The sequence below is a fragment of the Camelus dromedarius genome, chromosome 8 (genome assembly GCF_036321535.1).
Source record: "Camelus dromedarius isolate mCamDro1 chromosome 8, mCamDro1.pat, whole genome shotgun sequence".
Classification (NCBI taxonomy): Eukaryota; Metazoa; Chordata; class Mammalia; order Artiodactyla; family Camelidae; genus Camelus; species Camelus dromedarius.
This window is the reverse complement of record NC_087443.1, coordinates 33611302-33741176: the sequence shown is the minus strand read 5'-3', so window position 1 is coordinate 33741176 and position 129875 is coordinate 33611302. Positions and strand designations below refer to the sequence as shown.

General features: G+C 44.7%; 4 protein-coding genes across 13 annotated transcripts; 1 reads left to right on the top strand and 3 right to left on the bottom strand.

Annotated features, from left to right (window-relative positions):
• Positions 1-37034: 37034 nt before the first annotated feature.
• On the top strand, positions 37035-80405 carry LOC105099876 (core histone macro-H2A.2). 3 transcript variants are annotated; one of them, XM_064488103.1, is made up of 10 exons: positions 37035-37334; positions 54581-54811; positions 63526-63633; positions 65625-65731; positions 67151-67348; positions 68409-68519; positions 69955-70054; positions 73225-73314; positions 77798-77972; positions 79616-80405. In XM_064488103.1, the coding sequence occupies exons 2-10, from the start codon at positions 54640-54642 to the stop codon at positions 79779-79781; spliced, it is 1227 nt and encodes a 408-aa protein (XP_064344173.1). In that variant the 5' UTR covers positions 37035-37334; positions 54581-54639; the 3' UTR covers positions 79782-80405. The 3 variants fall into 3 exon arrangements, with proteins under 3 accessions (XP_064344173.1, XP_064344172.1, XP_031317017.1); XM_064488102.1 differs by having other exon boundaries at positions 69955-70059; positions 73230-73314; XM_031461157.2 differs by lacking the exon at positions 63526-63633.
• AIFM2 (apoptosis inducing factor mitochondria associated 2) lies at positions 80399-95225 on the bottom strand. 5 transcript variants are annotated; one of them, XM_031461153.2, is made up of 10 exons: positions 94993-95224; positions 89184-89374; positions 88704-88819; positions 87334-87453; positions 86561-86653; positions 84864-84972; positions 83811-83963; positions 82430-82630; positions 81977-82151; positions 80399-80685 (listed from the first exon to the last, which is right to left on the bottom strand). In XM_031461153.2, exons 2-9 carry the CDS (start codon positions 89359-89361, stop codon positions 82000-82002), a joined length of 1122 nt encoding a protein of 373 aa, XP_031317013.1. In that variant the 5' UTR covers positions 89362-89374; positions 94993-95224; the 3' UTR covers positions 80399-80685; positions 81977-81999. The 5 variants fall into 5 exon arrangements, with proteins under 5 accessions (XP_031317013.1, XP_031317014.1, XP_031317015.1 ...); XM_031461154.2 differs by having other exon boundaries at positions 80399-80654; XM_031461155.2 differs by lacking the exon at positions 94993-95224 and adding an exon at positions 94539-94908.
• Positions 95226-101870: 6645 nt separating this feature from the next.
• On the bottom strand, positions 101871-108890 carry TYSND1 (trypsin like peroxisomal matrix peptidase 1). 2 transcript variants are annotated; one of them, XM_010992781.3, is made up of 4 exons: positions 107494-108872; positions 105621-105751; positions 104402-104587; positions 101871-102802 (listed from the first exon to the last, which is right to left on the bottom strand). In XM_010992781.3, exons 1-4 carry the CDS (start codon positions 108663-108665, stop codon positions 102585-102587), a joined length of 1707 nt encoding a protein of 568 aa, XP_010991083.2. In that variant the 5' UTR covers positions 108666-108872; the 3' UTR covers positions 101871-102584. The 2 variants fall into 2 exon arrangements, with proteins under 2 accessions (XP_010991083.2, XP_031317012.1); XM_031461152.2 differs by lacking the exon at positions 104402-104587 and having other exon boundaries at positions 107494-108890.
• Positions 108891-111653: 2763 nt separating this feature from the next.
• On the bottom strand, positions 111654-126055 carry SAR1A (secretion associated Ras related GTPase 1A). 3 transcript variants are annotated; one of them, XM_010992780.3, is made up of 8 exons: positions 125920-126043; positions 125475-125535; positions 122507-122580; positions 122261-122380; positions 121628-121693; positions 118502-118605; positions 115562-115693; positions 111654-114118 (listed from the first exon to the last, which is right to left on the bottom strand). In XM_010992780.3, exons 3-8 carry the CDS (start codon positions 122562-122564, stop codon positions 114002-114004), a joined length of 597 nt encoding a protein of 198 aa, XP_010991082.3. In that variant the 5' UTR covers positions 122565-122580; positions 125475-125535; positions 125920-126043; the 3' UTR covers positions 111654-114001. The 3 variants fall into 3 exon arrangements, with proteins under 3 accessions (XP_010991082.3, XP_010991081.3, XP_064344170.1); XM_010992779.3 differs by lacking the exon at positions 125475-125535 and having other exon boundaries at positions 125920-126055; XM_064488100.1 differs by lacking the exons at positions 125475-125535; positions 125920-126043 and adding an exon at positions 123408-123759.
• Between the last annotated feature and the right edge of the window lie 3820 nt (positions 126056-129875).

Here is a 129875-nt window from a genome sequence, read left to right as displayed (position 1 = left end):
GCCAGGAAGGAATTACGAGCAGAGGAGGAGAAGCTGGCCACTGTGGACAGGTGGTCCCCTCCCTTCCCTTGTCCTCCTCATAGAATCTTCCAGTGAGTGATCCTGGGGCCACACTAGCTTCTCAAATCAGGGGAGGGCAAATGGGATTGTGGTGGAAGGAAGGGGTAGAGAGGGTGGGTCCAAACTGGGAGGGTGCTGGGCACCTACCAAGGTCACCAGGTCTGTGGGATCCCCGGCCCAGGGAGGCATCCTACGTGCCAATCACCAGCCGGGCTCGTTCTCAAACATCCCCTCTATCTACCTCCTCAAGGGCCAGAGTCCATGGTTAGTTGCCAAGAAGTGAAGCCAGCCTTGGGGAAAAGGCCTTACCCTGGAGGAAGGAGAAGACAGCACTGCCTCTGGACAGAGGGACGCGGGCTGAACCCTCTCCGGGGCCTGGCTTGAGGGGCAATCACAGGGTGACCACAGGAGAGCGCGGGCCACCTGTCGTCTCCAAGGGCCAGAGCCCCGCCAGCAGAGCGCAGGCTCGCCCACCTCCTCCACTCTCTGCTGGGGTTTCTGCTGCGGCGCTGCAGCTGGCGCCCTCTGCTGTTGCTTCACTGCAAGGGCGCTGGGATGCCCTTCTGCCGCGGAGAACTGGGGATTTTTGTGCAACAACCCTTCTGCAGAAGTGGCTGCCATCATTGTCACACTCTGACCCTGGAAGGCCTCCCCAGGAGGCTGTGGCCAGAGACCAGTCACCTCTCCAGCTCCTTCTCAACTGATTTCCTTTAACTTCCTTTGGTGCTGCCACCATTAACACTTTAATTTCCTGGGTTCTTTCAAATATCATAAACTGATGAGTGTACCAAGCTGTAAAAGCAGAGTATTTGTCTTCGAGAGGAAGGCACATCAGTATCATAGAGGAGAGAAGCCCATGAGCAAGACAGCGATGAGCTTGGATGTCTGGGCTGGCCCTCAGAGCCAAGGGGCCTCACACATCGAGTCTGCAGTCTTGAGACGATGGAGAGGCACAGCAAGCTACATATTTTCAAGAGGATCTGGAATAAGACTTCTTCCTTTAGCAAAATTGTTGAAGGGACAGGGCCTGGAAATTACCCATCACTACCTTCCTTCTCGCTTGGTCCCCATACAGAGGCTTGGTGGGTACCGCTGGGTTTTTACAGCCAAATTAACCAGCCGCCCAATGCTCCTTCCAACCTCAGGTCACAGGAGAAATAAAAAACATCCCTATATGACATGACACATGAGTGAAGGGGTTTGAGGACTTTCAGTGACTCACAGAATCCTGAACATTTGCATATAGTCAAATGGTCTTTATCATCTGCCAGCAAACCACCAGCTCCGAACCAACAACACAAGAGGAAGCCAGATCCATCACGGCCACATTTGAAAGAGGAAACTGCCGGTGCCTGGGCTCATTTCACTCTAAGAAATGCAGCGAAGTCGCCTGCTAAGAGACATTTTTCTTGCACTCCGCTCATTCCAAAGACACAGTGTTTTATTGCAAAAGTCTGCCAAAATAAACATGCCTGCATCTCCCCTAGCCAGTGGGAAGCACTCTGGCCCAGGAGGAAGGAGGTCTGCGTGCTGGCCCTGACCGCCCCTTGCCGGCTGGGCAACCTTGGACAAGTGCTCCCCATGCTCTGAGCCTCCCCTTCCTCATTTATAACCTAGAGCATGGGAGGACTAGCTCTGTGAACAGACTCGGAACACAGGAAAGAGCTCTATAAAGGTTAGACAATGAGATGGTTAGTGCTCAGTTCAAGAGAGAAAAAAAACCTTGCTTTTTATAGTCAAACCTCAATTAACTGGAGTCACTTGAGAAATGGTTCCTTAAAGTTTCTGGCGAAATTAGGTTCAATAATAATAACGCTGAATAACAGAGATGTAAACACATCTCCAACCCGGGGTGGCCCACCTGGGATGGGACACAAGAATGGATGTGGACTGCCCCTGGCAAGTTGCTTTTTACAAGCAAATTCCATATATGTTCATAGGTTTTTCTTTCTTTTTGCTAAAAAGAGAAAAATCGGCAGTTTTTTTAAATCTTTTTTTAAAATTACAGTTCCCCATATTCCTGGTTGAATGAGGACTTTCCCTTTTGTCGGCTCCAGCATATTGATTCAGGGCCTGTTCCCATCTCCCCAGCAGCCCCACCCTCCCGCTCCCCTCCTGTGACTCTTAGACCCTGGGGCCGAGACTCCCCAAGTGGTCAATCTGTCGTCTTACGCTTAACAATCATTACCTCAGTATTTCAGTAGAAAAAGTTTTATTGCACTGTGTCTTGCAGGAAATTTCAGTGCAGTTAATTGAAGGTTTAATGTATTTTTAAGGTGAGTCAGAACCCAATTTTCAGAATTGCATAATGAAGATCAACAGCCTACCTGACTGACTGTACAGACTGGGGAGTAGGAAAAAGGGGTTTTCAGGAGTAATTCCTCGATGATAAAAGCACTCATGAATTACATTTTTTTCCTTGTGGTAATTATTTTTGGTAAGGATCTATCCATACTGCAGGACTTTTGTATGGAAGAGAAAAAAATGTGCCTGTGTATAGTTTGCTCATGGTGTAAGTTTTTCTAGCATTTCTGTTTTGATGTTATAGCAAGATGTCTTCTTTTCTTTTTTTATGACTTTTAAAAAGTTATTTCCCTCAAGCTTTCCTTTGGGTCAAAAGCGCCTCCTGTGAAGGCAACCCGGTGCTAAGATCCTAGAGTGAGGCATCCGACACCCCCTCCCCACCCTAGGTGTCCCCAGTGATAGGCGGTCCCGTCCTCACCCCCGCAGGAATCCCTGTCACATTCTAGTGCCTTTTGCCAAAAAGGGGTCATTTTTCAATAGGCAGGACCTTTCCTGGCTCCAGGTCAGTCATTGGTCCCCATGGTGCCCCCTTCCATGTCCCCGCAGTGCCCTGGGGCTTGAGTCCCCTCACCTGGTCAAGCAGATGGTGAGAGCTTGGAACGTTTCTACCTTCTTGCTGTGTTTGTCACCTTCCCAAATGGTTCCCAAAGCCTCTTATAGACTTCTGACCACCCCCTCCCAAGGGATAGGACCCCCAGCCCCTCAGCCTGGATGATCCTCTGGGTCTTTCCTTTCGTTCCCGCCCTATCACACCCCAACCGGGGAAGAATTTCTCACCTCCTTATCTTACCGTGGTTCTGTTGTCTTTGTTTTTCAGTTCTCTCTCCATTCACTCTTCACCCGCAGACCACTTGGCTCCCGCCTCTCTCCTGTCTCTGTTTCCCCACCATCTTCTGCCCCTCAGAGACCCTCCCCACTACTTCCTTCAGCTCAGTCCACTGAGCATCATCTTAGCTCACCTCAGCAACCCGAGGCCCCTGGGGAGAAAACTGCAGTCTGGTCAGTGTGTGGGACAGTTTTGTTTTCCTAACAAACACTACTGATGCCCTTCATTTAAATAGAGTCCTTGACAGATTATCACTTATCTTATTCTGTGCCTCGTAAGAGAAAAGCCACACTTCTGTTTTATTCTATTTGATTTTCAGTTTCTATTCTGAATCTGATAAAACATAGTTATTAGGACCTACTGGTGAAGAAATGCTTTGTTTTCTGGTTTGAGGGTCATAAGCAAAGCCTCTAGGGTTTCCCACCAGTTTTAAGTTCAATATGTCACAGCAAACTTCTCATTACAGAGCCGTGACTCGCGCCATCTCCAGAGGAAGGCAGCGGTGCCGAGAGTTTCCGTTTCCTCATCCTTAAAAATAAAGGGTGAGACTAGATGTACTATTTTGTGATTCTATAATTCAATAGCTTTTTTGCTGATTTCAACAGGTCAAAGGCATTTTTCCTCACGCCTGTCAGGGGTGTGTTTGGTTTTGTTTTCAACCGTGTGTCTATATTTTCTGATTTTAAGAGGGGCTCTGGCTCAAGCCTGAGTTGAGAAATGCCCCCTCCTCACCAAATCTGGGTGGGAAGTTGCAGTGGACGAGGAGCGGCGACAATTTCCTGTGCTGGTTCTTTCCTCTTCCTTTGGGAACTCATTTGGTTTCCTCCCATCCATGCATTGCTGGAATCTGGAATGAGGTCTCTAACACAAGATGAGACGTTCAGAGAAATCCAGTGCCAAGTATTTGTGGCAAGAAATAGAACAGCTAGCTAATCTTTTTCCTTAAATCCAACTCTTTGGTTTCTAGCTTAGCCAAAAGTAAGCAAGCCGGTTCCATGGCCATCCAAGACCCCCATGAAAGACCCTCAGTATTTCCCATGAATGAGCAGGTGTCCGCAGGGTTCCTGTGGTCGTGGCCATTAGAGCTCAGTGTGTGCTCAAGAATGATCAATGTAAGAAAATAAATCTCTAAACAGTTCTGTTGCTCTTATGTGGCCAAAAGGGCTTATAACTGTATCGAAGAGAAAATTAACAGCTGTGTTTTATGTGCTACTGGAAGGCGTTACTACAAGTTGGTGCAAGATGAAGTGATCTCTGGGAATATGACTGTGCATGGACCATGCAAAAACACGTGTCTTCCAAGCCCTTACCCAGCAGGGTAGGGGCAGAACAGAGCATCATTCACCTACACCAACTGGCTAAGAAATAAGAGGTTACCTGGCTCAGTGGAAATGACTGGTTCTATGTTGGGGGTGTAGCTTCCAGTCCCCTGTCCAAACGTTAACATAATCATAAACCAGGCATGTCCCCACTTGGAAGGAGCCCCTGAAGGAAGTCTGGTTTCTCCAGTTAAAGTTTTCTCTTCTGAAGTGGCCATTCATGAGGCGTTCCTCACCAAATCCTGAGGCACTGACGCTGTGCTCTTCAGAGCAAGTGCAGCTCTGAAGGTCAGAGCTCCCAGCTCCCAGCCCATCCACACCAACCTGCTGGCCCAGGAGAAAGACACCTCCTGAGGCGCTGGAGACGTGGGGCATCTTGGGTTCCTGCTACCTGCTCACAAAGGCATTCACTGAATGGTGGTAACCCGAGAGCATGACCACCCGAGGCCCTGGCTTCAGCCTCTCACTACTGACCACAGGGACTGCTTCTGGGCAGAATCCCTGTGCCTCAGAACTTACTTTTCTCCAACAGCCCGTCCGTTATGCCGGACTCCACCAAGCACCATGGCCTCTTCCATTTACAATCTAAAAAAACCCCTCCAAAGAATTTTAATTACTCTATTTTAAGTTTGAGAGCTTCCTTTATAAGAAACATTATAGAATCTCATATCATATTCCATCAATTTAGTAAAAATGCCGTTTTACCAGAAAAAAACACTAAGGGCAAATTGCCCAATTCCCTTATTCCCAGCACCTCCCTTCTGCCCAGCTGGACACTGCAAACTTCCACCGCAGTCCAGGGCTGATCTTACCAGCCTGTTTATTGAAGCAATCGGATTTTATGCATTTGTTAATTTTACACCTTCATTTAAGCTTTTTTCCCCCTTGTTATTTGGTGCATCTGGGGTACAGTGTTTAAATGCACAGTATTTTATTTCCACGATGAGCTTGATAGTGGAAAAGAATTTCTCTTGCTTCTCACAACCTTCAGGTAATTTCAGAACTGTTTAAATCTTACACACCCATTTACACATTTTGTGCGGTTGCTAACTTCATGTATGTAAATATCTTTTGTTATCTCTTGGTACTTTAAGAACTATCTGTTTTTTACTGCGATCACTATCACCATTATCCTTTTGTCATTCTTAAATTTGGGTATTTTTTCTGGTGCGCTCAATTTATTTTTCTAATCTCCTTTGATATTTTGGAATTATGTTATTTGTGTTAGTAGACGCGGGAAAGCTCTTTGCTGAAGCAGTGAGCAAGCTCTTTGATAGGTATTGACATTAACAGATCGGTCCTTTTAAATGCTACCTATGTGGTTTCCTTCCCATTATCAGGTGCTGTTTCAGCAAAACTTGTTTCTCTGCTGGATTATTCTGTCCTTCCTGTTTCTGACTTTGATTTTAGTTGTTTTGACTTTTAATTCAACATGCCAAGGCCTCATCATACCAGGTCAAAGATAGCTTTCTGCCTTGGCAGTGAGGTCTTTGCTCCATTTTGAAAACTTCCAGGCTACAAGTGAATCCCAGGGAAAACATCCCAGGTGGTCGGTTTTGCTCAAGGACCTACGACTAGATGGCTTCACAAGTGGCTTCTTAAGTGTTTTTTGAAGTAGAGGACAGAGCCCCCAGCTAACCCACACCCACATCTGTTTGAAACTTCTTGCCTCCCACTTTGTCACATCCAGGCAGGCCAAAACCTGGCCTTCTGAGCAACTAACTCCATCCCAGCCAGGTGGCACCAGGGCAGAGCCCCGTGGGGGTCAGCAGGCCCAGCTCCTGCTCCCAGTTCTGCCAGTGGTGCACTAACTGACAGCCCTGTCTGGTCTTTGGCCCCATAAAGTACAAGCTGGTCATTCTTTGCAAATGGAATACTCTGTACCAAAAAAGCACAGCTCAGCAAGTGAGCCTATTCCTTGAAATGTAGCTTTGCTACTCCCAGATGGGGAGGATTTCAGCAAATAAATACTCTTTTAAGTAGAAAGCTCGACCCCTGAAAACCCACAAGAGCCAACGGCCTGGACCACAGTGATGGAACAGGTGTCCTAAGGCTCAAAGGTGAATCCAAAAGAGTAGTGTTGGAAGATTAGTTACTAATTACACTAAACAAAGGCTCTTTTGGAGAGGCCATCAAACTAAAAGGATGAAACAGTAACTGCCAGTAAATTAGCAAAATGATTAGGCTACTGTTAGCCTAATGCACTTAAACTTGTAAGGGGAAAAAAAAAAAAAAAAGAGCCAGAAAACTTCCTGCCAAAATTGTGGTCCTTACTATCTGTGTTGTCCTAGAGTTTTATGTGTTATTTTGTACTTAATACCTGTGGTGTAAATATTTTTCATTGTAAAAGATATAAATATGGATTATATACTTTGTTTTTGTCTTTTCTAAAATGGAAGTTGATCTAAGTAATAAATTACGAATCATCTACCTCTTCTTTTTTTTTTTTTTTTTTCAGAAATTACATACCTTTAACATCTTTCAGAAGGGAAAGAGAGTTTCATGATTAAAGGGAACCTTCATTCCTGACTAATGGAAGTAAGATGGTGACATATAAAGAGGAAAGGATTAGGGCTCAGGAGAGTGGGTTTTAGTTCTGGCTCTTTCATTAACAGATGTGAGACTGGCTAAGTCACTTAACCTCTTGGAGCTTCATCTAAAAATGAAAACAGCTGTCACAGTTATTTTTTAAAATTTGAAAGGTAGCAGATGCACGTGGAATTACTAAGTCTTAATTTTCATTATATCGATTGGTTGGAGCGTGAACGTTTTATATAAGGGAGATTTCTGTTTAATATTTTATTTTGCTTGAATTCTATTTGGAGACAAAATTGAAAAAGAAATTGAGTTGATACTAACTTTTCCCACCGGTATATAGAAGATCCATGGTTAATAACCAGAATTATTTTGTTAGCTTTCAGAACATTTAGGGAAGATGTTACATTTCAACAATTTTTGATGAAATACACAAACTTTCAATATGTTCTTGGTTTGACCAAAATTTCTTCATCAGTGTCTAACATCACATGAAGAAGACTTTTACCAAGACAGAAATATAATCAAATGACCTGGAATTGACAATCCACCCAAAGTGGGAAGGAATTCCCAAGGAGTGTCCCAGGCAGACTACTGTGGAAGGAGTATGTCCCTCAAAGCTGAGAATTGCCATCTTCCCCTTTGCTGATGACCAAACTGAAGCTGTACAGTTCAAAAGAAAACCATGATGAATAGCAGGTTGCTTCCCACTTCAACAGACCAAAAGGCTTGACCTCGGCTTCCTACCACGTCAGAGTAGAAACAAGCCTTTGAGATCAGCTCCCCTCCCCTCCTTGTGTATATGAGAGACCGGGACTTCCGTGATTCAACCGAAGTTACTCAATGACATAGTCACTGAAACTCATGAAAAAAACTGCGAGGGATAAAGGGACCATCCGGGCTCTTCTCTGGAGTTGCAGCCCCTCCTTCTCTGCCTGCTCAAGATGACACACACGGAAGGCGGGTGGGAGGGAACCAGCTATATCCACCTTTGTCATCGACGGGCCCTCCATCTTCAAATTAGGGCATTGCAAATACAGTCATCGCATTGAACAGGACGGGGGTCTGAGTGAGGGGCTTCTAAAAGTAAAAGCTTCTACCTCTCCTCTCCTTTTCTGAAGAGCAGAGCAGACCTACAACCAGGAGATATGAGTTCCAGGTCTGACTCTGCCATTAAATGTGACCGGGAACCCTTCCTGCTCTGAAATGCTCGCAATAGGGGTAAAAGCACCTCTTGTTTTCTCTTTCCTGACATTTTCTTTCCCACTGGCCTCCCCCACTCCCCACCAACTTCTAGCAGCATCTTGATGCAAAATTCGTAAAACAGATAAGTAAGTACTTTAGATACACAGTCCTGTGATTTCAAATGATTAAATCCAACAGTGTATAAAACAGCATCAAAAAAGAAAAAAAAAATATTTCCGCTGTGTCTTGTTTTAAAAGTGCCAGTGGAGAAGTCTCCAGAGATCTGATCTGCATAATCAAATCTCAGAGAAGAGGAGAGTGTCTGAACTTTTTCACAAGCCATCAGGCTACGCAAAGATTTTCTGTTAAAAGATTAATATTCATAAAAAGGTAAAATCATGACCCTCATACAGACATAAAAGTGAATGTGTGTTAAGATTTCATTTGACTCATATGATGAGGGAACCAGATTGATGTTTTTAACCAGTCCAAAGGAAAGGTTTAAAAAGTACATATTTCTGTGAACCAGAGGAATGTCGAGATGAACTGCAAAGACGACAAAGACAACTATCACTCCCAGGACAGAATTCACATCTGTCCATCACCTACAACTTACGAAGGGCTGCAAAACAGCTCAAAGACAGTGAACAGGTCTAGTATCTAATAACCTAGAAGGACAGGTTGCAGATGAAACACAGTTTTCTGTTGAAACTCAGAAATATTTTTTACAATTGTAGAGCAATGCTCTGCTTTATTTAATACCCAGACCTATTTCACCGACATTAAAACCCATCATCATTTTCAACTCATACGTTATGCTGGGGGAAGTGTAATCAGGAAAACCTTTGCACAGATATTGATGGAGCCCTGTATTTGAGCATTAACCTCCTGACCCCGTGAGCGCTGGGCCGCTCCCCTCTCTCTGTTCACTGTCTCTCCTGTTGTCACCCCACCACCAAGCCCACTTTGCTTGGGGCTAGGAACTCTTGACATAAATAACTAACTCAGCAGAGCTTATCAAAAGCAGATGTAGTGAAGGATGTTGACCCTCGATTCACAGCACCCATCGCTGGGTACGCACTAAATCTCTCAGTTTATATGGCTAGAGTCTTTCCTCTGAATTAAAGACCCCTGACCCTTCACATTTGTGACTGTTAACTAGGAAGGCCCTCTTTGCTACTGGCCCCTTAATTCGATGTGCTGACAGTTAAGATGCTCTTCACATAATGAACTGCAGTCTTTCTTTTTTGAACTCATAAAGCCCCCTCCAAGGATACTTCATGCATATCACTCACCTGGCCTTTGTAATCGGGCTGGCAGATTCCCAGCCATCTTAGTCCCGGAGACATGAACTATGTCCCTCACCCTCCTCCACTTTTTTCCAATCTTAATTTAATTAAGGTGGCCACTGTATTATTCTTGCCACTGCTGGACAGTGGTTTCCTTAGAATTGCTGGATTTCAAGTTTAAATAATAAATCAGAATATTAATTCAAGACGGGGCTGTGGCACTAACGAGTGATGTGGCCTTCTCTCTCAAGGCCTCTACTTCTTCAAAACGTGAAATCACTGAACTCAAAATCTCACCTGGTACTAAGGCGATAGGTGGAGATACCTTGTGGCTGTTAGTATTTTTATATGATATGACAATTGTTGAAAGCTCTAAGTGTGGTTGAAAAAAGTCCGTGTACCACCTCTCAGAGACAAGATTTGTAAGGTGGGAACTGAGGAGAGGCTGTCTTGGATAGAGATGTCTTGCTCAGCTCGTGCTCCCTGTGAGAGAGCAGCAAATCCCCTGAAAGGAGCTGTTAACTGGCATCTCCAGGGATTCTGAGCTTGAACAGGCCTTGAAGAGTTGGGGTACTGAATATCACACAAGTAGATTGTTTACCTCCCTGGCTTTTCAGGAGTGAGGATGGATTATGCTGAGTTAAATACACTCTCATTCAGTTCCTCTACCTCCAGATTCTCTCTAGTAGCACTGGGTATAAGAATACAATGCAATGGAGAGAGATTCAACAAAAACACTGCCTGTACTCTTCAAAAATAAGAATGTCACGAAAGGCAAAGAAAGACCAAGGAACTGATCCAGAATAATGAAGAATAAAGATTACAGAGACATGGGAACTAAATGGATCCTGGGTCAGGAAAAAAAAGCTATAAAACTCATTATAGGGCAATTGGAAACACCTGAATATGGTCTGAGGCTTAAAAAGTATTGTATCAATGTGAAATCTGTTTTTACAATGGTATTGTGGTTGTATAAGTGAATATTCTTGCCCCTAGAAAATACACACTGAAGTATTTAAAAGTAAAGGGGGAGGATATCTACAACTTGTTCTCAAATAGTTCCACAACAAAAATAAGAAGAGATAAAGACAAAAATAAAATAATAAAACAAAAGGGGGAAAATGCAAACAATTGGTAAATCTGAGTGAAGGGCAGACAGGAGTTCTTTATACTATTCTACTTTTTCTTTGAAATTATTTCAAAAAATATATTTAAAAAGAAGACAATGTAAGAATAATTTCAAAATGCTGAGACAAAATAATTTTGAACCTAAATTTTATATCCAAATTATTATTCCAGTGTTAGGAAAAAATACACATGTTCAGATGTGCAGGAATCCAAATATTTCTTAGACCATGAACTCTCATTGCAATTATTACTAGAAAGTGAACTCCAGGGCGAGGGGGGAAAAGGATATGTCCGGTATGTGAACAGAAATGCAAATCACATGAGATACCACTTCAAAGCCACTAAGGCTATAATGAAAATGATGGATCATTAAAAGTGTTGGGATGGACGTGGGAAAAACGGAACCCTAATGAACTGCTAATGGGAATGCAAAATGGTGCAGCCACTTCAGAAAACAGTTTGGCAGTTGCTCAAAAAGTTAAACACAAAGTTACCATATGATCCAGTGTTTTCACTCCCAGGAATGTACCCAGAAGAATAGAAAACATATGTTCACACAAAAACAAGTACACTAATGTTCAAGTGAATAATAGCAGTATTATTCATAATAGTAAAAAAAAGTATAAACAACCCAAAGGTCCATCAACCGATAAATGGATAAACTAAAAGTGATCTAGCTATATAATGGAATATTATTCAGTCAAACAAAAGGAATGACGCATTGATCCACGCTTCAAAGTAGGTGAATATTGAAAACATTGTGCTACGTGAAAGAAGCCAGATCTACCATAATGCAAAGAAATACAAATTAAAATAATAATAAAGTATTCCCAATCAGATTACCAACAACTTTTGAGTCATATAATTTTAAATGTGACAAGGATAAAAGGAAAGACACCCCTATATAACTATTAGAAAGGATATAAATTCAAGACAGTTTGGCAGCATCTCTCAAACTTTTTAACATGTCTACCCTGTGAACTTGAAATTCAACTTAAAGGAAACTACCATACAGAAATTCTTACATATGTTTCAAAAAAGAATGCACAAGAGTATTCACTGTAACATCGTTTGTTATAGAAAAAAAATAGGAACAAATCTAAAATGTCCGCTGAGAGAGGAAACATTTACAAACTCTGGCTCAATCCCTTCTATAGAATATTAAATGGTTATTAAAGAGAATAATGTAGTACTAATGTGAAACTAGCTCTAAGATACACTGTAAATTGAAAAAGCAAGTCACAGAACAATATAGAAAGGATGTTATTTGTAAAAAGAAAATAAGTAACTGTATATGTACTTCTATGTATGTAGCTACAAAGAAGTAAAATTGGAATTATGCTCACCGAATATGTAACGGTAATTAACCTCTAGAGGGAGGGGAGATTCCTGTGCTCGAATGAAGGGGAGCTTTATTGTTTCCTCTCCACTTAATAATTATTTTAATCTTTTACAGTGAGAATGTACTCATGTACTCTATACCTTTTAAAAGACAAGGAAAGAGAAAACAAATTGAGAGGGAAATGTACTAATACAAAAAACAAAAGTGGTACTATCAATGATGAAATTAAGGCTAATGTGTTCCCTCTCTCTCTCTCTCTCTCTCTCCAAAATTTCTGTAACAAAATTCCAAACTTGATTTTGGAACAAAAAACTTTTAAAAAATTTTGTCTCTGGGCTGGACGGTAAACTCCCTGAGCACCTATTTCTCTGACTGGCCTCCTGAAAGCAGCCCAGCGCTGCTGAATAGAGACCTAAAGACCCACGCCATCTCTCAGGAAGGCGGTGGGGACATCCCTCTCTATTGCAGTTTAGCATGGTTCCCACCAAAACAGTTAAGTAAATTTACTACTTTATCTTTACAGATTATCATGTAATCATAAAGCCATATAATAATGATGAAGAGGATGAGGAAAGGCTATGTAATTACATGGGGAAATGTTTTTGACAGTTTTAAATAGAATGAAAATAAGCAGGAAATAAGATGGTAGATTCTAATTATATATAGACAAAATTAACAAATGTGTAACCTACAAAAAAAAGTTCCTGATGTAGATTAAGAATGATTTTTTTCAGTGTTTCTTTTAAAATTGCCTAACAGTAGATAAAAACCATTGGGAAGAAAAGGAAATGAGCAGAAAATACATAGGAAATAATTTATCTGGAAGACGGGTAATGTGTATTACAAGTAAAAACAGAAAAATTCTGATCAGTGGTTCCAGAAATTGCCCTGTGTCCAACTTCAAAATATTTTTCAATATACTCTATACATCATACATATATCTGTATTATATAAATAAAAATATATATGTATATGTTACATATATTATAATTATATACAGAGAATGCACAAGAATACTCAGTGTAACATTGTTATAGAAGAAAAATAGGAACAAACCTAAATGTCCACCAATAGAGGAAACAATTTTTTTTCTATTTGCAAATGATATATCTGATAAGGGGTTAATAGCCAAACTACACAAAAAAACGCATCAACTCAACATCAATAAAGCAAACAACCCAACTTAAAAATGGGCAGAAGACCTGAACAGACATTTTTCCAAAGAAGACACACAGGTGACCAACAGGCACATGAAAAGATGCTCAGCGTCACTAATCATCAGGGAAATGCAAATTAAAACCACAGTGAAACACCACCTCACACCCATCAGAGTGGCTATCATCAAAAAGAAAACAAATAACAAGTGTAGTTGAGGATGTGAAGAAAAGGGAGCCCCCGTGCACCCTCCCAGTTGATGGGAATGTCAATTGGTGCAGCCACTATGGAAAACAGTATGCAGCTTCCTCAAATAACTAAAAATAGAACAACCATACGATCCAGCAATTTGACTTTCCAGTATTTATCTGAAGAAAACAAAAACCCTGTTTCAAAAGACATTATGTATTTCAGTGTTCACTGCAGCATTATCTACAATAACTAAGACACGGAAGCAACCTAAGTGTCCATTAACTAAAGAATAGATAAAGATGTGATCTACACACACACATATATATATATAATGAAATAATACTCAGCCAGAAAAAAGGACGAAATCTTGCCATTTGCAGCAACATGGGTGAACCTAGAGGATATTACGTTAAATTAAGTAAGTCAGACAGAAAAAGACAAATACTGCATGATTTCACCTACATGTGGAATCTAAAAAAAACAAATGAACAAACATAATAAAACAGAAACTGAGTCATACGTACAGAGGATAAATAGGTGGTTCCTAGAAGTGGGGGCATTGGGGGGATCGAGATAAATAGGTGAGGGGATTAAGAAGTGCCAGCATAAATAAATAAATAAAAACAATGGCCGTAAATAAATAAACAAATAATCTTTTTCTGTTAGAAATGTGGAGTTGGGAGGCATTTTCTTGCAATCAAGTTTGGAGGCATGAGATCTATTACGGACTGAACGTTTGTAGCCTCTCAAAATCCACACGTTGAAGCCCTGACCCCCAGTGTGATGGTGTTTGGAGATGAGGCCTTCGGGAGGTAATTAGGGTTAGCTGAGATACTGAGACCCGGGCCCCGTGATGGGATTAGTGGCTCTATGAGGAGAGGAAGAAAGACCAGAGCTCACTCGTTCTCTCTCTGCCCTGTGGGGACATAGCAAGGAGGCAGCCGGCTGCAAGCCAGGAAGAAGGTCCTCCCCAGGAACGTAATCAGCCAGCACCTTGATCTTGGATTTCCCAGCCTTCAGAACTGTGAGAAATAAATGTCTGCTATTTAAGGCTACAGTATTTGTTATAGCACCCCAGCTAAGACAAGACCTAAAAAAGCTTTGTAATCTCCTTCTACAGCACACTAAGATTAACTGGATAACTGCATTCCCAAAGGAAGCCTTGTCAAACATTTCCATTTCTGGGGGAAATTAAAAAGCAGGAGGCAGTGCACTCCGGAGAAACAAAGCTGTGTTTTTTGAACCTTGGAACCTTTGAAAATAACATCAGGACAACAGGCAAACAACCCCAAAAGTTATTCGAGAAAGTGGATGTAGTCATTTATATAGAATAAATCATAACGATGTGGAATACAGGCAATCCTAATTTACAGGAAATCTTTCCAAATTCCCTACAACACTTAGCGTGAGAAACCACCAATCACCACAGAGAGGACCAATTCCTGTGGGACAGCCCCGAGGCCACACTGGTCGCCACGGCCGAACATAAAATGCCCATCTCCACTGTAAACCTCCGCCACCTTGTTGAAAAGTCAGCTTTTCCAGCATTTCAAGAATTCCACAAACACAGAATTGAAATTATTTTTTTCCCACAAATATACTGCTCAGGAACTCCTGACCTTCCTAGACATTTTTCCTTAGGAATTACAGATTCCAGCAATCATTTTCCGACTCTACAACTTCACTTAAACTTCTCAGCCTAACTCCTAAACAATACCATTTGTAATTTATAGTCTTTCAAGCAGATTGCAAGCCATGTGACTGTTTTTCTAATTCCAAGGCATCTTAAATTTTAGTGGTAAAATTTTCAAACACTGAAATGTGTTGCAAACATTTATGCATGTAACGTCTACTGCATCGCTTCTGATTTGAAAACTATCAAAATAAACTGCAAAATGTTGCCTGATACAATTTTTTTTTCCCTAATGAGCCCTCTGTGCTTAAAACTCACAGCTTCATTATCTTACTGGTCATAAGCCAGTTCTCTCTATTGGCTTACCATTCATTCAAAAAATTCAGTGTTACTTTTACGTATGAATATTCTCAAGATGACATTCATCTTTTTAACTCATCTCCTTTACTTCCAACGTCATGTTTCATGATAGCAAAAGACACCTTCAATGACTAGATGGCTATTCTTTTCCAACTCTAACCCATCACAGGTGTCCCAGGAGTGGAACATGGGGAGGGCCAAAGGAGTGTATCCAAAGAGCACCTCCCAGGACAGTCAAAAGGTGGGAGAGAAGAGCAAAGCCAGCATCCTTGGAGGGCAAAGGCTCGCGCCTAAGCACGAAAGAAAAGTTGCCAAAGTAATCACTTCAGGGATAAACGATGAGAGGTAGATCCAAAGCGTAAGACTGAACAAAACTGAATTAAAGCTCTAACAGCTCCAGAACAAGGGGACAGATGCTAGAATCACAATGGGGTCCTGGGAACTATCTTTACGAGCCATTTGGTGCATGATGTATGACTTAAAAGCATATGATGTAAAAGATGGACAGGTCTAGTCTTTGGTATGAATTATACCTTCTACAACTTATAAGACCTGCTTCACAAACTTCACAAATTTGCTCTCTCTTTTCAAAATTAATTATTCAAACCACCACCTGCCCAGTTAGCAGCAGCCCAACATATTCCTCTTGAGGTGCCCTCCGCCTCCCCCACCTCCACCGCCGATAAACTCCCGGGAAGCTTACTGGAGTCAAGGCACTTCCATGTTCCTTCTCATGCCAAGCTGAGAGACGGCTGCTGCAGCTTCCGCAACGCTGGCCGGGGTGGCTTCCTGTATTGCCAGTTGGAGAAAATCTACGTGAAGGCATCAGAGAGCTATCAAAGTGTCAGATAGTTTAGATAGAACTGAGCACTGGGCAGGGGGAGAGGGAGGGGAAAGGAACAATCCAGAACACAAAGAACCTGAGCTGTCAATTAACCAGAACACAGGGAACCTGAGCTGTCAATCAATCAATCAATCAATCAATCACGAATCCAGGATAGAAAAACAGGAAAAACTAGGAATGGCGCCATTTTTCCTCCCTTGGATTGGCCGGCTCCCAGTTCTCAGAAGTCTACTATTTTTTACTATTTTTTTTACTTCACTAATAAAAATCTTATTTATATCACACTTCTTGTCTCTCATCAAAAATCTTTTTTTTGGGTGACTAAGAACCAAGGTAATTCTTGTTTTCCTTTTCCCAGTAACAAAAGTAGTTAAGACTTGCAGAGCCAAGAACTCAGAATAAAGGAAAGCCCAGAAAAGGGAACAGAACCCCCGGGCCCACCTTCCCCTTGCCCATTGCAAACAACAGCTGAAAAGTGAAGCAGAGCTTTCAGGTGACTCCCTGACTTCCCGTTGACGGGAGGACGAAAATTGGAGTTTCTGTCCAGCAAAGAGGTGAGACCTTTCAAATGAGACTGTGAGGGGCTAAAAGGATGATGTAGAAAACAAACTAGTGGTTACTAGAGGGGAGAGGGAAGGGGGAGGGGTAAGTTAGGGGCAGGGGATTAAGAAATACAAACTACGATGTATAAAATAGATGAGCAACAAGGATATATTGTACAGCACAGGGAACCATAGCCATTATCTTGTAATAACTGTAAAAATACTAAATCACTATGCTGTATACCTGAAACTAATATAATAATGTAAATCAACTATACTTCAATTTTAAAAATTAGGGTATATAAATAAAGCCTTATATGAATAAAAAAAATTTTTTAAGTAAATAACCAAAATAAGTCAGCCCTTACAAAGAGGGAAGCCTACCTTTAAATCAGATCAATCTCCAATTCAGTTAAGGCTATCTGCCACCAACCCGGCTGCAGAAGCAAAAGTAAATTCTCTTGAAGGAAAATAAAATCACCTAAAGATGCACATTATCTCTGAAATCTTCATGGCAACATCTGACCCTCAGTCAAAAATAACCAGACAGAGAAAAAGATAAATACTGGCTGAAAACCAAGACCAAAACAAAAACAGCAGAAAAAAATCAATAGGAAACTTAAGTATTCCAGTTACTAGACACAAATTTTAAAATAATTAGAATTAGAGATCCCAACTCTAAATTAGTATGGCTGTGTGAGGAGGTCCATGAACCCACTCCCCAGTGAAACAATCACTAATTGGTGAAAATTATGAAAAAACAGCCATTTATATTTTCTGGAAATTGTCTTAAGCACATACAGCAAGTGAAAAAACATTTATTCAAGAATGTCTACTGGGGGGAAGGTATAGATCAGTGGTAGAGTGTGTGCTTAGCATGCCCAAGATCTGGGTTCAATCCCCAATGCCTCCATTAAATAAACAAACAAACAAACAAACAAACAAACCTTATTACCTCCCCCATCAAAAAAAAAAAAAAAAAAAGAAGAAGAAAGAATAAAAGAATGTCTACTAAACTGAAGCACAAATGCAGGGAGAGTCTGTGGTACATTAGCCACAGCCCTCTTCCTCTTTCCTCCACCTTCTCCTTATTTGTATGTTTACCATATCCTTGGATATTTGAAATACTATGTATTGTAAAGTTTTTTCGAGATTGGAAACAGATTGGATTTTATGCAACCTTTTTCCCCTTGAATTAACAGCAATTAAAAAACTGAAAAACGGCTGAAAGAAAAAATTTTTTAAGCGAGATGGAAGCTCCACTTTGGTGGGTGTGGCCTAGAAGACAAGACTCCCTCTCCCCCCCTCCGCCACCCCATTCCCAGTCAAAAGCTACAGTGTATCCCTAGGAGGGGCATGCTGACATTCCTCATTCCCCCAGCTCCAGTCAGAGGTGAAATCCCAGGCAAGAGCGCTGAGGTCAGAGACTCCCATCCTCCACGCAGACCCTGGTGTTCAGTAGAGGTTCTGCCCCCAGGAACACCAGGAATACCAAGGCCCCAGATCACCCTACTCACCCCAGGCTGTTCACAGGGCAGAGATTCCATGCCAAGAGAGGCAAGTTGAAAAGATCAGATGCTCCCACGACCCCTGCCCAGTGCCCCAGAGTGTCACTGCAAGAGAAAAGGGCTACTGCCCCTGTCCCCAGCCCCAGAGGTTTTGTCCAGAAAGAGAGACAGATCATAAGAACAAAGGTTCATCAGCACTCCTCAAATGAACTGACTTTATTTGGAAAAGGATATGGGGAAGCTCAAGCCTAATGGCGCACTCAAAAACCGTGGAAATCTTGGTGGTAAGCAATTGAGGAAAGGTTGGCGGCTCTATGGCAGCAACAGGCTTAATGACAGGCAAGCTAGCTCACCAGAGAGCATCAGAGAGAGAGCTCAGAGCCTTCCCGGGACCAGCACAAATCCCAAAGTCTGGCCTCAAAAGTCACCCCCACAAAAGAGCCTGAATTTAATTGGATAAAACTGTGGAGCAATGCACCACCCAGGGCATTGCCAAAAAATGAATAGAGGAGTCAGCTGACAATTAGCGGAACCTAACAGCTGGGTGTGATACAGAAGCAGACAGCTCAATGGAGAGATCAAGGATGAAGACAGTCAAAGGGAGCCCGGATAAAACCATTTTCATCCCAGGGTGACTGTGTGCATGACCAAGCCTGCATCCTCTGAAGAGCAACATCAGGGGCTTTACGCTGTGGGGGATAAATGCTGGGGAGGGGGGGGAGAAAAGGGAGCCCTCCTACACTGTTGGTGGGAATGTAGTTTGGTGCAGCCATTATGGAAAACAGTATGGAGATTCCTCAAAAAACTAAAAATAGACTTACCGTATGATCTAGCAATCCCCTTCCTGGGCCCATATCCAGAGGGAACTCTAATTTGAAAAGATACATGCACCCCAGTGTTCATAGCAGCACTATAAACAACAGCCAAGACATGGAAACAACATAAATGTCCATCGACAGAGGACTGGATAAAGTTGGGGTATATTTATACAATGGAATACTACTCTGCCATAAAAAAGAATGAAATAATGGCACTTGCAGCAACATGGAGAGACGTGGAAATAATCATTCTAAGTGAAGTAAGCCAGAAAGAGAAAGAAAAATACCATATGATATCACTCATATGTGGAATCTAAAAAAAGGACACAAATGAACTTAACTACAAAACAGAAAGACCCACAGACATAGAGAACAAACTTATGGTTACCAGGGGGTAAAAGGGGTGGGAAGAGGTAAATTGGGAGTTCAAAAATTGCACCTCTTGGGGAGTGATGGAAATGTTAGCTCTCTTGATTGTGGTGTGGTTTCATGGGTGCACACATCTATCAAAATTCATCAAATTGTACATCTGAAATATGTGTGGTCTAGTGTATAAGAACCATACCACAATAAAGGTGTTTAAAAAAGATTCTTGGTGTAGAAGAGAGGAAATACAGATGTAATATAGAAAAGGTTGAATTTCACAACCAAATGAGTCAGAAGGATCAATACGAACTCAGGAGATATTTTCCCTTTTAAAAGAAAAAATAAATACACACACACACACACAAAATCTGAGCTCTGTTCACTAAAGAAGCCTGAAAACAATGACCAACTAATAGCAGAGATCATCCCTAGCACTTGGATTATCTGAAATACCATTTTCTATGAAAACACTTCTCAAAGAAGCTGCTATTCCTGGTTTAGGGCAGGAAATGTACAAGATGAGCCTGGAATATCTTAGCATACCAGACAGAGAGGCAGTCATGAAGCTACTAAGGGGTTAAAAAGATTCAGAGCCAACTTGAAGAGGCTCCCCCCAGCCAGCGATGGAACAATTTGAGTTTCACAAAGTATAATCGCAATTGATTAAAACCTATCAATCAATGAGTTAATAATGATATTAAAAATGGTTTTTTAAATGAATAGGTCAGCTTGAGAGAGTGATATAAAACCAATTTATCTTAAATGAATCATTTATTCTGCCTTCCCATATAAACTGCACCATGAGTATCAAATGGTAATGAGGACATGTGTCTCTTTATAAAGGTACTCTACCTAATAAATGAAAAAGAAATTAAAGAATCAGAATATCATCATTTTGCAATCCTCAATGAATTAATAAATTTAGGCATTAAGCATTCATCTGACATCACAAAAAGAGAAACAACATCCTGGTGAAATCTTCCCAAAGGAATTGAACCCAAATCTGATCAAACCTCTGGATCTGGCTCCCTATTTGCAGGAAAAATAAAAGACTAGAGCTATATGTTGAACAGCACCAAAAATACGCATCAGCAAAAGCCAGAGCATATGAAACTACAGCTCAACAGTCCAGTTCTTCAACAGATGAAATGCAAGGAAAAGAAAAGGATGAAGAAGGATTCTGTATATTAAAAGAGACTTAAAAGATGCATGATAAAATTTTTTATGGGCAAGACTAAATTGTAGTTTCTAGAGATGTACCCCTGGGTGATAAAACTACAAAGCAGCATGAGGAAGCAATCACTATAAGTCAAGATGGGGACTTCTGCTTCTGGTCAAGACGGAGTAACAGGGACCAGATACAGCCTCCTGCCTGAAATAACTAAAATACTAGACAAAACATATGGGTGGAGAAAAAACTGTTTTTAGATATTGACTATCTAGCTGCACAGAACAGTGATCCCTACGACAGGGGAAACAAATGAGGTGAGCTCTAAAACTGCCCCAGCTTACTGCCTGGAGAAAATAGCCAGGCCAGACTGCGGACAGGAGGAACCTAACAGTCCTCTTGGGTTGAGGAGAAAAACTTCGAGTTCAAGGAGGCCAGGTGGCTAGTCCACAGGGAGAATACAGGACAGGAGAGGAATTCGGGAAGAGAAGTCCAGAGACCTGCAGAGAGCAACCCCTGAGTACTGATCAGCACACGGATATAAGGAAACTTATACAAAGAAAAGTGAACAATTTCTGGAGCTCACATAAAACCAGGAAAAGTTCATGAGCTGGAAAAACCTTGTAATTCATGAGGCATTAAGTAGTGAGGCAAAAACCAGCCCTAGAACAAAAATTGCTCTGGTCCCACCTAACAAAGCTTAAAAGCAAGCCTCAAAGTGATCAAACTGTTTCCAAGTAACTTTACTGAATCCCAGAAATAAACTCAAGAATATGTGCAGGAATGTAAAATAGCTAGCACCCTGCATGTTAAAATTCTTAAGATCTGGAGCCAATTAAAAAATTACCAGACATGAAAAGGAACAGGAAAATATAACCCATAATAAGAAGATGCATAAATAAAGCAAACAGAATTAGGATACAAGGGCATAAAACAATTGTAATTAAAATATATGTATTTCATAAAGTAGAGGAAAGATTGGGCATGTAGAGATGTGAAAAATATATTTTTAGAAGACCCAAATGAACATACAGGGATGAAAACTACAACATCTGAGATTTAAAAAACACACTGGACAGGAGGAATAGCAGATTGGACACTGCAGAAGAAAGGCCTAATGTAATGAACTTGAAGACAAAGCAATAGAAATTAGAGAAATAAGACTGAAAAACCCCCCAGAGCACCAGGGCTCAGTGGGATAACTTCCAGTAACCTGCAAATATGCAGCTGGAGTCCCCAAAGAGGAAAGAAGAGGGAGGTGGGACCAAAATTGAAGAAATAATGGTTGAAATTTTTCCAAATTTTAACAGAATTATCAAACCCCATCTATCCAAGAATTTCAATGAACCCAAAGCACAAGATACAAGAAGAAAACTCTCCCAAGGTGTATCATAATCAAACTGCTTAAAACCAGTGATAAAGATAAACTCATAAGCAGCCAACAGAACAAAGCTAAGAACACAACTGACTTCTTGGAAACAATGCAAGTCAGAAGACCAGGGAGCAACACTGTAAAATTCCTAAACAACAAAAACCTGTAATCCTATAATTGTATAATATGTAATATTGTATAGGATCCAGAAAAAATATCTCTCAAAAACAAAAGTAAAATAAAGACTTTTTCAAGCATAAAAAAGCTAAAAGAATTTATTATTAGTGGCAGACCCACACTTCAGAAAGTGTTAAAGAAAATCCTGCAGACAGAAGGAAAATTATCAGGTCTTATTTTTTAAAACCTCTTTAAAAGATCATTGATAGTTTAATGAAAAACTAATAATAATGTATTATGAGGCTTATATGTAGAAGTTATAAATGATAAAATGTTACACATGATAAAAGCCAGAACAGTAGTTACTTTGGTGGGAAGTGAGTGGGTTGAGATGATGATCAGGCAGATTAAAGGACTTCTGGTGTCGGCAAAGTTCTCATTCTCTATTTGGATATTAATTATAAGAGTGTTCACCTTCTGATAACTTACAGTAAGCCATACATTTGTGTCATTTTCTAGATACAGGTTTTATTTTATAACATAAGGTTCTTGAAAACAGTATGGAGTGAACTTTTTGTGAACTATATAGACATGCTTAGAAAAAAGACAGGGAGGCCGTGAAATCAAGTGTTAACACTGGATGCTGAGATGGTGGATGACTACTTTTCTATTTTCTCCAAAATATCTACTCCAAATATGACGTACTTTTGTAATCAGGAAAAAAAGTTAAACCAATAAATACTTTGAACAGAAATACTTTATCCACAAATTGAGTATGCGGTCTTTGGGGAAATTCATACTCTTTTCACTATCTTTGCTCCTTTGCTTTGATTGCATCAGCCTTGCCCATTCCTATCCGAGCTGCTCCGTGGTATGTGCTAACAGCTCAAATCTAGTAAAAAGCAGATATTCAAAAACGTTTTTGTACAGAACCGAGTTAAAGGCAGTTAAAAACACATTGTTATGAATCTGTTGTTCTAATTAATAATAATATTTGGCTGAGAGGTAGGCGATGAAGAACAGTTATCCTGAATTTAGAGTGGACAGTCAGAGTCCTTGGGGATCTCTCTGGGAGGCTCCGGGGTTGTCTAAAAGATAATTTTGTAAACAAGGAGACTGAAGTATTGCACTTACATATTCTGTAGAAAGAGCCTTGTATGTCCAGTATTCCAAACCGAAATACAGAGTGCTTCTAAATATCATCTGACAGAAACCTTATGCCTGAATTAGCTGTACCCAAAACAAGAACAAAAGTAAATGAAGCCTGCCACAAACCTCTAACCTCACCAAAAGATCGTATCCCAAGGGAGGAAAAATCAGCACAAGGAAAATACCAGGTTTGACTAGAAATGTGAGGACCTGACAAAGACACGGCCTCCCACAAACATCATTGCTCACAGAGCAAGCAGGAAAGTGAAAAATACACCATGAACATCTGTTGTTTGTGAATGACTAGGTCTGAGTCAAGTAAGATTAGCCAGTAGAATATCAGCCCTATAGCATCTGCAAGAAAACACTTCACTCACTCAAAAGATTAGCATAGGGACTACAATGCACTTTCTTTAAAAAAAAAAATAAAGTCCAGTTTGATTATTGATTTTTTTTAAATGTACAAATTTGAAACAGAGTGTCATGGCACACAGGATGTCATGTGCTCTCACTGTGTAAAATGGGGGGAGGGGGTTTCATGACAATGGAATTCAAAATTTGGGATTCTACCTAACCTTGGAGCAATATGAGAAAAATTTAAATAGTTTCAAGAGAGGCACTGAGGATTATTAATTCCATTGAATCATTAATACACAAACCATTTTAAGGATATATAAGTGTGAGCTAAAGGTAATCTGAACACTCGTTCTGCTTGGAAAATAAAAACATGTTCACGTGAGGGTTAGTTTACAGTTTATTCTGAAAAGAATTACGAGTGTCTGATGGGTGAACATTTGCTTCTTTGGGTTATGTACTATAATGTCCTCAACATAATTTTCATTACAAATGACTATACGGGTTACCAAAGCAAACACACACATCATCTGCAGTAATGCACGCAGTCCTTTAAGCCAACTCAGAGATGGACAATGTAGAAGGGGGATCATTTCCTAGACAGAGGACCGCTAGCAGAATCCCTTAACAGCCCACAGTCTCCAGTGGCACATCTAAAGCAGGGTTCCTACAGCCTGCATTTCGGCAGCCACCACAGAAAGAAATACACTTTGGAGTAGCGCAGGGAGCCCTGCTGTTCAGAACTGGCTGGTTCGGAGCCAATGGTTTCTCATCTCAATGAGCAGCAGCTGTCGCAGTCACTCAGCAGGGACTTCTTTTTGAAATTTTTAAAGATCTTAATTGCGACCATCCCCTCTGGCTCTAAGTAAGGTTCTTCTTGCTCACTTGTCATTTTTTGGGAGCACTCAATTTCATGATCGTCAACACAGAACCAAGTGGAGAATACCTTCATCTAATGAGCTGGATGAAAGGAACAACCAGAGACAGAGAGGCAGTAGATGCAGTGGAGAGAGACCTGGGCCCCTTGACAAAACCAGACTCAAAGGACAGGCAGCCATGACTTTGTACAGATAAGAAAATAACTTCATCAATAAATGGTGACCACATAGTCCATCAGTCATAAATCTGCAAATACACCAAAAGAGTCTGGGTACACCTGCTTAATAAGCTTCTTTGAAAAGTACCTTTTTATGAAAATAAGCATGTGTAAATAAAGAGATCGGGCCATTTTCATCTGTCCACATAAAACCCAACTGCAAAAGTTCCTATGTTGAATTATTTTGGAGTCTATTCTAAGCTTTGATATGATACACACACACTGACGGTTAGTGAGATTGACGGAAGCAGTTGGGCGCAGTGGAAAGAACCTTGGACTCTCCATCAGAAAGCCCCAGTTCTGATGCCTGCTGGGCCACTAGCTGTGTGACCTGGGGCCCACGGGACAAGATTAAAGGACAGATTCTCTCCGAGGCTGGGAAGTAAGTGTGCCTCCAGCCAGAGAAGGCTGGAAGAGGAAAGGAAAAGTGCTCTCAGCACATTTCAATTATTTGTTGTAAAAGGCTGTTCTTAATCTTATCTCATTTTTTAAAAAAATTTTTGCTCATTTTTGCTTGTCTTATGCACATCTTTAGTTTAAAAAAATGTAATAAGCTGTCCTGTTATATGGTAGGGGAAATAAAAATGCTACTGTGTAGAGAGAAAAGTGATTATGTTCATGAGAGGAGCCAGGGGGCACCTGCTCCAACAGGTTGGGAAAGGCTGGTCTCTGCTCCAGAGTCTCCCTGCCAAGCCATCCCTGTACACACACAGATATCAGAGGAATCTCCTAAAAGCAAGACCCTCAAACTGTCCACTCTCCTATTCATCAGAAGCTCCAAGATCCCACCGCTTACCATAGTTATGTACCAGTCCTCACCCTCATGCTCAAAGCTCCCTGTAGTCGGGCCTCAACCTGCCACCCCAAAGATACCTTCCCCTTAAGCTGCTCTCTGGGCACCCACGACCCACCAGGCTGAGACACTGGCCTCGCCCCCACCTGCCCCACCTGCAGCCTCTGCCTCTAATCTTCTACCTCCTCTCACCTCTGCCTGCGGAAATTTCATGCAGCCCTCTCGTCCAGCTCAAATGTCATCTTCTTCATGGAGTTCTCTACCAAATGGGGTTGGAGGAGAGGGGGAGGGAGGGAGATGAGAGACAAGAGAGATGTGCCGCCACTTGATAGCTTCGGTGCTGCAGAGGTAGGCACACACAGGGGCTGGAGTCTGAAAGCCGGCTGTGCCGTGATTCTCTGACAGTGGCACTGGCAGCCGAATAAAGCAGCACAAGTTCAGCCACTGAGGTATTAAAACAGAGGCTGGGTGACCATCCGTCCAGGCTGTTACAGGGGGGACTTCCATGCTGGGTGGGAGGTTTAGACTGGGTGACTCCACATCCCCTTCCATGATTCTAAGTTGGGTCATGGCCATGGGGTCAAAACAGTGTTTCAAGTTAGAGGCTAATTTTGCTTTAGGTTCAGTTGTGGTTCTCTAATCTTACCTACTTGTTTTAATTTCTCATGTTAAAAATCACATAAAACATTTGAGGAAAAGGTGAAAAGGAATAAAGAAAAAAGAAAAGAGCAAAGACTTGGGAGTTGGTCTAGACTGGGGTGTGAATCCTTGCCTTAGAGGAGTTATATACCTCTGTAAGTCTTACTTTCCTCATCTGTAAAATGGGTTAATAATGGAATTATTCATACAGGGTTATTACAAGGAGTATATGAGCTAATACATACAAAGCAGTTAGTGCAGCACGTGGCACATCGTAAGCATGCAATAAGGGTTTATTATTATTAACATCATTACCATCATAAAAGTGCTTTGCAGTCCCAGGCATGTGGAAAATGTTTAATAAATAAAAGCTATTGATAATATAATACATTAAGCTGATATACTAAATAACTTTAATTTTAAAGATTCATTTTAGATTCACTTAAGAGCAAACATTTAAAGACATAATTACATAAGCAGAATTTGGTAAACCCCCTACTCCATTCTTAACCATTATTATCATTTCACAGATGAAGACACTAAGACTCAAAGAGATTCTAACACCTCCAAAGACACAGTGGAGAGGTTGGGACTAGAACCAAATCTTTCATTTCTAAGTTCATTCTTCCTTCCATGAATCATGTGGATAAAAATTAAAAAGTTAGGAGTGTGGTCATGTGTCAACAGTTTATCTATTCACACATCTGAGAGACGTATTTCTTCCTCCACTGCTTATCATTTCTGAGCCTTTTCATTCCCTTACGTGAAAAAGAGAAGAAATTTATTCTACATGTAAAGAAGGCTCTCCCCCAGTCAAACACAGCAGATTGAACACATTCAGTGAACTAGTCAGGATACAGGTTCTACTAACAATGTCTTAAACAAGAAAGAGGTGTAATTCTCTCCTACATAACAGGGATCATTAGAAGGCCAAGGATAATAAAGTGCCCCACTATGCTGGGGACCCATATTCCTTCTCTCTCATTGCTCAGCCTTCCCTGAGTGTCACCCTGTTCTGCAAGGTTGAGGATGGTTCACCACCATAACCATGTTCTAGGCAAAAGGGTGGAGAAGGAGAAGACCTGCCTCTTGCCTTGAAGAGCTTGACTTAGAAGCTACAGACATAACATGTGCAGAAAGAACTGGCCAGAACTTAATGACACAGCCATATCTAGCTCCAAGGGAAGCTAGGAAATGCAGTCATTGTTCTAGCTTAAATTGGGAGGTTCTATTAATAAAGGAAAAAGACATTGAATAGCAGGTAAAAATTAACTCTGTTATGTATGTTTATTTCTGCTTCCTCCCAAAACTCCACTAAAATAACAGTAAAGGAATTTATAGACATAAACCCTCAAGGACAAAAAGAGTAAGAGAAATGACCACAGATGAAAGATATCAAATGTGATAGTAGAATAAGACATTTTCAGACATGCAAATATTTTTACCTCTCATGCACAGGGATTTCCTGGAAAATATTCTCCACTAAAACAAGGAAGTCAATCAAGAAAGAGGAAGACAGTGGATTCCTGGAAAATATTCTCCACTAAAACAAGGAAGTCAATCAAGAAAGAGGAAGACAGTGGATCCAACACACTAAAGGGATGAAGGAAACTGTCAAGAGGATAGAAGAGGTAAATCCCCAAAATAATCAGATATCAATCCTAGAAAGCAATCAGTACAGCCTGGAGTCAGCAAAGAGAGAGATCTAAGAGGAATGTCTAAGTGGAGAAGAAGAGGAAGGAGGAGGAGGAGGGAGAAGGAAGGGAAAAAGAGGGAGAGGAAGCAGGGGAGAGGGGAGAAGGGACAGAGAGGAAGGATGAGGAGAAGCATCAACAACAGCTGCTACACCCCAGTGTTCACAGCAGCACCACTTACAGCAGCCAAGTCAGGGAAGCAGCCTACACGTCTACCAACGGATGACTGCATAAAGAAGATACTGCATGTATATGCTATGGAATAGTACTCAGCCATAAAAAAGAATAAAATAATGCCATTTGCAGCAACATGGATGGACCTGGGGATTATCATACTAAGTGAAGTAAGTCAGAAAGAGAAAGACAAATATCACATAATATCACTTATATATGGAATCTAAAAAAATGGTAGAAATGAACTTACTTACAAAACAGAAATAGACTCATAGACAGAGAAAACTAATTTATGGTTACTGGGGGTAAAGGGGAGGAGGGATAAATTAGGAATTTGAGATTAACTGATATACATTACTATATATAAAACTGATGGGGGCAGGGTATAGCTCAGTGGTGGAGTGTGGGTTTAGCATGCATGAGATCCTGGGTTCATTCCCCAGTACCTCCACTAACAAAAATAAAATTAAAAAAAATAATAAAACATATAAATAACAAGGACCTACTGTATAGCACAGGAAACTATAGTCAATATTTTGTAATTACCTATAATGGAAAATAATCTGAAAAAAAATATATGTATATATATAACTGAATCACTTTGCTGTACACCTGAAACACTGTAAATCAATTACACTTCAATTTAAAAAACAAAAACAAAAAAAACAGCTGCTAGATTACCTGTTTGGTTTACCATATTGAGAAAAGTTCTAGAGATCTGTGGTGAGTGTAGCGGGAAAATTAGGTTCAGTCAGGAATCTTATATAAGCAACATTTCACTGCAGAAAGTTAAAAGTATGTGTTGCTAGTACTGGAGGGAAGAGCACGTCCAGCTGGCTGGAGTGGGGAGTACAGGTGTCTCCTCTAGTCTCCGTGTCCTCACAGGAGGTGCACTCAAGGTGGTGAAGATATTCTGCTTGTCTACAGGGACATCCTGCAGGTTGTAGGAAGTCTGAATAAGCACTTACCAAGTCTCTGCTGCCTCTAGCCTGGTCACCCTGAAACTCCAAGCATCATTAATACACATGATTGCAAAACCACCCTGCACAGGCAACAGGATCCAACATCCTGGTTTTAGGTACAATTTTATCATACTACACCATCAGTTCCATCTTGCTGCATCGTCCAGAGTTGTATTGAGATGACTTGTCATCACCCATGTACAGTTATATTGCAACACTCTAACAATGTTATTAGGCAGAATTATCTCTAATATTACATGAGCTGGGAGATTCTGAACTTCCACAGAATCTGCCAAAAAGCACAGAGACAATTAGGAAAAAAAAAATAAGGAAATTATTACCTTCAGGAAAAAGAAATATTGTGCAATATAGGAAATGTAGTCATAGTATACTATATGGCTCTGCTGAGTAATAACTAAATGATCACAAGAATATAAAGACTGAATATTAATTTAAGCAAAAACTGTGGTATAACTATACTGAGAGGATGAGAGGAAAGAAAGTGGGAGAGAGTGTAAGAGACCTAAAATCTCATTCTGTGGTAAGAAATCAAGAGGTATACTGTTTAAAACTGATAAATCAAGAAACAGCATTATATGCCTTTTATTTTTTCCTCTTATATTCTCTTTTCTTTTTATCTCTATCCTTTCTTTCTTTCTAGATCTATGTAGACTAACATTAGAATTAGCTATGAATTTAAAGTGATTGCCTCTAGGGAGCAGCAGGGGGGAAGGGAGAAACAGAGCAGGTGAATGCTAGTTTTTACTAAAAAAACTTTTAGGATCATTTGATATCTTAACCACAAGCATTTAAAGCACAGAGGAGGAAACAAACGAGTATACCACATGCAGTGGGGAGTGCTACAACGCAGGAACAGGCAAAGTAAGGCTCTAGAAACAAATTCAGCCCATTCCCCGTTTTTGTACAGCTAAAAATGGTTTTTACTTTTTTTTTAAGTTTGAATAAAAATCAACTGAAGAATAATATTTTGTGACACAGGAAAATTACAGTATTCAAATTTTATTTTTTTAATTTAATATACGAAATCTCACTACAGATCAGCATTAATAGACAAACATTTACAATCAGTTTTGATGAGAGCAAACACTAAATCTTAACCTCAATTAAGAAAAATTATTATCATCCCTAAAATAGAATTCCATTATCCTCGTTAATAGTCCTATACTACAAAAAATGTATTCTATTATTATTATATTTAGCATTTTATTAATTTAAAAAAGTGGAGATTTGTTTTCTCTCTTGCTTTATAAGTACCTACATACTTCCTTCATTTTGCCTCTTAGGCCAGAGCCCTAAAATATTTACTATCTGTCCCTGTACAGAAAAAGTTTGTTAATCTATACTATAGAAGGAGGAGGGACATTTTCTAAGAGCATGTAGCAGGGAAACCAGAGCTGGCTGGTGAAGACAGGAGCCTGGGCTGGGACCAGAAGACTGAGTGGGCAGCTTTTGTGGCAGAAATGCCTTTAAGAAGCTGCCAAGGAGCTCAGCGCTAGAGTGCTTGCTTAGCATACAAGAAGCCCTGGGTTCAACCCCCAGTATTTCCATTAAAATAAATAAATAAACCTAAAATAAATAAATAAACATAATTACCGCCCCCAACCACCCAAAAGCTGCCAACAACATAAGACGGATCTTCTCAACAGAAACGTGTACACATAAAATGTCCCAGAGCCTCAGTATCTCTTCCAAGAGTCCAACAGAGCTTAGTGGACCTTTACATGTGCCAGAACCCAAGCTAAGAATTTCAAGGAGGTAGGAATTCCTCTATAAGGATGCAGGGGGCAGGGGTGGGGCACAGTTACTGAGAAGCAGACCTGAGGAGGCCACAGCTGAATGGCTGTTGGAAGCCATGAGCTGCCCCCACTCCCACTGTTCTGGAAGCCCATGTCTCTAGGGTGCCTTGGCTGAAGCAACCTTCTGCTTATGCAGGCCCTGGAGACAAGCTATAATCTGGCCCCCAACCTTCAAATCCCCCAGTGCCTGAGCTGAGACCCAACCTCCAGATGGGAACGTTGGCAGTCCAAACCAGGGAGCAGCAGCCCCAGTTGAAGGTGACCCTGCTCTTGGACCCGAGGCTGCAGAGATCCCAAGAAGACATGACTTTGGATGTGATCCGGGCCAACAACCACCTCATCATTTCAACAACCACCTCATCATTTCCAACCTTGCAGTGTGGAGCTTGGAAGCAAACAGGCTCAGTCCAACTGTCCTGGGAGACTTGTGTACATAATGGGGGTCCAGGGCAGTGCCCACTTCATCTCTAGTCCCACCACTGGGAGGTATTTGTGGGAAATAAAGCAGAATGGCATCAGGCATCCTCAAGGATCCATCAACAGGTGCAGAGACGGTCCTCCGATTTTCAAACCAAGGATCCTGGACTGTCAGCCTGAGAGACACAATGTATTTCAGTGCCAGCCCTGTCTCTGGGTTTTTACTTATCCAACGTGAGGACCGTCCTGGATCTGGAGAGATGGGAGGACTGTCACTTTGCCGCATCAGGAGGAGACCCACATGGTTACATTCACCAACATCTTGCCTCTGAGCTTCAATGTCCATTCTTCTGTCCGAGACCTTTGCAGAGACAAGTAAATGTGTTATGGTAGAATCTGTCTCCTTTGGGATCTGAATATTAAGACGCCTCCACAGTTCCTTGGAAAAGACAAGTAAGACCTCTGTCCACAAGAGAAACCCAGGAGAAACGGACACAGAAGAAACTGAATTTGGGTTTCCTTGGAGAGGGCAACTGGCTGCCTGGGGGACACAGGGAAAGGACCCCTTGGACCGTCTACCTTTGTACTTTTTGTGTGTCATATTCAAGTATTATCTATTTTTTAAAATGTTTGAAAAACAAAAATAAATTCAAAGGAAATAAAATTACGTATTTGGGGGGAAAACTAGGTTTAGCTAATTTTAAGAATGCTTTGGAAAACCAAAATATAAGAATTGGTGTTAATTTAAGAAAGGTGTTTGGTGATAAACACTGACTCTGTTACCCATTTTTCATTGATAAAGTCAAGGTGATTTCTGTATCTATCACCATGCCCTGAGATAACAGGTAGATTGTAAGCCTTCTGAGAGAACACATGCTTTTTTGTACCCCTCATATAACCTAGCCCAGTTTCTTGAAGAGGATACATACTAAGAAACATTAGATTCCATCCCAAAGTAAATATTAAAGTATGAATATACTCATGGAGTCTCTCTTCTGTGTAGGGGGATGGGGTCTTCCTTGTGTGGGGAAGACAGGGGGCTTTCCTTTCTCTTCCATTTCTGTTTCTCCCAGCCCAGAGTTCTTTTTTCTTTCAGTATTAACGGTAAGATCTAATTTTCTATAAGGACTATCAGTGGTGCCTGGAGATCCAGTGACCAGGGTCATTCAATAGAAACTGTCTTCTTGGCCTCCAAAAACAAATCCAGGGCTTGAGTTTCAGCCCACAGTTTTATCCCACCCATCAGAGCAGTGAGCTACCACGAGGCCATAGCTCTCTGAATACTTTTATTTTATTTTTTTTCCAGAAGAAACATGTTTTTCATGCAGAAACCTTAATAAATGCAACTGGGCTCCATTTCTTGGCTTTGAGGTAATGAAAAATTAATTACCATACTTTACAAGTAATAGTTCCCACTCACAGCACTCCCTTAGAAGTAAATATATCATAAATAGTTACTATTATATCAATGGCTGGTGGATTGGGCAGCCTGTCGTCCATAAATCCTTTTTCAACAGACATGTTATTTCTTCCGGGGAACAAACAGATTTGTTTTAGATCAGAGAGTCAACTGACAGATGGCCTTTGTAAAAACACACCATTTGTATAAATAAATTATAGTTTTACTGTGGTATTCTGCTTTTGTGCATTTGAAAAATCAGTGCCCCCATTCTCTAGAATGTGTCTAAATTGTAATGAGCAATTTCATTTAGGTGTGAGGCCACGTTGTGCAGATTTCCCAACACAGATGCTAAGGGCCAAAGTCCCTAGGCGCTTGATGACACTTCCCATTGCAATTGTCGCAAAGAGCCCTGCCTGGAGATATTGGGATGATCTCCCAGAGAGCCCCAGCGCCGAACAGAGCAAGATACCAACTGGCACACTCCCCTTCGCTCCAGGTTCTGTTTCCATTAAACTTAATGACATCACGTGCTTCATTTTCCTAACTACAACTCTGAATAATTGGGGCTGACAATGCATTTCCCTTAAAAACCTGAAAGATTTCACTTTCCAAATATATTTTTTACAATATAGTTCATTGGTTAAATGCTAAACATTCGGTAGATTCCTTTAAAATCCAAATCAGGCTTAACTCTTGAGCCTACAGCAATCTCAGTCACTATCCATCTTATAACGTACACACGTGTAACACACACCAAATATATATTCATTTACTTATATGTAGATGCATATATTCAGATCTGAATCTATATACACACATACTCATTCATGTAAATCTCCTTTCCCGGAACCAAAGGCTCAGGGCATAGTATCAAAAAAGGACATATTTTGTTGTTGTTTTTAAGAACCAGAAACAGTAAAATGTTTCTTTTGTTAGCAGATGAAGATGTTCATTTTAGCCAGAGATACCAAGAACAGGCTTTGTTGGCATAATGATTGTCTATTAGCCATGTAACCAGATTCATATTCTGTTGGATTTGCTAGTGATTCATCCACAAAATATTCCTCCTTTAAGAATATTATTCACTTCCATAAATGATTAAGATCCTAAAGCCAGCAGTTCTGACCAAGGAAATAAATGTTTAACATTAAACATGTTCACTAATCAAAACATAACAACAGGAAAGACTTCCTATTTTCCTAGCTAATAAAAATTTTTAGTCAGATTGCCTAATATTTTCCAGGTTATAAGGGACATTTAGAAGCTGTGTTTATTTCTTGGAATAGTGGGGTACTGTTCAACTTGGTGCTTTGTCTGCATTCATAACCTCAGACTCCCAAGTTGCTATTTAGAGTTACGCCAGTTGGTGCCTTGATGGAATTAATACACTGTCTAGAATTGCCTAACTTACATTCAAAGAAGAGCTTAAACCAATGATTTCCATCTGTTTTTATGATACTCGCAGGGAATCTCAGGTTACTTCAAAGGACATCAGAATTCTCAAATGAAATTAATCTGGATATATAAATCTTACACTCATATACTTACATATGTCAGATATAAATATATACCTACATGACAAAGACTTTCTGGAAGAGGTGAGGGTCAGGAAATTAATAGGGTAATTGCATACCAAGATCTCAGAAGGGTAAAATGATCACAAATTATAATAGGTGTCATAAACCAGATTAGAACTAATCATGGAAAGTAAAAACCCACTCAGTCTACACAACATCATCAATTTGGATCATGAGAAAGCAAAAAGGTTGCGGGGGACAAATTTGATGAAGATATTTTTGAAATAGATGATTCTGTGGATGAATTACTAGCAGATCCAATAGAATATGAAGCTGGTTGCATGGCTAATTAATTTTTTCTTCCTCTCTAAATCATGCTACATGCCTGTCTCTAAGTAAGAAGCAGTTCATCCTCTATCTCAATAAAATGTTTATGAGACATCCTTGTCACTAATGGAGTCAACTCACAATCAATATGTTTATTCCTAACATTATGCTCACACACAGGTCAAGGGTTAAGAAAACATTTTCACTGCAACAGTAATCAACCAAACTTACTGTAATCAGACTTTTCACTGACTCCTTGAGGATATGTATTGGGAATGATCCAAGAGACTTTCGATCATGTGACCAATCACAAAATTCCTCTGGTTAAAGTGAATGCCCACCCTTACCACCAGACTAAGGCAATGAGTGAGTATGAGCCTGCCTCTTCCTAACTCTGTAACTGTGGGCAAGTTTCTCATCCACTTACTGCCTCAGTTTCTACAGCTGTAAAAAGGAGAAAACAGTGCCCACCTCACTGTCAGGATTATTGTCAGGATTTAAATGAGCTAGTAGAGGTGAAGCACAGTGTACACAATAAGCATTCAGTAAGTGTAAGTTCTTATTATCACTATTTGTTAGTCACTTTGTCAGAAGTTCCCTGAGCTGGAGGCCACTGCAGAACTCCTGAGTACTCATGAACTTATAATCACATTGACTACTTCAAACATATTTTAATTATAGAATATTATCTCAGTGTTAAATTTCTGTTCTTGTGCTAAATGTTCAATATTATAGATAATTTAACTAGATCTGCATATCAGGTTGCATCCTTTTCCCTACACATCTCCTATAACATAAAGGGTTTGATCAGGTGAACTCTGTGATCGCCTCTATTCTAAGAACCAGAGTATGATGAAGCTGACATTCCCTTGATTTGAATCTGAATTGAGACATCATCATCTATTTAAAGGAACCAACTAGTATGAAAGGGGAAAATCTTGTTTAGTAAATTTCTTAGGCCCAGCCTTTCTCAGGAGAGCAAATAACAAAATGCTAGGATGAAATGAGTTACATAAAATCCACATAAAAATGCCCATGCATACCATTTTTATTGGGAAGTTACAAGGAGAATGTGAATCTAATATATATTGATGAATTATTCAACTCTATCTCAGTCAGCCTGGCTGACTGGGTCACAGGGTAGGAGTATTTTTCAAGCACTCCCAGAAGGCTCCTGAACCCTCTTGAATGTTGGCCTGGAGGTTATTTCTGATCAAGTATGGGCACCAGAAATCTATGTAAGAAGGGAGATAGGCGCTTCCTCTAGGAAGGGGAAATCGAAACCATTATGAGATGCCCCAGGGGATCATTTAAAACCCTTTAAATATGTGTCTTGGGAAAAGAGGACTTTATCCTGACTAGATTTCTGACCTGGAAGTGCCTTCAAAGACAAAGCAGGGTGAGGTCATACACAGGGTAAAAGAAGTAGAAAGGAGAGTGAAGGAAGTCCCAGTGAACTGAGACCAGTGGGTCCAGGAGAGTTTGAGAAGCCATATGAGATTTAAACAGGGAGGTTTATTTATACCTTTATGATACATCTATGATCTTTAAGGAAGTCAACTGATTGCTCAGAAAACACTTAAGATGCACCTAGTCTAACGCACTATCTACTAATTCCATCAACAGCCCTGACTAAATAAATCTAGAGGGCAGTGGACATTTGGGTTCCTCCCACTCAGGCTATTGGAGGCTTTCAGTCACCCCAAGATTCCCCATTGCTTAAACATTTACAAGTTTATAGGGGCAAATACTTACAATGTTACCAAATGGAGGAGGCTTTGAAATGAATCTGTTTGACCAAAACTGGAGAACTGTGTTCTCCTGTGGGTTTCTCTTTTGTGAAGACATCAAAAATCTGCCTCTCCTTTTGTCAGTCCTTTGACTCATCAGGGAGAGAGAGATCAGAGGAAACATGGATGGCCCATAGCAAGTTAGCGTTTCCCACTGAAATAAACAAATTCCTTTGGCTCACCCACCAGCCATGGAGCCCTGGCCAACATCTTACAGAGGACAGCACTGGTTTCCAGCAGAACAGGCCAACTACCAATTCCATTCTCACACCTGACATTGTCCACCACACCCCCATAGAAATGTTATTTTCTAGAAACTAATAGAAATTGGTCCTTAAGACACTAACCTTGTGCTTGTCTTAATACACGCTGAGACATTACAAATTAACACACTGTAAAGCAACCGAATTAAAAATTATGTCCATGCACACAGTCTTACCCACGAAAACATACATCTGGTACTCCAAATAATAGGCAACGCTGGATTCTAAATCTGTCTTAATTTATAAAAAGCCAACAAGCAGGCATGGATATAAATTCTCACTTCATCAGGCTATGGCCACCCTATTCTATCGTCCTAGGGGTGGACACAATTGGTAAGGTATTTATTATTATTTAAGGACACGAAACCACCGAAGGTGGCATTTTTCGCTTTCACCTTCTTCCATCAAAGGTGGATCCTACTAATAGGAGATTCTGGATAGTAACCATAGCGCCTCTGTCCCCAGCTCTGGGGAAAGCCTCATCTTAGTAAGTGGCCCTCGGCGCATCCAGCAGATCCGCCAGCCACGCGGAGGCCGCGCAGCTTCATCATTAATGCTCCTGAAGGACAATAGCTCATCAAGCCCCACCGAAAGCCCCGGACCCGTCGCGGAGCCTGGGCTGGCGGGGGATGAGGCTGAGCGACTCCTCCTAGAGGTGGTTATGTGGAGAAGGAGCAATCCCTTCTCCCTCCTCCTCCTCCCCCCGCTACTATCCGCGGCCCGGAGAACTGCCGCTTGCCGCCATTGACACGCACAGATAGAACCCAAAGAAAGGCAAAGAGTCCTGCCCGGCACCGGCGCCGCGCGGGCCGAACCTGCGCCCGGGGAGCGGCGCGCAGAGGGCACCGGGCGCCCCGAGCAGGCGGCGCAGCACCAGGTGAGCCCGCCATAGCTATGGCATTATTGTTCAGGGGGCTTCGGGGTCTGGAAACAAAACGCGCCGTGGGGGCAGTGCAGGAGCCGGAGAGAACCCCCCTCCCTCTCACCGCCGCCCAGCCCCGGCGGGCGCACCCCCGAGAGCCGACCCTCCCCGCCAAAAAAAGAAAGAAAAATTAATAACTCAAGGTGCCCAACTTGCTTCTTCAGGAAATAAGGGGTGGGGGGGTGTTGCTAAAGGAGCGGTAAAATTCTTGCGGCCAGAAAGGAGACGGGGGCATCTTGGGCGATGAGAGAGAGAGAGGAGGAGAGATGCGGGGTCCAGCCGCGGGCCCCGGGCGAGGGTGGACGCGAGGGAGCGGAGGGCTCCTGGGGATGCGGAGTTGGGGGCGCAGAAGGGGGAGGAGGGAGGCGCCGGGCTGCTGAGGGGGACTGGTCCGGGGGCGTTGGTCTGTGCAGGAGCCGAGGGAGCCCTGGCAGGGCCGCTCGAGGGGCCTCTGAGGGTGCCAGAGGCGGGCGCCGGCTGCTCCGGGCTGACAATGGAAGGGGCGCGGAGGCGCCGGGCGGAGGGAAGGGTCCGGGGTCCGGGGGCGGGCCGCGCCGGAGAAGGTCAGGCCGGGGACGCAGGCGGCGGGGGAGAGGGCCGGGGGCTGCTGCGCGGTGAGCGGGGCGCCGCGGGTGGCTGAGAACCCCGGGCCCGCGCAGAGGAGGGCTCCGGGCCGGGCACTCCCCTCCGGTTCCCTTTCCGGGGCGCCCGGTACCGACGCGCGCTGCGCTTTCCCCGGGAAATGGCGGCCCCTCCGCTACTCGCCTGGGCAGTCCTGGGTCCCCGCTTTGCGCGGGAAAAAATAATAATAATAAGGGGAAAGGGAATAAAAGTAAAGTGGCTGCGACGCAGAAAAGGGCTGCGCCAGGCGCCAGACGCGGGGCGAATCGCGTGCGGGGCGCGGCGCGGGCGGGGACCGGCCCTACCTCCTGGGCGTCCAGCCTGCTCTCCAGGAGCAACCTAGTTCCAGCCTCGCCCGCCTCCTTAATCGCGCCCGCGGGTGTCTTTCCCCGCCTTTCCTCCTGGGGGCGCCCTCTGCTCCTGCCCTCTTTGTTTCACACAATGGCCATAAGGGCACTGAAACCCAAAGGGCCAAATGCGTCTCCTCCTCCAGCAGTTTCCAGCCCCTCATTCTTCCTGCCCTGAAATGGGCCACCGCGGGCTTGATTTAGGCCCGGTCACTGCTGGGTCTATTGGCAACGGCCCCAGGGTGGGGGAAGGAATGAAAAAGGGGCAAGAAGACATGGGCCTAGAAACCAAAGCCTGGGTCCACGTGTGTTTGTGGAGGTCCAGCAGGGACCACAGCCCCGAGGCCCGGATGGTAAAGTAAAGGCGGTTCCGGTTTTGCAACAGCGCTGATGAACTGAGGTATTGGTCCAGCCTCTCAGAGTGATTCAAAACCCGGCACAGGTCTAAGCCCCTGGAGACCTCAGGGGCCCATTACCCCAGAGGCGATCGGTCCAGCATGGCAAACGGTTTCTTCACTTTGCTCATTTGTGTTTGTGTCGAAATGCATTTGTACACTCACTGGGCTGCACAGTTGCTACTGAAACGGTTCAATAGGTGAGAGAAAAAGAGACATTATTAAGAAGAGCAAACGTGTGTTCATTTATGCTGTTTCTTATTTAGGAGCAGTTTCTTTGTGAAACACGAACCAAACTACACATAATTCTCAATTTGTTCATATTTAGCTGAAAGTTATCTCTTACCTCTTTGGAAAACTCTTTTTTCCTCAAATAAATATTCACAGCACCAAGATTTGGAACCACACTCATGGATTTTTAGAATTTCCTTAGCCCAAGATTATCATATAAATAAATATAGGCACTGCCTGGAGGAAAAGTTTATCTTAAATCATATAATTCACACCTTTAAAACCCCTATTTCCTGGATCTAAATTTCCTTTAAAAATATGCCCAATTCTTCACTCCAGTTTTTCCTACCCTGTCACAGTTCCTCCTCACCTGGATCCATTTATTGCCATGCTTTAGACATTAATGGTTTCCTCTATTTCAAAACTCTATAGAAGAATTTACCTCCTTGGATCCAGAATGTTCCAAAGATTGTGACCCTATTCCCTCACCATTCCATCTTCTGTCTAGTTCCCAGGGATTGTGAGGTGCCTTTGGTCTGCTGTTTCCCAGTAGGTGGGACACCCTGCTAGCTTTTGTCTGAGACAACCAGGTCTGTTTTCACTGCCTCCTGCCAGCAAGGCAGGAGAGAATCCTGTTGTAGGCAACTTTAAATGAAAGATATCTGTAACTTGTTCAGGGGGAGGAATGTGCAAAAAAAAAATCAACCAATTTTCTTAAGAATATTTTTCGTCCTCAAAGTCAGATGCTGTCTTGGTAAATGCTTTGGAAAAGTGTGTATTGCACAGAGATGAATGAAAAACTTACGGTTAGAGATCATTGGACAAGCATTTATGGAGCACCAACTATTAAACACTTCTGGTTGGGGAAAGAAATGCAAATATGACGAGATCATGGGCCCTGCTCTCAGCTTTCACCTCCAAGCCTAGGAAATAAAATATATATGCAGATAAAAGAAGGGGGAAAGTGATTAAGATTGGCAAGTGAGTGGGAAAATGGGTATTTTTATACACTGCTGACAAGTGTGTAAATTGATATAGCCAATTTGGAGGGCAGTTTGGCACTGTTCAAATTAATAATGTGCACATTCTGTGACCCAGCAATTCCATTTCTTAGTATGTATCCTAGAGAAGCAGACACATGTATGCAGATCATGTAATTCCCTTCCATGGCAAAGTTTTGATAGTTCTGAAATTGAAAACAATCTGATGGCCATCAATAGGGAATTGCTAAATAAACTCTGGCACATCTTCTGGAAAATTAGCAGCAGTTAGAAAGGTTGAAGTAAGTCTATATATACTAAGACAGATCATCGGACGTATTATTAACCAAAAAAAAGCAAATTGCAGAACAATATGTGTTGTATGGTACCATTTATGTAAAAACAAAATTCTGAATGTCTATAAGTAAGAATGCATACGTAAATGGATAGGAAAGGTGTGGAACAAGACACCCACCCGTAACCATTGTTACAATATTTGAAATTTTACAACTTGAATGAATTTATATGTTGCTTGGATAACTAAACACAGTTCATTTAAAAGTGATTGATACTGTGTAATAAAAGCCATAATTAAAATGCTACAACAGTTTTTAAAGGGAGAAGAGAATTCTAAGCTGGGAGGGAGGGACTGGGCGAGGCTTCACAGAGAATATAGCAGGATTTGGAGGGAGAAAGGGAGTGGGGACAAAGCAGGTAGAAGGAATCCTGCCGCCGACACAGAGCGCACCAAGGCCCTCCTCTTTCTCAGCCTGATGAAGTGCATTCCCTCGCAGGCCGAGCCCTGGCCTGGCCTGGCCTGGCCTGCCCACCTTCAGGCTGGGGAGGGAGCTAAATGAACAGGTCACAATTGCTTTCATTGCTACGATTCTATGAATATCTTAAGTTAGATGTAGCAGGCAAAAAAGAGCCACTAGAGGACATGAGTTCTAACAAGGGTGTTGGAAGGTGGTATTTTAAAAAAGAATGTAGTGGAAACTTGAGGACAGGGGATTATTTTCCCCCTGGACGCACAGTGGGATGTATATTGGGAATTAGATAGAAGGGAAAAGCATTTGAGAAGATAGTTCATCCTTCCCCCTCTGCAAATTACAAAATGAACCCCGAAATGCTTTTGAAACAGATATTTAAGGTTGGTTTCACCTATTCATTCGCTCATTTAAGGAATTCGTTGAATGTCAGATGTGTATGTATTACTCTGCTAGGTGCCAGAGGGGGTGAAATATGCGACCGGGTGTAGGAGAAACAGCCCCAGATCAAAGTTCCAGAAGGCGGGGGCCAAGGGGCTGGGTCTCCGTCTGGTCTCACACAGATTGTGTAGCCATGGACAAGTCGTTTTACTCCCACCCCTCACTTTTATTGTGGCTAAAATTGGGGGAAGTTCTAAATGACTGGTCACTCAGGTCCCTTGCAGTCTTAGATTATGATTTTGTGAAATCTCATGAGTCTAATATTGGGACAACTGTGAATTCCCAGGCAGAGGGAATGTGGGGAATCTGGCATTAGAACAAGAGGGGACCCCAAAGTGCCCAGCCTGAGAAAAAACAAAAGTATGTGCTGTCACAGAGGTTCTGAGTAGACAATGTGGCTCTCAGAGTTCTCCCAGGACTAGCATGTCTTTACATTAGCTCCTGAGATCAATGAGAGAAACAGGAAGACATCGCTGAGTTTTAAGCCTCATGTTACACACACATCCAGCACTATGGTATTATAATGGGTGCTTTTGAATTAAAATGTTGGCCTGCGTTCTGTGAAAATAGTCTCTAAAACTGCTTCTTTTGTGGGAATAAGTCACAATAGCTAATGTTTATTAAATGCCTCACTGCCTGCCAGGTACTGTTCTAAGCACCTTAAATGTATTAGCACGTTTGATTCTTACAGCAGCCCTATAGATGGGTACTGCTGTTATACCCACCTAACAGAAAAGAAAAGAAAGGCTAAGAATGTGCCCGTGGGTGGTGTTCTGAGGACTCCCACCCAGGCAGCCTCACTCCACAGCCCCACATCCTTACATGCATGTGGCGGGAACAGGAAGTGCCAGGGTTCTGCTGATTCTCAGATGATGTTCATTTTAACATGAGTGTATGCAAATTTTATTTTAAAATTCCTCTTTGCATCACCATTTTACCTGACTGTGTCAATAAAAGATAAAGAGCATCAGATTGAGCCACATCACACTGTACTTTAAACTGTCTTGTCACAAAGTATTAAATAAGATAAATTTGGTGGTTTCTCTGAAGCCCTTACTGTTCATTTATCCATCTCATCATCCATCATACTTTGCCCGATTTATTTGACTGGCATTGCCAATTTGGACTTGGAATGGAGTAAGTAATTCAAGTCAAAATTCCCGTGCTTTGACAGAATGTGTGTGGAAATAGACGTAGGACCAGCCTCATACAGGGACGTTTACTTCAGTGATGCCAGAAGAGTTAGCTACAGTGACTGTATTGTTTAATCCAAAATTGTAGCACATGGTCTCACCAAAGATTTGGAGGTCGTTTCTGGATACGAGAGGCAGTCCTGGAGATATAGTTTCGATGCCTAAATGTGGGTTACTTCCATGACAACGGGACAAAAATATAACAAAATGAAATCAAACTTATCTGGAAAACCCAGCCCCTGTTTTCTCTGGCCTGGCCCCAGTAACGGTACATACACAGAATTATGTAACATATTTTGTGCTGCCTTCACTGCTCAATAAAACCGTTACAGTAAATAGTGGTGGTAGACTATGAAAAGGTAAATTCCAATAGCTTATACAATACACAACATAAACTTTTAGATGAGACGGTAATTCACGGGGTTCCCCACCAGAGTGCTGAACTTCCAAATTGACCAGTCTTCCAGAATTTCAGTGAGATGGTCATCAACTCAGGCATTGCCCTTTTGCTTCTAAACTGGATTTTCATCTCTGACTGTTTAGTAAACAATGCAGATCATTGTCTTGGGGTGGAGAAAGAGGCAGTCCATAAACAAAGTAAAGCAGTTTTTCAGACCCACTTTTTCTTTTCTGTGCTTGTCGTGGGTGATTAAATCATGACTTCAAAGGAAAGATCGCCTGGATATGATTTAATCCTACCCAGTTGTATCATCTCTATGAATGTAAGTGACAGATGAAGGTGGGGAGTCAGAAGGAGTGACACTTTGAGCATCTTCTGAGAATAGCAGCAACTTTTTAGGTCAGAGAGGACCTCAGAGGTAGGCTGATGACATGGTTGTCCAGTGGAGCTCCACAAGGTCCAGCGTTCCTTGGAAGCGCAAGGCAGGAAAGGGTGGGGACCAAGCCATCAAGCATCCCAGTCCTTCTCCATGCCAACCAGCATAGCTCCCCCGCTTCCATGTGTTATATAGACTAGAGCTTCTGAAAGGTTCTTCTTTTTTTTTTTTGAACAAAAGGGAGGTTCTGAAAAATCAACTGATTTGCCCAAGAGCCACAGCAGGTCAGTGCAGACCTGGAGCCCCCTTCTCCGCCCCACCCCACCCCCAGTCCACTGCCTCTTCCGTCCTACCACCATGATGTACCCTAGACGAACAGCTGGTTCCACTCACAGACAGAATGGCACTGCATGGCTGGGGGTCACCCTTACCTGGTGCAGGTGATACAACATGCCAGGGCCCGGGGCTGTGGGGGACCCACACAGCTCTGACCAGGGAGCAGCACTACCTGTCACCAGCATAGAATACTGCAACTGAAGCAACAACCCCCCAGCCACTTGTCCCCACAGTGCAGCCATTGCCTTAGGATGGAGAGTAAGGAAGACAGGGTTGGGAGGAGCAGGCAGAGGGAGGGATGGAGGAAGAAGGGTTCCGGGACGGCTGCCTCTGCTCAGAGCACAGTCGATTCTAGCTTTGAGAGCCCATAACTGGCCTCACCTGTGTACTCGGTTGCCCAGGAGTCATGGATGTCTCTCGGATCCCCTGGTGGGTCAGGCAGCACCAGGGGCTGCAGCCCACCCACTGGCTGGTCCTGGTCCAGTCACCATCCCCAAAGGGAGCTCCCACATGCCCTCACTCCCACTGAGCAGCTCAGCTTGGTTCGGAGCCAGTTCCCTGCTTGGAGCAGCAAGACAGGTCATTGTATAACAGTAAACCTCACTATTAATTTGAAACTATTCAATTTTAAGGAAACAGGATAGCTTGCCTACTGTTCCAATTTGTTAATTCTCAAAAAGCAAAAAGACAAAGCCAGGCTGGACCCAGTGAAGGGTTTTGTTTTTATATTGTTTTCCATGAATAAATCGACTCAGGAAAGCAAACCAATTCATTTTCTTCTGGGGTCCATGACTAACTCAGAATCAAACAGAACTAGAAGTATTTTTATTCATTCATTTATATTCATTTCTCATCCAACTAGTACCAATATATTTATATTAGAAAATAATATAAGACTAATAGCAAAGGAAAAAAAAAGACTCTGAGCTCTGGATCAACAAGACAGAACGTGTTAAAAAAAAAAAAAGTCACTGTGTCCTGCAGTGGCAGCAAGTATCCTAAATCCACTTCCTGGCTGCTCCATCCCACTCTCTGCTTCCCCATCCTGGCTAGAATGCTGAGAAAGCCATATATCCTCTGCCTCTGAATTATAAAGAACGTGCTGGCAGTTGAGTTTCCCGCCAGATTATTCCAGGACATGACATGAAATGCTTTTTTAAAAGGGAATGATTTGTAATCCAATAGTATAATTTAAATAAATTGGGTTAATGCTTGGTTCCAGTGTTCATGGTTGGTTAATTTGGTTAATTTGATCCGAGTGTCATTTTGATGAAATTGCATTTGATGTAGCTCTTTCCGTTATAAATTGTTAATGTGCGTTAACATATACGACGATAAAATTATTGACTCTTCTCATTCACTTAAAGGTGGCCTTGGAAGAAAATGGTTTGGAAAGTATTACTTGTGCAATAATGATTTGCCCTTGGAGTTCATAAATGGAAGTGTAATAGAGCAAGTGATTTAGCTAGTACTACTGAAAATGGTTTTTACAGCTACAAAATAATGCTAATAAACTACTATTATTTTGATACAGTACTTAGGGGAACACACCAAAATATTTTAGAATTCTATCAGGTGTAAGGCTAAGAGATTTTTTCCAGACCCTTTACATATATATTTCTACATATAGTTAATATATTTATATTGAATTCCCTCATATCCTACCTAGTTTTATTTCATCTCATTTTATTCTCCCAAAGGATAGTTTTGAACTGACAAAGTAAAGATGCTTCATTACACTGTCTACTTCATTTTTTCATAAATATTTACAGTATAAAATATTTTGAAGCACAATACTACAGATTAAGGAAATATCATGGGAACTAAAAATGAATAAATTGAATAAATTTCAGCAATTTTAAAACAGTACACGAATCCATTAAGGGATGACACTGAATTTCATGTTTATGAACATTTCAGAAAACATTTAAAGTTTTTTTAAATTCATTTCCATCATTAAAAAGCTATAAGACCTCTTATTTCTAGATTTAAGGGAATGATCCCAAAAGAGTACTTAAAATAAGCCGTCTTGTCTTTCTAGATCCCTCGTCCAGGTGGTTCTCCAGCCCAGCTAAACTTCACCTGTGACACACTGGCCTATAATTATTGCTCCCAATCTCAAATGCTGACTGCTCTCTCTCTCTCTTTTTAAAAGATGCTTTGCAGAAGCTAGACAGCAGAAAAATGGTAGTTTGAATCGGGATTGCTGGCGGCTGCTGAGGGACCATCTTGCCAGTTGGCTACTTTGTCGTGTTCCTCATCGGTTTGCATATCACAAAAACCTCAAGACGTTGTGTGAGGCATGAAAAATAGTTTACTCTTTATCAGCTCTCTACTATTGAGAAAGAATTTATTTAAATGAAAGGAAAATATTGGTCTAAAGTACCCAGATTAGTTTGTCTTTTCATGAAGACAGTGTATTAAGTAGAGCTTGCTGTTTCTCCCCAGAGCAATTCATTCAGTAAGGGCAAATGCTTGGGACTTTTCCTCTCCTCCCATCTGGGATTACAGTATAGTTTTAAGTATTGTTTATAGGAATCCCATATGCTATAATCATGAAAATACGAACACACTGAATCTGATTCTATTACATTAGTGAGCCTTACACAATCTCCTGATGTGAAATTGTATATGCCTCAATTATCTCAAGACCAGTTAGTTTCCAGTGACTCACCTGGTGCTGAAAGTAATCTAAATTTTTCAATATGAATTCTTACTCAATTACAAAGCACTAGAGCTTTTTCTCTTTACTGGTGTACTCATTTCTAGGCTAATTCCCAAATGATGTTTGTTAAGATGTTAAATTAAAATGACACTTTCAGTTTCCAGTTCTCAATCATGGACTCTGAGCACATGAGCGTTCCTCCTCTGGAGTCCACAGAAATAGTGGTAAAGAAGTGCAAAGAAAATAAACACTTCATAACCAAGGGGCAGGGGCTGGTGATGGTCATCAGCAGATGGGAGATTTCAGCCAATTTCTGGACGACTGAAAGTACATAGGGACATGTGGACGACATTACAGTAAGAGCCACAGCTAAGAATGAAGCAGGAGGGAGCTGCCCTGAAGGTGGGCAGGGTGAGAAATCGAGAGTCACTGAAGGTCATCTCCAGAACAGCTCAGTGAATTGGCCTCTCTCCCTGCCCTCCTCCTAGTAGAGGTTCCAGCAATCTGCCATGTACCCTCCAAACTAACGAGCTGAGGTTTCTTTTCTAAAGAAATCAAACAACTGCAGGGCTTGTCTAGAATTTGGAGGATGGGTATGGCTCTACCAAGTAAAACTCCCTCATTCTGGCTTTTGGGGGCTCCCAGTTCCTAACTGGGCATCCTAAGGTGATGCCTGCTAGTTGGCATGCCCTGTGCATGTACCCAGAGGTCTCATGCCTACCAAACAATAGCTGAGGAAAGCTTGTCTACCCACCTTGAATAAGAACCCTTGCCTTTCATTCTTAAATATGAATTCATGACCAAAGATCACCAGGCATTTAGGAAAAACCAACATGAAAAACAATGAAAATAAATAAATAGGACAACTGACTGAATAAAATAATTTAGAGAAAGAAGATGACATAAACACATCCCAGCTAGTTTCAGAGAGATGGGAAGACATGGTGCATTCATAAAAGAACAGGATGCTGTGAAAAAAGAACAATCAGAGAACAAGAAACAGCTCTTGGAAATTAATAATATGATCCCCAAAATTAAAAATTAAAAGGACTGAGAAATGGAAGGAAAAGAATAAGAGATTTAGGGAAGCAATCCAGGAGATCCAAACCCTGGTTTACAGGTAGCCCAGTAAGAGACAAGTAAAGGGAGAAGTGGGAGAAATAAAGAGGTGGGAAATAAACAAATACATAACAGGGAAAGAATTCTGCGAGTTATGAAGAGTCTTCAGATTGAGCAGTTTATCACAAAGTGCTGAGCAGAAGGAAAGGAAGGAGGGACCCACACCTAGACACATCCTTGTGAAATTTTAGAACATACAGAGAAAATTTTAAAGCTTGGGAGGATGAGGCCACCAAACTTCTCTGTAACACTGGATGCCAAAAACGATAGATCAATGGTTTCAAAACACTGAAGCAAAATGATTTTGATGCTGGAAATTTTGAGGCTAGAAACTGCACCAAATGATAATCCAAAGATCATTCAATAAAGACAATTAACTTTGTATAAGAAAACAAAGTTTACTTCTCCGTACTGTTTCTGAAGAGTTACTGTTTTTGAGGAGTGGGGCAAATAACAGGAAAACAAGGGAGGAAGCCAAGAAAGAGGAAGTCGTGGCATCAGGGATGAGCTGGGAAGACATTTCCAGCATGACCCAGAGGTAAAACACTCTACACTGGAGCCCAGGTCAGAGGGCTCCAGGAACAATGTGTCTGGGCAAAAAGTGGCCCCTGCAAAGAACAGTGTGACTGAGAAGCTGGGTGATTTTTAGAATATGGTAAAGGCACATTTCTCTTTCATCAGCAAGAACAAAGGAAAGTACAATCGGCGCTCATAATTCACAGAGTCCATATTTGCGAACTCGCCTACTCGCCAAAATTGATTTGTAACCCAAAGCCAATGCTCGTGGCGCTTTTGCAGTCATTCCACGCACAGAGCAGGAAAAAGCTGACCCACCCATTGTGCACCTTCCCAGCCGAGGTCAAACAAGGCCACACTCTCTGCCTTCTTGTGTCATCTCCCACCCTGCACATGACAGTCCTTTTAGTGGTCTATTTTTCACATCTTTGTGCTTTCTGTTAGTGATTTCACTGTTTAAAATGCCCCCAAGTGTAGTCTTCAAGTGCTGTCAAATGTTCCTAAGCACAAGGAGGCTGAGATGTGCCTCATGGAGAAAATATGTGTTCAAGCAAGAGTTTTGGTGCTGCTGGCTGTGAGTTCGATGTTAATGAATCAACAAATCATGTTAAATAAGGTGTCTTTAAACAGAAACACACATCAAACGAGGTTATGTATTGATCCGTTAATGAAAATATTGTGACAGAGGCTCACAGCAACCTAACCCTGTTTCCCCAGGTATAGTTGTTCCATATTCATTAATTCAGCGTCCTGGCTACTTTTTAGAACAGAACTGCTGTGCATAACAAGGATCGTCTGTAATTACAGACGTACTTTATTTTATTGAGCTTTGCAGATATTGCCCTTTTTTTTTATACAAAGTGAAGATTTGTGGCAGCGCTGCCTGGGGTTTGAGCAAGTCTGTCGGCACCATTTTTCCAACAGCATTTGGTCACTTCATGTCTCTGTCACATTTTGGTAATTTTCACAGTATTTCAAACTTTTTCATTACTATTATATTTGTTATGGTGATCTGTGAACAGCGATCTTTGATGTTACTATTGTTTTAGCAATTTTTTAGTAATAAAGTATTTTTTAATTAAGGTATGTATGCTTTTTTTTAGATATAATGTTATTGCACACTTAATAGACAACAGTATAGTAAAAACATAACTTTTATATGTGCTGGAAAACCAAAAAATATTTGTGACTCATTTTACTGGGGTGTTCTGGAGCTGTACCCACAATGTCCCCAAGGTATGCCTGTAGTAACTTGGGCAGGTGGGGGAGGCTCTCCACGAAAGACGTGATCCAAGTGGGAAGCCAAGTTAAATGTGGGATGATTTTGAACAAGTTTTCAGAACCAAGAGAATCCACTTCTTGATACTAAGACAAAAGGGTCTTAGTGTTGGACCACAGAGAAGGAAGTGTGAAGCTAGCATCCCACTCAATTCTGAAGGGAACAACGTTTACAAAGTCTTAATCATATAGATGCTGTGCATTGGCATTTAACTTTCACAATTAAACCTAGGGACAAAATGTGGGAGATTTCGTTGTGATTACAGAACAAAATACAAATGTTACAAGTCGTGATAGTGGAAAGTATAGAAGTTAGAGGTGGAAGTAGGGAGGTGTAGTCGGGAGGAGAGGGCCAGGGAAGGACGCAGGAGCACACAGCCCCATCTTACATGACAGCGGCTCAGCAGACAGTACCTGAAGGTGGTGGAGTCAGAAATAGGGATTGACGTGTATTATTTAAAGTTTTTAAGGCAAACAGTGGAGAAATTAAAATAATACATTTCTTCACCTTTTTGCTTTGCTTTACTAGGTGCAAATATTAGATTTAAAGATAAATTCAAATTTTAAAATAACTTCTTTAACTTTCTTGTTTTCCTGGCCTCGGGGTGACCCTGAGCTAGTCGTAATGATATGTTTAAGCTTGTGTAAGTTCACAGAGAACTTAGGATCTCCGCCATTGTTTCGCAGAGCCTCCAAGGCCAGAAGAAATGCCTTCCATCCCATTTATTAAGTGGTAGGTCCCAACAACTTAATAAGTGTTTCTGTCCTAACAATTTCGCAGCTGTTTGAGAAAATAATAATACATGAATTAGAAGAACAGAGAATATTTGCATCCCATTCTTAAATAACTATGGTGAATTACAAAGAGGATTTATACACCTGTTGGGCACTACACAGCTTCTCCAATCTTGGAATCCAATTGGACACCACCACTCTAATTTTCTGTTCCATATTGATTTTCACCTGGCACTTGCTTTTAACCACAGCAACAGCCAAAACCTCAAACTTTGCAAAGTAATGGTATCACCAAAACGAACAGTACAATCTACCGTGAACCACAAGGAGCTGGTAGTTGTGGGGACCAGCAGAGGTCGACCATCACTGTATTTCACTTGAAAGCTTAAACATCCACTGCTGTGTCCCAGGTCCCTTGGCACACAGTTTGGGAACTGTGGCTCTAGCATCTGTCTAAAACTTTATTATGATCTGTCACGCAACTTCATTGGAAAATATTTGAGGACAAGGGCCATGTCTATTCCACAGCATCTAATGTAGTTTCTTATTCAATAAATGCTCCATAAATACTGTCTTTCATTGAATCTATGATGTCATAGATTGCAAGATGCATACTGATTTCTAGAGATAGTAAAATTTTTTTTAAAGTACATCATAAAATCAATGAAATACAGTAGTTATTTGAATAGGCTGGTGTGAGTTTATTGCCCATGTCTGAGTCAGTGCTGCAATTTAATATTTACCCTTGCGATATCTGTAAAAACCTAATTTCATCGGTGTTCTTATGGGCTTAAAACCTAAACATAAAAATAAATCCTAAAACAACAGAGGCCGATATACCCGCTTCCCCAGCACACACAAAACCAGTGGTCTCCCAACTGCTGGGCTCCTGGCAGTGAAAGGGAGTGAGCAGGCGACACCGCCTTCTCCCAGCTTCTTCCCTGAGTTTCGAGTTTTATTTTCCTGTTCCCCCCATCACCACCACTTAACATGCTTAGAACTCTCCTATTCACTTTGCGAGTAATTATGAGAATTTACACCTTGGCTGTACCTTGGTCTTGCAGATATGGAAGGACGGGTATATTGTGGACCTAGGTTGTATCCCGTCTGGTTCTCATTTCCTGCTAAGTTCCCCACATAGTCTGTATAACTACTGGAAGAGCTTCATCCAGCCGTATTCTTTCTTCAAACCTATAAACAAACATCAGGTACTATAGTCCTTAAGCTTTGCCTAATTAGAACAAAACTTGTTTTAGAGCAAAAGGTAAATAAATGTAAACATTTAAATATCAGTCTGATGGAAACAAATTTCACATTGCAATAGTTCTTTTCTCTTTCAATGAGTGGCCCTATGCAAAGATTCAAAATCACAGAAAGTAGGTAAAACCCATTCAAAATGTTTAACTCCTGATTTCCCAAGATTGCACAGAGTCAGGGGAAGGGCTGGCCTGGAAAAGAAGGAAGTTAGGGGTTATCATTTTCACCACTCCAGGCAGATTCCAGCACGGGCTGGGGGGCAGGTGGGCTTTAGGAAGCAGGGTCTTCTCTCAAGGGGTCCAAGGAGGCACAGCACTGCCCCCATCCATGGTTCCGGCAGGTGTGACATGTCGGCTGCTGTGAGCCTCCTCTGCTGCTCTGAAGGGTCCACGGAGGTGGTCTGATTCTTCCAATGTGCAGGGGCCTCCCAGTCCTCGGGCCGGGAGTCAGGCACCCAGCTGCTTGCACTCAGCAGGACGTCTGAAAAGATGGGTCCCCAGGCACCAAGAAAGCTCCAGTTCTACTAAAGCACATGTAACAGTCGGTCTCAGGCTTAGGCTGAGCTAATGGCGCTGCATCCACAGCTCTTTCTAAGGCCCTAACCTAGAGGCAAGTCTGGAAGAAAAAGAAAGTCCTATAACAAAGTGCTGTGCTGGGGGTGATTCCTGAATATTACTGTTTACAGTATTCAGCGCATGTGTTCTTCCATTTGATCTAACCCTGGTTTTCCTTTCTTGGCTGTTTTATCTTCATGAACGTGTTAGGCATCAACCCCCTCAAGTCCCCTGTTTTCCCTCTAGGGCCAGCCCTGATTTCCAAGTTTCAGGGCAATTTGTAACTCCACTCGGCTGACATTGGGAAAGTCCCTGGGTGGCTTTATCCTACACTCCTGGTCTTCCCCTGTCTGTTTTCATTTGAGAAAAACGTATTGGAGATGGGGGGACGAGGCATCTCGCTCTTGCGGCGTCCGTACTCCCTGGGGTTTTCTCTCTGCAGGAGAGATGATGACCATCCAGCGCACATCGCATCCACAGAGCGTGTCCATCCTGTGACGGGCTTTGCAGGTGGTTTCCTCAGCAACCAGACCTCTAATCCTCCCCTCCCCCCACTTACCAGTAACTGCAAAAAAGCACATACTTGGCTTTGTGGTGACACCAGTACTGACATATCTTTCTACACCCGCACAGGCTCTTACCTCTTTAGAACTCACTTCTTAAAGAGACTAAGCTTCTTTTCCAGAACCATTGAAGGTGCATTTCCAAAAGTTGGAATGTTTAAGACCAGAGAGATTTTCAGGATCAATCAGTCACCTCCCTGTTTTACAGCTGAGGCCCACGTGAGTGACACCCAGAACTCACACAGCTGGTCCTTACAGGTGGGACCACGTCCAGGGCTTCCTGCCTGGTCCCAAGCTCTTTCCACTGTACCAGGGGCCACCTCCATTCTGAACACCACCACCGGCTAGCCAACATGTGCCATGTAGCTGTCCCTGAGAACAGGGACCCTTTAACGTTGCTGTACGTGTCCCCTGTCCCCAGGGACAGGGCTGACCACCAGCGGATATTCTGTACAGTTACTGACGCCTGACCTAAGTTTTTTCAGCATGAATTGATGGTTATAATCCTAATATGCAGCTGCTTGCTTCATCAAAGAGAGAATAGCTGTAAATGGATTTATGAGAGTTCACAGCAAAAGCGCAGAAATGTGCAAGTTCTAAAAACGGTGATACTGGTTTATCCCTATGCCTTACTGTGAAAAGGGATCATGTTCTTAGGCTATTTGCTCATCTTTGCCTGTACTTAACTTTGATGAATATCTACATCTCTTGGTGGTAAAATGAAACATAAAATAAGAGTGTAGTAAGTACATATGAGCATCCAAAAATAATTTATGTGAAGTATGTAGTAAAATGCCTCCAACCCGAATCATTCGCCTCAGGGATAAGAGGGTGTTGAGAATGGGGTTTGTTGCTAATTCCCTAGCTTTCATAAAACACTCCTCAGTCATATGGAGTAATTGGATGCTTTGGAAAATTAAATTCTGTGTTCATTCTTCCATCCAGACTAAATAAATCCCAGGTTTGAATCATTCCTATCAGCCATGTGTTTATTTAGCATTTTCTCCCATAATATTTCTACCCATTTTCTTAGGCCTCTTCCTTGCCATCTTGGCTGTTGGTAAGCTCACCTAGCCAAAATCTGAGATGGCTGCATCAACAGACAGAACCAATTTTAATTAATTTTTGATTTTCTCATTTTCCACCCCCAAAGAATGTGGCCACTGAGACTGATGTTGCCCTTGAGCCAGAGAGCTTTAATTCATTAACATATTTCCTAGAACTTTTCTGTTTCCTTTTCATTGCTCATCTGTCCTTTGTAATTTACTTTTATTTATTCTAGCTTCGATTCCCTTTTTGGTGACAATACTCCCTCCAAAAACAGGTTAAGCTCTCTTACAATTCTCTGAATCACTTTTAGCTTACAAAGACTTTTTCAGAAGTATATAATTATTTTATCTTCACACAAAAGATAGCTTCCTGAAATAACAGTGACATATACATGTCTCTCAGTGAATTGTACTGAAGTCACCTCTTTGTGCTAATTCTGAAGTTTCTCCCCCAAATCAGCCTGGGTTCCTCAACCCAAGGAGCAAAAGCTTGGGTTGCCTTATGGCTTTTAATTTGCCGTGCTTGCTTACTCTGCATTAGCATGTTCAATAAAAATGCGTCTTCTGGCATGTTTCTGTTTTTAAGAATGCTACATTATTGGAGAACTGAGAAAAGTGTTTCCAACTGACAAGTGTACATCAAATCTGAGTTGTTGGTCAAAGCTAACCATGACGATAGGTGTGGCCATATCAAGTTTGTACTGTGTATTAAAAGAGGCAGAAGCAAATTAGGGCAAAGAGGAACCATATTAGTTTTCTTATTGCCGCTATTACCGATTACCCCCAAATTTAGTAGCTTAAAGCCATACAGATTCCTTCTCCTACAGTTCTGGAGGTCAGAAGTCCAAAGTCACTTTCAATGGGCTAAAACGAAGGTGTCAGCAGGGTTGGTTCCTTCGCGAGCCTCTGCGAGGAGAATCCATTTCCTCCTGTCATCCTGTCACTGCTTTCATCTCCAGCCTCCCTCTTAAAAGGACCCTTGCAATTACATTATGCCCACCCAGATGATCCAGGATCATCGCCCCCATCTTAAGATCCTTTGCTTAATCACATCTCGAAGGTCTCTTTTGCCATGCAAGTCACAGATTCACAGGTTCTGGAGATGATGAAGTGGAGGCTGACCACAAGACTGTGAGCTCTTTCTCTCCTGACAGTTTCATGGTCTTTCCTACTGAGAGCTTGACAGGGCGGGGAGTTGTTTTTGGGTGGGCCTGCCGGTGCCCAGCTCCCCGCCCTCCCACAGCACCCTGTAGGGCCAGCCCAGTCTCAGCTGCCTCCCCAGGGCCTTCATGTGTGTCATCTGGGCTCTAGGGCCGTGCCACCATTCCCAAGATGTCAGCCAGTCGCCCTTCCTCACCCCACCATCTTTCCTTTCCAGCATTGACTTAGTGCCAGGAGGCCACCGTGTCAGCAAGCTGAGAGGGAAACTGAGGCAAGATGTCGGGCCGGAGCGGGAAGAAGAAAATGTCCAAGCTGTCACGTTCAGCCAGGGCTGGGGTCATCTTCCCAGTGGGGAGGCTGATGCGTTACCTGAAGAAAGGGACGTTCAAGTACCGAATCAGCGTGGGTGCTCCCGTCTACATGGCCGCAGTCATCGAATACCTGGCAGGTAATGTGACCCCACAGGCAGGTGACCCACTCCCAAATCCTACCCTCCCTCTGTGTGGCCCTCCTCACACAGGCTGCGCAAGGAAGCTTTGATTCACCCTGTGGCTGTCTCAAGGCCACTGTGGGCAGTGATGGGATTTCAGCGTGGCTACTTGGCTAAAACCAACTCCTGAAGGCTTTACAGGAGGGAAGAGGGCATAGAAACAGAGGATCAACAAGGAGGGAAGAGAGTCCACAATAAAGTGGCCTTTCTAGACCAGCCCCAAAGAAAGTGTGTCTTGCTGTAGACAAATGGAACATGTAAATTTCTGGGTTCCCGCAGAAGACAAACTATGGGGAAGATGGGGCTTGCTGTCATTTTGCAGCAGGGGTCTCCACCTTTACCTGTGTCCCCACTAAACATCAGTTCTCCTGCTGTATTGAAACTGGGACTCAACATCCATAAACAATGCTGACCCCGGCACCAAAGGCATCGGCAGCTGCTCTGTGAGGCCTGTAACGTTCTAACTTGACTCCCCCTCACAGAGATGGTTCTCTGTCTATAGTGGGTACATAGGAAATTGTTTCCTATATTGGTTGTTAAAATTATTTTTTTACTAAATGATGACATTTTTGCTGTGTATGTTTTTATATAGTTGGGTAGCTTTCTATTTAAGCTTCTTTGTTGTTGCTGTCCTATGTCTTTGTTAAACAGAAACCAAACTTCACAATACAGAGACTACTTTTAAATATATATTTCTACACACAGATATAAAATATATAAGAATAAAAATGTATAAAGAAATGTGATTAGTTCCTTGAGGGGTCATTTTAGCCATGAACAACAAGTCTCTGACTTTGCCCAAGGTTAACAAATTCCTCAGACACCAGGATTAAATCCTGGGTAAGTCCACGGGGTAAAAAGCAAACCTCCCCAAGCTGTGTACCTGGGAAGCTGAGCCCCCTGCAGCCACAGCATGAAAACCCCCGGGGGCATGGCTGGACCCAGTCTCTGTCCCCAGATCCCTCCTTCCCTCCTGTTTCTCCCTCAAGAGCGGCCGCTGCCTCCTCTTTAGCTGCTGGGTCCTGTTCTGTCCTCTTGGTCCTCCCTGCTCACCCAGCAGCACTTGCCGATGAGAGGTTTGCGTGATCCGCCTTCTCCCCCTGCGCTTCCGTCAGGCAGACCTCAGCATCTTGAGTCTTTCTCTTGTGAAATGAAAGGCTGGTTCTTGGGCTAGAAGGTTTTCAGGAGGATCCTTCAGGAGGTTGGAGAGAAGGGCTGAGGAGCCCTGAAAGTCAAACCAATCAAGTGTGGTGGAGCAGTCCTTTTCAAAGTAGAGATCATTCCAGGGATCTTGTCAACAAGGTCAGGGGTGGGGCCTGAGAGTCTGCATTTGTAACACGCTCCCAAGTGATGCTGACACCGCTGGCCCAGGGGCCTCGGGGAGGAGCAAGATTGCAGGCAGTCTTTCAGCAGCAGGTCTAAAGCCTGGAGGACGCTTGTTTAAAATGCAAGTTCCTGGCTGCACCCCGGGGGTCTGACCCACTGGGTCTGGAGTTGGATCCAGGAATCTGAAGGGAAAATCTCCTGGCTTGGAGGGAGAAGGGGAACTTTGAAAACGGTGGCTGAAGCTTTAAAACAACCCATTAGGTCCATATCACGCACTGATACTAGAAGACCTTAAGTAACCCAGAGATTCCACAGCCTCCAAGCGGGGAGCTGGGGTTCCCTGAGGTCCTTCAACCTTAAGCTGTACATTTTCTGCTTCACTTCACTGCCCCATTGTAATGTTTGTATCATCAAAATAATTAGTACTTCCTGTGCCTCCACTTGGCGAACATCTAAACCATGCATAATAGGATAAAATGTAGCTTTTTCAACCGTTGGCGACTCTGTTTTTCTTTGGTTCAGGTATATTAGGTGAAAAAGCTTATGTTTGCCTTTTCATTCATTCAACAAAGATTTGTTGAGCATCTAACCGTCAGTGTGCACAGTAAGTCCTTAGACTCTTCCCTGATAATAGCATTGGGCCATGTATATGCTTCTTCAGTTATCTTGGATTAGAGCCACCAGACCTCACAGCAACGCATACTATAGCCTGAATGTCACTTTCTGGACTTGGAGCCAGCACATCCTGAAAGATTTCTCTTGTCTCTCAAAGCAGAATGTCACCCTGTTTCTCATAATCTTTCATTCACTCAACATTTATTGAGCACATGCTATATGCCAGATGTCATCCAAAACACTGAGGATACAGCAGAGACCAAGACAGACAGGAGTCCCTGCCTTCAAGCAGAATGCATTCTGGAGGGAGAAACAGCAGGCAAGGAGTGCAGTGTATGCGGTGCATCAGTGATATGCGCTTGGAGACAAATAAAGCAAGAGAGGAGATAGGCTGTTCCAGGAAGCAGGGAGCTGAGGGGAGGCCTCACTGAGGGGCTGGCATCTGAAGGAGGTCAGGGAGGAGGCATGTGGAAGTCTGGGGGGAGGCCCTCGGGGCAGAGGGAAGGAGAGGCTGAGGAGCAGCGGTGGGGACAGAGGGCTGGAGTTGGGGGAGGGAGGGAGCTTGGACTGTAAATGAGGCCTGAGGCAGAATGGGCTGGTGGGGTAAGAGCTTATAATGGGAGCTCTGGAGGGTTTTGGGCAGAAGCGGAAGGGATCTGACCCTGCGGGGAGGGTGATACAGAGCAGAAGCGGGGAAAGCAGCAGGAAGGCAATTGCAGAGACCCGGGGTCTTCCCCGGGAGTGGGCAGTGAAGATTTCAAGGAGTGGTCAGAGGACTGATATATTCTGAAGGCAAAGCCAACAATATCTGCTGACAAGTTGGATGTGAAATGTAAGAGAAGAGAGGATGGGCTCCTGGAAGGTTGCCCTTGCCAATGATCTTCCGTCCCCAGGGCCAGTCCCGGCATCCAGCACCGTCCTGGGTCAAATCCTGGCCAAACCCAGCCTGTCTTCTCTGTGTCCTTCCCTTCCCTTCCTTTTGTGCTTTTTCTCCCCTCCAAACTCAGACTGGAGCTGAGAGCAGGGGCTTAGATGTCAGTTTAAATCTGGTTTATCAATTTACCAGCTAGCTCATTTAACTCCATTAATGAGTCAATGTATGTAAAATGTCTGGTGCGTAGGATGCACTCAATAAATGGTAATTCTGCTCCTCTCTCTTCTATTAAGAGCTGATGAAATCATTCAGGGCAAAGTGTAATGACTAATTCCGTTAAGGTGGCATATTTGGGGGATGTATTGCATTTTAATGAGACGAGGAGTTTAAGGCGAAGGAATGAATCATTATTGCAGGTCATTGCTGAGTAAATCAGAGTGGGGTTTTTGTTAGCTGTTTTGTTTTGGAGGGGGCAAGAATTGATTTCGTTTAGAGTTCAAAGTGTGAAAGTCTCCTGTCACCCTTGAAATGACCTTCAACATTCATGACAACAATATTGACCGAGTTTCTCCTTTGGATCAGGCCTTGAGGATACAACGGAAAGCAGACAGCTGTGTTGTTGCCTTTTCTGGGCTTATGTTCTAGCAGGGCCCACGAGCATTAAACACAATACAAGAAGATGACATGCATGTGGGCAGGGAAGTAGAGGGGAGGCTGCCTAACATAAAGCAAGGGCTATTACGGCCTAAACCAGGCTCTCAATCCTGGTTTTTCTCAAAGTGATTGATTTAAAGTCCTGATACCTGGATCTCACTCCCAGAGATTCTGGGGTACCTCTAGGCATCAGGACTTTTTAAAGCTCCCCCAAAAGATTCTGATAGGCAGCCAGGGTGGGGAATTAATAGGAGTTAGCTAGATTCAGATGGGTTGATTGCCAGGTTGGGGAGGAACCAGAGTGAAACCTAAGGTTTAGAGGAAGTATGTGGCCCCTTCCAGAAACTGGAGGGATTTCCATGTACCTGGGACACAGCTGGGAAATGGGAAGAGTGGGAGATGAGATGGTGGGTGGGGGGGACAGGTCCTTGAGGGCCACCTGAGAATTGCACACACACACCAGGAGGAGGCATCGAAGGGAGGAGGTGGCATTCTGGGGGCCTCGCTTGGGCTTTAGGTGGAGAACAGTTGGTGGGAAGCAGAATCATAGTCCAGGAAACCAGTTGGGGGCTGTTTTAGAGTCACTTTGGTGGGGGGATGTAATTAAGTTTATTTATAAATTTTATAAACTGTGGATTGAACCCAGGACCTCGTGCATGCTAAGCATACGCTCTACCACTGAGCTACACTCACCTAGAGTCACTTTTGAGAATTGACTGACAGTGGCCAGGACGAGGGGTTCACAGTGGGGGTGATGAGAAGAAACAGACATGCGGGAGCTGTCTGGAGGACAGGGCCAGCTCTGCTCAGTAATGGACTGCATAAGGGGAGGGGCATCAAGGATGGCACAGACCTTCCAGCCTTGGGCTGGCTGCTTTGTTTCAGACCAAGCTGCCACGGACTGAGGACTGGAGGTGTAGACTCAGAATCAAGAGGATTGGAGAATGCATGTAAGGAGTCTGGCCAAGAGGAAAGTAGCCGATGCATGAAGAACGGTGCCTGTAACTGAAATAGGAAACGAGGGAGGAGAGACAGAAGTGGGGCGAGGGGCTCAGCTGGGGACCTGTGGGGGTTTGGTGTCTCCAAGATGCCCAGGAGGGTGGAGTGACTAGGAACGCGGGATCCTGGCTCTGCCACTTACCAGCTATGAACCGTTAGTCGTGTTGCTTTACTCTCATGTCACTGCTAGGACCACATAAGATAATGCCTGCAAAGTGCTTGGCACTGCCTCAGGCACCTGGTAGCAGCTCAGTGCGTGCGGCTCCTGCTGTTACCGAGTGAAGACCTGCTGGGTGTGTCTGGAGCCCAGGAATGGGCTGTGGCTAGAGGTACAGATGTGGGCATTGTGGGCTATGGGAGGGAATAAGATCACCCAGAGCACAGTGACAAGACTGGAGGACCCAGGATCTATTCTGAGGGGTGCCAGCAAGCCCAGGGAGGGAAGAAAGGGTGGTGAAGGAAGCTGCAGAGGGCCGCCAGAGATTAAGGAGGAAAGAGGTAGGAGTCCAGTGCCAAGAACAAGGGTAGGAGGTGGGAGTCAGTAACCCCTAGGGGTCACGCCTTTGAAACCAGGCAAGGGCCACAGATCTAAGGAGCTCAAGGTTGTGGCAACCTTGGTGAGAACAGAGAGGGCATGGGGGTTAAAGCCACAGTGCTGTGGGTTCAGGAGTGGGAGGTGGGGACTCTTCTAGGGGATTTGGCCCAGAAGAAAGGGAGAGAAGAGATGACAGCTGGTGGGGTCGGGGGCAGGAGAGGGTGTGACACGGAAGATAAATGAGCCTGGGTCCTTAGATTGACCTTTAGTTTCACTAACCATACCTGAAATGTATTATTTCCTTCCTTTACGAATGTGGGCACCAAACCACAGTGGTGTCAGCAACCCCTGAGACTGTTCACCAGTTGAAATCACTGACATTTGCTTATTGTATTCCCATTGTGATCAATGTGTAGACCATCATTTACACTTATCCTTGCTTCCAAATCACAGTAGTTATTAAACCTGCCACTAGACTTTGTTATTTAATGTATTAATAAAGAAGCACATAGACTACTATATCCCAGGTTTTTTTATACTTTGAAACTATATTTAAGGGTCATCAGTTTTCTTTGTTATTCTATGTGTTTTATCTTATGCATTTAAAACCTTATCCTGACACCCACTAGAATGGCTTTTATTTTAACAAAAGAAAAAAAAAGGAAGGAAGGAAGGAAGTTGCAAGAGTTGTCAAAGATGTGAAGAAATCAAAGCCCTTGTACATTGCTGGTGGGAATGTAAAATGACGTGGTCATTGTGGAAAACAGTTTAGTTAGTTCCTCAGAAAGTTAAATATATAGTAGTAAAGCTGAAAAATTGGGGGGAAAAGTTAAATATATAGTTACCATATGATCCAGGAATTCCACTCCTGGGTATATGCCCAAAAGAATTGAAATCAGGGGCTTAAACGGATACTTATACACAAATGTTCATACAGCATTATAAACAGTAGCCAAAAAATAGAAACAACCCAAGCGTCCATCAACAGATGACTGGATAAAGAAAACACAGTATATCCGTACAATGGCGTGTTATTCCACCATAGAAGTGAATGAAATTCTGATACATGTTGCAACATGGATGAACCTTGAAGACTTTTTGCAAAAGGAAATTGAAATAAACCAGATATAAAAGGACAAATATTATATGATTCCACTCAAAATTCACAGACAGAGTAGCAAATTTCATAGATACTAGAATGATGATTATTGGGGCTGAGGGGCGGCTGGGGTGGGATGGGGAGATATGGTTTAATGGGTATGGCATTTCCATTCAGGATGATGAAAAAGTGCTGGAGATAGTGGTGATGGTTGCATAATGCTGTGGATGTAATTAATGCCACTGAGTTATTCACTTAAAAATGGTTATAATGGTAAATTTCACCATCACCACCCCACTCACACAAGCCTTTATCCTGAGAAGGGGCGTGGCCAGCCCCGGGCTCACACATCATCATGATGTTAGACCATACTGTGTTTCTAGTCCCTGCTTGCTGGAGGAGGTTGCACAATCCGGCAGCAAGTGCACACTGACCTGCTCACCTGGGAGGTCCCTTCCACCCGAGACATCCACAAGCCTCCCAGAATGAACATCACATTCATACTTCAGTTGGTCAACCTGTAAATATTGACCCAGTTGACATCTCCAATGTAAGTGAGGGAAAATGGACTGGAAAAGCTAGCCCCAGATTCTGGAAAAGAATTTTGTATTCATCAGCAATAGATACAATGTAAATGTAAGGTACTGAGAATGAGTAATTTATAATCCTTTTTATGATGAGAAAATGTTCTGTAATAAGTTTTTAATTGACAGGATGAGTAGGTCTTAAAACAGGGTTGTATTTCAGGGCACCTTATGAAAGCATTGTGTAACAAAAAACCTATCATTTATACATCATTTCCAGAAAATGGAGTCTATCCATTTGACACTAAGCATTTTTTTAATCTAATGATTGTCATTTTTTACATTTGTGTTTTGAAAAGATCACTTTGGCAGCCAGGACCACATGTATGGTTGTGCAGGTTGTATACTGCACAAGGACACACCCTAAAGGAAGTATCATTCACATAGACCTCAAAGAATTGTATATTTATTATGAGTATTTCCAGCAGATGGCAGAAAAGGGTCTTGTTCTAACTAAATCAAGGAAGTAAAGTATCTTGAAGAAGGGGCTTCTTTTTATAATTTGCACAAAGGCACCATGGGCCAGTAATGCCCTTGTTGGCATGGATCTGAAGGAAGACAAAACTGGGAGCAGGGAAACTACTTAGACAGCCACTACAATTACCTGGGCTGGAAGAGAAGAGAGCCTTCACTTGGATAATGGCAACAAGTGTGGAGAAGAGGCACAAAGGTGTGTAAGAGTGACAAGGCCCGGAGAAGAAAGGGCGAAGAAGAGGGAGGGGTAGGGAATGACTCCCAGGTCTGTGCGTGGATGGAGCTGCCAGTCCCAAGACTGGTGGGAGGAGCTCTTTTCCGGGAGTGATTTGGATTTGGGGATGTGGTGAGTTTGATTTACCAGGTGACATCCCAGCAGGGCTGGAGGTGCAGATTTGGTGACATGGGAAGGAGAGTGGAAGCTAGAATCGTGAATGGATGGGTTTCCCAGAAAACTGCATGGCCTGAGCGGAGCAGAGGGCCCAGGGGCACTGCCACCTAGTGGGAAAATGGAACAAGTGAGCAGAGGCCGGGGAAGGAGACACTCATATTTTCTGTCCCAAGCCTTCATTTACTGTGTGTTATTTTCCATCTCCTGTGGCTGGCATTATCCAGTGTTGGTTTAGATTGTGTACAAAATGAGAGGATACAGGCTCTTCCAAAATAATGTGCGTGATGAGCTTTTCAACATCCTTTTTGGCTACAGAAATCATTCTTTTTACTATCAAATACTCAGCTGTATTCCAGATGGTTACTATTGCTGGAAGTGTGGCTTGTGAGAAGTGAGAGGTTTGCTATAGAAGTCTCTAGACTTCTGTGGAAATCTCCACCACTTAACCAAGTAATGATCTTCCCACAAAATTTGCAGTGAAACAAATGTGTGCTATATAAATTCAGTTTTCCTATTGATTGCCAGTTCACACAAGGATACTTGTGTTCCCAAGATCAATAAAATCACTCAAGAATGTAGCAAACTTTTATAGTTCAGGTGAATATATTTTTTATAGCAACCTTTGAAAATATTAATCATGATTAATGTTATTTCAGACATTTAAATGGTGAAGTCTGACCCAAGGAATGTTCAGACTAAACATCCAACAGAGAAAAGAACTCGTTGGTCTAGATTTTCTGCTGTGTAGTCTTAAGTTTTTTCTCCTTAAGGAAAAAAAGTTCTACCTCTTCTTTTGCACTAGAGCCCCTGATCAAGGTTTTCTTTCTTATAAATGATTTCAAAAGAGTTAGTTCTGGGGTCAAGCCTCACCCGTGTGGCAGCATCGTGCCTCCTGCTGAATCGCTGCCTTTAGCCTCTCCCGTTGCCGCATTCGACGGCGGCAGATTTTCCGTTTGTGCATCTAGCGTCTGTGCATCTGTCTGTCAAGCTGAAAATAACCTAGCCTTCAGGGGCTTCCTGAGGGCTGCAAGCATGTAGTGCTTCCCATTAGCTCTTCCTCTCATGCTGATGGTTAATTTGATGAACTTGAGAGGATACTTAACTGCTCCTTCTAAATGCAGGTGACAGAGACAAGACAGTGATGGTCCAAGATGCAAAATTATATTCAACTGCTCAGAAGCTTAAAACTGGGAGGCTCCTTGACCCCTCCCACCCATCTGGAAAAAGGGGTGAGTTTTGTGCTCCTTCCTTCCAGGTGTGGGGCCCCCAGGATCAGCAGGTACAGGAAACTCCTTTTTATTGTGCTCAGGGGGGAGCTGTACATTTTAACCTAGAGTCATAAAGCAAGCCTACTGGTGAAAGCTTTGTAACTACACTTCTTTATGACGGGTACCCTTTTTAAAAGAAAGAGAGGCTGGGCAGCAGTCTGAATGCAGCAAACCACATATCTAATACAGCATTAATTTCAAATACTCTGTCCTCCAGTCTCAGTAAGTTTGCTTATCCTTCTCAAAGTACAGTGCCCCAATCTTTGATTCAGAAAACGCAGTGACCACATAAACGAATTGTTGGTAAACACAATATTCCTTGCTTAATAACCTGGAAAAGATGTTGTGAGAATGAATTTGCAGTGATTTAGCGCTTTTCATTATGGAAATGCCATATAAATATTTAACTCTAATGCTTATTTTATTCTAATTTTTCATTAATCACATTTGCTTAGTTAATATGGCCCACTTATGCCAGGTTTTTATTTTATTGCGATAGATTTTATGAATGATGGCAATTGCACGTGCAATTTTGTTTGAAATTAGGTTGATTGTAAAGACTCATGCAGAATCGCCTGTTAATTTTAGTGTTTAGTATTTATGCCATTGTACCAGCAAATCCCCCCAACACACACCGGCCTGCACACATACAGACGCACAACACATTCATGCACACGTGCACATTACAATTTTCCCCCACGTATAAGTGAGACAACACATTGGCATATCACCTCCTTCCTCTAGGGAAGGAGTTTTTCTTTAAAGGTTCATTCATACTTTTGAAGGCAGATGAATTTGATTTAGCAGAACATCCTTCAAAAATTGAGAAAGAAAGGAAAAACAAAGGAGGAAGGGGAAAGCATTCAGGGGTATAAACCAATTCTATAGATTTTTTAAAATTTTTAATCAAAAACTTTGATAGTATGTGAAATAGTTTTAGGAATATTCCTTTCTGTCAACTCTTTCACATGTACCAAGGAGCCATGCTTAAGTCCTGAGGGATATGTGGAAAACCCCTGGGTCCCAGCAAACCTCCCTCCCCAGGTCTCAGAGGTATCCCCATTAGGAATTCCTTTTTCAGGTTAAGCAGTTCCTTGTCCGATAAGTTCTTCCTGCCCACTTTCCTTTAGGATGAGAGGGACCAGGGGCAACAAGTGAAGAAGGAAAAGAGATTTTGAAAGGGGTCTCAATGGTACAAAAGACAGGCTTTACCTACATCACTATTCTCCTCAGAGATGATGGCTGTCTGCACACTGAAAGAAACTCAGGTTCTGTGTTAGGGTTCTGTTTTGGTCAGGATTAACTTCTGCTGACAGTGGCTTGAACAAGAGAGTTTATTTTTCTCTCATACAAAAGAGGTCTGTGGAAGACAGTCCAGGTCAGTAAGAAGGCTCCACAGTCGTGAGATTCCTGTTCCTTCTGTCTTGTTGCTCTATCATACACAACTTCTTCCTCTTGGTCAAAGATGGCTGCTCAAATTCCAGCCATCGTGTCCTCCGTCCACCAGTAGGAAGGGAAGAAGGGCACTGTCCCTTCACTGATGGACACTTCCCTGAAGTACCGTACAACACAACTGCTTGCCTTTCATTGGCCAGAACTTAGTCACATGACCATACTTATCAACAAGGGAGGCTGGGATATGCTGTCTTCATTCCTGTGATTATGTGCTCAGCAAAACATCAGAGGTCCACGTACTAAGGAAGATGGGGGAGAATTCATGTCGAGGGCAACTAAAAGATTTTGCCACAGGGTCATATGTCAGATCTTGCTAAAATATCTTACTTGTCTGTGACCTGAGTTCTTTTCGGTTTTCTGGATTTCTTCCCAGGCCCAGACGTAAAAATCACAAATGAATAAAAGTGATCAAACTCAAAGACCATTTCCAAAGAAAAGCTTTGGAAAGCTCAGACCCCATTCCATGATTGCCTATTAACCCTCCCTTGAAATTTCAGCGGAAATTCTAGAATTGGCTGGGAATGCCGCAAGGGACAACAAGAAGGCCCGGATAGCCCCAAGACACATCCTGCTGGCAGTTGCCAATGATGAAGAACTCAATCAGGTACGTATGAAGCATTGACACCAACCACGAAATGGGCCTGCCAAAGTCCCCTGCTACTGCACGGGGACCCGGCTGGCTACAAGTCCTTCCTGCTTCAGTGCCCAGGCACATTTATACTGGAAAATTCAGATCATGTAAGGGAAGAATAGGTTCTGCTAGCTGCATCATTTACATTCAAAATCGAGTTTTCTCTGGAATAGATCCCACTATATATTCTCAGTCTGGCCAGAACTTCTTTTCCTCTCTGTGTGTTGCCGGGGGAAGGTGCAATGCACATATGTTATTCTCTTTACAGTTTCTTCGCCCATACTTTGTTGGCGATTTATTCTGATGAGGGCAGATGTGTCCTTCTTTATATATCAAAACTGACCCTTTATATTTTAGAACTGACTCCAAAATCGAGTGAATTCCTACCCCCGACCCCCCGCCAAATCTGTGCAAGGTAGCAGGTATATAATATAAGAACTTTATATTAATTTTCTAATCTTATTATTTCAAATTGTCTGTGGTGAAGAATCAGTTCTTATTTCCAATGCATCATGGATAATTTCCAAAAATACAATAAAAAGTAATTACTAGAAAAGTTTAAAACCAAAACCATATAAACTATAAGCTACAATTTTTTTGTTACTAGATCCAATAGATAGACAATAACTGTCGATTGACTAGATTCTTCCTCATGATTTCTGTACTCCTTTTGTCACAGACAGGTCGCTGATAGCTTGTGGAGCAGCCCTGGTTGCAGACCACACTTGGCGTAGAGCTGCTATAGGGTGTAGAATGTATGTGTGGCAGTTCATGTCGATTAGTTAAAGTAAACATATCAATCAGGAGGTACATGGTCAAACATATTTTATTGATGGAATTTTCATGATCAAAGGAGAGTGAAAGCCATGGGTCTGTTGTTAACTGGGTCTAGCCCTTACATTAACCTTTGAACCTCATTTTGTCAAGCTGTGCTCCCACGTCTGAAGCTCTTTATCCTCTGTTATGTCTGGAATTTCAGAGCTCTGGGCAACATCGCTGGTTCCAGCCTCTATGTGCTTTCATTTTGCTCTGCTTGTTTTGCTTTCTGTAGAAGATCACAGGATGCCTTGATACCTACAGAGAAAAGCTCACACGTGTGACAGGGAAAGCCAGTTAAATCGTGTATTATATGCGGTTTCTTTGGAAAGCAGAGACCAGATTTAACACTTGTTTTGCCAACAATTAGAACTGTATTAAGGGGAGGGAGAGTGTAGCTCAGTGCTTAGCATGCACGAGGTCATGGATTCCATCCCCAGTGCCTCTGTTAAATAAAAAAATAATAATGATAATAAATAAATATCATCTCTCCCCACCACTGAAGAAAAAGAACTGTATTAAATCCAGAACCAGCAAGCTCTTTGCTGTCTGAGCTCATACGTTGTCTCTCTTCAGCTGCTAAAAGGAGTGACCATTGCCAGCGGGGGCGTCCTGCCCAGAATTCACCCTGAACTGCTGGCCAAAAAGCGAGGGACCAAAGGCAAGTCGGAAACTATTCTCTCCCCTCCCCCAGAGAAGAGAGGAAGGAAGGCCACGTCGGGCAAGAAGGGGGGCAAGAAATCCAAGGCTGCCAAACCACGGACGTCCAAAAAGGTGAGCCCAGGGACTGTCACAGAACAGGAGGGAAGTTGAACAATCCAAAGAAGAGGGTGTGGCCAGCATCCCTGAAGGACCAGGAACTGGCCTCAGCTTGGTGCTGAGAAAATGATAAGAATGTCTGTGGAAGAGAATAAAGAGCCTTTGAGATGCGCTCAGATCATCAAGCAGGGTCTCCCAGAGGTTTCCAAATCCAGAACAGAGGTGGTTTCCATGTTTCTAGATCCCTTCCACTGCCCCCACCAAAATCTTAAGTGAGAGATACTGGCCTGGGACTCTGCTTTCCATCTCTCCCCAGAGCTCCAGGTTGCACCCTGAAACCAATCTAGCCTCCCACAGATGGCCTGAGTGCAATGGCATTTCAGGTGTTTTGGATAATCTGATGCGCTAAGGAGCTATAGTTTAGAGAGGCCACCTATAGAGTAATACTTTCAGAGGCTGCCCAGTACAGCAACTGCTAGCCACATGTGGCTATTCAAATTTGAATTTAAATTAATTAAAACTACATGACATTCAGTTCCTTGGTTGTACCAGCCACATTTCAAGTGCTCAACAGCCCCGCACAGCTCAAATACAGACCATTTTCATGAGGGAAGGCAGTCCTATTGGACAGCGCTGCTTCAGAGCTAGTCAGTTTTCATTCCACAGTCCTCCATGATAGCAAAAAAGTTGATATAAGAGTTCATTTCTCAGCCACTGTGCCCCAGGGAAATCCTGGGGAGAAGGGAGGTTGAGCAGTGTGCTGTGAATGACCCCACTTGGCTTATTATCAGAAGCTGCAGGTGTTGAAAAGACCAAGAATAACATACCCATGTCCAGTTTGAGTGAGGACCACGGGTACATGTGAGCCCCTTAAACACACTCTGTTTTTTGCTGTATTCTTTTCTTTTCCTCATATTGCTGTCTCTTGCTTCCCTCTGCTGAGAATAACAGAACATAACACCTGACCACTTCCTTTCATATCCCAGTTGGTGGGAGCCAGGGGAAGGACTTAATAAAGCCACTTTGGGCTTTTGTTCTGGATTATTTCTCATCTGTTCTTCTGATTTCTACCCAGTCCAAACCAAAGGACAGCGATAAAGAAGGAACTTCAAATTCCACCTCTGAAGATGGGCCAGGGGATGGATTCACCATCTTGTCTTCTAAGAGCCTTGTTCTAGGGCAGAAGGTAACAAAGAGGATTGTAATGTGGTGCCGTAAAACACTATTGCATTTTTATAACCTACTGTTCACAAGCAATGATGCTTCCTTCATCCCTTCCTCCCCGAATACGACTTTCACCCTGGTCTTGAATTATTCATTTTTAAACTAAAGAGCTATGGCAATGTCTGCATTGTAAGGAAAAACAGGCTCTTTAGTGCTGAGAATTGTTCATGCTGACAGTGGTCAGCCAGACGTGCACGTAGTGGATCTTTCTGGTCAGTATCTTTCTTGTCTCTGTGCCCCAGTTACCTCTGTGCCTACCAAAATATCCGTAGCTAGCTTTCTCAACCAGCCTTTGGGAGGCCCGCTTTATATGGTGTCATGTCATTTTTCAAAGGCAGAAAATAGAAAGATATGTTCCCCAAATATCCCTTGTGTTAGAGATGAATTATTTGCCAATAATTCAGTCTGCTTGCCTTTCTAGACTGCAGACAGAAAACAAACAGGGTTATACATTTGAACATTTTTCAGCAGCATAACAGCAGCCCAGCCAGACATGCAAATAATTCATTCCCACAAGCATAACAGACAATTTATCTCCCAAGTCAACTGGGGCTGAAATAAGATACACGCGGAAACAGTCAGTTAATCACATCTCGGATTGCGAATGTTTGCAGCCTGACAATAGTACGAACCTCCGTCGAGGCGATTGGGAAGAGCGTGTTTTGAGAAGAGCATAAACGTGGTGGGTTGCTAATTCATCACTGATGGAAGCAGGGAAGCAAAGAGGTGGAATTTATGTCCACTCCGGGGGCAGTCCGTGGTTATGTGATGATTAGCTTTCTCCCTGATCTAGGGGAGCGGGAAGTTCTAGCTCACATGGGAGACGACGCTGAATGCCTTCCATTCCACTCAGCCATGAACACAGAGGGCAGCACCTCACAAGTGTAGCCCCAAGCATATGGTCCCAAAAGGCAAGATGGCCAGACGTAGGCGGGTCAGAATCCTGGAGCCCATCACTTCTCCCAAGCAGAGTGGTTGCCTTTGCATCCCTGCCCCCAAAAGTCTGTGCTGCTCTGGAAAGAATGCAGGGAACTGAGTAGCTTCTTGCAGGAGCTACTCAGAGAATCTGACCCCGAACATGGAGGCTACGCGGGTTGGAAATGAAGGCATAAGCTGTAAGGAAAGGAGGAGGAGGGCAGGTCCTGTTCTGCTGCTGGAAGGGGAGGCAGGTTTGTGGCATGCTGCTCACCTCAGAGTGAACATTAAATCCACTGAGCTCAAAAGAGCCTATTGACAACCACATGCCTGGGACACTTGAGACGGGCGCCCCAGGTACAGCCCTTTCAGTCGACGGTCAGTATAGGTAATTGAGACAACAAACAGATGTGGCGTAAAACATGAAGGTTTTTCATAGGACTTGATCTCCCCACACTGTCCATCTTCTCTTCTCAATGCAGCTGTCCTTGACCCAGAGTGACATCAGCCATATTGGCTCCATGAGAGTGGAGGGCATTGTCCACCCAACCACAGCCGAAATTGACCTCAAGGAAGATATAGGTAAGGTCCTGAGACTTCGGGCGAGGTGCCAGGGGAGAGCCACTGTTTTGGCATGTTCTTGTGAAGTCGGTTATTGTCAATCCCTGCTTGGTGGACATGGGGTATAACTGAGCAGCATTACCAGAGAATAATGAATTTGTTTTAGATATGCAAATAGTTTTGAAATTTTTATTGAAGTATTCTACAAAAACAGATCTCTAGTGCACAGCTTGATGAATTTTTCTCAAAGTGAACACAACTGTGTGACCAACACCTTGATCGTGAAACAGAACCTTACCAGCAGCCCCACAAGTCCCCCCTCATCCCTCCAAGGGTAACCACTATCCTGTCTTCTAACAGCACAGAGGGTTTGTCATCTGTTTTGGATTTTATATGAATGAAATGTCTAAGACAGCACTGGGGGGAAGAAACAAAACAAAAAGCCCAGGCCCTACCCACTGCCCTTAACTCCCTCCATGTGGAAAGACTCCCCCTTGTGGCCTTAATCTTGAGCTGTTTTGAAGTGTGTCCTAGCTTCTCACAAACAAAACAAATTTATCTTTTTAAGAGTTTATCTTCTTTATCATTTCTATACTTAACCTCTCTGAACCTCAGTTTCCTCACCTGTAGGGGAGGATAACAATAGTACGTCTCACAGGTGCTGTGAAGGTGAAATAAGGCAACACAAAGAGGGGGCTTAGCACAGTGCCCCGCTCACAGGCATCTGATAAAAGACGGTCTTCTTCACGGTTGCTGAGTTGTTAGAAGGAGTCCCTCCCATCATGATTCTGTTCTCCACTACCATCGCCCAGACCAACCACCCCATGCAGATAAGGCCCTGGTGTATTCTTTTTAAAACATTATATGTTAGTACAGAGAAGTTTAAGCATACACAAAAATAGCAAAAGAATGCGATGAACCCACACACCCCGTTGCGATCATCAACTGATGACCAAGTTCAGTTCAGCTCTGCCCGAACCCACGTGCCCCCAGACATAGTATTTTATCTGTGAATATTTCAGAATGACACGGGCTATTTTTTAACAAAATAACCACAATACCATTATCACAACTAAAAATAATTAACTTAATATCATCAAATATCCATTGTTCAAATTCCAGTTGCATTATAAATGTCAGTTTTTTTTAAAAAATGTGTTTGATTCAGGCTCCAATAAGTCCACACATTACAATTGGCTAAGTTCCTAAAAGTCATAGGTTCCCCCTTCATCTTTCTCTTTTTTTTCTTAGCAATTTATTTGTTGAGGAAGCTGGGCCATTTGTCCTGTGGGGTTTCCCACAGTCTGGATTCTGTTAATTCCATCCTCCTGGTGTCGCCTAAGTTTCTTATAAGTTGGTAGTTGGAGCCAGAGGCTGAACTAGATTCAGGTTCAAAACTTTTTGTCATGACTGCTTGGTCAGTGATGGAGCTTTCTTCCATCAGGAGGCACATAGTGCCCTGTTCTCACTGATGCCCCTTCCCTAGCTTTGTCCACTCGTTAGGGGTTGCAAAGGGGAGATATTCTAATCCTAGCATTCCTTCTTTATTTCACTGGAGTGCTTCCACAGAGGGAAAGACATTATTCCAATGTCTTCAGGGAAGAGCGTGGACTCACCTTGCCTTTTGCGTGGTCTCACCTGGCCCCTGACCCGAAAGTGGAGCACAGCAGCCTGGGCCTAATTCTTCTGCTTCTCAGCGTGAACTTGGCTACCAGCTTCAGCTACCCAGCAGAAAGGTCTTTAGTGACTAACCCCTCAAAGCTCTGCATTTTCCTTTGAAAACTGAGGGCCAAATTGGGGGCACAACATTCCAGGCTGCCCTGGGCCTATGTCTGTCCTTCGGCCCCAGGGACTTACAACACATAGATGGTGGTGAGATGGGAACAGGATCCCAGAGCTCTCCACCCAGAGGTTCCTGCCAGGCCATCTGTCAGCTGGGGCCAGGCCCCCCGTTGTGGCTGCACCCGCCCCAAGCGTGACTCTGGGGCCAGGCCCCCCGTTGTGGCTGCACCCGCCCCAAGCGTGACTCTGGGTCCAGGCTTAGGACCTGGTGACAAAAGGCAGGCTGCAGGGTCTGTGAGATGCCCCATGATGGGGGTGGGGGGTGTTGCCATCAAGCAAAACCCTGAATTCAACCAGCACACCATGACACTGAGCGCAGAGCTCAGAACACTAGAGCCTCACTTTTTTTAGAAGATCACCTTTAGGGTTCATGTCATGAGACTGCTTTATGGCCAAATCACCCCCTAAAAAGGTCCTTTAAAGAGTTTGCTATGAAGTGTGTCGATTGCCAACAATATAATTTGTACCATTCATTTACTCTGATTGTACTCGCAATAGGTTTCTTCTCCCACTTATACCTCTCTTTATGTTTTTTCTTACGCTTCCTTTTTGCTTTCAAGAGGGATCCGTCTTTTCTTTCTCCAGTATCATTTTCTTCTTCAGTAGAGACCTCTAACTGTAAATTAAATATCAAGTTAAGAAATAAAGACATAAGTTCAGAAAAAAGAAAACCTTATTTACCTAATCCTAACCTTAAATTTATAAAAACCTTTGTTTTTTTGTTTGGGGGTTTTCTTTTTCTTTTCTTTTTTTCTTTCTTTTTATAAGTATTTATTTATTTATTTGCAAACTTCTGAAGCTTCTTTTTTAATGATGTCTTTCTGAGAAATTTTTAAAACTTGTGATTTGGGAGTTAGGCATTCTGCATCTTCAGAGCTACTTCTCTTCCTTACCCCTCCCCACTCCATTCTGACTAAAAGTTCTTGTCCTGCCTCAGTAGCTTTTGCTGGTTGTTCTTTTGTTTCAAATTCCACGAAGGCAAATCCCTTTGGCTCTCCAGCAGACTTACAGTGTGATATACTTATGTAAATGACATTGCCACATTTCTCAAATACTCTTTCAATCCAGCTGTGATTAACATTTTGGAGAAGTAACTCCTACGATACATTAGAAGCAATATTAAATAATTAAAAAAAAAAAAAAGAATGTGCTAGAATCTAAGTCCTGCTGGACAGAAGCCCAGGGACCCCTGCCACCAGTAACCACTGGCAACCAGGATTTCAATTGCAAAGTTTTACCCCTACTTTCTAAGCATTTTTTTAAGACCTAGTAAAAATATGTCAGAGTGTATGTAATTAATGACTTTGAAAAGAGCAACCAGAATGGTTTTCCTTTTTCCTCCTTCACAGGTAAGGCCTTGGAAAAGGCTGGGGGGAAGGAGTTCTTGGAAACGGTAAAGGAGCTTCGCAAGTCCCAGGGCCCTTTGGAAGTTGCTGAAGGTGAGTGTGGAATTGGGCCCGTGTCCCGAGCACAGCCTCACCGAGGTCCCCTCCAGCAGGACGTGCTTCACGCATATTCAGTTTGCAAAGCAAAATAGGCCGTAACAATCTGAAAGCTACTTTAGCATCTCTCAGATGATCTGAGCAGGCCCGTGTAGATCATTTCATACATTTGGGGGACTATAAAGTGTCTGGATAGTTCAAGCCAATTTGTATCAGCTCACCCAAAAATGGTCTAGAGCAACTGGGTGACTTAGTGTGTGTGTGCTAAAATACACATAACAAAACTTACCCATGTCCAGTTTAAACGGGCACAGTTCACTGGCATGAAGCGCACTCCGTGCTGTTCTGCCGTCACCGCTGTCCGGTTCTAGGACGTTTTATCACCTTCAGCGGAAACCCCATGCCCGTTAAATAGTCACATCCCTCCCCCAACCCCTGGCAACCACCAGTCTGCCTTCTCTTTCTGTGGCTTTGCCTCTTCTAGATATTTCATAAAAATGGAATTGTATAATATGTGATCTTTTGTGTTTGGCTTCTTTCACTTAAAAGTTTTCGAGGTTCATCCTGTGGTAGCGTGGCTCAGGTCTTCATTCTTATGGCTGGACACTATTCCATTTGCTTATCCATTCATCACTTGGGTTGTTTCCACCTCTGGCTATTGTGAATAGTTGCTCTGGACATCTGTGCACAGGGTTTTGTTTGAACGCTTGTTTTCAAGGATATTGGCTAACTTCTTGACAAATGGGTCTAATTTCAGCCTTGTGTCCCCACCACACCACCTCCAGTGACCATCTAGTCAGTGCCAAGTGCTGTCCTGGTGCTGGGGCTCCAAAGACAAATAAAACCCATTCCTTCCCTCAGGCACTGGACAGTCTAGGAGAAGAGACAGACAGAGAAGTGGGGCACAGAGGAGCCACGCCCTCTGCTTGGAGGAGCTGGGGAGACTCCAGGGAGGATGTGAGACCCACCTGGGTGCAGGGACATTGTAGGCAGTGAGGGCACGATGTATGAGAGGGCTCAGTCAAGGGCCAGCAGGAGGAGGAGGGAAATGGCAGCCGGAGAGGAGCGTGGACCTCGGGCTGTGCTAAGGGTCTGGATTTACCCCAATTAGATGAGAAGGGTGCCTTTGAAAGTTGAAGCTGGGGCTGTCATGATCAGATTTGATGGCAAGAAAAGTAGTGGGGCTTCCAGTCGAGAAAGAACATGAGTCCACACTGCAGCCTGCACATACCACCCCTCACACACATAGTGATGACAGGTCAATTTTCTTTTTTTAAATGGATTCTATGAACCACAAAAAATAAAAAATTAAAATTAAAAAAAAATTCTAAGAACAGCGCTGAAATAGAAGATAAACACACACGTGCACAGAGATAGAAGAGCTGCAGGCGGCAGCAGCCAGGGCGGCCGTCAAAGCCGCAGGCTGGGCTTCGGGTCCGGTGTTACGTAGAGCCATCAGGACGTCAGCTCTTACCTGGTGATGGGATCAGAGTCACCTCATGCTTGGAGGGGACCAGAGCCAGGCTCATTGCTCAGAGCAAGGGCTAGATAAAACTCCCACTGCCCTTACTGGGAGCCAAAGCTCTGACCACCACCCGGGGCTACGGCTCATGTGAAATCTGTTGTCTAGCGCAGCAAAAGACTTGCCCAGGCCCGCAGTCGTGATGTCTACTGGCTGAGTGTCTGGATCTACCACACCCCCTCTATGACCATGAGACGGCGCCCTGGATTGTCCATATAAGACTGGATCCTACCTGGGGGAAAGTGGGGAGGCACCCAGCAAACTGCCTGACAGGGTGGGAAGGGAGAAAAATAGCCTCTCTATATAGAAAAAGTGCCTCCAACACAGTTCCAGAGACAGAAAGTAGAAGGTAGAGAGGCAGTATGTAAAATGATTAAGCGGTCCAAACTACCGTGTGTAAGGGAAATAAGCCACAAGGATATATTGCATAGCTCGGGGAACAGAGCCAATAGAGCGAATTTTTTATGATAAATTTAAATGGAGTGTAATCTATAAAAATGTGGAATCACTATGCTGCATACCTGAAACTAATGTTGTAAATCAGCTATACCTCAACTGAGAAAAAGATCATGGCTGAGAATTTTCCAGAATGAAAAAACATTGAGATATTAAATCAAAATAAATACTGGCCTATCATAGTGACATTTCCAAAGTTCAAAAATCAAGGGAAACCTGAGAAGCCACCTAAGGAAAGGCAGAGCTTTTTTAAAGATGGTTCTTCTGACAGTGGACTTCTCAGCAGCAGCAAAGGATGCTTGGAGATGGAAAAGAAGTATCTTCAAAGCACTAAGGGGAAAACTGTGAACCAAGAAGTCCACATGTTACTTTGTTATTGTTCAAGACGGAGGGTGAAAGATGTAGGATTTCAGAGAGACAGAAGTTGAGTCAGAAGTCCACAGACCCTTGTTGAAAGGACTACAGAGGCCTCACTGGGAGAAATGGAAGTAAATCTAGAAGGAAGGAGAGGGCTGCAGAAAACAAGTATGAGCTAAGAAATTGAGGCACCATCTGTTAGGGCTAAGTATTCAGGGCCAGTCAGCAGCAGCTCCCTGGGAAGAAGGGATTGGTGAGGGTGAATCTGGAAGAGGGGAGACAGTTCATCGGGGTCTAACATTACATTTCATTTAGTTCCAAAACACCATCGGTTGTAAGAGATTCCCTGCTTGTAAGAAAGAATCAGTTTCCAAGGTGGAGTGTCTAATAGGAGACCCCACATAAAACCAGGACATGTTCAGTTTAAGAGCGAGCAAGACATGAACACACCGTGCAGAAAGGGCAGCAGGTCTATACCTTGACCTTGGCATTGGGCAGACTTGGTGGGAGAAATTTGAACCACAAGCTGGTACTCCTGTGGATTTGCAGCCAAATCCAGTGAGGCCCAAAAACCAAGCAGGGAAGTTAATGGGATGTGACCTGGGTCTGGTAGGGTCCCCAGTTGACATAGAAGCAAATGCAACTTCTCTCTGGAAGGACTCAGCTCAATCCAGGCCCACAGTGATTGTAAGATGCATCCTGATTCCAGCCGGGACACTGGATGAGACAGGGGTGGGAGGTGGCGATGGAAGTGAAGCAGACGGGCCTGGAATGGGAGAGTCAGGGGAAAACTGATGGGTGGTGCCGGTGGCAGAGATGGAGACTCAGGCTTTGGGAGTGAATGATGATTTTGCTGGGCACCTGGGGACCTTTGCTCCACTCGGCTCCTTGAGTGGCACAGAGCCCCAGCTCCACTAGGTAGGTGGCTTAGGGGCCAGCAGCACAGGGCTGCAGCCAAAGTGGCCCCAAGGGACTGGAGAGTGGCCAGTGGATCAGACCAAACCTCTCCTGTGGGGATCGACAGCCACAGGGACTTACCTAGAGCTCCTCATTATCAGTTCTGTCGCTGATGGGAAATAGGTTTGGGGGAGTAAAAAATAAAAGCAAGGAATATGAACTGAACTTATGAGACAAGGTGGGCATAATCCAATTTCACAACCCATTTTGAACACCTGCTCCTGTCAGGCTCCTCGGGTATATAGAGATGATCAAAAGACAATCCCTGACTGAGGGGTGCACAACCAAGTGCAGCGGTTCTCAATCTACAGAAGGTCCTAAAATCACCAGGCACAAGTCCTGCATCAGACCTGCCAAGTCAGGATCTCAGTGTGGGTGACAGGGGAGGGCTGGTCCATTTTTTAGAAGCTGCTGTATTCATTTCTAATTGCTGTTACAACAAATTAGCACTAACTTAGTGGCCTCAAACACCACAAATGTATTCACTTAGCGTTCTGGAGGTCAGAAGTCCTCAGTGAGTCTTAAACTAAAATCGAGGTGCTGGCAGGGCTGGTTGCTTCTCAGAGAACTTCCTTACCTGTTCCAGCGTCTAGGCCGCCACATTCCTTGGCTCCTGGATGCATCACTCCAACCTCTGCTCCATCGTCACAGCTCCTTTTCCTACCTTTGCCCTCCCTGCCTCCATCTTATTAGGACCCATGTGATTGCATTTAGGGCTCATGTGGATAGTCCAGGATAACCTCCCCAATCTCACAGTCCTTCACTTAATCACATCAGCAAAGTCCCTTTTGCCACGTAAGGAAACATTCACAGGTTCCAGGATTAGGACATGGACATCTGGGGGAGGCCATTCCTTGGTCTCCCACAGCCACCAGAGACGGTTCCAATGTGAACCTTTGATTAGGAATAGCCCAGAAGGCAGACCATGTGAAAGTGTGACATACTGTCACATCAGCTTTAAACGCATTTATCCAAAGCTTGTGCCTGCTGTCAAAAGTAATTCTGGCGTGGCTCCTACTCTCCAGTAAATGTATGTTCCTCATTAGAAGCCCCAAACATTGTCCGGCCAAGTTCTCTATTGCCCTCGTCCCCCACGCCTCTAAGAGGGACACAGGAGATTCGGCCTAACCCCCTGGCTAAGGTGAAGATGTAGGAAATAACCTGCGGCATTACTCTCCCCTGTCCCAGCTGCCGTCAGCCAGTCCAGCGGACTTGCAGCCAAATTTGTCATCCACTGTCACATCCCTCAGTGGGGTTCCGACAAATGTGAAGAACAGCTTGAAGAGACCATCAAAAACTGCCTGTCAGCGGCAGAGGACAAGAAGCTGAAGTCAGTGGCGTTCCCGCCCTTCCCCAGCGGCAGGTAAGATGCGCTCCCCAGGCAGGTGGCAGGGGTGCTGGGTCCGATTGTCCAGCCTTCTCCCTGGGGACCAGCTGCTCCCCAACTTGGTCAATCCAGTCTGGCCATCCCAGAGGATGTGCCCAAGGGCTGCCAGCATACCCAGGCACATTGACCAGGTGATAGAGCAAGAAAGCCAGTTTCCATCCTTTAAAACACCTGGAGAAAGGCAGCTTCCAGGAGGAGAGGGAGGTAAAGTCCTCTTTTGAAAGCCTGCCATATTGAAAGCCTACGTTCCCTGTCCCTGTCTAGAACACAGGATCAGAAACACCAGGCTTCAAGGTGCTTGCTCCTCAAAGTGTGGTCCACAGATGAGCAGCAGTGACCCCACCAGGTTAGGACGCAAGTCTCAGACCCCAGCCCAGACCTGCTGCCTCAGAATCCCCAGGGTCTTCTGGGGCTGCAGCTGGAGGAGCCCTGAGACTGCGGCTCTGACAAACACCCACAAAAGGGAAAGGCTCTCAGCATGGGATTGCTTTGAGGGGTTAGGAGAAATGATTGTTCTAATTGCCACAGACCCCGACTGAGCACAGGAGCAATATTTCAGGTAAATAATGAGGCTATCTGTCCTCACATGTAGCATGGCCTCTCTCCTCATGCTCACAGCCAGAGCGAGTTATTGCTTTAATTTGGAACACCCTCTCAAGAGAGGCCCCTCCGTAGCATAGTTTGATTTACACTCTGAAGACATTCTGTTGCAGGAAGCAGAGTTACGGGAAGGCAAAGAGAGAAGGAACGAGGTCTAGCTTCCTGCGGTGGTCCTGTCTCAACCTGAGCCACCAGCGCTGGGTCCGCAGGCTGACCCAAAGGAGCTGCCAGCTGAATTCTCTATGTAGCTGGGACCACGTGCAGGGATGTTCTGGGCTGGACACTACAGCCCAATGAGGAGAATTCATATCAGGCAGGCCCATCCTGGACCTGCCCAAGGGCACTTAGTGGCTGATCCCAAATGACCAGGGGTGTCACCTTGACGGCCGTGTCCCTGGTGGACAGCTCTATCATTGCATCCTGGGGCTTAGGCCTTGCCCAGAGTCATCACTGCTGAAGTTACACTGGCATGTCCATAAGGGTTAGTGAGAGGAACGTGAAGTGCATGAATCAGGAATTATGAAGACGTATTTTTGAACATACATTTTTTGCCCTTTAAGAAACTATCTGTTTTGCATGTAAACCAGTTTTGAGGAGCTAATAAAACCTGTATTTGCCTTCTTGAAGACCAGGTGTTTTAAATGCTGAGTTGGTGGTTGTAAAGCTCAGCTGGACTTGAGTCAGGCAAAGTAGGTTCAAGCACAGGGTACCACTCACCCCAGATAGCACTATGACCATGGCTAAAACCACTGTGCCTCTCTGAGCCAGCATGGCACCAGTAAAGTGGGGACAGTGTCCCCTGCTTGCCCCCTCCCAGGATGTCCCTCTGACTAGGGTCAAAGGGGATCATGTGTGGGCCAGCCTGCACATGGTGAGACCCCCACCACCAGTGATAGGAACAAAGGCCTGGTGCCAAGATAAGAGGGAACCACTTTGCCCCTATACCAGGCTGAGGGCAAAGTCACACCATGGGTCCTGGGGACCAAAGTGACACCGGCTCTTCTTTTCCTTTGGTGCAGAAACTGCTTCCCCAAACAGACGGCAGCCCAGGTGACCCTCAAAGCCATCTCGGCCCACTTTGACGACTCGAGTGCATCCTCGCTGAAGAATGTCTACTTCCTGCTCTTCGACAGCGAGAGCATCGGCATCTACGTGCAGGAGATGGCCAAACTCGATGCCAAGTAGCCGCCCCACACCCGCCCGGCGGGGCCACGCTTACCAACAGGAGTCAGGAGCATCAAAGTCGCAGGAGCCGGGTTTCATTGCTTAAAAGGAGAGAGGAGGGGTGACGGCAGGGGAGCGGAGGGCAGCAGAAAGGGAAGTGGGTAGCAGAGGCTGCTGGAGCAGGTCCTGCCCACTGGAAGAGCCCTCTGCATTTTATACTCTCGTTAAAAAGAGCCTCAGTCCATAATTAACCAGGTCTCCACGAGGGGTTTCTTTCCATGTGTTTTCTTCCTGTTGTTTTAGAAATTTTTTAAAAAACAGACTTCGTTTTAGATTTATAGCATTGACTTTTACACACACACAAAAATCCTCTCGAAATTCTTACAATCTTCTGTTTCTCCTTTTTGCAAGGAAAGAGGGCAGAAAAGTGAGTCGGGCTTTTTGGCTGTCTGTGTTCAGTGATGGAGAAAATCAGAAAGGCATCTCACTGGTGCTTTTCTTTCCTGTTTCAGTGCCCCCACCCCTCCCCCTGTAATATCTGTAACTACTCCCACAAAGGTTTTGCTTCAGGCTTTTTTTTTGGTTGTTGTTTTTTTAAGAAAAAGAAAATGAAAAGAAAAAATAAAAGATCCAGTGTCTTTCTTACAAAATATTCTTTTATTGCAACATTTCCTCAGTTTGGAGAACTGTGTCCCCATGAGTGGAAACTTCTAGAATGTTATAACTAGAACAAGGCCTGTCGCTGTGGGGCTGAGACTCCCACTATGCTGGGCCCCAGGTCAGACAGCACAGAATGGCTTGCTTTCCTCAGGCAGCAGCTCCCAGAAAGGAAGCCTGCTTGGCCGCAGTCCACAGAAACGGAGGGCTGGGTGAAGTCTCCGCGAGGTGGCCATCCTTTGGGAGAGAGGCACGGTCTCACTTAGGCCTGGGCAACAAAATGGAACAGACGTGGGCCACCGCCCAGACAGGACAGACCAAGAACCCTAGTGAGGCTGGTATCCCAAGGACAAGGACCCAGCGGCTACCATTAAAAGTGGACGGAGAGGGGCAGGGTGGGCAGGAGTAGGGCCTGAATTTATTCAGATGAATTCGTCAACCACTTCTGCCATAGAGATATCACCATGTGGTCCAGAATAAGCTTGTCCTGGTTGGAAGTCCTCTCCCAGATAGAGGAGTCATTTTTATACCTTAACTTGACAGGTTGCAGGCATTATTACCACATGGCTGGGTCTCCAGATAAGTGACGTTGGGGTTGGCCAGAAAACTAGAAGCACAGAACCACCAAGGTTCCCACGGGGCCCCCCGCCCCCAGCACCAGCTAGAGTTTTATCACTTAAAAATTTGCCTGTGATCGTAGCTGGGAAGCACATGGATTCACATGCTGGACCCCCCACCCCGCTCCCTGAACTAGCCAGAGGGCAACCCACCAACGATCATGCTAACTCAGCTGCCTTCCCTGAAACACCTCTGGCAGCTGGCAGGCTAGGCTTCCGTCTTCACCTGTCAGCTTTGTAAAAACTCACTCTCCATTAGGATGGAATAACCAGGAGGAAATTGTATCTAACTCTTTTCAAGTGTAACCTATGGTATATATTCAGGATCTAAAAATGGAAATATAGAAAGTCTCATGAAGTTCAAAGACTGTAGGGACCAGCAGTTTAAAACTAGGCTCCAGTTAACAACCTGAGTGTTGCAGAATTCCTCACCTCCTGATGAGATGGGAGAGACTAGGATGTAGGCCGCCTCTCCACTCGGGTCCCCTTCCTTGGCTGGTGTCCATGTGCAGACCCTCCTTCCTGCCCTCACAGACAGGGAGACCTTTCCTGCCACCAAGAGACTGAGCTCCCTCCCCTGCTCAGAGCTCTGAATGCTACACTCCGTGAGTGCGTGCACACACATCCAAGAGGAGCCTGGGGTGGAGAAGGTGGGCTGTGCCCTCCTCAGGACCAAGTGAACCCTTCAGCGAGCACAAGTGCAAGCTGACCTTTTAAAACCCAGACAGACTCCTTTAGGGATGTCCTTTTTAATGACAATCTCTCTCCCTCCTCTCTCTCTCTTTCTCTCTCACTCCCCCCTCCCCCATTTTTGGTTTTCTGTAAGTTGCGATTCTGGTCAGTACATCACTGGCATCTTACTCCAGGAAGAGATTTTGCCCTTTGGCATTTGTCAAGAGGGTACCATCTGTCAAGAAATCCATTCAATGGCAGCAGTGGTACCTGTCTCTCGCCCAGCCTCCACATCAGGGTGGAGACTGCCGCATGGTTTTCCAGCTTGAGGAGATGAACAGGTCCCGGCTCTTGGCCAGCCGCACCATGAGCCGCCCCACGTAGAAGCCACTGATCTGGCCCACACCGTCATTTCTCCCCATGGCCAGGAGGAACGTTAGCGCACCTGCGGAGCAGAGATGAGCACAAACTAGAATCCTGCTCACTGTTCAGGGGCCTGCAACTCCCATAGCACAAACCCTTCCTGGGGCCTTTGGTGTCAGGACAAGCAAATGCATGAGGCTTTCAGGAAGGCAGGCACGTCCCTGACATTTTTATCTAGAGCCCCAGGGGGGAGGTTTCTGTCCCCAGCTTTGAGAGTTTGTTCCAGCGGTCAAGCCCACAAAGGCTTCACCATGTCTAACCCTAACTCTTAAAACAGTACCACATGTGGGGCTTCCTGACCTGGCCTGTAGGCTTTGAGAGGCCTCTGCTTCATGGAGTTGATGATGTTGGTCACGGCAACATTGGCATGAAGGCCGGCATGATAGGCCATCTTGGGCTCCTTCACGTCAGCGCAGTCACCGATGGCGTAGACATGGCTGCAGCCCTCCACCTGGAGATACTCGTTCACTTTCAGGGCACCATTACTGGCCAGTCCGTCATCTGCCAGGCAAAACCAGCCCAAAACCAAGAATCTAAGCTGCCATAGGAAGTGGCCACCAGAACGTGAGGAAGATGGGCTGGTCCAACCACCCTCCAAAGGCACATCTTCACGAGGCAAGCCTCCCGCCTGGTTTATTTCTGCCTGAAGTCCCCACCTCAGAACTCCTCCTGCACAGGTGAGCTTACTATTCCAGGGTGTAAACTGGTCAGAAAGACCAGCAAGTGTCGTTTCATACAATGCACATAACTCTTTATAAGTCACCACAATTAACAATGATTCACTTACGATGATTAAGTTAGAACTTAGTCAAATCTTAATTTCCTTCGGAACATGGATCAGATTTTTAAAATAAATACAGGGCTTTAATAAATGATAAACTTTTCTTTTTAAGGGACTTAAAAGAATTTATCTTTGAAAATATAACACTAGGACAACTAGGTGTTAAATTCTGGGATCTCTGTACATTATAAGCCCTTGATCCCAGCCCCACACATGGTCTGGACTAGCTTCCTTCTTCTGGGATTGGATAATTCTTTCCTGCCAGACACTTAGCAGGAGCTCCTCGTCCAGCAAACATACTCAGGAGTAACTGATGGGGACCTGTGGACACAGCCACCACAGGGCCTCCAGGTCACAGGTAGAGCTACCAGCCCAGCTCCCCTCACCCCAAGTCAGCTAAATAGTTCAATATTGAGCTTTAAGAACATGAGGCCACATTATTGCCCTACTCCCCATGATCATTCCAAGCTCAAGTGGCCAAATGTTTGGATCAGGGTTTGGGAAGAGCAGCACACCTGTGAACAGACAAAGGCCTGACCCAGGAATTTCCTCTGTATCTCTGTTCTAAGGAAAGTAACAAAACCAATCTTTTTTGCCTCTCTGATATCTGTTCCCATCTCTCACCACAAGGGGGCAGGACCCGATTTTGGAAGAGTCTGGTCACTTTGGCCACAGTGGGTTAAGCCACATCACCATAGCTGAGGGAAGCCCAGCAGGAGTGGACCGGAACCTGAATTTAAAGTCTACTGTTACTATTCAGAAGAGACCAAATGAGCTGCTGGGATGGAGGGGGAAGTGCAGGGCACTGATTTCCGGGGGAGAGGCCTGCAGGGCCTTCTCAGGGGCTGGAGAGTGAGAAGGCAGCCTGGGGAGAGGGCCACGGCTCGGCCTCCTGCTTACCAAACGCGCTGCGGTAGGCCGAACTATTGATCTTGATACCATTGCAGACGATCACCAGGTTGGCGGCCACCTCCGTGCCTTTGTCCGTCTGCACCTTGATGCACTCTCGATACTCATTGAGAGGCAGCTCCTCCAGGTTGCTCACCCGCTCACCTGTCAGGGGAGGCCTGTGACCAGGAGGCTGGCAGAGGGTGGGCACATCACCAAGGCTGGGCCCAAGCGAGAGCTGGCCTGGGGGCTGGAGACCTGTCCGCTCTGCTGCCCCGAGAAGCACAATCTGGGCTTCTGGCCCCAAAGGACCCAATGCGAGGAAAGTTCTAAGAAGCAACTTGGGGAAGTGCGGCTGAGTTTCCTAAGAGGTTCTGGGAAAAGCTATTCGAGGAAGACTTCAACCACGCCTCCCTGAATGTCCACTCCACCAGCCTCGCCAGGCAAGATGAGCCCACCAGGCCCACCACCAACAGGGAAAAGCAAGGGAAGTCGACAGCCAGCCCACGGTCCTCGCTGTCCGGAATGCAGGTGGGCATAGTGCTGCACAGCCGCTCCTGTGGAGCCCAGAAGCCGGGGGGCTCGCACAGAGCAGACACCTCACCCTCCCTGCAGGTGAGCCCCGTGAAGTGGGAGGGAGTAGGGGTTCACACCACTGGGCCTAGAGCCCCACCGTAACATGCTGGATAGTTCTCTTCCCTCCTGCTCTGGACAAAAGCCACACTCATCACCACCCTTGAAATACAAACAAAAATACCTATTCTCTCTACCAAAGAGATACCATAATTCAGGTCAAATCTTTTATATGACTTTTTAAACCATTCAACAAATGGCTACCACCTGTCCTGTGTCCAGAGCAACAGCCAGACAGTGCTGCCTCCATGACAGGGAAATCCCGTACATGCCGGGGCCTCTGCCCTGCCCAGGGACAGACACCTCCAGCTGGACGGCAAGGCCAGACAGGCTTTGCTGCCTAACTGCGGGACACAGAGAGCCCGGGGGTGAGCGTGGCCACCCTCCGGCCAGGGCCAGTGACTGCCAGGTCAGGGGAGGACCTGCACATACTCAGCAGCAGCTGCACGCCTTTCCGGAGCAGGATCTCCTTGGCTTCCTGCCGGACACAGGGAAGGAGCTCCTTGTCAGCGAGGGCCATTTGCGAGTGAATGAGAGTGACCTGGGGACAAATGACCACAGGGCAGATAAGGAGCCACTGAGTCCTGTGCTCACACAAAGAGTCTTGAAAACACATGAGCCCCACTCCCATACCTCCATCCCCACCTCCTCCCACACCTCCAGTTTACAGGTGAGGAAACTGAAGCCCCAGAGAAGTAATCTGCCCAATGCCAGAACCAGTTAATGGCGAGCTGGGCTGGAGCCCGCATCTTTAGGGTAGGATTCTTTCAGATGTGCCCGTGCTCCACAACACACACTCACCTAGGGCCATGCGGAAAACGATTTTCAAGCATCCTTGGGCACTTATAATTATACAGTCTATACAGAAGCCATTGATATTCTAACTGTAAATCAGGCTGACATTTACATTAAAAGTTGGTTCTAAAACTGGTGTTTCCAGGCATGTCTGTTAGCTGTCTGGGTCAGCACAGAGAAGTGTAGGCAGCCTAAAGTGATGTTCAAAGCTTGGGCTTTGAAATTAGACCACCTGGATTGAAATCCCATCTCAGATACCCACTTGGACATCTCCCAGATACTCAGTAAGGTGGCTCACACTCTTAGGAATTTCATAATGATGAAATGAGAAAATATGCATAAAGCATGTAACTCAGCATATACTGAGTCCTTAATAAAGGGTGGCTACTATTACTCTTATTTGTCTATTAATTATAAACATATAAAAGTTATACTGAGTTATTTACTACTTCAGGCTGGTCTTTACCCCATAAATCAAAATTAATAAACTTCTACATCAACCACTCATAATAATGTCCAATAATTTGTCAGAGACAGCCATATAATTAAATTAGCCCATATTGATCTTACTTTTCAAACCAATCTGCCTCTCCCTAGAGAAAAAGAACCAGCCAGCAGCTCCTTGTGGCTCCCACAAGCCAATCTGACATCAGCTGCAGGCAAGCTCTTGCCTCAAGGACCCACAACTGCTGATCATCACTCAGCCCTCAGCCCTCAGCGGGGCCTTTACCACCTGCCCCAATGTCCCTTTCTCTCCAGGGTGCCAGCAGATTCTCTAACCCTCCATCACTAAAAGGGAGCAGGGATACCCTCCTGTGGGCCAGAGGCAGTGCTGACAGTCCTTCCTCAGCATGGGCTGTGAGGGGTGCACTGTGAGGCCCCCCTATGTACTGTCTAGGGCATGGGCAACTGTCTTCAAGACCAAAAGGCTGCTGCTTGCCCCAGACAAAACACCAATGAGAGTATCTTTGACCAGGCTGGTTGTCAGCAAAAAGAGGTAATCAAATTCTATGTTTCTATTGCAAAGGCCGGAACACTGCAGGGGACACAGGGGTCAACTTTTCACAAGGTATTCACCCTGGGTGTGCTCCTCCGGGTTGGACCAGAGGACAGGACCCCTCACTGAACTAAGACACACCCTGGCTCTCCAGGAAGATTTCCCGGCAGAATGGGACTTTTGGGGATCCCCCAGTGCAGAGAGCAAGAGACGGGATACACACACTTCCACTTTATGTTGACACAGTGCTGCCTCCCAGGCCCTGAGAAAATTCTGACATTCGTCAGACAAAAAGAAGCCGGCTTCTGGGAGTTCGGCGCCAAGGCCGCTTGCCCACCTCTTTCTCGGGGTATTCTGTTTTAATCTCTGCTGCCATCTCCACTCCTGCAGAGCCTCCTCCTACCACCACAATGGACTGTGAGCACTGGACCTGGAGGAGGAAATGGAAAGCGTACCCTCAAATTCACCCCGCTTCGGGGTTCAGCCTTGGGAGTGGGTTCCTTGGTCAGAGAAGCACAGAGAACCTTTTCCAAGTTCAGAGTCCAAATGTGCTTCCTCAGGACCAGGCTCTTGCTGGGTGTTTCCCTGCATTTCTCACTTGACTCTCACAACAGCGCCAAGAGGCAGGTACCACCACCTGCCCACTTGCAGATGTCCCTGGCCCAGGTCTGAGTTCAAGGCTGGGTTCCTAACCTCCACTCTAATGTCTGCTCAAGACTGCACAAGAGGCTCCTCAGACCTGGCCTCAGGCACGCAGCTGCACCCCCTGGGGACCCTTCTCCGGGTCTCCAGATCCCCTCTGCAGACCCCCCTGAGAACTGGCTGAGACACGGACCCAAGCCTGCTCTACAAAACCAAAGCACCATGCAAACGGGGGCCCCAGGGGACAAGTGGGGGGACACACCAATCACTGTGTGAGCAGGTCTCAGTGTTCATGTCCAGACTTCAGGACAGGTCCAAAGGTCTTCCCCCAGAGCCTCTTCCTGGAAACTCCCCACCTTTACAGGGCTGCTGCAGCCCCAGACACGGCACCCCGACAGCTGTTCCGCTCTCCCGGGGGCCAGCCTGGTCTACCCTCACTGCCTCGTCCTCAGTCAGCAGGCAGCTCACCTGTGTCACCATGTCCTCATAGGCCTGGATGGCGACCTGCTGGCTGGAAACCTGGTTAAACTTGCCCGGGAAGAGCCCGGTGCTGCCCGTGGCCAGGATGAGATGTGAGAAGCGCAGGGCCTGCAAGGGGCCAGGAAAAGAAAGGTGAGGGCAGGCCTGGGCCTCTGCATCCAACCCAGGCTCCACCGGGCAGGGAGCACCAAGAGGGGGAGGCCTCCTTGGAGGGGAGCAAACCTATCAACTGGTTAGGCCAAGAAGTGGCATTAGAACCCAGGAAATACCCAAGGAAGCAGGGAGCAGGAAACGACCTGTGGGGACTAAGCAGGTTTCTAGATCCCAATGTGGAGTTAGTTTAGAATCTCCCTATTATTACCATTATTTTAGAAGAAACTTCCCCTGTTTCCTCAAAAAAAAAAAAAAAAAAAAAAAGGTGGGAGGAAGGAAGAAGGAAGGGAAATCCTGTTTGGAGCCTAAATATATAAATTGACCAAATTAGAGCTGCTCTGATGGGAGGTGGGGGACGGGAAGATCTGTATCCCGCTCAGCCCCTGCTTCCCCTGTGGAGGCCTGAGACACCCTCATTGACCCAAAATCACAGGACAAGGAAGTTCTCAGTAGTCTTTCCATCTGGAGATTTCACAGCCCTAACATTAATTCAAAGAGGATTGATTCACACTAATCCGCATCCTCACTGAGAATAGGAATTGAGGCCCCTTTGTCCAATCCCCCCTTAACTTTGAACAGAGTAGAGGGCCAGGCTGGAGGTGACCCTCAGCACGACGAGTGGGCTGGAGGCAGCTCACTGATGGGGCTCTGGTCCCACAGGAACACACCGGGCACCAAGCTTATCCTGGGGTTCAGGAATACAGAGTTGCGGGAAGAAAACCTCTGTCCCCATGACTTCCCAGCCCAGGGTATGTGGGATCGTGGAACCCACCCTTTGATTCTAGACAGCAAGGTGGCCCCCTGGGACCCTGGCTTTCAGAGAGTAGGCTCTGGGTGAAACTGCCTGGGTTCAAACCCCAGCTGAGTCTCTCCAGCTGTGGGGTCTTGGGCAAGCTTCTTTACCTCTGGGTACACTGAGGCTATTCCACCTCCCTCACGGGCTCACGGTGGGCATTGAAGGAGATTATGTAAGTCTTAAGACAGTGCCTGGCATACAAGAAAGACTCCACAAATGTCTGCACTACTCTCCTGTGGCTGCTGGGGTCCAGCCTTTGCTCAGGAGGATCTGCTATCTGCCAGGCACAGGGCGGGTATGGGGGACCCTCACCCCTAAGGAGACCGGCCCAAGTGTCCTCCCACCAGCATCCATGTCCCAGGGGCCTCCTTGATGCCAGCTGAGGATGGTCACCCCCCTCTGGGTTCACCTCGCCATCCTCCAGCAGCACAGTCTGATTCTTCAGGTCTATCCTGACCACCAGGCCCTGCCGGAAGTTTTCCTTGAAGCTCGCTGAGTAGGAAATGAATGTCTTTTTGGCAAATCCTGGGGAACAGACACAGAGGAAGTCACAGTGTAAACCTAGGCTGCCCACAGGAAGCCAGAATAACTTTCTTGAGCTGCATACCAATAGGGGGGCCCTTGGACAAACAGCTGGGCAGTGGTACACCCCTGGGTACCCGCTAACCCCTAAAGCACCAATCTGAGCCCCAGGTCTTCAGGGAAGCTCATACTCTGAGTTCTGGGGCCTTGATATGGTAGCTGTTTAAGACCAGTGACCTTAAGATGCTCCAGAATTTGTCTAATGGTGGAATTGAGGCCCCTTGCCCTAAATGGAGAAAACCACCTCTGACCCACAGTGGTGACAAAACCACTCTCACAAAGAAAGCCCCAGAAAGGAGCCCATTACCACTCTCCACGGAGGCCCGGAGGGCTGCTACATTGTGGTGGAAGGAGTCCTTCATGTCCACAAGCAAGAAGGGGATGTTCAGCGCCTGCAGCTGGCTGGCGGCCGCAATCCCGCCAAAGCCCCCGCCCACGATCACCACGTGCACAGCTCCCTTGTCCATCGATACCTGGGACCCCATCTCAGACCAGGCACTGTGGGGATAGGAAGAGAGACCACATCAGATTCAGGGGGGTTCAAGGGCTGGGAGGGCTGAGGTGGGCCACGGCAAGAAAAGCCTTGAATGCCAAGACTCCATCTTTTTAAAGTATGTAATCATCTACTAATGAAATTCCAATTTTTATAAAATTTGAATTAAATTCCAAAGGAACAAGGGGTATCCTAATTCCACCTCATTCCCCACAACCATCCAGTTCCCTTTCCCAAGGCATCCAATGGGCACAACCCCTCCCATCTCTGGGCCTCCATTTACCCCTTGTAATGGGAGAGAACACCTCGTGATGTCCTTGCACAGGAGATTTCTAAGACGTAGCAGCCCTCAAGATGGTCCCCAGATCTTCCCACACTTCTGCGGGCAGCTTCTGGTTGGACCTCCAGGCACTGTTCTCATTGGTATTCAAATGCCCACTGACTAATGTCTCCCCTGGGGAAGGGAACCTGGGTGAGGGAGGGGAGATCTGGCACAGGAGGTTAGAGACTTAATTTTGTTTCTCATTGGCTAACTGGTCCCCAATGCACTCAGGTTTGTGCATTCTACTCACTTTACAAAGGAGGACGTGACAGGGCTGGAACCAAAATAAGCCCCCCAGCAGGTAGTGCCACACTCACTGCCGCAGGCCCTGGGAAAGGCTGTCCAGAGCTGATCCCCCGAATGTTCATCAGCCTGAATCTGCCAACTAGGCCAGGACCCAAGAGGGCCCTGGGTGAGGAAGGGACACCAGGAGCCGAGTAGGGCCTGGGAATGTGGCAGGCAGTCGGGCAGGCTAGGGAGGGGGTTTATTTTACCTGCCCCTTCAGCATGGCCCCCTCTGTGCCAGCCTGTCCTGGGGGCCAGCAGCCAGCAAGGAGGTCAGGGAAACACCCAGAGAGCTCTGCTTCCAAGCTGGGGACATAGGCCCAAGAGAGGCTATCCAGCTTGTTAGGGGGAGGAGGGTCCACCATGGACCACTCAGGGAAGCTCAAGGAGCCTTGAAAAACAGCCAGGGTCAGGGGTCTTCTCCACAGAGGGAAAAGCTTAGGTCAGGAAGTCCAGCAGCAGGAAAGGAGGGGTTGGAGGGGCCCAGGGAGCAAGCTGGGGAGGGCAGGCGAAGGGGCTGGCACACACAGAGGGCTTGTCGTGCCAGGGCAGCACTCCAGCCTAAGTGCCATCCTGCACCCCTCACAGGGAGGATGCCCATCGAGCCCCGCACAGGCCTGAAGGGCAGTGGGTTGGCCAAAGGAGTGAAACCTCTGCTCCCTCACCCGCTCTAGGATGATTAACTAGCTTCCCCCAAAGGGTAAACTCTGGCCTCACCCAGCTAGGCACACTCCTCAGCAAATTGAGTTCCAAGTGGAAGTCTGGGGCCTGAGGGCACACCCAGTACCAGGAGGGGAGGTGCTTTCACACTGCAAGCTGCCTGAGGCCTCTCCTGGTCTGCTCTTCTGTCTCCTCCACTGACCTCTCACACACCCACTTGGGCAACGCGGGGCTGGCAGCTCTCCAGCCCACTCCACTCCTTCTCCTCGGCAGCCTCCTTTCCCCAACACTCTTGACACCAGGCTCTCCCTTGGCTCTTCCAGCACCAGTCCTCACCCAGCCCCTGAGGGCAACTAGACTCCCCTCTGCTTGGCCATGACCTGCTTCACAAGACACCCAACTGTTGGCTTAAGCCATGGACCTGCACTCCCAGCTACACACTCTGTAGGGCTCAAGATGCCTGAATGCAACTGATGATGTTGAATTATACGTTCTGCACAGCAATAGTGCTGGGCAAACAGCCTCAATCAGTGGGAGACTCCATCAATCAGTGGAAACCTCCACCAAAGGAAGACTACAGGGCACACTGTTACACACCCATAAAATGGAATATTCTGGAGACATTCAGTTTTACAGTGGATGAATTTTTATGTGAAAGATTTATCCATGATTTGTTCTCATCCACAGACTACACAAGACAAAGCGTGAACCATAATGTAAACTATGGTCTTTGGGTGATGATGTCAATGTAGGTTCATCCACTGTAACAAAGGTACCACTCTGACGAGTGATGTGGATAATGGGAGAGGTTATGCATGTGCGGGGGCAGGGTGCACATAGGAAATCTCTGTGCCTCCCACTCAGTTTTGCTACAAAACTAAAACTGATCTAAAAATATAAAGTCTTTAAAAAAGAGTTTGTCCATGGTAATAGAACAGCATGTAGAGCCTAATCTCACTTGTGGGCCATCAGACACAAGCATCTAGCTACAAACACACACATACATGTAATGACGACAACAGCTAGCATCCACCGCACTTTTACCAACATCTTTGCATTGAGTAGGTGGGTTTTCCCCACTTTGGAGAGAAGTTCAGTAACTTGCCCAAGTTCAGTCCTCAACAGTCTGCCCAGATCTGTGCTCTAAACCAAAATGCTAACAGTGGTCTCTAGCTGGGTGTTTTCATTGTCTTCTTTGAGCTTTTTTTTTTCTTGTATTGTTAGAATAATTTTAAATAAGTGTGTCATTTTTACAGAAATAATGAAGTTTTTTTTTTTAAACGCAGGCCTCTTACCATCTAATTTTTTTAATTGAGATACTACTCGCACATTATAAAATTCACTATATTTTTGGTACAGCCACTATGGAAAACAGTATGAAGGTTCCTTAAAGAACTAAAAATGGAGTTACCATATGATCCAGCAATCCCACTCCTAGGCATATATCCAGAGAAAACTCTAATTCAAAAAGATACATGCACCCTAATGTTCATAGCAGCACTATTTACAACAGCCAAGACATGGAAGCAACCATTTAGGTCCATCAACAGACTACTGGATAAAGAAGATATGTCATACACACACACACACACACACACACACACACACACACACACACACACACACGAATATTACTCAGCCATAAAAAATGAAACAATGCCATTAGCAGTAACATGTATGGACCTAGAGATTCATACTAAGTGAAATAAACTAGGAAGAAAAAGACAAATACCATAAGATACCACTTATATGTGGAATCTAAAATATGACACAAATGAACTTATTTACAAAACAGAAACAGACTCACAAACATAGAAAACAAACTTACGGTTACCGGGGAGAAAGTGGATAAATCAGGAGTTCAGGATTAGCAGACAGAAACTATTATATATAAAATAAACAAGGTCCTACTGTATAGCACAGGGAACTATATTTAATATCCTGAGGTGGGGAACCAACTTATAATAAGGAACAATAACTGAGACAATAAATAAAATTCACTATTTTAGAGTGTACAATCCACTGGTTTCTAGCGCATTCATAAAGTTGTGCAACCATCACCATGATCTAGTATCAGAATACTTTCATCACCCCTCAGACAAAAACCCATATCCTTCAGCATTCACTCCCCATTCCCTCCTCCCTCCAGCCCCTAGTAATCACTACCTTCCTTCTATATCTATACATCTGCCTACTCCATAACTTTTGTGTCTGGCTTCTTTCACTGAGCACAATATTTTCAAGATTCATCCAAGCTGTAACTTGTATCAGTACTTCATTTCTCTTTACGACTGAGTAATATTCCATTGTATGGAGAGACCACATTTTGTTTATCCATTTGTCAGTTGATGGGCATTTGGGTTGCTTCCACTTTTTGGCTAATATGAATAATGCTTCTATGAACATCTGTGTACAACTTTTTGTGTGAACAAAAAATTCTCTTGAGTATATACCTAGGAGTGGCATTGCTGGGTCCTAAGGTAACTCTAGATCTAACTTTTTTGAAGAACTGCCAAACCCACCATCTGATTTTACTAAGCATCAAGCCGAGAGAGTGAGCACAGAGAATCTTAACTAAACCTGCGCAGATTCAGGAATGGTAGCATAGAAAAAGGTCCCCAAGAACAAATCCTAACTGTCCAGCAACTCCTAAGTAATTTTACCTTTACCCTCCAACACACACACACAATCTGGTTTACTGAAGTAAATCGTTTTCTCTGACAAGGACAACCAGCCTGATCCCAGGAGGATTTTTCTCCACTAATACAGACAAAGGGCTTTCAGGAATCTACTGAAAAATGAGGAAGTTACATTTATGCCAAAGCTGTGGCTTTCCATGCCTCGGAAGACATACAGCTGGAACCACATGGACTCTGATCAAAACAAGGATAGTCATAGCCCCAAAATTGCTGTATAGAGATTACAAATAAAACACGCAGCATTTGAGTGGTCGCTGGTTACACCGAAGATAGTTTTCCACAGCTGTGTTTCCAAAGTGGCCGTTCTGGATGAGAGGATCCTGAAGTGACTCAAAGCCGCATGAACACACCCTCCACTCGGGGAAGGTAGAGGGGTGGGTGACCTCCCTCGCCTGACACCAGGGACCAGGTTGAGAGTGGGCATTCTATGGCTAGCCCTCCCTGGGAACACATGCAGAATAAAACCCAAAAGACCAATTTCTGAAAGGGACTGAAGAGGGGCTGTCCCTCCACACCCCAGGAGAGGGCAGCTCTGGGCAGACAGGCTTATTCAGGTGTCATATATGCTCCGGTAGCAGAACCTAATGTCCTTTAACATCCCCACAGTCTGCTCACCACCTGTGCCTGGACTCTGGTTTCCTCATTTCACCACCAGACACAAAGATCAGGCTGGTCCTAGAAGGCATCCACTCAGCCCAGGTCCTCACTTAGCGGCTGGGCAGTACTGAGCGAGGCCTGGTGCAGCCGGGCCTCAGTCACCTCCTCTGAAATGGAGACCCTCCAGAAGTGAGAGTTACACACAGTTCTCTTTCGAGGGCTCTGAGAGCTTGGGGCAGGTACACACACGAACCCAAGCAGACCTCTTTGATATTTTACATATTTATATATTTTATATGTTGGCCTTTGTACATAAGAAGCAGAGCTGGGACACCTGGAAGCCACTTCCCAAACTATGTCTGACCCTCTGCCCTGTGCCCATCCTCCTGCGGGACCATCAGCTCCAAGAGCATCTTACCTCCCCACCCTCACCGCACAACCAAGGGTCAAAGGGAGTCTAGTTGGAGGGGGAAGGCAAGATGCGTTTAGTGGGTGCTGTTGGAAGAAAAGCGCCCAACATCAGGAGCTAAAAGCAGTTCTCGGTGGATTTCAGGAGTCCTGGGTTTCACCCCCGGTCCCATCAGAGTTAGTTCGGCCACCTCTGACCTTCGTCGCCGTGGAACCTGGGGCTTCGTGGAGAAGCGGACCTCCCAGCGCACCCCGGAGTCTATGGGCACTGGGTAACCCCCGGCACTTTCCTCCTGGAGACAGGCTTTTTCCTCCTGCCCTGCGACATCGTTTTCGGTCCGCCCGCTCGGCAGCTTGCACCATCCAAAGGCGATCCTTGGAGCCTTCCGGGAATTTGGGGGTGGGGAGCGCTTACTTGGGAAGACTTAGCAGGGATTTCGGGGGCCGGGTTTGCTCCGTCCTCGCCGGGAGCAAACCTCCCCGTTGAGTTTTGGGGGTACCGGGGCGGAGCAGGCCTGAGCCCCGCATGCTAGACGACAGCCCTCTCCTCCCAAGGCCACACTCCGGCGCCCCGCCTCCTACGCTGTTCCGGGCGTCTAGGGGCCCTGCAGGCGCGGGGGTCCCGGAGAGCCCGCCCGGCGCGCCCCCTCACCTGCCGGCCGCCTCCTGCGGCTCCTGCTCCAGCCCGTCGCTCCCGTTGCCGCCGCCGGCCGGGTGGCCCCTCCCGGACCGGCGTGACTCGGCGCGTCGGCCCTCCAGGCTCGGCGATGCCCCCGGCGGGCCCCCCGGGAACTGCAGCCACCGGCCCTACTGACCCGAGCGCGAACCGCCCTAACACAGAACACTTGACCCCTGCGGCGGAGGCCCGGCCGCGCGGCGCCAGCCCCTCAGACGCTGCGCAAAGTTCGGCCTGGCTTCCTGCCAGACGCCTTTACAGCCGCAGTTTCTTAGAGCGCGGGCTCCGGCACAGAATGTGCCACCTCCGGCGGATCACCAGCCTCCTGCCTTCAAGCGTATAAATAGTAAGAATGCAAACCCACTTGGCACCGCGCTGGGCGCAGGGTGGGAGTTGGAGGCCGCTGAGGGGATTGTCAAATGTAGAACAAAACAACCATGTTTTCTGCTTTCCTCGATAGTCTAGGCAAAGACAGATAACTAAACAGCAAACACATGTTATCTCTAATTGCAGTAAGAAAGACTTGAGGCAAAGGAAGGGTGCCAAGACCTCTCTCCAAGGATGAGAAGGAGTTAGCCCTGGGAGAGAGGAAGCAGAGGGTGCTCAGGGTGTGCAAAGACAAGACAAGACGGAGAACTGAGAGTGGGGGCTTTGCAGAGGCAATCACAGCAGAGGAAAGAGTGGCCCAGCATGGCAGGGTGGTACAAGCCTCCAGGCCCTGGTGAAGACTGTCCGTGTGATCCCAAGGGTAAAGGGATGCCACTGCAGGGTTTTAAGTAGAAGAGTGATGTCTGAGTTAGGTTTGAGGGTGAAAAGATGGGGGAACGGGAGGCCTTCCTGAAACTGGGGAAACTAGGTAGAAAGAGAGTCCAGAGCAAAAAAGAAAGCACCTGGACTCGGACCTGGTGAGAAACGTACTGATGCAGGCTGCAACCCGGGGGTAGGATCAAGCCAATCTGGTGACAAAGCATTGTAGAAAAGATTCAACAGGCCCATTTATGTGAAGTGTGTTAGCATGGTGCCTTGCACACAGCAGCAACCAATACACAGCAGCCATTTTTATTACAGCTATTTCATGTAGGCGGATTAGCTTGCCCAAGGCTGTACACTACATTAGTTGGCAGCTTCCTGACTCAGCCCAACGCTGTTTTGAATACTGCCCTTCACCTTCTCAGTTTTCATGGACATTTATGCTAGAAGTAGCATTTCTGTACCTTTTCCAAAAGCTGTGATCAAAAGCCTTGTATCTAGTACCCCTCATACAGGGAGTGTCATGATCAATTCCATTTAGAAGACACTGGTGGCCAGAATCATCTCAAGCTGGGAGAGGAGTTGCTAACTTCCCCCGGGCACCCCGCTCTCATTATTAGCCCACACAGCCCAGGCTTCATCTTCCAGTTCTCTGGACTCCTTGCCTCTCTTCCCATCCCAGCTGGCACCCTGCCCTGTAAATGCGGGCTGGAGGAGGGAGTAGTCAGAGGTGTGGGAGTCTCCACCTCCTTCTCTCAGCCCTCAAGGCCACCAGAATGTGGGTGCAGAAAGCCCACAGGCCCTGCCCCATAGGGACCTATCAGGGAGCTACGAGTTGGCTTTGATGCTCCAGGTGCAGCGAGCCTTCATTTTGTCCTGGGCTTTACAAACTTCCAAATAACTTTTATCTCCTTGTTTTCTTCCTGAAACCCCGAGAGGAAAGTATGGTGTGGGTTAAATTCTGACACCAAGGAGGGCCACAGCCACCTTTGATCAGCTCTTCTGGGCAGAGACCTTACTTTGCTAGACTTTGAGTCCCCAGGGTCTGGAATTGAACCCAGTACCGGTTCCTTAGGAGTTCACTAATGTTTGTTAAAATGATTTTTCAAAATTAAGATATAATTCACATACCATAAAATTCACTGTTTAAAGTGTGCACTTCAGTGGTGTTAAGGCTATGCAACCATCACCATTATCTAACTCCAGGATATTTTCATCATTCCAAAAAGAAACCCCATACTCAGCAGTCACTCCTCCTTCCACTCAGCCCTTGGCAACAAGAATGCTTCATTTCTGATGAAACAATCCTACCAGTACCCTTAGAAACATAATAGCTAATATTTATTGAACACAAACTAAGTCTTCAGATAGCTTCTCAAATTTACTTTGCATGTGGGTCCTCCAAGCTAAATTTTATTAATCTCCATTTCACAGATGAGGACACTGAAGCTCATGGGTTAAGAACTTAGGCAAAATCACACAGCTAGTAGAGGAGCAGGCCTCGACCCTAAAGCCAGAAAGCCCTTCAGCCCTTCAGCCCTTCAGCCCTTCAGCCCCCTAAGGGAGCTGGCAAAGGAGAGTCTCAATGGTGAGTCAGGCAAGCATCTGAAATGTAGTGGGCACATGCCCCGGCCCTGTGGGAGACAGAGAGGTGAGGAAGAGCACTACAGCCCGCCCATGGCAGGGACACAGCCATGGGGCTTGGGAAGGTCAAGGGGAGTTTTGTGGAGGCACTGGGCCAGGTGGATGAAGAGGATTCCCATCTGCAGGGTGCAGGGGAAAGAATGGAAACACTGCAGCACAAACCTGGAGCTGGGAGAGGTGGGGAGAGAGGTGTGCAGTGGCCCATACTGGGCTCAAGGCGTGGCTTGTCAAGGACCTGCCCCAAAACACGAAAATCAGGCAAGGTGTCTGATTGTCATTTGACACCTTCTCGGCAACCAGAGGACCCCTTGATCCGAGAGGGGAGAGGGCCTCAGTGCACCCCTTCTTGGCCCCTTCCCAGACAGTTCACCACACAACACTCCTGTCTTCCCATTCAACAGTGTGCATAGCTGTGGAACTGAAAATTAGGGTTCTGTGCCTAGTAAGGAATTTTAGTCTTTGAATTTCCAGGTGCCAGAGGTGGTAGGGAGGTACAGCTCAGATGCTGAACATTGGTAGTTCTACGGAACTTTAAAGATTAGGAGGAATGGCAGGCAGGTTGTCTAACATCACAGAGTCTGAGAGGAGGAAGTGTTGCTGGCTCTCGGCCATGAAGAGCCCCGCCAGGCCGGAGCCGTTCCCTGACAGCCAGTGACTGTGCTGCTGGCTCCCAGGGGTGGGAGGAGCTCCAGGGGACTGGGATCAACTCAGGGGCCGAGAGAGAGGCAGTATCCCTGCTTGAGGAGACAACTCAGCTTCATCTGAAGGGCCTGGTTGGTGTTTTCCTTTTCCATCCGTAGTTTTAGCTTAAATTCATAAGCCTCAAACAACAGGGGAAAATCCCTGTTTCTTCTTCTCTTCCTTGAAATGTGGTATGGCATAGTGCTCCCAGCTAGGGAAAGACTATATCCATGAGGATAGGGTCTACTGCTGTGACAAATAGAGCCCGCAATCTAATTGGTTAAAATACAACAGAAGCGCCTTTCTTGCCTGGGTATCAGTACCAGGCCAGTGGACTGGTTAATGCTGCTGCCCGTGCCATACCGTTACCCAGGGACCAGACAGCAGAGGCCAGCTTTAACGAGTGGCTTCCAAGGTCTCTTTTAAGGGTTGCCTCCATTCCCACCAGGGCACAGGGAACCGGGTAGAAGGTTCTTACAGGCTGGGCCTGGAAGTGACACACCTCCCTTCTGCTCTCATCCCAGGAGTTGGAACTCAAGGACAAACCTAACTGTGCCAGTGGCTAGGAGATGCAGTCTAATATATGCCCAGAAAGAAGAGAGGAAAACAGATTCCTGATGACCTAGGTTCTACTTAGAAAACTTTTCTCCTTGGTTTTCTTCCTGTGCTTCTGCTTGGCTCTTCTCAGCCCCCTTGCAGGCCATTATTCTGCCTCTATCCCTTAAACTCTGGTGGCCCCAGGCCCTTCACTGCACCCACTTCCACAGCTTCAGCTGACAGCACCCAGATTCAGCTGCAATCCAGACCATGCTGGAGCTCCTCCCCCAGCCTAAATGAATCCACCCTGACCATGGACGGCTCCTCTGAAGGGGCAGCCCCAGATGGAGCAAGGCATGAGAAGGTGGTGCGCACAATCAGGTATCTGCCCTCTTGGACATTTACTGAGGAAATCTGATAATGAGGCATGTGATAAGGAGAGCTAGAGATAAAAGGTCATGGAGAGAAGGGCCAGAAAGGTCCGGATGGCCAAATGCAAACTGCACTTATGAGGAAGGAGAGACTCTGAGTGCCCAGGAGGCCAGAAGGGAGGGAACGAGGCAGAGAGGGATGCTCAGTCATCACTCACACCTACTGGCCCCAGAGCCTCCCCAGGTCAAGGAGCTTTCTGGCACCTGTCTGAACACTAAAGCTACTTTTATTTCAGTAATATGAGTGATCTAGCTTGGCAGAGCCAGCCAGCTCTCCACAAAGACCATTCTCCCCTTCTATGGCATAGGGGTCCTACTGAGAAGCATCTGTCCAGCCAGGGATTACATTTCCCATCCCTGCCCCACCCCTTGCTTCTGGCTGGGGCCAAATTCTCATGGAAGGAACATGAGCAGGAGTGACATGTGTTACTTTTGGGCTGAAGCAGTTAAGAAGCAACGGTGGCTTTCTTCTATCTTCTTAATGAAGTCAAATCACGAGGCAGGCTTGTGCGGAGCAGTAATGGTGGACCGTATAAGAAGGGCATCAGAGCAGGGCGGCAGGGGCAGCCTGATGGGGTCAGAAGATTGGCCACATTGCAGAACAGTTAACATATTGAGGATAATGGAGCTATGTTTCACTGACAGGAAGGAGATACCAATATGAGAAGGGGAGAGCTAGAACGAATCTTGTGGTATTGAACTTGTGGTATCAAATTGGAACTACTGGTGTTAACTCATGGCTTACAATATACAGAGATAGAAATAAATATAGATGTAAGGTCTGTCTACTGAGAGGGCCTAGAAACAGCAACACCTCAGTGTAAGAGGCACACCTAGTACCTAGATCTTTGCTTCTAAATACCATTGTCCACTAAAAAGAACCCTGGAGAAATGACTGATTCCAGGGAAAGTACAAGGTAAGTCTAGAACGTTTGCTTTGAAGGAAGTACTCAAAGAATGACGGGGAGATGCCAAAAGAACATGGAAGCTAGCCTGTAAGAGCTCTCACCAGCCAACAGAGACAATTTTAGTATCAAAATAATAATAATAGTAAATTATAATCCATTAAATAAAGTATGAATCCATGATTCCACCCAGATATAATTAAATAGAGAGAAGGGAAAGCTTTTACCTACAGTAGAATGCCAACAAATAAATGTAGGAGGAAAAGTGAAAATAAAAAATTACCATTTGGCCAACATTAAAGTTATTCAGCCGAGGGACGTTAATGGGGATAAACGCAGTAGGCGACAGTGGGGTAAGGAGCAGTGCACTTGCATAGTCTCAAAATATTTCCACACAAATACTACAGAGAAAAACACTTTATAGTGGAGAAAACTAGCAGGTACCCCCTTACTCAAAAGATCAATGCTATTATCTGTAATTCGACAAATAAACATCATGTGTGTGACACCCGGTAGGACACGATGATAAGAAGAAAACATCACTAATGTGCTATCCCAAAGATGTGCATCCCAAATCTAATCATGAGGAAGGCACATTCTAGGAAATGACCACCCTGTTTTCTTCAGGAAGGTCAACAGCATCAAACTCAGGGAAAGACATAGGAGCTGCTGCAAGTCAAGGGGGACAGGGCCATGGCAAGTAGGTGCAACTCATGATCCCAAATGAGACCTTTCTGTTACAAAGAACATCACTGGGGCATCTGGCAAAAGTGGTATGGGGTGTCTGGGCCAACGGTGTGTGAGAATTCTTACAACTTTTCTCTAAGTTTGAAACTGTTTCCAAATAAAATTATTGTTTAAAAAAGAGCAGGAAGGCAGTGGGGGTATAACTCAGTGGCAGAGTGCATGATTAGCATGCATGAAGTCCTGGGTTCATGCTTGATCTTCTGTGCCCACAGTCCTGCCTTGGCCATCTTCCCCCTCACCAGGGCTGTTGTAATGGGTTCTCCAGCCTCCTTTCCAATCCTCTCTCCACTTAGCATGGCCAGACACACACACAGTTTCACACTTCCCCCAGCTCCCACTGTCCTCAACCCAGAACATCCTCCCTGTTTCCAGCCTACCTGGTAAATGCCTCCTCTCCCTTCAGAGTTCAGTTTGTGAGTCACCTGATAAAGCCTTCCCTGATCCCCACTCCTAGTGGCCCCAGACATGGTCTTCCATCTGAGCAGGACAGAAGTGCCCAGCTCAACACACGAACAGCCTGACACACCAGTCTCCCCGTAATAGCCTGAGCTCCTTGGTTCCCCACACAGGCTGGAATAAATCCTCCCCCTCCCACTCAGCCAAGTCAGACCTCAGCCCTCACTCCCTGCCTCCATTAATTTACTATGGGATTTCTCTCAAGCTAATTTTGCCTTCTGGCCCCACTCCTAATCCACACGAGGGAGACCCACCATCTCAGGAGTGTTCTTTGGTTGCCCAGAGCTGGTGCTCAACAAATAGATGTGACAAAGTATTCCCAGCGAGTCTCTTTGCTTGGATTAGCCCCCTAGGGTGGGTCTTAGCTCCTTGGGGCTGCCTTGGCCACATTCCCCTTTGAAATCCTCAGCTCCTACCCACCCCAGGGCCTGGCACAGGCCAGGGCACATCCTGGGCACTCTGTAAATACTAGCTGCCAGGCCAAGACCACCACCTACTGGGATTTGCAAGCCCACCCAGTGCTGACTGGCACCATGACCAGCTACCCGGACTAGGCTGGCTGGCACAAGAACATCCCATGAGATCACACTCCACTGAGAAAACAGGACAGGAAAGGCATATTTCTGTGCCCGGTGCTTTCCTATTCCCCATTCAACTCTCAAAACAAAGAAGGGAAAAAGAGAATCAGATATATAGAAGTAGGTCCTGTCTCCTGTAGGTCCTATTTATTCCCAAACCCCAACCAGACACATTCTACCCACTCCCGCCAAGATCCCTGAGGCCCATTTTATGGGCTGGAAAATTAAGGCACCCTGTCACAGTGCCCCTGTAGGTCAGGACACCTGACATATGAAGACCCCAGAGTCCTGGCTTTCAAGGACTCCACCTCCCCGCTGGTCTAGCAGAACAGGAAGGCGCTCTTTCCTTTACCTCTGATCTTCAGAGTGGGGCCTATCTGCCGAGGTTTTCTGAGGAAGCCCCAGCGCTCCGTCAGCCCAATTCTTCCCAAGAGTAGAGAGGAGCCAAGGCCTCAGGGAAGCAGCTGTTCCAGGCAGCCAGTGGCCATCAGGAGACAGGGAACAGACTCGAAACCAGGGCTTCCAGCTAGCATCTGTCTGTCAGGACCAGGGCTGTTGTACAGTTGTACTGGGCTCCACAGTAGGGAAAAAAACAGAGCTGAGTCTAGTGTCGGGGGCAGAGAAACATGGGGGCTCAAGAAAGCACCCCAAAATGGGCTGCCAAGTTGGAGACCCCTGGGGACTAAAGAAAAATTTGACCCAGACTCCAGAGCTAAACAAGGTGGGTATGATGGGGAGGCGGTCTGGCTGGGGCGAGCCACGTCCGGGTCCTGAGGCCGCCAGCATCAGCACCCATGGCATAAAATGGTTGCTCTTGTCTCCAGAGGGGTGACACAGCTTCAGAGTTTGCTCCGTGGGGCCTCTGCCAGGGGCCGCTGCAGCCGCCACACCACCCTCACTGGCTCAGCAGCGTGGTCCAGCTGGCGGAGGCCACCCAGGTCCCCGGTCCGACTGTACCGCTGCAGGGCTGGCTGGAGCACGGTAATGGGGATGCTGAAGTTCAGGTGGGGGTAGGTGGCCCCTGTGTTATTGTCCCGGGTGTTGCTGGCAACGATGCCTGTTGAGGGGTCAGAGAGGAAAAGAAGGTGTGAGCCAGGGGACAGGGAAGGAAGGCCCACCTCCATCCTGAAGGCCCTGGGCCTGCTGGGGGCTTGCAGTCCCCTCACAGTGACAGATCCCAGGCGTCCTTCATGGACACAAGCTCCTCACACCCTAGTCCTCCTTCCTGGCTTTACTTTCTCCCTGACACTGTCAGCATCTAACATACTGTGTTTCACTTATTTTGTTATCTTTGTCTCCAACTAGTGTCAGTTCCAGGAGGGTAGGACTTCTGTTTTATTCATGCAGTCTCCCCAGTACCCGCAAGGTGCTCCAGGCTCATCTTGGATATTCCCTGTCCCAGCCCTGGAATCAACCAGTTCCTGGTTCCTTTAATTAGAGAATGGCTCTTAGAAACCAAGATTCAGGCTCTCGGTGTAATCATTGTAACTGGGGTGTCACCGCTTCTTGCCCCTCTCAGCAGACCGAGCTAGAAGATTATACTGGTAGACACATACTAATTCAGGCATACACATGTCTGTATTTCTGTATCAACTTATCTGCATATATAGTTTTAGAAGTCAGCCAGTATATAGGAGAGAAATGGAATGCAGACTGGGACAAACGTACCTAACTGTATTTCAAACAAATCAAGTAACCACACTGAAGGGGAAGGGCAAGAAAGGAGCTGACCTAAGAAACTTTGGAAAACACGGTTATGATTGGACACTTTAAGGCTAAAGATAAAAAGAAGTGTACATGCTCAAAGCTGTACTCCAGTTGGGAAATCTTTTTCTCACAGGGGTGTGGGTTAGGAATTCTGAAAGTACTTTATTTGTACACTACAGTGGAAGAAATAAGTAAATCCACTGTAGCTAGCAAGAGCAAGGCAGGATTTCTCACTTTGGGAGGAGAAAGCTGTCAGAAATATTCCCTTAGGGGGAAGGCTTGCATGAATTGTGTGTGCTGGACTGAAGGTGGAGGTATCCACATGGACTCACAGTTGGCTTTTTTTTTTTAAATAAACAGAACTTTTTTTTTTTTAAACCTGAATTGATTACCAAATTTTTAAAAACTGTAAGATTTAACAACCACATATTAAAAAAAGAAAAAAAAAAAGGTTCACAGCTTCTTGTGAAGTTTTGGAGAGTCAGCCAGGTTTGGCCCACATGGCTCTGTAATGAGGCAACAATGCACTGGAGCTGAGTGGTGTTCACCCCAGTTCACCCTTGACCCTCACTCACTGCTATCTTTCCTTACTCACTCACCCATTCACTCTGGCCACCCAGCCTCTGTAGGCTTTTGAGTTTGTGACCCTTGGACTAATCCAACTCCTGAGTTTCACAAATCAAATCAGATTAAGTGACTTACCATAAGGTTGTGCAGTGGCTTGGTGGCACAGAAGGCAACAGAACTCAGATCTCTTCCCTCCAAGCTCAGCATCCATCCCTCTCCACCCTCAGGAGCACAACCTTGAAAACCTTGGCTAACTACCTGTGGGCATAAGGCCCACCAACTTTCCAGAGGGTAGCTCCCAGGTCTGGACACCAAATGCTCACTGGATGGGACTGAGGCTCTGGCAAGGGGAAGGCTGGGAGAGAGCCAAGGAGCTGGTTACCCAGGAGGTCCCCGGAGCAGGTAGAGAAGAGGGGTCCCCCGCTGGAGCCGCCATGCACAGCACACGTGGTCTGCAGCATCACTGGTGTGTCATCTACCTGCACCACAGCTGACAGGATGCCCGAGGTCACTGAGGGCCCACAAGCCTGGCCGAAGACGCCGAAGCCCACCACACTGACTGCCTCACCTGTCAGGGAGGGAAGGAACGTGAAGGTGGGGACCCTCCTCAGTCTGGCAGGACTCATTCCCCAATTCCATCCCTGCCCTCTCCAAAGTGCCAAACCCTCTGCTCTTTGAGTTTCTGCTCAGATACTCTTGCCTCCAGAGAACCTTCCATGAGTTCCCCAGGACCTCCACCAAGCTCCCAGCACTGTATCTACTCAATCGCTTCTTCTCAGCATCTGGCTGTTCTCCAGCCCTCCTTCCCCTGCTGGACTGGGTAGTCACTTTTTAGGATTCCTAACACCTAGCGAGGTGCTCAGTAAATATTTGTGGAATTAACACCCACCTCCTGGGACTAAGAAGTCTGTGGGTGAAAATAAAATGGTGATAATGGCTATAAAGTGTCCTCCAGCTTCCCTCACCAAGTGCTTTACAGGCAACATCTCCTCACAATGCCCAGCAGTAGGGAGCATTATTGCCCTTTCACAGATGTGCAAACTGAGGCAGAGAACATTACGTTGCTGGTCCAAGGACACAGGGCTAGTCACAGGCAGAAGAGATGCCAATGCAGAGAGCTTGTCATCCCTGTTGCCACATCACACCACATCCACAAAATGAGACCTTGGGTACTTTAGTGGCAGCATCACAAAACCTTTTACTCAAATCATGCCATTGGAGCCTCAAAAGTACATCTCTCAGACCAGCCTGCAGTGTTATAAGGAGCCCCCCGGGCCCAGCACCTCCACACTCACTGCCTCAGGGCCTCAGGAAAGAGGCGTCCTCACCCTTCAGTGAGGATTCCAGCCACCCGTCACCCCTCAGGACCCTGGGCATGCAGGGTCCACAAGCAGGGAGTCCTCCAAGAGCAACTCCAGCCACAGCACTGTAACCAGGGTGCTTTCATGCCAGCTTGATGGCACCCTGACTCATTATTCAAGCAGGGGGTGGGGGAAGGGAGATGGCCTGGAGGACTGGCCCCAATGTGCAGGGTTAGCGTGCTTAACACTGACTTCCTTCCTGAGGTTCGCCCCAGACCAGAGGGCCCCTTTGGCCTTTACCTTCATGGAAATGCTCAGCTGGCACAGGTATAGGGACACCATCTAGGTCCTCCTCCAGGCTCAACAACGCTATGTCATAGGGAGATGTCTCCTGGGTGGCAAATACCACATGTCCCCAGATTATGGCACTCCTGCGAGCAAGGGAAACAAAATGACAGGCTAGCTTTCCAGAACTTTGGCACTGGAAGGAAACTGAATAATGAGTGATAGTAAAAGTCATGGACCTGGGACTCAAAAGATTTGGTACCTGCCCTGAAACCTACCAGCAGACAACTCTGGGCATATCGTTTGTAAACCATACTGTGTTGTTTCTCAACAGTAGAGTACTTCTACATAAAGCTTGCTGTACTTCACCATGATCATAAACCCCTGACACCTAGGGAGCATTGTGGGCCAGGCCTGGTGTCAATGTTCCATGGACATCATTTCATTTAGTCCTCACAGCAGCCCTATGAACTAGGCACTGGTATTATCTCTAGTTTAGATGGCACATTTGAGGCCCAGAGAGGTTGAGTAATTTTCCCAAGGTCACATAGTGATAGGAGCCAGGGCAAACATTCTAAGCATTTTCCTTTGTTGCCTCATTTGTTACCAATAATCCTGTCAGTTGGTGGGACGGACATGATACGATTTCATCTCTCTGGGTCTCTGTTTACATAAATGCTAGCACTCCTGTAGCTCTTACTAAGTGTCAGGCTGTTTTAAGACTTTATTGTGTCAACTCAGCTTAGACAGATTAGACAGATCAAGCGTCTTGCATAAGATTATACAAGGGCTTCCAGCGACCCACTCTGCAGGGGTAGTTTACAGTTGACCCAGTAGGTCTCCTAGAAGCAAGAGTATGTGGGGTGGGGGAGGGCAGAGGAGTGAGGAATTGGGGAGTACACACAAGAGAAAAATTCTCATCATCAATCATTCTTATAAAGCCATGGCTGCCCTGTTGGCCGCCAGGGGGGACTTCCATGTCAAAGGTCTGCTGGGTTAATGTCAAAAGTTCAGTAGAGGCATTTGGAAATGCCTGGGCTGAGAGGCTGGGTTGAGTCAGGTACAGGAAAACATCAGGCATCAAGGTGCTATACTGCTTTGCTTTGGCCTAAGATAAGAACCTGAGACAACAGAGGGAACAGAAAGAACACGTATTAGAAAATCAAGCCAGGAAGCCAAGGCTGCTGTCTCCATTGTCAGAGCAAGTGGAAGTAAAGAACTGCAAGAGTGCTTTTCCTGCAGAGGGAACAAATGACTGAAGTCCCAACCTGGCTGCTGATATCACCCAACTACTGTTCAAAATGTATCTATCTGCCTGGGTCTCACTCCCATATTCTAATTTGGTGGAACCCTATATGTGTTAATTCTGATCCAGAAGGGAAGTTCTGGTTAAGATCTAAGATATAAATCAAGTAAGAGTAACAAGCCCCTCTCCTAACTCCAGGAGGGCGGCATCCTGGGCCCCTGGGACTTCCCTACTACCTTCAGGGGAGAGAAGGCAGGGTTAGGAAATCTCCATTCAAAAGGACTACTTGTGGGTACCGGGCTTAGACGTAAGTTGCCTAGAAGGAATTCAGACTGGGAGAGGGAGCTCACAGGTGCCCAGATAGGAATGCTGGGACACCCCACAGTTCCCCAACCCAGGGTTGCTTGGCATCTTGCTTAAGCCCCATTCAACCCCTACCAGGAGGCCCAGAACCTCCTACTCCGGGGTTCTAGGTGCCTAGGATGAGGGGAGGGCCACAGGTCTCTAGCCACACTGCACCGCCAAGACATGAACATGAAGCCAGAAGGCCTCCATAATCCTCAGGATTATGACCTGAGGCCTAGGATACACAACTGAGACCTGGTGAGGGGGTTGGAACTTGGGCAACCTTGCAGGCCTTACTTGGGGGTGGTGGAGCGTACAAGGACCTTGGCCGCCTCCCGAGGGGCCACATGCCGGCATGTCACCACGACGCGGGGCGCCACGGCCACCCCGGAACCCCAGACGGTACCGCACTCCACAAGCACGGCCGCAGCTGCCCACGGGGGCCCGGGGTCTCGAAGGGGCAGGCCCCATGGGGCCCCCATCTCGTGCGGTAGGAGGTCGGCCAGAGCAGCGGCCCCTGGGTGCAGGTGGCAAAGAGCCGCTCGAGCAGCGCAGAGGACAGGGGCGGCGGCGCAGAGCAGCGTAAGGCCCACCCACTCGCGGGCCTTCCAGCAGAGGGGCGCCGCCACCAGCGCCACCAACACCCCTGCGGGCCGTGCCGCAAACACGCCGCCGCCCTCGGTGCCCGGCAAGCAGCGCGCGTCGGTGAGGAGCAGCGGGCCTGCAGAGTTGCTGAGCACGCCGCGACTGAGCGTGTTGAGAAAGATGTCCGGGCAGAAGGCCCCGAACGGGGAGCCGCAGGCCAGCAGAGGCGCACCCTTAGGCAGGGCCCCGAGCGGCGTCACGGCCACTACAGGCCCGCGTTCTTCCACCTCCTCCTCCTCCGGGCTGGGCCGCACGCGCAGCAGCGCGAACCAGCCCAGAGCTCTCAGCTGGTCCTCCTCCTCCTCCTCCTCCGACACCTCGTCGTCCGGCGCCACGCTCGCGAAGCGCCACTGCTCGGCCGCCTCGCCGCCAAAGAGGCGCGCAAAGTGGGCCCGAAAGGCCGGGCAGCTCAGCAGCAGCAGCAGCTCGGCGGAACGCGGAGGCTGCATCGGCCTCCCGCGAGGTGGGGCGTACCGGCCAGGCTCCGGGCCGGCGCACTGGGGCGTGCACAGCCCAGGGCGGCTCTGCTCCGCGCGGCTTTCGGTGTTCGCAGCCGTTGGGCCCCACTGCACGTTCAGACGCAGGTCGTCACCGCAACTGTCGCCGGACAGGAAGGAGGCGCCGGTAGCGGTCAGTGCCCCGCTGCCGGCTCGCAGGAAGGGAGTGAAGATGCCCCCATGGCACAGCACCAGGCCCGGGCGGCGGCTCAGGATCACCCCGCTGCAGCTCCACGAGCCAGCCTTGGGCCGCCCGGCCCGGGAGGCGCTCACCACACAGCCCGCCTGCTCGGCTGCCCTCATGGCGGGCCCCCACTGCCGCCCCATGGCCTCTGGGACGGTGCACCCGGGGCTTCCCGGAGAACGAGCGAGAGAGCAAGGACCACGGCCGGGACCCGGGGACCCCACGCAGCGCCACCCAAAGCTGGAAGCGAGAGGCTTAAACACTGTCTCCGGTCTTCCTCTTCCGGCCGGATTGGCTAAACCCCAACTGGCCCGGCCCGATTGGCTGGGCTTGAGGCCGAGTTCTGATTGGCTGCTGAGGCTGACTCCGCCTTTCCCCGCCCTAGATAGTTCAGGCCACCTGTGCAACGTAGAGGGAGAAACGGGACTGGTTGACGAGCCCCGGGAGAGTAACAGGTGGTGTGTGGCTTTACTCGTAGATAGGGGGGTGCTGGTCCCTCGGAACCTAGACTCGTCTCTGTTCGCTCAGCTGCAGGAAAGGGAACAGAAATGAGCGCTAACATGGCTATATTGTCCTGGCAATGACAGGATCTGTCAGTTATCTGCCCAGGTACAGGGGACATCCAGCCTCTGATCCCTGGGATAATACAGGCAAGAAATTCTTGGCCTGATTTAGAATTTTAAAATTTTGTAAGTAAACCCTACAGCAATTCACTAGGGGGCATGTAGCCCACAAGATTACACCTAGGGTCTTATGATGCCAAAGCCCCACACTGCATATCCCATGGAAACTGTATTTGCTCAAATAAAATTGCCCTTTAAAACTACGGTGAACATTAGCTGAAGTAAAAGTTTTTAACTACGCAACTCTATAGTTTGAAGTATGCACATTTCACATAATGACATGTATAACCACCACCCAGGATCTATCTTAGGTCAGGGGTCACTTTTTCTGTAAAGGGCCAGGTTTTGTGAGGCATATATTCTGTCTCAGATAAACAACCCTGCTGTTCTAGCATACAAAAACTAAAGGAATAAATAAAACTTTATTTATGGACCCTGAAATTTTTCATGTAATTGTCATATGGCACAAAATTGCTTTTTTTTTTTTTTTTCCTCACAGGCCATACAAAAACAGGCAGCAGACCAGATCTGGACCACAAGCTGTAGTCTGCCATCCCTGATCTAAGCTAACATAAAACATCCATACCTTTCCAAGGAGTCTCCCTTAGGACAGAGGAACATGAACAAGTATGTTTTGGGGGGGCTGCAGGATATCCCTGAAACAGTCACTACAAGCTAGACATTTTACAAAGGTCTATTTATCACAATATCACTAAAGTACACATTAATTCCAATAAGATTATTTTAGTACATATTTACCCCAGCATTAATGAAAAATATTCAATTACTACTTAAATTACATAAACATTCTGCCTCAATTTTTTTTAGTAAACTAATGCTACTTGGTGTATGCCCAGCACAACACAGGGTAATGCTCACAATGCTTCCAGTGACAAACCTGTTTGAGAAAGGGAAATGATCAATTATGGTATGAGACAGGACTGAAATTAGCAGCCTTCCCATAGCACGTACTGTCTTCTTTTTGTTCTACGACACAGAAGATGGCTCAATCACAGTAATTGTTTCTTATTCTCTAGAGTCCAGTGATTCTCCCTTAATGATGTTTAAGCCTCCAGCATGAACTGTTATGCGTCATATTTTTCTGTGTTTATGGCACATCACAGTAGAGAGTCCCAAGTCACAGCCAACAGCCAAGGTGATGCCCCTGAGTGCTGGCCACGTTGAATTGGCCGTTAATTTTCATGTTCCACTCAATGACACAAACCTATATAAATGAAAAGCCCATGGCATCATTTCACTGTAATGGGGACATTAGTTTCAATCACAAGATGCCTCCAATAATTTTAATACTCAATCAAAAAGAACCTGTTTTGCTTCCCATCCTATTTTGTCCCAATATTTTGGTTTTAGAAACTCATTTGGGTTTTTTTTTTTAAGCAAGGCTTCCTACAAGCCTAATAAATGCACAAGCACAGGTTTCATTCCTTCCCCTATTTTGCCAAATGTAGCATTTAACTCAATTGCTCTAATTTTATATCAAATGATGAGTGAAACCACAGCTAAACTGGAAGCAATCTTTGCAGCGTATTTTTTTCCTTTAAAAAAAAAACTGAAGTGTAGTTGATTTACAGTATTATGCTATTTTCTGTTGTACAGCATAGTGATTCAGTTATACACATATAGCCTTTTTCATTGTAGGTTATTACAAGCTATTGAATATAGTTCCCTGTGCTATACAGTAGGACCTTATCTATTTTGTATGTAGTAATTTGTATCTGCTAATCCCAGACTCCTAATTTATCCCCTCTTCTTTCCCCTTAGGTAACTAAATTTATTTTCTATTTCTGAGTCTGTTTTATAAATAAGTTCATTTGTGTCATTTTTTTAGAGTCCACATGTAAGTGATATCATGTATTTGTCTTTCCCTGTCTGATTTACTTCACTTAGTGTGATAATCTCTAGATCATCCATGTTGCTGCAAATGGCATTATTTCATTCTTTTTTATGGCTGAGTACTATTCCATTGTGTATATATACACAATTAATTTATTCAATTATCTGTCAGTGGATATTTACTTTGCTTCCATGTCTTGGCTATTGTAAACAGTGCTGCTATAAAGACTAGGGTGCATGTATCTTTTTGAATTTAGAGTTTTCTCCAAATATATGCCCAGGATTGGGATTGCTGGAGTATATGGTAACTAGTTTTTTAAGGAATCTCCATACCTTGCTAGCTGTTAATATGAGATTTTATTCAAGTCAGCCATGTCCATCCTGTTGCAGAAGTGACTACCAATTCTGGGACCACCGCACGTCCCAAAGCTTTCAAACGGTACTAAATTTACTACTTTTAGGGCAATGTGTGAACTGGCCTAGCTTTCCCCCACTCCGCCCCATAGCAAAATTTCTCTTACGTCCATTGGAAATATTTCTTTTCACAGGTAGGGAAGAACTTTTGCTTCCCTGCACCCAATAACAAATGTCATAGTATGTTCAAACTCAGAACAAATCAATGTAAAAAAGAAAAAAAAAGAGCAAGATAGTAAGTTTATTTTAACTTTTTATTAAAACGCTTAGGATACAGACTGACTTTTTTTTGTAAATGACTATTTAACTTTTCCTGAAATAGGACATATATGCACTCTGATAAAACAGAATGGAAAGTTTCAATTCATGGGAGTTCCTGTACAAAGCTCTGATCCTAACTGAGCCAAGCTCCTCACAGCAGTTTCTTTCCTCTATCTTAATATAGGAACTGTGTTTTCTGTGGGGCAAGAAACAGACTGATGCCACTTGATTTTTTCAATCTCGACTCTTTCTCCAGTGGCCAAAATAAACCACTTTCACAAAGAGTTGCCTGGTGCAGAATCCATAGTTTCCTAGCTTGATACAAAGTGATTGGGAACCAAAAAAAAAAAAAAAAGGACAAAAACAAGAAAACTAACACTAAAGCAATCATACCCCTCATGTCTCTGGATAGAGAAGTATGGGTTACCTTTTAGCCAAAGGAAATTAAAAGTATGCAGGTTAACTACCTCGTTCATTCACCATTAGCTAGATTTGTTCACTTAAGGCTTTAACCCCTTTCCAAACCAGCTATGCTTGCTAATAAATGAAAGGCATGCTCTTTCCAGCTTTACACTTCATTGAGCCTCTGCATTTGATACCTAGCAGTGAAAAAGTATGCTTTCCCAACAGGTCAGTACTGAAGACTAACAATGGGAAATCCAACTAAAGAACAATACTCTCATCCCAAGAATATGTTATCCACACTTTCCCTGCGCTCACACTAGAAGAATCCACTGAATTTAGTTCAATCCTCTGCATAAAAGCATCATCATCACAATTTTCAGTTCTGAGGAAAATAACTCTCATCTTTCATTAAAGGAAAAATGAATTTTGAAGATATCCTCCCAGCTTAAGACCATCTCCTATCTCCTCATCTATTACTACAAGGGTAGAATATTGTTAAGATCATGAAAATCCAGTTTCACACATGGCATTAGGAAAATGGAATGCTATAAAAATAACCTTCGTCACTGTACTTGGGATGCTGAGGCTTTTATAATGGGTGCTTACTGATAAGCGATGCTGGCTTAAAGGGAACAGCTCTACACAAAGTTCTTGGATTAGAGTTTCCCCAGATTATTTCTGGACTGGAGAAAGGCAATTTCATACTCCTCTACCCCCTGCAAAAAAAAAAAAAAAAAAAAAAATCTGGAAAAGCTACAGATGTTAACCTTTACACACCAAAAATAAACTGATAACCAATAAAAAGACAAAGTTCTTGAAGAGTCCAGTAAGAGACCAAATTCTGCAAGTGGCAATTTTAAAGATCACTGAGTAAATCTTCCATATATTCAAAAATGCTATAATACCAGATTTTTAAATTCTCAACTCAGAGAATTAAGAGCCCTTAATTAAGCTGTTAACTTTGTCCTGTGTGACTCTATTCAGAAAAATTTCCCGTAGAATCTGCAAAAATGACAGACACACCTGCAGTGTGTGACAATGTGGGAGACGTTCTCAAATCTTTTATGAGGCAAAAGTCACTTTTACAACTGAAAATGAAAATGGTGCTACAGAGAAAAATGAAATTTTACAACTGCATAAAAGCAAAGACTGGCTGAAATTTGTAACTTTTTAAGTAAAAATAACCATAACCCACTCTATAATTAAATCCTTTGCAGTGAACAATCTGCTATACATGCCACGATGAAGTCTGACCCTAGCCTGCCACAGTGAAAACCAGCCTCAACTGCGAGGCCAGGGTTCTGCCCTCTCCTAGCTCCCTGTGCACAAGGTGGTGCCACCTCACACAAGGCAGTCAGAGACAGGGGGGCTTCCCTCACCAGCCTGCTGATTCAACACAAGTAAGTTCACTTGACTGAGCTCTGGCCTCCAATGTGTATCTGTGCATAATTTTATGAAGTATCTAAATGCCATTCACTAGATTAAAAAAAAAAAGGAATAGAAAACTCTGGACCAAGTAAATTGTGAACTCATAAAGTTATTAGGAGGGATACCAATTACATTAACAACACTTTCTTTAAAAAATAGAATCACTTTCTTTTGAAATCAACCACAGTGGTGAGACGTGTTTTTCTTTCCAGGTGCCCCACGATGGCACACAGCTTTACTCGGCAAATCCTGCCAACATCCAAGTCCTGGGATGCTGACCTGCACCAGCACGTGGGGCAACGTTACCTCCCAACAGTGTGGAGAAGAGCACATGTCACCACTGGGCGATGAGAGAGCTGACAGAGACTCTCGGCTTCTCAGCGCCAGACATGGTTGGAGAGCTTTCCTTGTTCTATTAGAAAAGTTCATGAGGAAGCTGTGAATAGGATCAGTCCAGAGAAGTAAAACTCTTTTTTATTTTCACTGTCCAAACATCAGTCAATGTACTGGGAGAGCCAGCGGAAGCCCTCGCCATAGCCTTGCCTCTTGAGCACACTGCACATGAACACTTCCATGGGGCGGGCATTCAGCTCCTTCAGGGTCACATTCCCCTAGGGGAGGCAAAACCAGAAAGGCCCGTTAGCGTCTCCATGGTGGAAAAGCTTGAAAGGATGACGACAAAAATCTCATTCTCCATTCCTCAAAAGTAAATTTGGCAGGTAGCAATTACAGAATGTGATCAAGGCCGCACAGATGACTTCCCTAGGCGTTTGGGCTTTCAGGATAGATAAGCAGTCCTATTCTCAGATTTTCTCTCTCGTTGGAAGAGCCTTTTTTAAAAAAATATTTTATCTTTTGTTTTTATTATTTGTATATATGTTTTGTATATATTTTTACTGAATTAGAGTCAGTTTACAATGTTGTGTCAATCTCTGGTGTGCAGCGTCATGTTTCAGTCATACATGAACACACATACATTCCTTTTCATATTCTTTTTCATCACAGGTGGAGAGGGCAAGCTGTGAGGCTCTCTACTCTGCCATCTTGGCACCTTCCCTGAAGAGCCTTTCTTTGAACACACCAACATTCATCTGGAAAGCTATGGCAGCAAACCAAGAAAGAGGCCACTGGGGCCCACAGAACCAGCATGCTCTTTGATGGACAAAAGAAATTCAAGACTTTTTTTTTTATGAATAAGGATATTCTCATTAACCCAAGCATTCAGAAATATACACTAACAACAGGTTATATCAAGAAAATTAAAACTTCATGTGTGTGTAAAAGGGAAAACTAAATTAATTAGAGGAAGCATTTTTAGAAAGAACTAGATAACTGAGAAGAGACAAGACTAAGGAAAAGTCAGAAAGTTACAGATCCCAGAAATTTTTTAAAAATTAAATATGCCCAAACTCCAAGCTGAAAAGACCAGGATTGCTGTTAATTATAGCTGATCTAGATTTTCTCTCTCACAAGCATACTTCTCTGCAACAGCATTCTTCTTCCTACTGGAGACAGCATAACCTACTGAGCTGGAAGACTTGGGTTCTATTCCTGATTTTATCACTGACTTACTTGCTGTGTAGACCTGAACAAATTTCTCTCAGAGTATCCTTATCTTCAAAACAGGGGTAGCAATCCTACTTCTCTAGCAAGGAGCACTGAGGATAATCCAGGACTGATTTCAGTGCTTGGAAAGTGGTATAAATGATCACTCTTCATAACTGAGATTTCCAGTCAAGAAAAATTTCTAACTAAGAAAGCCTCTTCAAAAGCAATTTCTGAGAACTGGACTTGAAAGATAGAAAATTCTCAAAATGATTAAGTTTGCCTTTTCTACCATTTCCTTCATCCTCATATACCTGAGGAAACTCTCATTAGAAAGCAGTTAAAAAAGACACTCCTGCCTTCAGACAGCCCAGAAATCACCTCTAGTAAAACGAATCCTAAGCCCAGTTAAACTTCTGAAAGACAAGTAAAATCTAGGTAGCAAAACATGAATATTTCAAAAGCTGTGAAGTTCCTTTATAATACACCCCCTGAAGATCTTCTCTTACCTTTCCTGTGGTCTGTCCATAAAGCCCAAATATCTCACGGAGTTTTTCTTCGCTGATTGCATCTGTTCTGTCAATTTTGTTACCCAAGATAAGGATTGGCACATTGGATATTGTTTCATCAGTCATTAAAGCCTAAAGACAAGATAAAAAAGAGTTAAGTGAGGAATCTATAGAAGCCTACCAGATAAGGAAAACAACTTTGAACTTCAGTTGTCTGTAAGTGGAAAATCTATTTATACTTGAGTGATAAACTGAAAGTTAATCTTGACGTTATATAACATCTTTAACATTAGGTGAAAAGCCCTTAAAATTACCTTCACATTAGTAAAAATCCCCTAACAGCCTCAAAACAATTACAACTTAAAGCTGTGTCTCTTTACAAGGCAGCAGAACTGCCCAACCTTAACTCTGACCTAAATCACTCAGTCACAGGCCATCCTCAGCTATCTACTGAGCACTGTCCTAGAAGAACGAAGCTCTAGCTACAGAGCCTCAGAGAGGACTGCAGGAATCCCCAAGTATTCACTAGATGCCCCATGTGTGCAAAGCGCTCTCTCAGACACTGAGGAATACAAAAGGAAGGGTACGGCACATCCCTGGCTCCAGAAATCCCCGGTCTATGTTCATCTGTCAACAAAGCAAGGCAAGTGGATGATTAAATGTCACAAGGAACAGGAAGAGAATATAAATACTAAAAGACATTCAGGGAAATAAAATGGCAATGTGGGCTTGAAGAAAGTCTTAGCAAAGACGTGGAAACTAAACTGGACTCTGAAGGAGGGCAGGATTTGGACGGGGGAAAGGAGAAGGAAGAATACAAGCAATGGCGTTATGGTAGGAAAAGAATTCAGGAAGCCGCATAGAGTGCCGCCTGGATGCACCACAGCATGTGCACTGACAGGTAGTGACAGAGTAAACGTGTGGGAAGAGATGACAAACATTATGGTGCCAGTCTCAGAAATTAGCCGCAATAGATCCTAAAGACCCCAAATCCAGAAATTATTGGACAAAATCTCTACTTTTAGTACAATGAATTCACAAATAGTATCTATCTGTGGTGCTCAGGTAAGAGATGATGATCCAGCCTAAGATAGCAGCATGTGGATAGTGCAGCAGGAATTTCAGAGAAAGAAGTGAAGAGACTGATGTCTAAATGATAAGACAGATATAAGACAGGGGTGAAAGCCGGTAGAGATGTCAAGCCTGGGAATCTAGTTCTCACTGATGGGAAAAGCTAGAAAAGGAGAGTAGAGTTGAAAGGATAAAGGGGAACCCACTTTGAGCACCTTAAGTTCTAGGAAATGTTAGACAAAATTAGAGTAAGGATGTCATTCATTCATTAAATACTAACACAGTGCCTACTATGTATCTGATGCTTTGCTAACTACAGGGGTTTCACCAAGAAATAAGACAAGGTCCCTGCCACCTAAGTTCACAGTCCAGTGGGAAAGATCTGTAAGAAAATTAGTAAAGACAGCAGACATTGATAAAGTGGAGAATCTAAAAGTCAGAGATCAGGGAAGGCTTCCCAGAAGTGGTCATACCCGAACTCTGAGATCTCTTAAAGGACATCTCAAAATTTACCAGCAAAAGGGGGTAAGGGTCAGGTGAGAAAACCAGGTAGATACAGTCACTTCTGCATACTTAAGGGAGGACAAGTTATTCTCTGTGTTTGGAATGTAGTTCAAGGTAGGCAGCAGAGAGAAAAGAAGTTGGAGAAATAGAAGAAAGACTGTGAAAGATCTTATATGCTATGCAAAAGACTGGATTTTACCTTACAAGTGGTAAAAGATCTATTAAAAGATATTAAGTAGGGCAAAGACAAGTCTGAGAAAGTTCCTTCTAGCATTATAGTATATGGCAGGGTGCTAGTGGAGTCTACAGTAATTCACTGCATGTCCAGGTAGATAATGGGGAAGACGAATAGTTCCATTCTGGGAGAACAGAATTGGTAGGGAGAGTTGTCTAATAAGTAGCACTATGTATGAGGCTGGAGCTCAAGAGAGGTTTAAACAAGAGAAATCCATTTGGGAGTCATTGGCATGTGGGCTGCAAATGAAGAATAGAAGCCTGGACCAACCTGGGAAGAAGTACAGACCCTGGGGAGCACCAAGGTTTAAGGGCTAAGCAGGGGAACTGATGCTCATGAAAGAGTCTGAGCTGTATCAGCCAGAGAGTGCACCAAAACCAAGAATGAAAAGGGGAGTTTAAAGAAAGAGAATGACCAGCATCAAGGGGTCAGGTAAGGATAAGACTGCCCTGGAGGTGATTCTACATGAGAGTAGAGCTATAGATTCAAGAAACTTACTTACAAATTGAGACAGGCTCAAATTGCCAGGGACAGAAATGCAGAGAGACAGTTATAAAAGAGAAAGAAGAGGCACAGGATAACACAGGCAACATTATAGAAATTATCAAGCTAAAAAAATGCAATGTTGAGAAAGGAGAAAACCTGGAGTGAGTCCTAGCTATTCAGTACCAAACACCACACGTGACGGAAACTAAAGACTGAGACCAGACTGTTAGGGTGTGGCAAGTCACTCAGTGCAAGTGTGGGCAGGCACAACCTGAGAATGAAGACTCAGCAGTGTAAAGAACTCTAATATCTCTAGGTTTCACTATGCCAACACTTCATAAAGAATGACCATATATGAGATGTGAAAGGGAAAGACGTTAATTATGCTGGGAAAACAGGCATTAACTGAGGAGTGTCCTGAGCAAACTGGACATAGAGTCTCCCTGTGATAAACAAAATGAATTTATTCGTGTTCAAGCAGAGCTTCCTCAGGACGTTGAAAAGTACCATCTCAGATTTTAAACACTTTCTTCTTGTAACCAGGACTTTCACCAAATGTTAACTGGAATGATTTAAGTATTGGCACTACTGAGCTGTATGCCTTAAAAGAAACAAGCCAAGAAGAGAAAAAAATATAAACATACATTAAGCTCAACTTTGGATTCCATGAGTCGAGGATGATCTGCACAGTCCACTAGAAAGACAATCCCGTTAATTGCTGGTAGATAATTTTTCCAAACTCGACGAGCTAAAAGACGAAGTTTACAGTTGCATCAATTTAAAAAATATATTCTGAAAATGAACAACCAATGGTCTATTAAGTAGGCAAATCCTGGCCAGTTTCAATAGCATTAGACTCCATATAGATCCTCCCAGTCTTAGCCAGTCAGAATAGAGGGTATAAACTGATGGTCCATGAACTGAATCTGATTTTTTTAATTCAGAAATCAGGGTTTTCTGCCTGATTTTCTGAAAAACTGCAACATCCGGCAATCCCATGCCTATCTATCCACATGCGGGACAGATAATCACCAGCTGGAACTGAGCGGTGGCTGCCCCTTTAGATGAAGTCTGAGTTCTCCAGTTTGCCAAAGTTTCTACCACTCCCTGCTGTCTTATACCCAATTTCACTCATTTATCAGGATGCAGATTACTTGTCCATAAAACTTTAGTCCCAAGTTAGTTCCCAACTAACCAATGTGCAAGTGTACTGACTGTCCATTCCACTCAGCCCTCAGGGAGACTGGGCTTGACAGGTGTTTGAAGTTTCCAGGCCAATTACTTCAGTCTCCTCATTTAACCCCATGTGCCTATAAATTTTATTTTTTGTTAATGACATGATAATAGTTTGGGAAGTAAAGCTTTAATTGTATTATAATTTCTAAGTCACTCATTTCTAGTCCTTTCAATGGGATGATTAAGGAAGCATCTCTACATCAAACATTTAACAATGACTCCCTCTGAAGAGTGGGACTGAGAAGGAGAGGCTGGGGGAACTTGCACTTTTTCCTTTCACATTTGTATACTGATCGTATACTGAATTTGTTACATTGTGCCTGGACTCCTTTTATAAGTTGTTTTTTAAGTTATTAAAAAACCTCCAAATGTACAGCATTTTAGGAAGGCAGCTATGCTCACCACTATACCACCAACGCTAAATGTACAGCATTTTAGTAACTTCTGTAAAAGATCAGCAAAGTTATGAAAAAGTGTTTCTGTTAAATAAATCTTTCTCAGTCAAACAAAACAAAACTATGTACAGATCTTTCTCAACTTACAATGCAGTTATGGCCCTATAAATACACCAGTTGAAAATATCATTAAGCTGAAAATGCATTTAATACACCTAACCTACCAAACATAGCTTAGCCTAGCCTACCTTAAATGTGCTCAGAATACATCAGCCTGCAGTTGGGCAATATTATCAAACACAAAGCCTATTTAATGATGTGTTGAATCTGTCATGTAATTTATTGAATGTTGTACTGAAAGTGAAAAGCAGAATGGCTGTCTGGTACGGAATGGTTGTAAATGCACTGGTTGTTTACCCTTGTCATCACGTACTGACCGGGGGCTGCGGCTGCCCAGCATCACTAGAGACCGTGGTACCATACATCACTAGTTGAGGGAAAGATCAAAATTCAAAATCTGAAATACGGTTTCTACTGAATGTGCATCACTTTTGCATCACTGTAAAGTCAAAAAATCTTAAGTGGAACCATCATTAAGTTGGGGACCATCAAGAGATTTCCCTTCTCACTCTATCAAAACCTGAAAGCTAAATTTATCACACCAAATAACACAAATTCCCAGTTCAGGTGTCTAAAAACTCCTACTCCTTCTGCATTCCCCAGATGGTCTCAGTTTACTCTGTAACTGCATTACCTCTGAAGTTAAATTTGTAAGCAGTTACAAATCCTTTTGAAAGAAGCAGAAAAGATACCATCCATACACCCATTCCTCCCCAAATGAAAATAATACAAGCTTACTATAGAAAAAAAGGAAACAAGTTAATCTATACCTCTCCATCAAAACACAGCTGCTGCTAATATTTCTGTAAATTTTTGTTCAATCTTTTTACTGTACAGGTATTTTGCATGAGTGATGATACTACATATATGATTTTGTAGGATATAAGAATTAAATGAATAAAATAAATTAACTATACATTAATGAAATCATTGACTATAAAATTATTTGGATCTCTAATCAACCTTTTGGCTAAAATTATTTCAATGATTAAAATTACCAATATTCTATTTTTTTACCTAAACTTAAAAAAAAACCTATATTAGATTCAACCTAATAACATAATGCTCCAAAAGGAGACTTCTCAACTCAATAACAAATGAGTAAACCTGACAGAATCTCAACAGTTTCTCTTTCCTACCTTCCCAGAATATTTACCCTCACATCTTAAATGTTCTACTTCTAAGCCTAGAGTCTTGCAAAATGTAAAAAGAGTGTTCATCAGATGACGATGCCCCATTCTGCATATGTCTAAAACACCAGATAGGAATCTGGGAACCTAATGGATGCAGCCTTACTTTTTGAGTAAGGCAAAAAGCACTGGGAACAAGGCAGAAGAAAATGTGCCACTAACCACCCCAGATAGGGAGAGTACACAAAATATCATTTCAGATCACAGTGGTCACAAATAGTCACTGTACTATTTTGTAGCTTTTGACAAATTTACAATTACTTACAAATAATTTCCTACATGTTTACATTCCACTGAATAAAGGATACAAAAGAGACATAATTAAATTCAATATGTGATACTGTACTGGATCTTGTTTAAGAGGAAAAATGATATTAAGGAGATTATTAGAACAAATGACCAAAAAGGGAATATATACTATACAGTAGATAAATAAAACTTCCTGAGCTTGACACCTATTTAGATCATATAAGGGAATAGTCTTGTTTTTAGGAAATATGCATTAAAGTATTAAGGAGTAACAAAGCATGAAGAACTCACAAATATAGTTCAAGAAAAATTTGTATTAGCATGTATTATATAGAAAGGGAGACTAACCAATTTGAGCAAAAGTTATAAAGGAGGAGAGTTCTCTGTATTATTTATGCAACTTTTGACAAGTTTGAAATTATTTAAAAATAATTAAGTTAATAAAACAACTCCATTAAATAAGATCCCAATCCTAAATGCAAGCAGCTTAAAAGGTAAACATGACACATTGCTTTAAAAAAAGAAAGGGAACAAAATGAACCAGAAATTAATACTACCCTTTCACAGAAACGTCTCTTACCTTGCTCATGCCCACCAAGATCAAAAGTTGTAAAAGTCATTCCAGCAATTGTCAACTCTTCTGATGCTGAAAAATAAAGGAGAGAAATAAACCTCTCCATCCAACAAGGCCCAGCCATCAGTGCTGTAATCCACTACAAATGCAAAACCTGGGGGAAGGTATAGCTCAAGTGGTAGAGGCCATGTTTAGCATGCACAGGGTCCTGGGTTCAATCCCCAGAACCTCCTCTAAAAACAAACAAATAAACAAATTGCCCTCCTCCCAAAAAACACAAAACAAATGCAAAACCTAATGAAGCTTTCACTTTGCATAGAAAAGGATACAAGGCTGAAAACATTCTTAAATTATTCTAAAAAGCCAAGTCTCTTTTTCTCCCAGGTGTTTGCTGGTCCTTAGAAGTAGATATGGGAGATGTGTCCCATTACAGGACTAGAGAGAACAGATAGTGACAAAGTTCTAGAGGTTTAGATTCATGGGTATGTAACCTGAGTGTGTCCTATCTGGAACTTTTTTCAAGTGAGCTGTCTTTGGGGGTTACAGTTAATAAAAGAACTGCATCAACTGGGGATTCACCCTCCAGCCCTGACACTGACCCTCAAATGTCAAAAGGTCACCTAGTATTTTCAAACCTACTTGGATGTAGTGTTGGAACATGTTGGCCCAATCTGTCATCTTTGAGCATGTGTAGAAGAGTGGTTTTGCCTGCATTGTCCAAACCCAAAAATACAAGTTTTCCAGATTTCTTGTAGAGTCCTAAAAGAGGGGGGAAGACATTAACATAATTTGCTTTCTACACACCAAAGCTTACTCATATTTAAACTGTTTGAGAAAATGCACAAAGTTTGAAACCGATGATATAGTTCAAGAAAATGGCTTTACCTAGGAACTGGAGCATACTGCTGAAGCCATTGTAGATCCACTCAAAGATGAAAGACATTATTAATGCTTACTACCTGTATAAAACAGGAAAGCAGCACACGTTAGCTTTCTGAATGCTAGTACAGTTCTGAAGAAGTTAACTCTCATTCCCTGGCCCTGATGCACATTTACAGTCCCATGTTCTGAAGTATAAGAAAACAAAGGATTCTGAACCCTGGAGGGAAGTCTCTGGGGTCCTCAGAGCTGCATAAGCTCCTGGTTTTCTAACAGTTTTCAATCTATGATACTCAGAGGACTAGGAGTTAAAGATATACTTTCCTCTTTTACTGTGACTCACTCCTTCAAGCAGCTGCTCATTCACATTCCCTAGATACACCACCGCTGTCTACCAGTTAGCAAAACTTCTAGGAAATCAGCCCCATCAATCATCTGGATCAAAATGTCACACTGATGTATTAAGTATAAAGTAAGAATAAAAGGCATATTAACCTCAGTGAAAAGCATATTAACCCATCCTTGTAAACAGTTCTAAAAAGCAAAGTCACCAAAATCCTATACCGGCTGGCACAATTTGCACTGCTCCATTTACCAATGCTACCTCTTCTTAAACAGTATTTGTTTAACCCCTCTTACAGATATGGGTCTCAACTTAGAAAAAGAGATGATATCACTATATTGAAGAGCCATGAAGAAATAAGAGAGTCTTATAATGTGAATAATCAAGACCTAACTCATTCTACAAATACGGATTTTCTTAAAATAAGAATACTCATTCGGGGCATAGAGGTAGGTTCCTAGCCAGTATATACCTTAACCAGTACTGTTATTAACATCGCTTTCCCTACTGTTCCCTGTAAGTCTAGACAAAAGATGACCCAAAGCTACTAAAAAGTCTACATACCTTGGAAATAAGTAAGAGGAGCTCTGAATGTCAAGAAGGTAGGCTCTAGAGCCAATGGTGGGCGTCATGGTTTCTCAGTGTCAGCATTTCCTGATTACACTGAACATTTGCCTCAATATTTCAGATTTGGTGCAGAAAAAAAGAACAACCTCCCACTTTCACTCCTCTCCATCAGCAAGAACACATGAACACAAGGCTTTATACTTGATGAGACCCACTGCTATCAAACAAAACTTTCATGAAGTTTTTTCAAAAAAGTAAACCAAAGTTTACTGTAAAAGAGTTAGCTACAAAAACCCACCTATATTCTTCATTCAAAGAATGCTAGATGAAGAAGAGATTGAAAAATGGAAACACTATATATTAATATATATATAATAAGGGTTTTGGGGTTTGTTGTTTTTTTTTTTTTTGCCATTTTCAGTAACATCAAAGTGTATTTGCCAGAAAGACCAAATTTAGCAAGCTAAATAATAGTTTTGTTGGGAAATTCAGTCTCTACTTTAAGAAATCCAATGACTTAAATACAATTACAAAGTTACTGTGCTTAAGTTTCCACTGTAGGTAAGTAAAAGAACAGTGTGCCTCTCCTCTGCAACCCCATCAAACCAGTCATCCTTCCCTATTTTCTCAGTCTACTACTTGGAGAAGCACGACTAACCTTTAGAGAGCACCGCTCATCAAGGTCACTCCTACTGATTTGGCCTTTAAAATCCAACACATATACATTCATTTGTACTGCAGTGGTTTGCAGTCAGTACTTTATAGACTCGTTGTAAAGTACCACATTATTTTAGAAGTATTCCCAACTAGGTAAATTCCCCAAAGGTGACAAGGGGAAAAACCCCATTTTAAGGAATTTTTCATGGTTAACTGAACTACTTTGATTTTCCAATTTATTTTCCTTTGACATCCCTGCTTTAAAAGTCCTATAGTCCTACCCTCCAAATGAATCTATGGAGAGTGCTTGAAGAAACTCTTCAGGTGATGTTAAAAAATAATAAAAACTCTTATTAGACCCACAGAGTGCCATTGTATTGCCACCCAAAGTTAAGGAAATGGCTCTGATATCTCCTTCATCCTTGAGATCTTAGGCTGTATCCCTCATGAATAGTTTTTCAGTTTATCCAGTGCCTGCATATACATCTCATTTTAACCTCACACTACCCCCAAAGGTAGAAATCCCTGGCCTCATTTAACAAGATGAGGATGCTGACACTCCTAGATTAACCAGTTTAACTAAGACTGCTCAGCTGCAAAAGTAACAGTGCCAGGATTTAAACTCTCCTTTTTTAATGCAAAAGCCAAAGTTCTTCCTGTTAACATCACATAAAATTCCAGTGCAGATCACAAACTGCTTTAAAAAAAAAGAAAAAGCTTCCTTAAACCATCCCTACACAAATGATAATCTAAAGTTTTCTTCCTTACAACTCATCACAACTTTTGAATATGTTAACAACTAGCATTTTATTTCTTTTCTATCCTTGATCCACTTTACCACTTTATGGCATCTTACGGCAAATTAGACTACTGTAAAATTTAAGGGCTCTAACTACCAACAAAAGCACTGCCAAGATACCCAAAACTAAAACTTGCAAATTTCAGGACCGACTGATTCAAATAAATAAAAGGAGGAGCACTAGGCTGACGATTGGCCAACCCCCCCCCCAAATCTATACATCACATCTTATACATATTCGTGACTTCTTACACATACTCAGAGCAACTTTGAGACATCATTCCAGACAGGCCTAGGGTAGCAAGCGTACAGTTTTTAGCTAAGAAACTCTGCTTAGCTGCAGGGTTAATGTCAAAGGTCAGCCCCATTGCAAAACTCCGTAAAGCCCCCTGTCACAACCTAAGCAGATACATCGAGGTAAAGGAGAAAAGACTGGAGCGAAGAACACAGAGAATTTTTCCAAGCACTGAAGAGTGAGGGAAAGGGGAGGGGAGGTGGAAGGAGAAAATATGAGGTTCGACCCAGGATATCAGAATGATAACACACAGCTGAAGTGGGGGTGGGGCGAGCCCTGACTAGGAGCAAGGAGATCTGGTTCGAACGCTCACACTTGCTATCTGCGGGGCCTTGGCAAATTCACTGTGCCTCGGCAGGCCTTAGTCCCCGAGTCTGTAAAAAAAAAGGATAATCATCAAGGACTCCAATCCACCCCAGCGAAAGGTGTGAGGCTCACCCCACAGAGGGGATGTGAAGCCAATTAGTAAACCGGAGCGCACAGAACAGACAGGAACACTGTTATCGCGCCCAGCAGCTGCAAGACCCCCGAGCGGAATGCAGATGGACTCGAAACCCCAGAGGCCGGCAGGAGACCGAGCAGACCCGGCCGAGCCGGCCCGTCCCCGCCCAGAACAAGCCCCACGGCCCCACAGAACCGCCTGCGTGTCACTTCCCCCTCCCAACCCCGCCTGTGCCGGCCTCTGCCCCGGCCCTCGCCGCCAGCAGCCCTAGCCCCTCCGACCCCGCTCCCTTAGTTGCCGCGACCCTGGGACTCACGGCCCACGGAGCTCCTCCGGCAGCAGCGGGCGGCTTGGACCCTCCCTCACGGCGAACAACCCAGCAGCACCCGGGACCGCCAGCTACTCGCCGGATATACGTAACACTCCTTCCCCAGGGTCTTCCGGATGTATGCTGGCCCCGCCCCCTCGTGGCGTCACGGCGCTTTGCCTTTCGGTGCCGCCCTACTATCGTCTCGAGCCGCGGAGGGGCGGGCCTCAGACGCGACGTGCGAGCTTGGGGGAGGGCCCAAACTGACCCCGCCTCCCCTCGCCTTGAGCGAGGGACGCTCCAGACGTGGCATTGCGGCGGCTCAGAGGGTGGGGCGGGATCTTGGAGTCTCGCGGTGCACCCAGACGCTCCGGATCGCGGCTTTAAATCCGATTGTGTTCCCAAACACTCGGGGAAAATCAGAAGTGGCGACCAGCCTGTAGGTAGGCTCTCGGAAGGAATGGTTGACCTGATAGTCCTCGACCTAAGGTGGATTCCAGCAAGCTTCTGCTTTAAGTCACGGTTCCCTGGGATAGCTGTCTTCTAGAACAGTTAATATTCATCGAGCTATGTTCCAGACAGTGCACTGAGTACTTTGCATGTCTCATCTAATTTGACTCTCATTACAGCCCTGTGAAGCAGGTACTATTATCCCCAGTTTACAAATGAGACAACCGAAGTTCAGGGTAGTCTAGTAACCCAGCCCAAGTTAATAGACTAGGAAGTGGCAGAGCAACACATTGGTTCCTATTGTACTGTCCGTCACGTGCATTTTCTCATTTAATTCTGAGGACAACACTATGAGACTGGTATTATTACTTCAATTTTACAGATAAGAAAGCTGGGTCAAATGGAAAGATGGATGATGTTTTTGGATGGGAAGACTCAGTAACATAAAGATCTCAATTTTCTGTAAGTAAAATTATGAGTAACATAATTCCTTTAAAAGTACTAGTAGGGAAAAAAAAAGTACTAATAGGATTAATTATTATGTGTGTGTTTTTAAGTACCCTATTTGTTCCTGAAATTCAGATGGAAAAATAAATAAGAATAGTCAGAAAACAGGCTCTGAAAAAGAATAACAAGGAGGGGTATCTAGCACTATCAAATATTAAAACAGATCCTCAGTAATTAAAACAGTTTGGTGCTAGTGGACAAAAAGGCCAAAGAAACCAATGGAACAAAGTGCAGATATAGACTCAAATACATGCAGAAATAAAATTAAAGTGGCAACTCCAACAATACTCAGAGGGGGCTGGATAGGCAAGCTCTCCACCTTCCCCCCTTCTTTAATCCTGTGGGTCTTCTGCATTCAGTTTGAATCCTGCTCAGACACAGGGGTCATGGTATGTTATGAGGCGTCTCACTAGCTTTGGCTAAACCAGGGGAACCATGTCCAGAGGACCTGGAACCCCAGTATGTGCACCCTGGAGGCACAGAATGCATTGGATTGCTGGGCCTCGTGGAAGCCTGGCTGCAAGTGGGAGGCTCCCAAACCACAAGGATGGCTTGGGGGGCTCGGGAGGAAGGAGGGAGCACACAGGCAGATTCTCAGGAGAGCTTCAAACTTTACTTACCAGCTGGGCGGCCTTGGCCTAGCTGACAAATGCCCCAAACCACAGTGTACCCACCTCTAAAATGGGTGAAAGAGGTACTGTTATACATGTAAGCAATATTTCCAGAGTATATTTTCAATAAGTGTATCCATTATGTGTTTAAAATAAATAAATAATAAAAGGATTGGGACAATTGGGCTGTCAAGAAAACCTGAAAGTTGAATTTATAAGTCACATATTACACAAAATAAGTTTCAAATGATTCAGAGATATATATGTTTAAAAATGATACCATAAAAGTACTAGAAAAATAGAAAAAAGTATGAATGAATTCCCTATAATCCTGGAATAGAGAAGACCTTTCTGGCTGTAATTGAAAATCCAGAAGTCATAAAAGAAAAGATTGATAAATTCAACCACAGAAAAATAGAAAACTTTTATGTGGCAAAACAACAATAATGGTGATACCATAAACTCAAATGACAGATGACAAGTTGAGAAAAGATATGTTTAATCACATCATAGACAAGTGAAAATTAATATGAAAAAGGCTGTTGTTGGAAAAACAGGCAAAGGAGAGAATCAGACAGTTATCAGGAAAAGAAATATATATGTTAATCATAATAAACTAATAATAGAAATAGATATAGAAAATAATGAAAGATAATACATTTAAAACTCATTGAGATACCATGTTCACCCACCAGGTTGGTAAAAGTCAACCTGTTTACTTGCGGTGAGGCTGTTGTAAAGAGCAGTTAAGGAGGGCCCCACTGAGGTGCCATTTGGACAGGACCTGAAAGATACCTGGGAGTGAAATATTCCAGGCTGACACCGGAACATGTGCAGAAGCCCTGAGGCAGGAGTGTGCATGGCAGGTTCCAGGAACATCTAAGAGATGAACATAGCCAGGCAGGGTGACAAGGGAAGGAGTAGCAGGAGATGAGGCGAGAGAGTTGTGGGATAGGCAGTTAAAAATTGAGAAGGTTCTAAGACTTTACCTCGCTTGCAAGCTAATGAGTTAGCCATGTACACTTCTGTGGATGCTGGCAGATAGGAGACTCCTGGGACAGAGACAAAGGATTTTATTACCTCAAGCATGGCAAGTAGCGTCAGCTTCGTGTTTGTGTGTTTTGCATTTGCCCCCTGCCAGGTCCTTTGGGGGTGATGCAGAGCAGCCCAGGTGGAGTCTGCCCATGTAATGGGTTTGCATCACAGCTGAGAAACCAGAGCTTAGGGAACCCAAGTCTTTCATAATGTTCTGCAAACAAGCCTAGCTGACTTTTAACCTGGAGGGAGATGTTATTACACTGGACATCAGACAAACCTCCCCTGCCCCAGGTGGAGATTCTCTTCCAAGGCTACTCTTTATATAAACATCCTTGAAAAGAGAGTGGAAATAAAGGTATCCAGTACCTCTGCTCCTGGAAGTGCAAAAATATAAGAGATTGGTGGAGAATTATTTCCTAATGGGGGCAGATATTTAGAGCCTTGTAGGCTACTGTGAGGACTTCAGCTTCTAAATTGTGAATGATGTGGAGATGGAGGGTTTGAGCAGAGGAGTTTTGTGTAATTCTTCTCCCCACTCTATTACTCCCCTACACATGCCCAATGTTAGGTAGACAGGTACTCAACTGAAATGGAGACTGAAAAGCAATCTTAGTCAGGGTTCTTCAGAGAAAGAGACCTGATAGGATATACAGATATGCATAACAGGAGATTTATTATAGGAATTGGCCCACTCAGTGATGGAAGCCCAGAAGTCCCACAGTCTGCCATCTACAAGCTAGAGGACCAGAAAAGTCAGTGGTTTAATTCAGTCTGAGTCTGAAGGCCTGAGAACCAGGGGACTCTTAGTGTAAGTTCTGGAGTCTGAAGGCCCTAGAACAAGGAACTCTGATGTCCAAAAACAGGAAGGTAGATGTCCCAGCTCAATAAGAGAGAGAGAGGGAATTTGCCCTTCCTTTTCGTTTTTGTTCCGTTTGGGCCCTCAACAGATTGGGTGATGCCCATCCACATTGGTGAGGATGCATCTCTTTACTCAGTCTGCTGAATCAAATGTTAACCATTTCTAGAAACACCCTCACACACCCAGAAATAATGTTTCACCAGCTGTCTGGACATTTCTTGGTCAAGTCAAGTTGACACATAAAATTCCCCATCGTAGCATCTATTGGATCATGGGGGTCATGGGTGACCTTGATAAATACAGTTTCAGGGGAGTAATGGGGTTGAATGCTGGACTGGAGTGACCTAAGGAGAGCCTGGGAGGGGAAGAAATGGGGCAGTGACCTTGGACAATGCCGTTAGAAATGTGGCTATGAAGGAGAGGAGAGACAGGGAAGTAGAAAGGGCATGGATGATGAAAATGAATTATTTCTTCCTGCTCAGCATAGTGAAAACTGGGAT

Coding starts and splice junctions, on each gene's coding strand:
- SAR1A (XM_010992779.3), bottom strand. CDS start 122,564: ATGTCTTTCATCTTTGAGTGGATCTACAATGGCTTCAGCAGTATGCTC. Junction 121,694..122,260: donor TGTTCCAACACTACATCCAA/GTAGGTTTGAAA, acceptor TTTATTTTTCAG/CATCAGAAGAGTTGACAATT. Junction 118,606..121,627: donor TCTTGGTGGGCATGAGCAAG/GTAAGAGACGTT, acceptor TTCGTCTTTTAG/CTCGTCGAGTTTGGAAAAAT.
- AIFM2 (XM_031461153.2), bottom strand. CDS start 89,361: ATGGGGTCCCAGGTATCGATGGACAAGGGAGCTGTGCACGTGGTGATC. Junction 84,973..86,560: donor CAGAATACCCCGAGAAAGAG/GTGGGCAAGCGG, acceptor ATTTGTCCCCAG/GTCACTCTCATTCACTCGCA. Junction 82,631..83,810: donor GGCCTACCGCAGCGCGTTTG/GTAAGCAGGAGG, acceptor TTTGCCTGGCAG/ATGACGGACTGGCCAGTAAT.
- TYSND1 (XM_010992781.3), bottom strand. CDS start 108,665: ATGGGGCGGCAGTGGGGGCCCGCCATGAGGGCAGCCGAGCAGGCGGGC. Junction 104,588..105,620: donor AGCTGAGCATTTCCATGAAG/GTAAAGGCCAAA, acceptor CCTCCCTGACAG/GTGAGGCAGTCAGTGTGGTG. Junction 102,803..104,401: donor CTGCTCCGGGGACCTCCTGG/GTAACCAGCTCC, acceptor ACCCCTCAACAG/GCATCGTTGCCAGCAACACC.
- LOC105099876 (XM_064488103.1), top strand. CDS start 54,640: ATGTCGGGCCGGAGCGGGAAGAAGAAAATGTCCAAGCTGTCACGTTCA. Junction 68,520..69,954: donor GCCTTGTTCTAGGGCAGAAG/GTAACAAAGAGG, acceptor TTCTCAATGCAG/CTGTCCTTGACCCAGAGTGA. Junction 73,315..77,797: donor CCCTTTGGAAGTTGCTGAAG/GTGAGTGTGGAA, acceptor CCCCTGTCCCAG/CTGCCGTCAGCCAGTCCAGC.